The sequence below is a fragment of the Oncorhynchus mykiss genome, chromosome 29, assembly GCF_057628025.1.
Source record: "Oncorhynchus mykiss isolate SJ-2025 chromosome 29, ASM5762802v1, whole genome shotgun sequence".
Classification (NCBI taxonomy): domain Eukaryota; kingdom Metazoa; phylum Chordata; class Actinopteri; order Salmoniformes; family Salmonidae; genus Oncorhynchus; species Oncorhynchus mykiss.
Window position 1 is genome coordinate 22,842,772 of NC_143050.1, and position 144,179 is coordinate 22,986,950.

Consider the following 144,179-nt stretch of genomic DNA (forward strand, 5'->3'; position numbering starts at 1 on the left):
AAACTAGATCAATACAAATACAGAATTCTACTTATTTCTAACATAAGAGAAGTAAACAAGTCTTGTAACCATTTTAGTAGTCTGGTGTGGCAATAAAATGTTGATGCTGGATTCAGATCAGACAGATGATCGGAGAGCTCACCCTGCATTTGGGCAGCTTGTCAACAGCTTCAATATATTCTGCCTGAAGAGATAAAAGCCTAGATTCAATCATATCTGTGCAAGCCGACACCTGCATAGCGGTTGTTTTGGCGGTGTCAGAGGTGGAACTGCCTTAGAGCTGTCAAATTCACATGCAGTCGACATTGCCATTGGATGCATCGTGTCACATTAATAGAAATCCCATTCAACCGTGTTTCAAGTTTGAACACTGGCATGTGTGATGTAATCTACACTTAGATTAGCCTGATATTAAATCCTTACTATTTAGTTAAATATTTTGAATTTGAGTGTCATTATTTCTATATGGCCTACACTTTCTCGTTCTGAACTTCTAACACGGGTGTGGCTTCATGACAATGATCAAGAGCAGCTGCTCACAGATTTGACAGCTCCAATGCAGTTACACCTCCGACACCGCCAAAACACCAGCTATGAGGGTGTTGGCTAGCGCGGGTTAACGCTTGATCTGATTGAATCTAGCCCTGAAGACACCATGATAAACACATCACTCCGCAAACAATAGTGCTGAATGGATCTATACAAGTAGTATGGCTTGTAGACCTGGCCATTAGCACCAAGGAACCTCCCCTACACTATCTGTTCTCATTACAACCTAGGCAAAAGGGAATAGCCCTTGGCTGTTCTCTACCCTGTATATTTCTGTCAGAGAAAAATGGAGAAGCCATGCCTTCATTCTGCAGCTCCTGGTTGGAATCGCACAGCAACAGCCCAAAATAAATTGGAGAGAAAACAAAGATGCAGCACCAGCACATTGCCTGTTAGTGTCTCTCTCTCTCTCTCTCTCTCTCTCTCTCTCTCTCTCTCTCTCTCTCTCTCTCTCTCTCTCTCTCTCTCTCTCTCTCTCCTCTGCTCGCCAACCCAGCCCCAGCTCTGGCTCCACAATGGATCTGCAATGAGGGAGATGTGATATAAAGGCATGCGCGCACGCAGGTGCACATACACAAGCGCACATACACGCCTCCTCCCACATGCCCTCCCCTATAGAAACCACCACCACAGCAGTCTGTGGGCGCTGAGCTGAAGAGATGGAACGGTGCGGTGGAGGATTCTGAACACTGCCCACAAACCAAACTCACCCTCTGTTAGCTGAGGAGAGGGAATAAAAACACTCTCTCTGAACCTCCTCTGTCAATATTTTGTAGCCATAAAAAAAATACTAAATGTGTAAGCAGAAGAGAGTATGGAAATCCCTGTGGATTCACATTGTGAACATTCATGTTTATGCAGGGTTTTGTTGTTGTCTTCATACGGTGGGTGTTAGCCTGTTCCCATACTTTATGTTCTGTAGTCAAATCGAGACTTACATTCTGGCCTCACTGCATATCTGAATGTGTGAACATTCCTGAAAAAGTATTTAATTAATGAGTACGAGGAGGAGATTAGGTATTGCCTTATTCAATAAATGCCTGCCGCTATCATCCAATCAGATGCATTGTTGTTGACATTTCTGTAATTAAAACTAGTGAGCACTCACAATACAGACAGCATAGAGATCGAAGTTTCAGAAAGTCTGTTTGCTGAAGCAGTCCTTTCAGGCTGTAGTAGGCCTATTTCACAACATATTTTCCAGTAACTTGGTGGTAGATTAACTCCTTTCAAAACCATGTAACTAATTCAGTAGTTCTTTCACCATGTACAGATGTAGGATTTTAATTTGAGCCAGTTTTCTACAGCAGGAAAATAATCCTGCAGCAATAGGAAATGTGAATTATTATGTGGATTGTAAATAAATCTGCACTCCAGGATCAGATGTCATGTACTGTCATGTTGTGTCTTGTTTCTGTCCTTTCCCTTCACCCTGTCTCCCTCTGCTGGTCGTTGTTAGGTTACCTTTTCTCCCCCTCTTTTCCCCAGCTGTGCCTTGTCTCCTCCTAACTACCTCGTCACCCCTTTTCCCACCTGTTCCCTTTTTCCCTCTGATTAGGTCTCTATATCTCTCTCTGTTCCTGCTCCTGTCCTTGTCGGATTCTTGTTTGTGTTGTTCATGCCTGAACCAGACTATCGTCATGTTTGCTGCAACCTTGTCCTGTCCTGTCGGAACCTGCCGGTCCATCTGAGCCTACGTTTTGTTTTGTTATTAAAGAAGCTCTGTTTACGTTGATTCGCTTTTGGGTCCTCATTCACGCACCGTAACAGAAGAATCCGACCAAGAATGGACCCAGCGACTTCGGATCCTCTCCACTCAGCCGTCGAGATCCAGGGAGCGATGCTAGGCAGACACAAGCAGGAATTGTCTGCTGCTCGGCATGCCGTTGAGACCCTGGCCACCCAAGTCTCCAACCTCACAGAACAGGTTCACCATCTCCGCCTCGATCCACCGGCCACTTCCAGGGCTTTCGAATCTCCGGAGCCCAGAATCAATAACCCGCCGTGTTACTCTGGGGAGCCCACTGAATGCCGCTCGTTCCTCACCCAGTGTGATATTGTGTTTTCTCTCCAGCCCAACACTTACTCCAGGAGCACTGCTCGTGTCGCCTACGTCATATCTCTCCTTACTGGACGGGCTCGTGAGTGGGGCACGGCAATCTGGGAGGCAAGGGCTGAGTGTACTAACCAGTATCAGGACTTTAAGGAGGAGATGATACGGGTTTTTGATCGATCTGTTTTTGGGGAGGAGGCTTCCAGGGCCCTGTCTTCCCTATGTCAGGGTAATCGATCCATAACAGACTACTCTATTGAGTTTCGCACTCTTGCTGCCTCCAGTGGCTGGAACGAGCCGGCTTTGCTCGCTCGTTTTCTGGAGGGTCTCCGCGCAGAGGTAAAGGATGAGATTCTCTCCCGGGAGGTTCCTTCCAGCGTGGATTCCTTGATTGAACTCGCTATTCGCATTGAGCGACGGGTTGATCTTCGTCACCGAGCTCGTGGAAAGGAGCTCGCGTTCTCCGTTGCCCCCCTCTCCGCATCACTACCATCTTCCTCTGCCAGCTCGGGTGCTGAGCCTATGCAGCTGGGAGGTATCCGCATCTCGACTAAGGAGAGGGAACGGAGAATCACCAACCGCCTCTGTCTCTATTGCGGTTCTGCTGGTCATTTTGTCACTTCATGTCCAGTAAAAGCCAGAGCTCATCAGTAAGCGGAGGGCTACTGGTGAGCGCTACTACTCCTGTCTCTCCTTCAAGATCCTGCACTACCTTGTCGGTCCATCTACGCTGGACCGGTTCGTCAGCTTCCTGCAGTGCCTTAATAGACTCTGGGGCGGAGGGCTGTTTTATGGACGAGACCTGGGCTCGGGAACATGACATTCCTCTCAGACAGTTAAGGGAGTCCACGGCCTTGTTCGCCCTGGATGGTAGTCCTCTCCCCAGGATTCAGCGTGAGACGCTACCTTTAACCCTCACTGTTTCTGGTAATCATAGCGAAACCATTTCTTTTTTAATTTTTCGTTCACCTTTTACACCTGTTGTTTTGGGCCATCCCTGGCTAGTTTGTCATAATCCTTCCATTAATTGGTCTAGTAATTCTATCCTCTCCTGGAACGTCTCTTGTCATGTGAAATGTTTAATGTCTGCTATCCCTCCTGTTTCCTCTGTCTCTTCTTCACAGGAGGAGCCTGGTGATTTGACAGGGGTGCCGGAGGAATATCACGATCTGCGCACGGTGTTCAGTCGGTCCAGGGCCACCTCTCTTCCTCCACACCGGTCGTATGATTGTAGTATTGATCTCCTTCCGGGAACCACTCCCCCCCGGGGTAGACTATACTCTCTGTCGGCTCCCGAACGTAAGGCTCTCGAAGATTATTTGTCTGTAGCTCTTGCCGCCGGTACCATAGTCCCCTCCTCCTCTCCCGCCGGAGCGGGGTTTTTTTTTGTTAAGAAGAAGGACGGGTCCCTGCGCCCCTGCATAGATTATCGAGGGCTGAATGACATAACAGTGAAGAATCGTTATCCGCTTCCTCTTATGTCTTCAGCCTTCGAGATCCTGCAGGGAGCCAGGTTTTTCACTAAGTTGGACCTTCGTAACGCTTACCATCTCGTGCGCATCAGGGAGGGGGACGAGTGGAAGACGGCGTTTAACACTCCGTTAGGGCACTTTGAATACCGGGTTCTTCCTTTCGGCCTCGCTAACGCTCCAGCTGTCTTTCAGGCATTAGTCAATGATGTCCTGAGAGACATGCTGAACATCTTTGTTTTCGTTTACCTTGACGATATCCTGATTTTTTCACCGTCACTCCAGATTCATGTTCAGCACGTTCGACGTGTCCTCCAGCGCCTTTTAGAGAATTGTCTTTTTGTGAAGGCTGAGAAGTGCTCTTTTCATGCCTCCTCCGTCACATTTCTCGGTTCTGTTATTTCCGCTGAAGGCATTAAGATGGATCCCGCTAAGGTCCAAGCTGTCATTGATTGGCCCGTCCCTAAGTCACGCGTCGAGTTGCAGCGCTTTCTCGGCTTCGCGAACTTCTATCGTCGTTTCATCCGTAATTTCGGTCAGGTGGCAGCCCCTCTCACAGCCCTTACTTCTGTCAAGACGTGCTTTAAGTGGTCCGTTTCCGCCCAGGGAGCTTTTGATCTCCTCAAGAATCGTTTTACATCCGCACCTATCCTTGTTACACCTGACGTCTCTAGACAGTTCATTGTCGAGGTTGACGCGTCAGAGGTGGGCGTGGGAGCCATTCTTTCTCAGCGCTCCTTCTCTGACGACAAGGTCCATCCTTGCGCGTATTTTTCTCATCGCCTGTCGCCGTCGGAACGTAACTATGATGTGGGAAACCGCGAACTGCTCGCCATCCGCTTAGCCCTAGGCGAATGGCGACAGTGGTTGGAGGGGGCGACCGTTCCTTTTGTCGTTTGGACTGACCATAGGAACCTTGAGTACATCCGTTCTGCCAAACGACTTAATGCGCGTCAGGCGCGCTGGGCGCTGTTTTTCGCTCGTTTCGAGTTCGTGATTTCTTATCGTCCGGGCTCTAAGAACACCAAGCCTGATGCTTTATCTCGTCTCTTCAGTTCTTCAGTAGCCTCCACTGACCCCGAGGGGATTCTCCCTGAGGGGCGTGTTGTCGGGTTGACTGTCTGGGGAATTGAGAGGCAGGTAAAGCAAGCACTCACTCAAACTCCGTCGCCGCGCGCTTGTCCCAGGAACCTTCTTTTCGTTCCCGTTCCTACTCGTCTGGCCGTTCTTCAGTGGGCTCACTCTGCCAAGTTAGCCGGCCACCCTGGCGTTCGGGGTACGCTTGCTTCCATTCGCCAGCGCTTTTGGTGGCCCACCCGGGAGCATGACACGCGTCGCTTCGTGGCTGCTTGTTCGGTCTGCGCGCAGACTAAGTCCGGTAACTCTCCTCCTGCCGGCCGTCTCAGGCCGCTTCCCATTCCCTCTCGACCGTGGTCTCACATCGCCTTAGATTTTGTCACCGGACTGCCTTCGTCAGCGGGGAAGACTGTTATTCTTACGGTTGTCGACAGGTTCTCTAAGGCGGCTCATTTTATTCCCCTTGCTAAGCTTCCTTCTGCTAAAGAGACGGCACAAATCATCATCGAGAATGTTTTCAGAATTCATGGCCTTCCGTCAGACGTCGTTTCGGACAGAGGTCCGCAATTCACGTCTCAATTTTGGAGGGAGTTTTGCCGTTTGATTGGGGCTTCCGTCAGTCTCTCTTCCGGCTTTCACCCCCAGTCTAACGGTCAAGCAGAACGGGCCAATCAGACTATTGGTCGCATCTTACGCAGTCTTTCTTTTCGCAACCCTGCGTCTTGGTCAGAACAGCTCCCCTGGGCAGAATACGCCCACAACTCGCTTCCTTCGTCTGCGACCGGGCTATCTCCTTTTCAGAGTAGCCTCGGGTACCAGCCTCCGCTGTTCTCATCTCAGTTCGCCGAGTCCAGCGTCCCCTCCGCTCAGGCTTTTGTCCAACGTTGCGAGCGCACCTGGAAGAGGGTCAGGTCTGCACTTTGCCGTTATAGGGCGCAGACTGTGAGGGCTGCTAATAAGCGTAGAACTAAGAGTCCTAGATATTGTCGCGGTCAGAGAGTTTGGCTCTCCACTCAGAACCTTCCCCTTAAGACCACTTCTCGCAAGTTGACCCCGCGGTTCATTGGTCCGTTCCGTATTTCTCAGGTCATTAATCCTGTCGCAGTTCGACTTCTTCTTCCGCGATACCTTCGTCGCGTCCACCCGGTCTTCCATGTCTCCTGTATCAAGCCCGTTCTTCGCGCCCCCGCTCGTCTTCCCCCCCCCCCCCCCCCCATCCTTGTCGAGGGCGCACCCATCTACAGGGTCCGTAGGATTTTGGACATGCGTCCTCGGGGCCGTGGTCATCAGTACCTAGTAGATTGGGAGGGGTACGGTCCTGAGGAGAGGAGTTGGGTTCCCTCTCGGGACGTGCTGGACCGTGCGCTGATCGATGATTTCCTCCGTTGCCGCCAGGTTTCCTCCTCGAGTGCGCCAGGAGGCGCTCGGTGAGTGGGGGAGTACTGTCATGTACTGTCATGTTGTGTCTTGTTTCTGTCCTTTCCCTTCACCCTGTCTCCCTCTGCTGGTCGTTGTTAGGTTACCTTTTCTCCCCCTCTTTTCCCCAGCTGTGCCTTGTCTCCTCCTAACTACCTCGTCACCCCTTTTCCCACCTGTTCCCTTTTTCCCTCTGATTAGGTCTCTATATCTCTCTCTGTTCCTGCTCCTGTCCTTGTCGGATTCTTGTTTGTGTTGTTCATGCCTGAACCAGACTATCGTCATGTTTGCTGCAACCTTGTCCTGTCCTGTCGGAACCTGCCGGTCCATCTGAGCCTACGTTTTGTTTTGTTATTAAAGAAGCTCTGTTTACGTTGATTCGCTTTTGGGTCCTCATTCACGCACCGTAACATCAGAAGCACAAAAAAGTTGTAACATATAGTATGATTCGGATTCGTAACATATTATATTAATTGCAGGAGGTAACATAACATACGACATGGATGATGTAGTACACACTTTGATGATGTAATACACAAAAAACAAGGACGGCTTTTGGCTTGTTTTCACCACTGGGCTCTCCAAACAAGAGTTTGGTCTAAGAGCCCAGGGCTGGGTTTCTACTAAGCTAACATATGTCATTGTTTTAAGATGGTCATACCAAGGATAATTTATCGATTTTATATAGTTTTACATAATAATGTATTTTATGAAACATTGAATTTGGCCGTACATAAAAACTCATTGAGGAATCATAAAATTGGAGAGAAAAAAATCTATATTTACAGTATATATATATATATATATATATATACTCATTGAATAACATATTTATACATGGAAAAGCAGATACTCCAAAAAGAAATAAAAAGGAAGTATGTTTTGAATTGTCTGACCTATATCTGAGAAATATAACCCTTTAACTGGCACATCAGGATTTAAATATGGGGGGGGGGGGTCAGAAAAATACCCTAAAAGAAGAAAAGTATGTGGACACCTGCTCGTCGAACATCTCATTCCAAAATCATGGGACTTAATATGGAGTCCCCCCTTTGCTGTCATAACAGCCTCCACTCTTCTGGGAGGCTTTCCTTTAGATGTTGGAACATTGCTGCCTGGGACTTGCTTCCATTCAGTCACAAGATCATTAGTGAGGTCGGGCACTGATGTTGGGCGATTAGTCCTGGCTCACAGTCGGCGTTCCAATTCATCCTAAAGGTGTTCGATGGGGATGAGGTCAAGGCTCTGTGCAGGCCAGTCAAGTTGTCCACACCGATCTTGAGAAACCATTTCTGTATGGACCTTGTTTTGTGCACGGAGGCATTGTCATGCTGAAACAGGAAAGGGCCTTCCCCAAACAGTTGCCACAAAGTTGGAAGCACAGAATTGTCTACAATGTCATTGTATGCTGTATGATTTCCCTTCACCGGAGCTATGGGGCCTAGCCCGAACCATGAAAAACAGCCCCAGACCATTATCCCTCCTCTACCAAACTTTACAGTTGGCACTATGCATTCAGACAGGTAGCGTTCTCCTGGTATCCACCAAACCCAGATTTGTCAATTGAACTGCCAGATGGTGAAGCGTGATTCATCACTCCAGAGAACGCGTTTCCACTGCTCCAGAGTCCAATGGCGGCTAGCTTTACACCACTCCAGCAAACGCTTGGCATTGCACATGGTGATCTTAGGCTTCCGTGCGACTGCTCGGCCATGGAAACCCATTCATGAAGCTCCCGACTAACAGTTCTTGCGTTGATGTTGCCTCCAGAGGCAGTTTGGAAATAGTAGTGAGTGTTGCAACTGAGGACAGACAATTTTTACGCGCTACACGCTTCAGAGCTCTGCGGTCCCATTCTGTGAGGTTGTATGATCTACCACTTTGGGGCTGAGCCGTTGTTGCTCCTAGAGGTTTTCACTTCACAATAACAGCACCTACAGTTGACAAGCAGGGCAAAAAAATGTACCAACTGACCTGTTGGAAAGGAGGCATCCTATGACGCTCCCACGTTGAAAGTCACTGAGCTCTTCAGTAAGGCCATTCTACTACCAATGTTTGTCTATGGAGATTGCTTAGCTGTGTGCTCGATTTTATACACATGTCAGCAACGGGTGTGGATGAAATAGCCAAATCCACTAATTTAAAGGGGTGGCCACATACTTTTGTTTATATAGTGTATGTTTGTTTAGCCTTAATGTAGGGCATAAATTAATATTTTTTATTTGCCTGACTTAAAATTTGACAGATAACGCATCTCAAAAATCTCAACCAGCCGGTTGAGTTGCCCATTTAGGGTAAACTAATTTTGTATTGGTATTTCCATTGACATTATGTCTGTTTCAGTTACTTATACTAGAATACAAGTCTCGTTAAATGAGGACTGATATCAAGTATTAATAAAATATAATTTGTATGAAAATGAACATTTAAATATGTAAATGAATGTGTTTACTGTTTATATGTTTTACTCTGTGTGGTTGTATGTGTCGAACTGCTTTGCTTTATCTTGGCCATGTCGCAGTTGCAAATGAGAACTTGTTCTCAACTAGTCTACCTGGTTAAATAAAGGTGAATTAAATAAAAATATATATAAACTCATTATACCTGTAAAACGTCATGTACTGAATAATATTGTGAAACATATTTAATAATAATATTGTGAAACATAGTTAAGATAGCAGGCAGACAGTAAATACTGAAATGATAATGAAAATAGTTTTCTATTTGCACAGACAAAAAAAAATACCATAGCAATATTTCTCCATAGTCCAAAATAGCTAGCTTTGACAAAATTGCATTTTCTTAATGGGCAACTCAACTGCCTGGTGGAGCATATTTTTCAAGAGTTCCTAAAATGACAAAATATGTAAATCACTCCAAAGTGATGATTCAGAGGTCAACAACATTTTACAGTCTTGTAATTTCCCATTTTTTACTCAAAATGTGAGGTTAATGAGGTTTGGTTTTGCTAAATTCACTTCCGGGTTTAAAAATAAAGGATTCCGATAATGAAAACCACATGCTCATTTTACTAAATGGCATTACTAATATGCCAAACAAATTTAATTTAAATGAAATTCATGTTTAATTTGTTTGTCAGAATTTGCTCATCTGCCAGGAAATGCCCCATTCACTTCCATTCATTTTTTGTCCATATACCGAGTTACCTTTAGACTAGTCCTGTGACACTAGTAGAGCAAAACAGAGAACAACATCATGTTCGCGAGAGTCTCACCTTTCCATATTTTGTAGCCCAAACCATTCGGAGCTACAGTTATTTTCGTGTGAAGATAGACTTTCTGGATGTCTCCTGGTCTGAAAAACAGCGCCGTAGCTCTGCCACCTTCCACGCAGACGAGGAATGCCGACATCTGCGGATGAGGTAAATTGAGATGCAGCTCATGCAATAATCTCGAGTTTAAACAGACAGATTTTTATATTTGTATTATGCTAATTAGATTTGCACAGGGGCATGGACGTCGACTCTTTTTTCTCTGGGCATTTTTGTAGGGGTTGATCATTTTTTTGTAAGGGAAAGACAGGTCTGAAGTGTCCAATTTGAAATGACAAACTTCGGAAGCCTTTTTAAACCTCAAATGCACCACAAGATCCTACAAATGTTGTAGCGTGCCTGGTAAGGTGGCATTACCAATGCTACAACATTACATTTTCATGTCATTCTGTTACTCTTGAGTAAACATCAAATAATTTCCTCAGATTCGCAAGAGTTCTCTTACGAACACACTGATGGTGGTGTTTATGGCACTATTCCACCTCTATGCCCACCGGTAGCCATGGTAGTGCTGTTGACCGTAATGTTCCACAGGGTGAGGGGTTCAGGTGTTGCTGTAGCAGTGTGACTGGCAGGCCTTACCTCTCTGTTTCGTTAGATAGGACAAGGAAAGATCACTCTAGGAACTGTCTCCCTGAATCACATCTTCATGAGCTTTCTCACTGTGCTGTGTGATTACAGCGGCACCTCTAGTTTTAGACACAGCAGGGTGAAAGGTTCTGCTCTCTTTTCATGTTATTATCATCCCACATTTACATGTTGGAATCCATGCAAAGCTGTCCTTAAGCATCAAACAGATGTGATGAGCGAGGAGAAAGGATGTGCCTCTAGTTTGTTCAATGAAGCCGTCAGAGAATGGCTGAGAGCTTCTTAACTTTTTCCTGATGATTGCTAATAAAAATATAAAATATGCTTGATTCTAAACAATATCTTTACCCCGTTAGATGAGAATTAATGTTCTGAATAATGTTTGCAGTAATTAACACACTGGACTTGTTTTACTATACTAAATAAAAGGGTTTCAGCACAAACACTGTTGATCCATCACTGAGTTGACTATAAAAAATAATATATGTTTTAGGGTTTGTTGCAGTCAATGGATGATCTCCCTTCAAACCATACCCATTAAGTAGGATTAGGGTTACACAGGGAGGGTATACTACTGTAAACTTTAGAAGTTTACCAGTAAACTACCACAATGTTGGCATCGTTCAAAGATTTTATGTAAGACACCTAGTTGCACTTTTGGGTTCTTCAGATTATCATAGGTGTCTGTAATTATCTCTGGCCCTCTGTGTGGCCGTATCACATGTCAAATAAATGAAATAATAAATTAAATGACAAAACTGTAAAAGATTTACGTAAATAAATATAAACCATCAACTTAGTGAATAGCATAGAGGGTTTCAGCATGAAATGTATTTTATACATTTGTACCATCTTTATTTATTTGACTATATCGATATGTATTTGTTGTCAATGTTTTTGCCGTCAAACTGGTGGCAGTTGTGAAAAAAGTCAATAGTAGGAAGAGCTGTAGAGTTAATTGAAAACAATGCCATTGCTGATTGGATGCTTTCGTCGTTAATTAGACTATTAACTCTTGAAACATATGGTCCTTCTACTAGAAACTCATGGACAATATGGGCTTTACATTTAATAAATGTAAAGCCCATATAAATGTATTAAAACTTTTAAAAAGTTATTCAAGTATAAAATGTCCAAGGTTATGACAGATTGCCAAAGCTTTTCTGTTACCAAAAATGACTGAAGATTCTGGTAACTTTAGTAAATTACCAGTAGCTTTCCAACCCTATAGGACAGATTACACAATGAAACCTTTTAAAGCTGCCCTTTGTAAGATGTGTCATCTTACCTCTGACTAGTGCAGTAAAGGATAGAACAGAATGATCTTGGGTAAACTAATGGTACAGAGCTTACACACTGGCCAGGTTAGAGTTTGGCCAGGCTGTCATTGTAAACAATAATTTGTTCTTAATTGACTTGCCTAGTTAAATAAAGGTTAAATGTAAATAAATAAAAGCCTGATGTCCTTGAAGGAAAATTTGGTCTATGAATCCTTTGATTAAACTATTAGGTGAGTTCCAGGGGTGTACCTTTTATGTCATTTTCAAAATAAAAACATTTAAGAGAGAGAGAGATACAGGAGTAAGTGAAGCATCTTAGTCTTTTGATTGTATGGTTGACGGGTTAAAATCTCAATAAACTCTAATGATTTTATGGGAACCTTGATGACTTTCTGTGTTTTTAGGACTTTGATTTAAAAAAAAATGTAAGTATGGTAATGAACAAGACTTATGAGAATCTCTGCTCACTGCAAAAGTGAAAAATAAATCCCAGAAAAATCTTTGTGCATTCAACTCTCAAAATGTACAAAATACTTATTCACATTTTTCTATTATTCAAGAGATAACAAATGTTATTGTAGCACTCTTGATCCTTGAAGGCAATTGCAAAGCAGGAGTGGGTAGTGGTTTGAATATAAAAACACATTGGCCATTTAGTGATAAACAAAAGAGTTTCAGTTTCATTGACCGCACTAGTGAATTAGCATTTGAATAATGTATACTTATTTTTAATGTAGCGATTTACAACAACTTTTTTGTAGGCATTTTTGAAGTTTATAATTTATTTATGAAGTTCCCGGAGGCTTATGAAATAGTGAAATCACACACACACGCACACGCACACGCACACGCACGCACGCACGCACACACACACACACACACACACACTTGTTTTATCCTCGTGGGGACCATTCAAAATCCTATTTTGCTTAAAGCCTTTGTTCTAATGGGGACATGGGAAATGTTCCCACCAGGGAGAATGTTTCTTCTTTTACTATCCTTGTGGGGACATTTGGGGATTTCAGGTCCCCACAAGGAGAGAAGAATAAGTGCACATCCATACACACACACATAAATTTACATCCCTCTCTCTAAACTTTGTCAAATGCCTCAAGAGCTGCATTGATGTAATATCCAGCCTGATCTCACAGCCTGACATTGTTGCACGTTAAAGGATTGAGAGGGGCATGACTGGTAGAGCATGTTATAACTGGTATCAGTAATAGGTTATTGCTGATAATGATTGATTGTCTAAGTAGGCCTACATAATGTTACCATAACTGGCAGTGACAAGATAGATGTTTAATTCAAAAGCCACAAGCAGTCTTTGGTAGTATTGGGCCTACACTTAATGAGAAAGCCAATTTTACAGATGTTCCATTCGGTTTTAAATTGAAAACGATTTGCTAAATGAACATTTTCTCTCATCTGCTATTTTGAGACTTGTTTTCCTCTACTGCAGTAGATCGGACAGGCACTGTGACATTTTCAACACAATTTTCATTAGCTTGTGGCAAAGGTCTAACAGTTAGACACACAGGCCTGTGACCAAATAGCTCCCAGTGTTAAACTGCTCTAGTGAATGCATCGCCATGAAGTGGTATGATAAATGAATTAGGGACAAACCAGATTGTGCGCTAAGTAACGAAATTGAAGTAATTGGTTGTGGTAATTGGGTGAATAAGGTTGGGCAGATAATGAGGTGTCTGGAATAGCATGGCTCTGCCACGCATACACCACACTGACCATAGGGTCCTGTCTATCTGGGGCCAGGCTGGGAGGGCTCTGTCACTAGAGGGAAACGGCTACAAGATGAGCCTGGGTGGCAGTAGGTTGTAGAGGCCAAAGCCCTCTAATCCCTAGGTAAACTGTGAGAGCAGAGAGGAGCACACCTCTGAGAGTGACCTTGCTCTGGGTGCCCAAGTGGATGATTGGAGGATGAGGGAGGATGAGGGTGAGAGACCGCAGGCTCTGTGGTTCAGTAGCTGCTCTGTCGGGCCCAATCAGGCATTAATGCCCTCCACCATGAGGTCAGCTGGCTCTGTGCACAGGTCCGTGATGAGCTCTGGAGTAAATTATGCTCCTTTTCTGGAAATAACGGAAAAACGCATGGTATTTTTATAATGTCAATAGCGTTGGATAAAATCATAATTGGCAACTTTTTTACCATGGACATACATTAGTGGTGTCACGCCCTGGTCTTAGTATTTTGTGTTTTCTTTATTATTTTGGTCAGGCCAGGGTGTGACATGGGTTATTTTATGTGATGTGTTTTGTCTTGGGGTTTTTGTGGGTCCACGCTGCATTTTGGTCCTCTCTTTTGACACAAGAAAACCGTAACAGAATCACCCACCAAAACAGGACCAAGCGGCGTGGTGACAGGCAGCGGCAGCAGGAGCAACGAAATCCAGATTTCTGGACATGGGAGGAGATATTGGATGGTAAAGGACCCTGGGCTCAGCCTGGAGAATATCGCCGCCCCAAAGAAGAGCTGGAGGCGGGGAAGGCGGAGAGGCGCTGGTATGAGGAGGCAGCACGGCGACGCGGATGGAAGCCCAAGAGTCAGCCCCAAAAATGTCTTGGGGGGGGCACAAAGGGAGTATGGCGAAGCCAGGTAGGAGACCTGCGCCAACTTCCTGTGCTTCCTGTGCGTGTCCTCGGCCCAGTACCACCAGTGCCAGCACCACGCACCAGGCCTTCAGCGCGCTTCGCTTGTCCAGCGCTGCCAGAGCCTTCCTCCTCTCCAGCGCTGCCGGAGTCTCCCACCTGTCCAGCGCTGCTAGAACTGCCAGTCTGCAAGGAGCCGCCAGAGCTGCCAGTCTGCAAGGAGCTGCCAGAGCTGCCAGTATGCAAGGAGCCGCCAGAGCTGCCAGTCTGCAAGGAGCTGCCAGTCTGCAAGGAGCTGCCAGTCTGCAAGGAGCTGCCAGAGCTGCCAGTCTGCAGGGGGGGGGGGGGGGGGGAGGGGGGGGGGGGGGGGGAGTTCTGTCGCGCCCTGGTCTTAGTATTTTGTGTTTTATTTTTTATTTTGGTCAGGCCAGGGTGTGACATGGGTTATTTTATGTGGTGTGTTTTGTCTTGGGGTTTTTGTAGGTCATGGGATTGTGGTTAGTGGGGTTGTCTAGAATAGTCTATGGCTGCCTGGAGTGGTTCTCAGTCAGAGGCAGGTGTTTATCGTTGTCTCTGATTGGGAACCATATTTAGGCAGCCATATTCTTTGAGTGTTTCGTGGGTGATTGTTCCTGTCTCTGTTTGTTTGCACCAGATAAGGCTGTTTAGGTTTTCACGTCACGTTTCTTGTTTTGTATTGTTTGTGTTCATCTTTTATTAAAGATTAATCAAAATAACCACGCTGCATTTTGGTCCTCCTCTCTTTGGACACAAGAAAACCGTAACAAGTAGAACATAATTTTAGGATGCCTAGATGGTATGATGACACACTTTGTTGGTCACAGGAAGTCAATCATACTACAGCACTGAAGAAAACACTTTTAGATTGTCCACATACTGTACATGCCAGTTGGAACGAATGTTCAAGTCTGTTTACACACAGATTAATAAAGTATTATTTTATGCATGAATATACTCCTGTATACAGTAGCATGCTGGCATTCCTCCAAGGACCATGCATCTCCTTCTAAATAATTAAGTCTTGGGCCTTGGTGAAATGGTGTATCTTTTCAGTAGAGAACGTGTAGAGGCTCTCTCTGAGTCAGTGAGGCAGTGTGGGCGCTATTCAGCCTACCAGCTGAGGGAGGAGGTCAAGTCAGAGCCGGGGAGCTCTGTCAGTGCATCACCTATCGTTGTAGCGATAAGCTGTAGCACAATTCCTTCAAAGACGTCGCTAATGCATGCAGAGAGGGTCGCTCCCACACTCCATGGTTATCAATCCCACTTCTCACACAGAGGAACATGCACCATGCCCAGTGAGTGGGGTGCCTGCCTGGTTCTCTCCCACTGTGGAAAAAGGGATTTGCAGTCTCCCTGGCTCTGTGCAATGCTGAATGCAACATGAAAGAGAAGCAGGCCTTTAGTCATGTTACCCAATAAACTAGGGGCCAAGCGACCATTATAGCAGCAGAGAGATATCCGTTTGCATGGCCTGCATCTCAATCCACGGCGTCCGCCGATATCGCCCTTCCGCATCTGTGGTGAAAGGTGGCAGAGGTAAAGCAATGCTTGTCAGACCATGAGACATCCAGAAAATCGGTCTTCTGATGAAAACATCTGTAGCGTCCGAACAGTGTGGCCTACAAACTATTATGACCCCTCTATGAGACTCTCACTAACACAAAGGTGTTCTCCATTTTGCTCTAGGTTGCTCACAAGCCTCACAACACCCGTAAAAAGAATGGAAGTATACAGTGCATTCGGAAAGTATTCAGACCCCTTGACTTATTTCACATTTTGTTACATTACAGCCTTATTCTAAAATGGATGAAATTGTTCCCCCCCCCTCATCAATATACACACAATACCTCATAACGACACAGCCAAAACTGGCTTTTATAATGACAAAAAAAATAATTATCACAAGTATTCAGACATTTACTCGGTACTTTAAAGTACCTTTGGGAGCGATTACAGCCTCAAGTCTTCTTGGGTATGACTCTACAAGATTGGCACACCTGTATTTGAGAAGTTTCTCCCATTCTTCTCTACAGATCCTCTCAAGCTTTGTCAGGTTGGATGGGGAGCGTCGCTATTTTCAGGTCTCTCCAGAGATGTTCGATCAGGTTTAAATCCAGGCTCTGGCTGGTCCCGAAGCCACTCCTGTGATGTCTTGGCTGTGTGCTTAGGGTCATTGACCTGTTGGAAGGTGATCCTTAGCCCCACTCTGGAGCAGGTTTTTATCAAGAATCTCTCTGTACATTCCTCAGTTCATCTTTCCCTCGTCCTGAATAGTTTCCCAGTCCCTGCCGTTGACAAACATCCCCACAGCATGATGCTACCACCACCATGCTTCACCTTAGGGATGATGTCAGGTTTCCTCCAGACATGGTGATTGACATTCAGGTCAAAGTGTTCAATCTTGGTTTCATCAGATCAGAGAATGTTGTTTCTCATGGTCTGAGAGTCCTTTAGGTGCCCGTTAGCAAACTCCAAGCGGGCTGTCATGTGCCTTTTACTGAGAAGTGGTTTACATCTGGCCACTCTACCATAAAGGCCTGATTGGTGGAGTGCTGCAGAGATGGTTGTCCTCCTGGAAGGTTCTCCCATCTCCACAGAGGATCTCTGCAGTTCTGGCAGAGTAATCATTGGGTTCTTGGTCACCTCTCTGACCAAGGCCTTTCTCCCCCGATTGTTCAGTTCATCTGGGCGGCCAGCTCTAGGAAGAGTCTTGGTGGTTCCAAATTTCTTCCATTTAAGAATGATGGAGGCCACTGTGTTCTTTGGGACCTGCCATGTTGCAGACATTTTTTGTACCCTTCCCCAGATCTGTGCCTCGACACAATCCTGTCTCGGAGCTCTACGGACAATTCCTTCGACCTCATGGCTTGGTTTTTGCTCTGACAGGTACTGTCAACTGACCTTATATAGATAACTGTGTGCCTTTCCAAATCATATCCAATCAATTGAATTTAGCACAGGTGGACTCCAATGAAGTTGTAGAAACATCTCCAGGATGATCAATGGAAACTGAATACTTGTGTTTTAAAAAATTTATAAATTTGCGAAAATTCTCAACCTGTTATTGCTTTGACATTATGGGGAATTGTGTGTAGATTGATTCAGTCAATTTTAGAATACGGCTGTAACAAAATGTGCATTAAGTGAAGGGGTCTGAAAACTTTCCAAATGCACTGTATTGTATATGGAGATACTAATGTTTAGTGCCTAAAAAAACAGGATCCTGATCTTTATTATGTCTCTCAGAAATAGGACAGACATTTCACAACAAACTTCCTTTCTATTTATTTTGTGACTATCTCTTGTTCAAGTAGTGAATCTGTTGGCTAATAGCAGTAATGCCAAATTAAATATTTCATCCCATAATTTTGGAATATATTTTTTCGATACCTTAAAGGGATCTTAAAATTCTAAATCAAATTGCTAAAGGATCCTTGGTAAGACCATCTTAAAACAATTTGATATGTTAGCGTAACACCCCCACCATTTGTTTAGACTTTTAAGAATTAAATATTAATAAACATTAAGCTAATTTCCGAAAAGCTACATCCACCAATTTTTCACATTTGTGTTTTGTCATCAGAAATGGTTGCTTATGGGTACCTTCATGTGTGTGTAAAATATTACTGTTCTCAGATTTTGTATTAATAGATTTTTGATGTGTGTCAAAATGTGATTTTTGTAAAACGCTGTATGTCCATTGTTTTAGATAGAATGAAAGGTTTGTATCCTGTATATTTGACTGATGTGGTTGTCTCTCCTAGCTATCTCAATAAAGATGAATGAAGTTACTTCAAGTTGCTCTGGATAAGAGCATCTGCTGAATGGCTAAAATGTCAAGTGTAAGTGTTTTACATGCAGATCTCATATTACCGTATTAAATACGTACAGTATGTCATTGAACAACCATATGCCATGACTAGATAGTGAAAAAACACACCAATTTCTTTCAACATTTCTTGAAATGGATATAGCGTTTTGGAATGAAACTCTTCATAATGTATGCCCTGAAAAGGCCTGTCTCATGACTAGTTTCCAGGGAGATGTCTGCAGATTGTACAAGCCTGGAAGGGAGGGAATGTAGACAGAGCAGAAAATAGAGAGTGTCAGGGTCAATTAAAAGAAGAAGTCTGTTAAGTTATTAATCAAATGTGTTACAGCCTACTTCACCCACTTATCATCCTCTCAGTTGAGGGAGGAAAGCCATACACATTCTGTTACATGCTACCTGAGTCAGAGCAGTACAGCTACCAGAGGTGTCTTATCACTTGCCAATATACACCCTACCTTGGCTTGCTTGTAAGCTTAAGATGTTTTTAATTAGTCATTCAGTGGTATTCGGTTTTACATAAACACAGTGGGGATATTCCCAAAATAAACCAAAAAGGTGTCCACAATGATTTTTTAAAAGTATAGTTTTCAAAGAATTCCATATTATTTAAATACCACATACATATAGGAAGACCTACACTGTATTGGCCTGCATGATGTTTCAATATCATTTTGTTGACAATAAGATCATATTTGATGGCAATATAATTTTCTTATCTTGTAGAGAGATAAATATATGCATTAAGATTGGGGCAAAAAATACATCTCATTAAATATTGATTGGACCCCAAAAAAGTATGATTTTCAACTTAAGAAACTGATTTGTACCCTCGTGGGTTTTCTTAAGTGTGCGTTTCACAGAATTAAAGCAGTATTTCACACTGTGAATCGGATGTTTTAACTTTCCTTTGGGTCCACAAAATCTTCCCCCAAAAAAGCTAGAGATTGTTTCGGTTCATAAAAAAGTAAGTAGCACAAAAAAACAGTCACTAACAGCCTGTGAAGCCATATCTTTAGATGCGTGTACAAGATATAGAGATAGACCTTATATAGCAGGATACCCAAGGCTTTTCCTCATATCTGGTAATGTTCAGTAAGATATTGTTAATAAGATCTTTCTAAATTAACATAATTACACAATTCCTTTAGCACGTTCTCTTTAAATACACTCTTCAGCAGCACAATGATAAAAATGCCGTGCTCATAATGTCACTGCCCTAAGGGCACTATTCAATTTGTATCTCTGAAGTGTCACAGATTGTGCGATAGAAATGTAAAGGTAATTTCTGATTGAGCCGACATTTGCAGCGTTTACCGTGAATGCAGTACCCGCTAACGTGGGAATATTGTCTTTAAATGTTAATCACGCTGCAACACTGAACTTCTGTGATACGGATTGAATGGATCCCTTAGTCTTATCAACATTGGCAAATAATGCACTACTTGTTTCGAGAGAGATGTGTTGTAAAGATACATTATTTTCCAATAGTGTGACAATAACCAGGTTTCCATCCAACCATTTCATGAGGATGAATTACCTGATGCATGAAAAAATCACGACGGGGCTAATGGAAACAGGATGTGCCGGTACAATTTTATAAATGCCGACAGACAATTTGTTCGTTGGACGTGGTGTTTTTTTTTGTGTGTCTGTAAATGTAATTATGCAGGAAATTGTGGAAGAAAAGCCTTTATGAGCAAATATTGATACATGAACCATTATATTGAAGTTAACTTGGAGTCACACAATGTTATCCCAGTTAGCAATGAGCAATTGGAAGGTCGTCGTCCCTACAGAATGGTCACGCACCGTGCTTTTTTGCCCATCGCCTCATTCACAGGGTGCCAGTGAGTGGTGCTTTGCCTCTTAGTTTTTTTGTGGGGAAAAAAATGATTCTGATTGGCTGGGCCTGGCTCCCCAGTGAGTGAACCTGGCTCCCAAGCAGATGGGACTATGCCCTCCCAGGTCTACCCATGGATGCGCCCCTGCCCAGTCATGTGAAATCTATAGATTAGGGCCTAATGGATTTATTAATATTGAGTGATTTCCTTATATGAACTGTAACTCAGCAACATTTTTGAACTTGTTGCTTGTTGCATTTATATTTTTGTTCAGTATATATACATTATATAAAGTGTAATATTGGGATGCAAACTGAAAATGTAATACACCATAAGCAAGCCCATAACCATGTGTGTGAGGTGTATACTTTTGTTTCAAATTAGATTTGTTTAAGACTACCAGGAAACACTTATTTAGGCCCCTGCAGTTATTGACGCACTGGTTATTTTATCCGTTAAGGCCAAATTAAATATTTTACAAAACAATCAAATATAATATAACAATATATAATAGTTGTTTATACATAAAGGGGTCCTAAATTTCTAAATCAAATAGCTAAAGAATCCATAGCATGACCATTTAAAAAAATTTGAACCCACCCCTCCCCCAACTACTTAGACTTTTAAGAATGAACTTGTATTTTTTATAGGTTTAAGTTTTTATCTGCAAATGTTATTTTTATGTGCACTACTTTAACATGCACAGACTTATAAATCAGTTTGATGGGAAAATGCACATTATTTTATGCAGATTTTAGAATATTTATATGAAAATCTGTCACAAATTGGATGGACACCCAGCTACTCATATACAGTACTTCCCCCCCCTGACACTGCTGGACACTGTAGTACATGAGACATGTTTTAATCTAATAACATTCCCCGATATAATGTAAGGATTTAGTATTCGTTATGAAGATGAATATCATGGGAGTTGTGTGTGTCTAATGTTGACTAAATCTAAAAAAAAAAATTACACATAGGGCAGGAATAGTCTCACACGCAACAGCCATCGCACTAACCAGGAAGAAAGGGATTACCTCATTGTTTGTCACTAGAGGAAATACATAATTAACAATGACCTAAAAATTAAATGCAAATTTGGTTTGAAAGTTATTATGGTAATAGAAATCACAATTTTGTGCCAAATGTCATATGTATTTAAATCTTCAGTTTGGAAACTCCAGGGCTCTTGGACTTTTACTAAAGGAAAGTTTAGAGAATACCATGTCATTACCATGTATACATGGTCAAGGGAAGTGGACGATAACATAATCTCCTTTAGTATTTGGCACCAGACAACTGCTGTGGGGTGCTGAAGTGCATCATGCTCAGTTAGGCATTGGATTCCATGCAGGATCTTGGTGAAAGGCCAAGATTCCCAGAGGCACAGTGAAGTCCACTTGCCAGAGCCCCTATCGCCACAACACCATAGGCAACATCCAGTTGACCATAATGCGTATTGTGAGATCATGCCCAAACATTCAATACGGTTTAAATTCAAAGGCCTAAACATGGCCAAAACAGATTCAAATGATATCATTAAAGATATTTGACATGACAAGATGAATATTACTATATATACAGTATATAGTTATATAGGCAATAGACAGCATTGCACAAACCATTGCCAAGAGTGCATTAGACACAGAGGAGGAAGGGGAGGACCATCCTCCTCAGTGAATTTCATAAAAATCTAAATGATAAAACATTCAAAAAGTTATCATTTTTAGATAGAACTATACTGAATATAACCAAATAATTGATTAAAACATACTGTTTTGCAATTAAGGTCTACAGTAGCCTCAACAGCACTCTGTAAGGTAGCACCATTGTGTAGCCGGACGACAGCTAGCTTCTGTCCTCCTCTGTGTACATTGACTTCAAAACAAAACCTGTGAGGCTCATGATTCTCACCCCCTTCCATAGACAGTAATTGTGACAATGTTCGGAGGACATTCTCCAACCTATCAGAGCTCTTGCAGCATGAACTGACATGTTGTCCACCCAATCAAAGGATCAGATAATTAATCTAGTACTGAAAGCATAAACCGCAGCTAATTAAAATGTGGTGAGTAATTGACTCAAGGAGAGAGAAAGACAATAGTTGAAGAGAAAATAGAGACGGAGTTTGTCATTATTTTCACTTTCAGTTTCACTTACTAAGCTAGCAAATGCAGATAACTAGTTTTGCCTACTCAAACACCCTACTCAAACAGAGGGATGCTATGTTAGGTAGCTGGCTATGACTATCCAACACAACACTGGAACTCTTCAAAGTCAAGATAAGCTTTTGGTTTGACAAAACATTTTGCCACCGGGGCCCGACGGTGTAACTGGTAATCTGCTTACTGACTATACACTGTAACATTACTGCATGATTGTAGCGTGTTTACTAACGTGTTCTATTAGCTATGTTGACTATGACATTACTTTAGCTCAAATCAAATCAAATTTTATTGGTCACATTCACATGGTTAGCAGATGTTAATGTGAGTGTAGCGAAATGCTTGTGCTTCTAGTTCCGACAGTGCAGTAATATCTAACAAGTAATCTAACAATTCCCCAACAACTACCTAATACACACAAATATAAAGGGATGAAATAAGAATATGTACATATAAATATATGGATGAGTGATGGCCAAGCGGCATAGGCAAGAAGCAATAGATGGTATAAAATACAGTATATACATATGAGACGAGTAATGTAAGATATGTGAACATTATTAAAGTTGCATTAGTTAAAGTGACTAGTGATCCATTTATTAGACTGGCCAATGATTTGAGTCTGTATGTAGGCAGCAGCCTCTCTGTGTTAGTGATGGCTGTTTAACAGTCTGATGGCCTTGAGATAGAAGCTGTTTTTCAGTCTATCGGTCCCAGCTTTGATGCACCTGTACTGACCTTGCCTTCTGGATGATAGCGGGGTGAATAGGCAGTTGCTCAGGTGGTTGTTGTCCTTGATGATATTTTTGGCCTTCCTGTGACATCAGGTGCTGTAGGTGTTCTGAAGGGCAGGTAGTTTGCCCCCAGTGATGCGTTTTGCAGACCACACCACCTTCTGGAGAGCCTTGAAGTTGAGGGCGGTGCTGTTGGCATACCAGGTTGTGATACAACCCGACAGGAAGCGAGGCGACCTTCTCTGTCGCTGCCAATATGCTGACAATGATGTGCAGCGGTTCTGATATGGTTTGGCTTAGAAAGGTTTTTTCACCTGGTCACATATAGCTGATGTGTTGTGCATTGAAGTCCACAAACAAAGGGAAAAGGTGAGAGGAGGAGAGTGCATAGATGCAAGAAGGAATACAATGTGGCTGCTATGAAAGTGAATTGTGTTTAAGCATGATCAGGGGTGTATTTATTCCGCAGATAAAAAAAACAAAAAACGGAAACGGAAACAAACGTAACGAAACGGGGATAAACATACCTAAGTTTCTCCAATATAAACTCTTGTTGGCAACTGGTGGACTAATGATTACAACTTAGATCAGCTAGATGCAGGCAAGAGTGTGCAAGGCAGTATTGAATATGTCACTGTCTGTCCATGTGCCACCTCCAGTTTTTCTCTCGACCGATGTGAATCAACATTGTAAACTTTCATTCATAAGCTAGGTGGTAGCAACCTCATGATGGAAATAGAGAAAATGGAAGTATAATGTAGTAGCCTAAACCTATCAATGTTACATTGAACTGGGTTAATGGATTATGAATGACAGTCATCCAATATGCAATAATAGAAATAAGGCCATGCTCATGAAAATAACAAAATCGTCCCTCATCTTAAACGGCACCAACCACCACTGGACACACTCTAGCACTGTAGCACTAGAAATAGCCTCATACAGCCTCCAGGCAGGAAGCAGTACACATGCAGTACCCTGATCCCTGCTTACACCTGCAGTGGTATTGTAAATAACCCCATGCAATACAAACCTGTCTGTATGTTCCACAGTCATATGTACTGTACCACTCCACAGTGGCTCATGTTGCCGTGGGTACAATCTGCCGACCGCTGGGATCCAATCCGCCCAGAAACAGAAGTGAATGCATGTGCAATTTAATTGTTTCTCAAATTATTCATGACAGCAGGTGGTGATCCATATTGAAACAATGGGGAGGCCTATCTATGGTGATATGATGTACTCAGGAGATGGATATACAGTATTCTGAGACTGAGAGTGCAGTCCCAGGCTCTGGTATGGTTGAAACAAGTTCATGCTCTGACAGCTGATAATAAGGGTCATTTTATTTTTAGGACCTGGTTGAGGTGGAATTGTCCAGATTTGTTAACAACAAACAATTAGCAGAAAGCATGCACAGTTCAAACCCTCCATCACAGATGACTTGATTCAAGTGTAACCAATCACTTTGCCACCCATGTCCACCTTATAATAGTCAGCATCTCTTAGTAGGCCACCATCTGTAGTGAACACTTTCTGCAGGGTCTCTTCTACATCTCACATTGAAGATGAGTTCTGCAGCTCAACATCTGTTTGCCTAGGAGCAAGACTGAGTAGAGTGTGGGTCAGGGTGTGGGGTCAGGTCAACCTATTCTGTTTGTGTTGCAGTGTGCTCTGTGATATCAACACGCAATTCCCTTCCTTTTCGACACACAGATTCCCTTCGACAGCAGCAAGGTCAGGCTCCAACCCTGTTATCTCAGGGCATGATTCTGCTCTTAGCCATAGTCAAGGGCTGAGAAATCAATGCCGGCTACCCCTTGTCTCTTGTCTCTTGCTGTGTGTCTGACTGAAATGAATCCCCTTCGGATGTGTGCTGTGCTTCTCTTCTCAGATACTGAGGTAGGCAGGCAGGCTGGGTGTCAGAGCTACCAGGAGGCCAATTCCCCCAGGGAGTCATTTAGCCCCTGCAACATCTTCCAGATGACGGGTCAGACTGGTCTCAGGGGGGCCAGAGGCTCCACTGCCATTCCCAGTCTTAATCTCATTCTGTAGAAGGAGACTTGGCTGTAAGGCACAAACACACACAGAGGATTTTCATGAAAGCAGTAGGGAGAAACAGGGATTACAGCATTGGTCCCAAGGACTGTAAATACATTATGTGTTGGACAGGAACCGGGTCAGGGCGAAGCCTATGTGTTCTGATATTATGATAACCACCAAATGCAATGTATCTACACCAAGCTTCTTTACCAGCAATCAGTAAAAATAGTTGTACAAGTCTAATACTAATATGCTCACTTTAGGTTGTATTCACATTGCCATCAGTACATCAAGGTATGAGCAAAGTGCACATACTGTACAAACACAGTCAGTCACTAATCACAGAATAAGACGAATTTCCACAAATGATACAGGCAATAAGAGACCTTAGGTCATCAAGGTTTACTCTGATGTGGTCATGTCAGCAATGTAGGCCATTTACTGTTGTTGGGTTCTGAGAATATGAAATATACTCATTCATGTCAGTGAGGGAGTGCTCAGGTTGAGAGGGTCTACACCAGAAGTGAATGGTTATCTATAGGAGGAAAGTATATGGTGGGGGCAATTAAGCTTGGAATGTACTGAGTGTAGGGAAAGCGATCACATGTGGCAGGAATTGATAAGGGGAGAGAGCCATGGATTAGTGATGAAGGGGGGTCGAGATCAGGTCAGGTCACGTTAAAGGAGAAATAAAAGTTTATGGCCCTTATTACTTAGTTTCCTGCTCAAGCAATAAAGATACAATGTTTGTTCAGATGTGTGAGAGGAGACTCAGCATGGAGAAAGGGTTAAATATCAGTGCTTGTATGAAAAATGTCTTTGTCTAAATGCAGCTGTATTGATCCTCTGGGAAGAATAAACTTGGGTTAAGCTTTCATAGTGTCCGTTTAGTTTTTACTCTGAGAATTAGAGTAACTGTGCTACAGTTAAGTGCTTTCCAACCAACACTATCTGGTGAATGTCCAATGAGAGAAAGATTGGAGTGTCGTAAATTAAGAGTATAGCAGAAGTTATTGCATTTGATTTGTTTTGTTCCTTGATGAGTCAGTGCATGTGTACTAAGGTGCGGAGAATCAGAACAGGTGGTCAGTCTAGTTTAGAAATTCAGCAGTCTGATGGCTTGTAGATAGGAACTGTCTCTGAGCCTGTTGGTATCAAACGGAGTGAACAGCTTGTGGCTGGGCTGTGTGGGGACCTTGATGATGCTGCAGGCCTTCCTCTGGCACCGTTTTGAGTAGATGTCCTGATGGGTGGGAGCACGGTCCCAGTGATGTACTGGGCCATCTTCAGCACCCGCTGGGGGGCCTTGCGATCGTGAGAGGAGCAGTTACCGTACCAGGTCATGATGCAACCAGTCAGGATGCTCTCGGTGGTGCAGCAGTAGTGTTTGGAGAGGACTCAGGGTGGCATAACAAATTTCTTCAGCTGCCTTAGGAAGTAGAAATGCTTTTAAGATAAAAATCATATTTAACCAGGCAAACCCTAACCCGGACAATGCTGGGCTAATTGTGCGCCGCCCTATGGACACCCAATCACGGACAGTTGTGATACAGCCTGGAATCAAACCAGGGTCTGTAGTGACGCATCTAGCAGTGAGATGCAGTGCCTTAGACCGCGGCGCCACCTGGGAGCCGCTTGACAAGAGTGTTGGTGTTGTTCGGTAATGTGGAGTCCTCGGTAATGTGGATGCAGAGGAACTTAAAACTGCTGACTCTCTCTACTGCAGTCCCATTGATGTGGATCAGGCATGTTTCCTCCTCTGCTTCCTGGAGTCAACAGTCAACTCCTTTGTTTTGCTGACATCGAGGGAGGGGTTGTTGTCCTGGCACCATAATGCCAGTTCATTTACCCCCTCCCTATAGGCTAACTCGTCGTTGTTGGTTAGAGAACCATGTTGTCAAGGAGCCAGGAGAGATGTGTTAAATGGAATTACAGCACGTTTGCCTCCCTCTTTCTTTACTAATTCATGATTTTACAAGGCCCATATAAGTCTGAACACCTTTGGGATGGGTAAAACCATCAGGTTCAGTGTAAAAGAAGTGAACGCATGAGAAACACACAGGCTCAGAGGAGAGAGAATCAGGGCCGTCCACAACAGAAGACATTGTTTACATTCCTCCTTTATCAACTTACCTTCATCTGAACTCCATCAATACAATCACACTGTAGCGCTGAACTTCAGTGATATAGATTGAAAAGAGCTCTTAGATAATGTGCTCTGCTGCTGTGTGGGAACAGTAGAGCGATAGGTTGGCTGGCACACAGTGGTTTATTCATAACAAAAGTAATTATGCTCTACTCTTAATTAATAATAGATTAGTAAACAAACGTTCGACGACTTATTGTGTTCATCAGAACGCAATTATGTTCAGTCATTTTGAATCCATGGCATGTCAATAAACTTCTAATTAGATTTAACAGTAGAAGTATTGTTGCAATGCAGATAAACAATTTACAGGATGTTGTACAGTAAAGTACAGTACTGTGCAATTAGACAAACAAAGTAAATTGTTTTCTGTTATTTTATGCTGCAGAGATTTTGACCTTGAACAATAAGTCCTAGAATTCCTAGAATCAGATCATATACAGGTTTTTGTTGCTGACAATTTTGCTGCACTGCAGGAAATGCAGATGAGCTTCGTGATTTACATAAATTCACTGAAAACACACACTAACACAGTAATGCATTTTTCCTTTTCTGCTTTAACTTTCCAAATGTGATAACATTTTTTCAATTACAAGCCTATAGTTTTATGGGTAGTATCAACGATTTCTAATCCCCAAAATCTTCAGCATAGAGAATAGTTCATAAAGTAACTGTCACGGATCCCCCCCGGTACTGCTGCTCATTCTGTTCACCAGTACTGGAGGACGACGTCACCGGCTTTCTAGGCTTCACTGAACGGCATTCATTATCATCAACCCCGGTCTTGTCTGGTTACACACACCTGGTTCCCATTTCCCCTGATTAGTATGTTATATATAAGTGCCCTCTGTTCCCTCTGTCTTTGTCGGTTATTGTTCCCTTGTCCGTTGGTGGTGTGAGTACCTATGCGGTGGTAGTGTGAGTACCTATACGTTGGTGGTGTGAGTACCTATACGTTGGTGGTGTGAGTACCTATGCGTTGGTGGTGTGAGGACCTATGCGTTGGTGGTGTGAGTACCTTTGCGTTGGTGGTGTGAGGACCTATGCGTTGGTGGTGTGAGTACCTATACGTTGGTGGTGTGAGTAACAATACGTTGGTGGTGTGAGTACCTATACGTTGGTGGTGTGAGTACCTATGCGTTGGTGGTGTGAGTACCTATACGTTGGTGGTGTGAGTACCTATACGTTGGTGGTGTGAGTACCTATGCGTTGGTGGTGTGAGTACCTATACGTTGGTGGTGTGAGTAACAATACGTTGGTGGTGTGAGTACCTATACGTTGGTGGTGTGAGTACCTATGCGTTGGTGGTGTGAGTAACAATACGTTGGTGGTGTGAGTACCTATACGTTGGTGGTGTGAGTACCTATACGTTGGTGGTGTGAGTACCCATACGTTGGTGGTGTGAGTAACAATACGTTGGTGGTGTGAGTAACAATACGTTGGTGGTGTGAGTACCTATGCGTTGGTGGTGTGAGTACCTATGCGGTGGTGTAGCTGTTATGCTGCGTGCTTTATATATTGTGTATTACGGGTATCGTCCCGTGTTGTTCAACGAGGTTTACACTCGCTCTTTTGTTTGGATACAGCCTAGTGTTTTTGTATACGTGTGTGTTTTGGGTGTATTAAAAAACCCTTTTGTGTATTCCTGCGCCTGTCTCCAAATCCTTTATACCAGCGTGACAGTAACACATCCACATTCCATTTCCTCAGATTCTAGTGAGAAAAGAAAGAAAGAAAGAAAGAAAGAAAGAAAGAAAGAAAGAAAGAAAGAATGAAGGACATTCACACATACAGTACACACATGGCACTGCTGAAGTGACATTTCATGTTAGTAAGGACAGTTTACTGACAGGGATGAGAGGGGAACCCCTTGGGTCTGCTCTGACTTGAGAGTATCTGAACAGGTCACAGGTTCGCCTCTCATATGTAGTGAAATTTCAGTCTTCACTATCGTTCCAACCCAATCACCCAATCATTCTGATTCATACATTGTGTCCTCTCAATCAATACAAAAACAACAGCCACAAGCTGCAATGAAGGAGGTTTTAAAGATCCTCTTATTTCTTCTGCCTTTCAACAGCTGTAATATGCAACCAAAATGTTTGCACTGGGTCTATGAGAGTGCGATGTGCTTAAGAATCCTCTTTTTTAGTTGAATATTGAGTGACGCTGACAGTGAGGTTGTTGTGAAAAGTTAACATTAGTAGAGCTTCTGATGAAAGAGACTTCATTACTTTGTAGAAGACACAAACCTTCTTCTAACCTTCTATGTCAGTCATTTCTAGTCATACTCTGTGAATGGTAAACGTCTATGCTTTGATGTGCGTTATGCTTTGCAAAATAACAACCCTTCAGAGACAAAGTTATTTTGAAATTCATTAAATTCAGTTGAAATGTATTACATTTCATTTAATGACACTAGTTGCAGTTATTGCTATAAATAGCAATAAATTGCAAGCATGTGTAAGTAAAGATAGAAACAAACACTTTCTCCACAATACAACAGACCTTGTTTAAAGCCATCTCATTCTCTTTTATGCTTTATGCTGAAATGTGAAACTAAGGTGAAGAGTGGGAGTAAGCTGCCTGTTTCAGCCTACTCAAAACAAAGCCTAGAGCTAATAATGCTCAATAATGAGAGAATAAGCTAATAACGGAGACAAAAACCATTGTACTCGACTTCAGTTTTAATGGCTGTGAATAAACCCACTCTGAAGGAAATGGTTGGTGATGATAACAACTGCTAATTATGCTAATTGTGACCTTTTGTGCTTGAATGATCCTGGCTCATGTCAAGAGTATCAGATAACACAAGTGCCCATAGATTTACTTATGTAAAATGCATGTGACATGTGCCATTTAGCCTCACAAGTCAATCCTCAAACACAAGCGATTAACCTTTACTGCAGTGGGCTAAATCAGGGACACAAATCTATTTTGAAACAAAAGTATACACCTCCCACACATGGTTATGGGCAACAACAAAAAAGAAGATACCTGTACCATGGCAGATATAGAGTTGGAATGTATTACATTTTGAGTTTGCATTCCAATATTACACTTTATATACATCACAGAAGTCTGAAATATGACAAAACTGTTTAACATATAACACATGATATTCGTCATTTTATTTGTAATAATCGTTGTGAATTATGAAATTATTGAAAAATATTAATAACATTCTCACCCATGAGGCCAAAGAGGGCACTTTTGTTAATTGACTGCAGGAAAGGGCTAAACCCTGCTTGGCCTGAAAATAACCATCCACAAATACTGATAGTAAGCTCTCTGTGCACTGCAGTACTGGTACTGTACAGTATGTGATGTATGATGTAACAATGGCCTTGAGATTATTCATAGACACTTGAATCAAAGTGGTGTCCCTGTCCCTGATATGACACCTGTTCATGTGTATGATTGGTTGCATGAGATGATGGTGGCTAATTAACTAGGAAACTAACACCAAGGGGGTTATTGTACATCTAATCAACTTCTAATGTCAAAGCTGCCAGTCTGATACTGAACTCTGCATTCTGCACTTGTTATCCTCCTAACCTTTTCAACTTGAGTTTAGATCATCTTTGACATGCTCTCAGATCACAGAAACAGCTTGGAAATAAGATGGCTTGTCTGACCGGCAGATTAATGAGAAGAATTTGGCCCTTGATGCTTTTCAAACAGCATTTGTCTATCCTTGTTCAGATCTGACTCGCAGGTCTACAATTTTCATCCCCTATAATTACCTACGGTGAGTTATGATGACCCATGGTATAATGATCGCTTCATGTAAATCATAATGATGACATACATATAAATAGCCTTCAGTACTCCTCAAAGTGTGTGAGTTTATCTTCTGAATCAAGTCGGTAGGTCGATACAGAGTGTTTTGGGAAGAGGAGGTAGAAAGAAAAGGGTTGCATTAAACATAAATCGGAAACCTTGAGCTGTGTAGAGCAGTTCTTTGACAGAGACATCTGCAGACTAAACTGTCGGTTCCACTGCTGCAGCTCTACCTGATACACACACACACCCACACACCCACACGCACGCACGCACACATCACACACACACACACACACACACACAGACACACACACACACACACACAGGCTTCAGGGACACAGACAAGCTCAGGCGCGCGCAATCACGGCCGCACGCTCGCATCAGACTGCACACAACAATGCCAGCCCTGATTTCTCTGCTCTCCCTCAGAATTCGACGAAAAATCTGGATGTTTGTGACAAGACAGCTATGAGGGCATCGACAAAGGCTGTTCTTATTCTTTTAGCAAAATGTAGAGAGTTTTATTTAAACTTTTCATCCTGCCTTTAGCATTATCGTTATTTTGTGTATTCCTGCTGTGGGTAAAGCCACATCCGAACAAAAAGATGAGTTCAGTGCGTCGGTAATAAAATGTATTTAGTCTACGTCGAAAATAACCTAGATTCATGCCTAACTTGGACGAAATTCTGAATATGACTGAAAGTTAACAAATCGTGGATAGCCTATAGTCATGGGGGTACACTTGAATTTGGGGTATATAAACTAATAACGTTTAGATTAATTGTTTAACATGAGAGCAGGTGAGCCAGTCTTCGTGTTTGTCTAGTGAGGTGCTGCGCGCATTTCCCGCGGAAAGAACGAAGCGGAGTGTTGGAGAACGGTGGAGAACTGCGAAGTGATCTGTGCTGGGGATTACGCCTCCCAACACCGCAGACAAGCCAGGGGCGCCGATATGGGTGAGTGGATACCGTCCGATTTCGAAACGATTGTGGCGGGGACCCGTTGGTAGCCTACTGTTCAATTTAATAAATTCATATTAAAGAGCTGATGATTTGAGTCAGTGAACATTTTTTTCTCACAAGGGTAGAGTGGCTGCAGTCTGCACAGGTAACGGGAGATTGAGGGGTATGAGATGCATATTTTGTCGTTATCAAGATTCGAAGCGTAATGGACATAATATGAACCATTATACCACTGTTTAAAAATGCGCATGTCTCCTGCTTTTAATTGGAAGGCTATAAAAGGTGTGGTGCACTTGTTTACAGATCCTTGGATGTTGCTAATTGCTTAACGATGTATTTGTTCATTTGCATAGGCTATGCACTAATGCGTTATGGACAGTTTTTGAGATATTCTAGTTCTGCCAAAGTGTTGCTCTGCATGAGGATTACACTTTTTTACTAGGTAAATCAGGTAAGAACAAATTCTTAATTTCAATGACGGCCTAGGAACAGTGGGTTAACTGCCTTGTTCAGGGGCAGAACGACAGAATTTTAACTTGTCAGCTCTGGGATTCGATTTTGCAACCTTTCGGTTACTAGTCCCAACGTTTTTACTACTAGGCTGCCTGCTGCCCCATTGTTAATCCTAGTTGTTAAAACGTCTGTTTGGTCTCGTTTGTATTTTTTAAGTGTATATATAGATATAGATATACAATTTACCTCTGCCCCCCTTAGTCATCCAGTGTGGACCTAGCTGATGAGCCATCCCTGCCAGTCTGCAGCACCCTGGTAAAGCCCATTCTTAAGTTATAAATACTAAGCCGTGAGGCAGGACCCAGCAGGTCAAAGGGACAATGCAGTCAAAAACGTTATTTTCTTGTATTTTATATGTATTTCCACACTATGAGGTTGGGATAATACTGTGAAATTGTGAAAATTATGATAATGCACATTTAGTGTGAGAGTTGTTTGAAAAGAGCTTCTTTCAGCTTCTTTGTCTGGGTGGCATCACCAGGCAGTATACACGGAATATATAAAACATTAAGAACACCTGCTCTTTCCATGACAACGACTGACCAGGTGAATCCAGATGGAAGCTATGATCCCTTATTGATTTTACCTGTTAAATCTACTTAAATCAGTGCAGATAAAGGGCAGTAGACAGGTTAAAACAGGATTTTTAAGCCTTGAGACAATTGAGATATGGATTGTGTATGTGTGCCATTCAGAGGGTGAATGGGCAAAACAAAATATTTAAGTGCTTTTGAACGGGGTATGTTAGTTTGTTTCAAAAACTCCACCAGCCAAAGGACATCCAACCAACTTGCCACAACTGTGGGAAGCATTGGAGTCAACATGGGCCAGAATCGCTGTAGAACACTTTCAACACCTTGCAGCGGTCATGTCCTGACGAATGTGTTCCTAATGTTTGGTATATGGTATACTCAGTGTAAGTGAATAGACAAATAACGAAGAGAGTTTTCCCTCCTCTCTGACAGGTTAGCGTTTTTCGTCATGAATCTTGTTCTGGAGGCAGCTCTGCAGAGTGGTTACTAGCTAGCACAGCCACAAAGTCATACAGTCATATTTTAAACCTAACCTTAATCTTAGCCACACTGCTAACCCTAATGCCCAACCCTAACCTTAAGACCAAAAAGCAAATTTTTGTTTTCATGAATTTATACAATTTAGCCAATTGTGACTTTGCAGCTGGCCTCTCCAAGGGGACATCGCCCAGTTCTGCCTCCAGGACAATACTCATGACAATAAATGCCCAAATCATATCTTATCGGTCACGTACACGTGTTTAGCAGATGTTATTGTGGGTGTAGCGAAATGCTTGTGCTTCTAGTTCCGACAATGCAGCAATATCTAACAATTGCATATACGCAATACACACAAATCTACAGTTAAAGTCGGAAGTTTACATACACCTTAGCCAAATACATTTAAACTCAGTTTTTCACAATTCCTGACATTTAATCCTAGTAGAAATTGCCTGTCTTAGGTCAGTTAGGATCACCACTTTATTTTAAGAATGTGAAATGTCAGAATAATAGTAGAGAGAATTATTTCTTTCAGCTTTTATTTCTTTCATCACATTCCCAGTGGGTCAGAAGTGTACATACACTCAATTAGTATTTGGTAGCATTGCCTTCACATTTTTGAACTTGGGTCAAACTTTTCGGGTAGCCTTCCACAAGCTTCCCACAACAAGTTGGGTGAATTTTAGCCCATTCCTCCTGACAGAGCTGGTGTTACCGAGTCAGGTTTGTAGGCCTCCTAGCTCACACACGCTTTTTCAGTTCTGCCCACAATTTTTTTATGGGATTGAGGTCAGGGCTTTGTGATGGCCACTCCAATACCTTGACTGTGTTGTCCTTAAGCCATTTTGCAACAACTTTGGAAGTATGCTTGGGATCATTGTCCATTTGGAAGACCCATTTGCGACCAAGCTTTAACTTCCTGTCTGATGTCTTGAGATGTTTCTTCAATATATCCACATCATTTTCGTACATCATGATGCCATCTATTTTGTGAAGTGCACCAGTCCCTCCTGCAGCAAGGCACCCCGACAACATGATGCTGCCACCCCCGTGCTTCACGGTTGGGATGGTGTTCTTTAGCTTGCAAGCCTCCCCATTTTCCCACCAAATAAAATTATGGTCATTATGGCCAAACAGTACGATCTTTGTCCCCATGTGCAGTTGCAAACCATAGTCTGGCTTTTTTATGGCGGTTTTGGAGCAGTTGACTCTTCCTTGCTAAGTGGCCTTTCAGGTAGTGTCGATATAGGACTCGTTTTACCGTGGATATAGATACTTTTGTACCTGTTTCCTCCAGCATCTTCACAAGGTCCTTTGCTGTTGTTCTGGGATTGATTTGCACTTTTTGCACCAAAGTACGTTCATCTCTGGGAGACAGAACGCGTCTCCTTCCTGAGCGGTATGACGGCTGTGTGGTCCCATGGTGTTTATACTTGCGTACTATAGTTTGTACAGATGAACGTGGTACCTTCAGGCATATGGAAATTGCTCCCAAGGATGAACTGGACCTGTGGAGGTCTACAAATTTTTTTCGGAGGTCTTGGCTGATTTCTTTAGATTTTCCCATGATGTCAAGCAACGAGGCACTGAGTTTGAAGGTAGGCCTTGAAGTAGTTTGTTAACAAGAAATGTATGGAGTGGTTGAAAAACAAGTTTTAATGACTCCAACCTAAGTGTATGTAAACTTTCGACTTCAACTGTAAGTAAAGGAATGGAATTAAGAATATATAAATACACGGACGAGCAATGTCAGAGCGGCATAGACTAAGATACAGTAGAATAGTATAGAATACAGTACATACATATGAGATGAGTGCGATATATGCAAAATATGTAAACATGATTAAAGTTACATTATTACAGTGACTTGTGTTCCATTTATTAAAGTGGCCAATGATTTCAAGTCTGTGTATATAGGCAACCTGCTCCTCTCTGCCAATACTATCTAGTGTTCAGGTTACACATCCTTCCCATTAGGCTCCTCCAATTAAGCCACTCTCTGACTACTCCCAGACACCAGACAAGTCCTAGCAAAATTCTTCCTTGAGAAATAATATTTTTCTAAGAAGCTATTGAGATAAAAGAAAACGGCTGCATTGAACCTTTAAACCCAATTACTGCTTCGGCTATCGACTCCTTTAATCAGTGGCTAGAGATAACTCCGTGAGGAATCTATCAGCTGCTGCCGGCCACATCACTGCACATTAAGTTCACTCTAACTCCTCAGTATGGATAGCAGGGGAGAGAGAGTCTGACTGGGGCTTTAGGCATACATTTCTACCTACCAATGCCATGGATAGCTTCTCTGATGGGATATGTTATTCCTACTGATACCTGTGCGTCAAAATGTAAGTTCCAGTGATCTGACAGGCTCCACATTAAGGGTGGAAAGAGCTGTCCCATCTGTCACAAATGTCAAGTGCTGGTAAGGTTGCATGACTGGAGGAAGGGGGGAGTATTTTGATATGACCTGATTTTGGCTGTTGAAGCCTGATCTTTGCACACCTGGCAGCACTGTAGTCTAGTGGAAGTCCTAGAAATGAGGAATTCATGTGCTTTAATAATGGTGGCATTTGACTTGCCTCGTGTTGTCATAGCTTCATGTGTCAGAGGAAAGATGGACTGAAATCCAACCAACTAATTGGTTCTCATTAGTAGCACTGGGAAACTTTCATAAATATACTTGCTTCGCTTTGTATGAATTCTGAACGCTTCATACGTATAGCAACCTGCATCACAATGAGACAAATCAAAACACACATGAAAAACAGCCGTTTTTATTGAACCTTTATTTTATCAGAAAGTCCCTTGAGATGAATAATCTTTTTTCAATTGAGACCTGTATATCAAGCCCTTTTACCTTTAACTGGGATGGAGCAAATGAAAACAGTTTTACTACCTTCTCCTTAAAATCCCATCCCTACCCAATGAATGTACAGATCCATTGACGCATGTCTCAAGGGCCTCTTAAGAGTTGGTGTGGTGGGAAATGTAAGACCAATCAGCATTTCATTGGTGGGTCTTACCTACAAGTGACTGTTGAAAACCATGACATGGTCTAATCGCCAGCTGTCTGATGTAGAATGGTTCCTCTATGGCTCTGTCTGCTCCCATGCTCAGTTACTTGTTCCTGGCTCATTGTGCTTGTTAAACAAAGTGTAGTGTGGATCCATGCTTAATCCCCTCCGCCTTGCATGTGTACTAAAACAAGACATGCAGTAACTGCTCTCAGCTTCATTGAGACCTGGGATCACATATGGCTTAATGTAGCCACCTACTTAATCTCCTACTGGATAAAGATATTTACAGATATTTTCTTTTATGGACATTTTTAACACACTTTGGGGTTGGGATTTCAAAGAAACAATGGAGAGGTCTATTTTTGATTTAGTTTCAATGTATTCTTTATTATTTATTCTAAAGCGTTGTGGTATGAACTTAAAGCAAGCAGGTATAACGCATGTGATTATTATAATGTGGTTATAATGCATTGTAAAACTTGTCAAGCATGTATGACCCCCTCATAGATGCTTATAACAAGTTATAGGCTTCATACCTGTCTGCTTTAAAAAACAAGTTGTTGGTTCAGCTGCAGGGCTGCTCATTGATAATGGGTAATGAAACCCTATAATTATATATCATCTTTTCATTCTTGTGAATATATTAGCTAATCAGCACTTAATGCTCATAATTGTGCAGTTTAATCTTGGCATTAACTTTTAACCCTTGAGTTGTTTTCTACTCAGTATGGAATTCTGGAAAATATCGTTTTGCATAATTTAGAGTATCATATGGAAAAATTGACCCACTACTATACCATTATATCATCTGCACTGACAAATACTAATAAGCACAGTTATGGCACAGGAACATAAAAAGTTCAATGCAAGCTAGTTCCCCCCAAAGGCTGTCAAAGAGAGTGCATAAGGCAGCTCTTGCTCTTCTCTTGAGCCTTCCCCAATATGTTTTTTCTGAAATAATTTATTATGCTGTGCAAATCCCTTCCCCAGCCTCCCACTCTGATTCCAGGGATGTGTGTGGGTTGGCCTCTCTCTCTCAGTTCTGCTTCGGCAGGTCAGAGATGTTAGAAATCTGCCTCATTCCAGCCACACAGAATCGGGTGGCAGGTAGCCTAGTGGTTAGAGCGTTGGAATAGTAACTGAAAGGTTGCAAGATCAAATCCCTGAGCTGACAGGGTAAAAATCTGTGTTTCTGCTCCTGAACAAGGCAGTTAACCCACTGTTCTCAGGCAGTCATTGAAAATAAGAATTTGTTCTTAACTGACTTGCCTAGTTAAATAAAGGTAAAAAAAAAAAAATAGTAATCATTGAGGTTAAGGATGTTGGTCCTCTTTTCATTTAAGGCTCTAATTTATGTAATCCAGGCTGAATTTCTCTCACAATTACTCTCTCTGATTAACCAGCTCCTATACCATACGTCTAAAGCTGTTGCTGTTCTATACACTCTTTGAAAAAAGGTGCTACAGTATCTAGAACCTTAAATGGTTCTTTGTCTGTCCCCATAGGAGAACTCTTTGAAGAACCTTTTGGGGTCCATGAATAACATTTTCCACAGAGGGTTCTACATGGAATCCAAAAGTGTTCTACCTGAAACCAAAAATGGTTCTACCTGGAACCAAAAAGGGTTCTCCTTTTGGAAGGAGAACCCTTTTGGAGAACCTTTTTTCGAGGAATGTAGCTTTAGCTCCTCTACCTCTGCCTCCACTACCTCTGCCTCCACTACCTCTGCCTTTGCTGCTACACTTCTGTTAGCTCTACCTATGAAATATGTTTTTATCATAAATCAGTCGATTTTATACTGCTTCCTTCTTCTACTGTGAACTGGAATTACAGCTCTCTCCAATTTCTAAATTAATGGGTGTAAAATAATGGGTTTAAAGTGTGTAAGGGGTACTTCATTTCAATATTGCAATTTAAGTGTGACCAATTAATCTGTGTTGCATGATGGCAGTCCTGCATTGGTAATATGTCCCAGACTTATGTGGCTTGAAAGTCTTTTTCATTCTATGTATCTTAAGTCTGAGTGAATACACTCAGTGTTGCAGTATATCACATACAGTGCTGCTAAGCCAGACCGTGGCTCAGCATTAGTGTTGTTGTGAAACCCGAATGTTGACTTCGATACAGATACTAGGTTTAGTACCACAATACTCAATGCCGAAACAATATCACACCAAAAATAAAGAAAACTTATTAGCTAGTCACAGAATAACCACTGGCTTTATTTTTTAAACATTGCACAATATGTTGATAACTGGTAGAACAACTAAAATAACCAATAGAATATCTTCTACATTCAATTTCTTAAAAAAATAAAATGCCATATTAGATAACAGAACAATATTTCTGGGACTCAGAGCATACAAAGTATTTTTATTTATTTTTTACATCTAAACTGTTTAAAAATGCAATTTGATACATAGCAGGGTTCATTTGCTAATCTATGGCCATAATATTGGTATATTGTATTAGACCTAAGATTCATTATTCATTACAGATAAATTATTTAATGTATTAAATGAAGAGTTTAGTTCCAAAACAACATAAACAAAACACTTTGAAGCTAATTTCTGAAGCTTCGATATTGCAATCGTCTACAATGGATTTTGACACAGGATACTTCAATTCTTTTCAGTGCTTTTCAACTCCCAGGGTGCAATGCCTTCACAGGGCTGCTGGCTGGGTACTGTTAGAAAGCCCAGAGAAACGCAAAGTAGTCTAAATACAGTATATTGTTGTCATAAGAGAGCATTTCACATGACTTTTTTTGTTGTAATCATATTATAATGCTCACATGAATGTCATGCAGAATTTATGTTCATGTTAGTAGCTAGGTTTCCATCGAATTGGCGACAGATTTTCATGCAAATGTTCTAAAATCCACATAAAAACACATTTTTCCCAGCAGAGATGTGTTTCCATTAGGGTTGCAAAGGGTCGGAAATTTTCTTGGAAAATACGGGGAATTTTCCATGGGAAGTTAAGCCCGGAAATGTGGGGAATTTTGCTTAAATTCATCGAAAAGTTAGCTTATAACAGTGAACCTTTTTTTGTGGGATACACATATGGCAATTCTGGGTCTTGTTGCATATTTTGGTTAAACTATCCCCAAATCAATGGAATTGCAACCCTCTGCATGCACAGTGCATTCTTTCGTGGCAATGTACAGCTGATTCTCAAGACCTTGCACACTAATGAGATGCTATTGCGCCCACACTGCTACACTGTCTGAGCCAAGGACTACATGCATTCTGGTAAGTTTTGATTACAATACTGGGTGTGGTGAATATATTTTATATGACATACATGATTACATGAACTAGTAAATGGTAGCCTACAGCAAAGTGTGTTCAAATCATTTCTAGCTTGTTAACAATTTCTGCTAGTTACTCTTTGCTACCATGTGGGTTTTAGATTGCTTGAGCCTGCTAACTAACTGAAGAGTGTTAATTCCCCTGTTTCCAGTTGTTTAATCTAACTGCTTAACTATTTATCTGTACATGGAATTGTATTTGTTTTTTTATTACTCCTTTTTCAAATCTATATAGGAAAATGCCACGGGCACTATCTGATGTGTGAAGACATTTCACTGCAGCTAATGTAGAAGGAAAAGCTGTGTACATTTGCAAATACTGTGCCAAATCATATGTGAAGAACGCAACAAAGATGGAGAATCATCTGGCCAAGTGCATAAAACAATGGATACACTCTACCAGAGAGCCAAGGAAATGGTTAGGTATGTGAAGGGTCATCAAGTTATAGCAGCAATCTACCTCACCAAGCAAAGTGAGAAGAATAAGAGCACCACATTGAAGCTGCCCAGTAACACCCATTGGGGTGGTGTTGTCATCATGTTTGAAAGTCTCCTGAAGAGGAAGGAGTCTCCAAGAAATTATCATGTAACAGTCTGCCGATATGGACAGCCACATCAAGAGGAACCTCCTGGATGGTGTATTTTGGGAGAGAGTGGTAAGCAGCCTGAAACTTCTGAAACCCATAGCAGTAGCCGTTGCACAGATTGAGGGAGACAATGCCATCCTGTCTGATGTTCAGACTCTGCTTACAGATGTAAGAGAAGAAATCTGTACTGCCCTGCCCACTTCACTGTTGCTCCAAGCAGAGGAAACTGCAGATCTGAAATATCAAAAAGAGTGAAGACTTCTGCCTGAAGCCCATACACGCCGCAGCGTACATGTTGGACCCCAAGTATGCTGGCAAGAGCATCCTGTCTGGTGCAGAGATCAACACGGCCTATGGTGTCAGACACAAAAAGACCCCCCCCCCCCCCCTTCTCACACCCAGGTGGCGACACGCATCTCTGCACACTTGGCAGATATCTCAGTTTGGATGTCGGCCCACCACCTCAAGCTCAACCTTGACAAAAGGCAGGTGCTGCTCTTCTTCCTGGGAAAGGCCTGCCCACTTCAAGACCTCTCCATCACGATTGACAACTCCACGATGTCCCCCTCCCAGAGTGCAAAGAACCTTGGTGTGACCCTGGACAACACCCTGTCGTTCTCTGCAAACATCAAACCAGTGACCCACTCCTGCAGGTTCATGCTCTACAACAACCGTAGAATACGACCTTTCCTCACACTGGAAGCGGCGCAGGTCCTAATCCAGGCACTTGTCAATTCCCGTCTAGACTACTGCAAATCTCTGTTGGCTGGCTCCCCACTTGGAGCGGCAAGGGGAACTGCACGTCTTTACCTTCAGGCTATGCTCAAACCCTATATCCCAACCTGAGCACTCCGTTCTGTCACCTCTGGTCTCTTGGCCCGCCCACCCCTAGAGGAGGGCAGCTACCGCTCAGCCCAGCTCTTCTCTGTCCTGGCACCCCAATGGTGGAACAAGATACCCCCTAAAGTGAGGATAGTGGAGTCCCTGTCCATCTTTCTAAAATAACTGAAACCCTTTCTCTTTGAAGAGTATCTTAAATAATAAAGAGGTACCCTCCAAAAAGGTACTTCTTTAATCCCACTTACACTAAATTTGCTGATAAATATTTGTTGAGGGAAAATGTACTTGATATAATTGTGATGTGTTGTTGTCTCACCTAGTTATGATTGCACTAATTGTAAGTCACTCTGGATAAGAGTGTCTGCTAAATGACAAGAAAAAAGAGAAAAAAATGTAATGTCATACGAACCAATTATCTGTCGGCCTTGACATTTTTTTAATTTAGAAGAATAACGTTACAGTGCAAATGTCATTAGTTGCACTGCTTTGTAACACCTCTTTCTTAGTTGTTTTGGTGGGCTGGCCCTCATCATCATTACCGTAGTTCACTTCTGGAGACACTTTTGTAAACAAGATGCGGGCGAGAGATAATGTTTTTGTTAGAAGTCATGCTGTCAACATTTTCTCCCTTTCTCGCTTGCTCTTCAAAAGTTGCTCTTGCTGTGTCAACTGCATGTACAAGTAGCCTGGCTAGCTTACTACTGATCCCCCTGAAAAGATTCAGACAAATTACTAGACAGACTCGATCCTCTCAATCCGTATCTGACGTGAGACACATTTGACAGAAGTACCGAAAGTAACAACAATTCTGGTACCGAACCGTTTTTCATGTTCTAGCATCAAAAAAATATTGTGCAGCACTAACACATACTTTAAGCTGTCTGCTCTTGTGTCGCAAGGAGACACTAACCATGGTCTGAGAATGATTCTAGACTAGGGATTCTCTTGCGTCCATCACTTTCCTTATCCACTCACTAACCTTAACACCAGAGACCTTGAGTTAGCCTGGGGTAATGTACTATAAAGGAAGTGTTTGATCTTGCTGTTTTTAATAGTCCTGCATTTTGTTCTTCTTTTAACCCCTGGTAACTACCCACTATAGAGGATAGCATGTGTATATGTATGCAACTGCTCAGGGTAGAATACCAGAGATGTTCTACTTAAGCAATACGGCCCGAGGTGGTATGTTCTATGGCCAATATACCACAGCAAGGGCTGTTCTTAATCACGATGCAACGCAGAGTGCCTGGATATAGCCCTTAGCAGTGGTATATTGGCCATATGCCACAAACCACTGAGGTTCCTAATTGCTATTATTAACTGGTTGCCAACATTAGAACTCTTATGTTTTGTCGTACCCATGGTATACAGTCTGATATACCATAGCTGTCAGTTAATTAGCATTCAGGTCTCGAACCACCCAGTTTTTTATGTTTGATATAACACTGCTTTCAGCCAATCAGCATCCAGGACCAAAATTACCTGGTTCATAATCACCAGTGGTGGAAAAAGTACCCAATTGTCATACTTGAGTAAAGATACCTTAGTAGAAAATGACTCAAGTAAAAGTGAAAGTCACCCAGTAAAATACTACTTGAGTAAAAGTCTAAAAGTATTTGATTTTAAATATACGTAAGTATCAAAAGTAAAAGTATACATCATTTTCATTTCCTTATATTAAGCAAACCAGACGGCGCCATTTTTAATGTATTATTTATTTAGACATAGCCAGGGGCACGCCCCATCACTCAGACTTAATTTACAAACAAAGCATCTGTTTAGTGAGTCCGCCAGATCAGACGCAGCAGGGATGACCAGGGATGTTTTTGTGATAAGTGTGTGAATTCAACCATTTTCCTGTCCTGCTAAGCATTCAAAATGTAACGACTACTTTTGGGTGTCAGGGAAAATGTATAGAGTAAAAAGTACAGAAATTTCTTTAGGAATGTAGTGAAGTAAAAGAACAATTTTCAAAAATATAAATAGTAAAGTACAGTTCAGATACCCCAAACAACGACAACATATTTTTACTTAATCAATCAAATTCATTTGTAAAGCCCTTCTTACATCAGCTGATGTCACAAAGTGCTGTACAGAAACCCAGCACAAAACCCCAAACAGCAAGCAATGAAGTGTAGAAGCACTTACGTACATCACACCACTGTTAATCACAGACATTGAAGTTTTTTACGGAGCTCTTAACATACAACTTGAGTATCTTATTCTTCATTTCAAAGACACATTAGAAATAATCCATTTTGAGCCATGTTATCTTAAGAGCACATTTTATTTCCCCGTTGCCAGTAGTTCAACGTCCATATTGATTTATACTTATCCAGGAAATCTATTACTGAGTGTGATTGAATAAGATGTATTTTTAGACATCCTATACCGTATCTGACCCAGGCTATATGCTGAGGGCTTAGGCTATATGCTGAGGGCTTAGGCTATATGCTGAGGGCTTAGGCTATATGCTGAGTGCTTAGGCTATATGCAGAGGGCTTAGGCTATATGCTGAGGGCTTAGGCTATATGCTGAGGGCTTAGGCTATATGCTGAGGGCTTAGGCTATATGCTGAGGGTTTAGGCAATATGCTGAGGGCTTAGGCTATATGCTGAGGGCTTAGGCTATATGCTGAGGGTTTAGGCTATATGCTGAGGGCTTAGGCTATATGCTGAGGGCTTAGGCTATATGCTGAGGGCTTAGGCTATATGCAATATATTTTGGTTCTCTGAAGTGCTCCACGGTGCAGCTCGCACGGTGCTGGCCGCTCTATTAACATGGGCACTCTGGGTAATAGCCTTCGTGTCAGCGCACCACAAGAGCACTGTGCATTCAAATGAAATATCAACTTGTCGCCCCGCCAAGGAAGATGACAGCTGACTCTGCCGTGGCCGCCAGAATCCAACTCAGGCTTATGAAAGAGCCAACCTCTGTTTTAGATGATTTTAAATGAGTTGCTTTTAAATGAACTGACCTTGGAGTAGCTCGATGCCATCAATGTACAGTATTTTAGCAACAGGGAAAAGCTGGAGGAATTTGGATACCTTTTCATTTGCGGCGCAACCCTGATGTGGTAGCTATGCTTACACCAGAACCTCGTTTCATGCCTTCGACTATGTAAAGAAGGTTCTGTGGAATGTACTAACATTCTGCAACGGCCTTGAAGTAGAATGTTGCGGTTAAAAATGGCATTAGAATAAGTTGAGCTGCCAGTGTTCATCTTTTTATGAGATGTTCCTCTCACTGATGATTGTGGCAGAAGTAGAGCACTGGGAGGCACAAGCTCAATGTGTTCATCCCAAAATCAGATGGAAAAGTAGCCGTAGTCTCTAAGTGTAGCATTATATCATTGGATAGAGAGGGTGCCAGATAAAAACCTGTCTCAGACTATTTTATGTCATGGTTATGTTAGCTAGGCATCGTGATGAATATAAAATAAGTGTGTGTGTGTGCACTCTGTGTGTGTGTGTGTGCATGTCTCTGTGTCTGTAAGTCATTGTAGTCCTTTTTCATTGCACCTCTCATGTTCTTTCTTAATTCCCCTCGGTATGCCTACAGAGGCAGGCAGGGGCATAACAATTTGTTTTACTCTATTTATCTAATAGGCTTGTTGATTAATCTCTGTCAGGCAAGTGGTTTCTAGAGAGCATTTAGCCCCACCTTGGGAAGGTGGACTCCTGGCAGGCCCTATATTATGTCAGATCCATGTGATAAGGGAAAATCAGGTTACGGCTGAACGGGATGTCACATTTAATGACCAGTAATGACCTGATGATCAATCTGAGACGCGTGGCCACGTCTCTCTGCCTGGCGCTCTTTAAACGCCCTAGAGGGAGCCCGATAAAGACACTTCCAGTGGGTTTTATCGCTCCACGTCCGTTCAGAGATGTTGTGCCGACATGTGCTAATTAGCGTAGCCGTCATGCGGAGATGTCAATGAGCCCAAAGCATGGGGAAAAATGGTCCCGCCCCAGATTACATGTTACATCTGGGGAATGTTCCCGGATGTCCAGGTGTATCTATTGATTTCCTCCCTATGGAGTGGCACGTGTGCTCATGCATGCCACCAAATGGTGTGTAAGTGATCTAATAGAAGAGGGACAGGCTCACGGAGGGACATGCTAACCGTACCAATGGAATTACCATTTAGTTGAAAGTGATGAGTCTGTAAATTGCAGTGGATGCTTGGCCAGCTCTGTTGGTGTACTCTTAATGAAGGTGAGGGCGCTGGCACACTGTATTGGTTTAATGACCTCAGGGCTTCATTTACACAGCAGCTTGAATCATAATTTCCAATACACAGTTTGAATCATCATTTTATAAACTGCAAGAAGTATTGGAGGCTGCATGATTTTCTCTCACAGAGGAGTTTTTCCTCCAACTATGAGCCAGAGAATCATGGGAAAAGAGATTATAGGAGGAAATTGCCTCTCCTGTAATGGATTTAATTTTGATGCCTCAGAATATCAAGATTATTCGGGGCTGCAATGGGTGACTGATCAAATGCAGCCTCAAATTGGATACTGATCATTTTGTGACCATACTTGTTAGTCAGAGTATAAACAAGTTTACATGGGTGAAAGGCAACTGAAAGCCAGAACCAAAGGACTGTGAGATGAAGGATAAAACAAGGCATCAGCGCATTTATTCATCCAAGACCAAGCAAGAACTCTGATCAGAGTGGTAACAGGCTACTAACAGGCTTCTGTTTCTTCATGTCTAGTGCATGTCCAGTCCTGTTACTAACACCACTGGACACAAAGAAACAGAAAGAACTTAATATACTCTAAATCCAATGTACGGCAATAGTCTGGCCTTTCAAACCACCAAGGTCAGAACATGATGAAATACTGAGGGAGCACAGAATGTAAATGCATTCAAAGCCCAGACACGTACTGCATTTAAAAAAACATGAAATCATGAAAACAATACATCTTTTCATCAGTGAGCTGGGGTTTTACCATATAGGTTAGGACATTTCAAATGAGAGATTGATATTCCATCGGAAAAATAAAAACCTGCACTTACTGGAAATAGTCTTTTTAAGTTAAATTTTCTTAAAAAGCTGCAAAATAAAATATTTTATCTCATGATTTTTTTAAACTTACTATGACTGTGATATGTGGTTGTCTCACCTAGCTAACTTAAAATGAATGCACTAACTGTACGTTGCTCTGCGTAAGTGTGTCTGCTAAATGACTTAGAACATAAGTGTACATTTTACATTTAAGTTTCAATATTCAATAGTTTCATTGTTCACAAGTCCTTGAGGGCATGTTATCTAGCATTCATCAGTGGCATGGTGTGGTATTTAGGACAGTCAATAGATAATAGTTGCACCTTTATGTCCTCACGGATATCGAGTGAGGAACACTGCTCTAGAAAATTGGCTGCTCTGATCAGGGGCCACATTAGACTTGTCATACCTTCATACTGACATTTTGCCATCTCAGCATACTTGGTAATAGCGGCACTGAACACAAGGGGTGCTATTTTCAATCCCCACTGTGCCACTGTAATCCGAAGATTAGCAACACTAACAAGTACATGTACAATTCTATAGCGAATGCTAGCTAAATGCTAAAGAGTGCATTGCAATCATTTTATACAGTCTCTGACAAACTCTTTGCAGGACAGACATCCCAGCTCCTAAAGTTATACAAATAACTAAAAAATACTATTCAGAGTTTGCTGCACACAAAACAAATATTAGATAGCAAGGGAGGGGATTCCCTGCTGTTACCAAGAGAAGCTTGATTTTGCAAGAAGCTAACCACTTAGCTAGACAACTAGCTACAAAATAAGCAAACCAAATGCACAACTGCAGAGCATTTAGCACATTTTAGACAGTTAACTTAATAGTTATACGAATCCATACTGTAGGCAGATCACCTGGCGTGTGCTGCAGTGACTGACTCACAAGGATCTGGTCTCTTGTCCTAGTGTGCTTGTAAAACTACCGGTAGGGTTCAAATTGAAAAAAATAATGTGAAAGGTGAAATGAAAAACACAATCTGCTTTATCTCCTAACGTATTGCACAAGTTGACTAGGTATTTACATTACAAGTAGCTACAAATATTCAAGTACATTTTTAGTACTAATTAATAGTTTAAATGGTATTGAAAAACCATCCCATTGCTATTTCCAAATACCCCGGTATACTGTATATACAGCGGTATACTGCCCAAGCCTAGGCACCATGTCAATGTACTGTGCAGAGCATCTGATCTCACACGCAGCCACCATCCGTAGACTACAGACCTCCTTGATAACTGAAGCAGCAATTCAGCTGAAGGGGCCACTTCACGGACACACATCAGTGCTCAAGGGAATCCAATGACATGTCTGAGGCTATAATCCTTAATTGAATCACAAAGCGGGCATCCCGCCTCTGTTTTTGTATAAATCTGAGGGATGGGTCTAGAGAAATGTAACAACATTCAAATTCATAGACAGAGCAATGGATGAAAGAACTGTAATATCACAAGATGGTGCTGATAGACATGTTCACCCTGTTTCTAGCTCCAAGACAACTTTGCAGTATTTGTTTTGTGTGTGTTTTTTCTTACATTGTTTGCTCAGAACTTTACTTGTATTATTACCTACAGTTGAAAATAACTTTTGGATATTAGATCGGTGGTCACTCACCAGAAATTTGACTTCCCTGAACTGGACCCTTTGTTTGAACTTCCTGAGGCAACTCTATTCATCCCGGGGACTGCAATGAAACGCTGACGCCGGAAAAGAGGAAGAAGAAGTAGAACCCTAGTCAGACTCAAGTGGCGTGCATATCGTCCACCACTGCTAAGTATATTACTTGCTAACGTTCAGTCCCTGGACACTAAAGTAGACGATCTCAGGGTGAAGATCCCCTTACAGAGAGACAGACGACAGGGACTGTAACATACTCTGTTTTGCGGAATCATGGGTCTCGCCGGATATATTATCCCCGGGACAGGAAGAACAAACATTCTGGGAAAAAGAAAGGCAAAGGGGTTTGTTTCATTATTACCAACTCATGGTGTGATTGTGGTAGCGTACAGGAATTCAAGTCCTTTTGCTCTCCGGATTTGGAATTTCTCACCATCAAATGCCGACCACATTACCTCCCAAGATAATTTCTTTGGTCATTGTCACTGCCGTGTATATTCCTCCCCAAGACAACACCACAATGGCTCTAAAGGAACTACACTGGACTATGTGCAAACTGGAAACCATGTATCCTGAGGCCATATGTATTGTAACCTGGGACTTTAATAAACGAAATCTGAGGAAAAAGCTCCCGAAATTCTATCAAGACACCTCCTGTCCTACACGCGCATCATGGACTGAATCATTGCTACTCTCCCTTCAGGGATGGCTACAAGGCCCTCCCCCGCACTGTAGCCATTGCATACATTCTGCTCCTCCTCACCTATAGGCAGAAACTTAAGCAGGAAGCACACAAAGTAAGGACTGTTCAACGTTGGTCTGACCACTTGGAATCTATGCTTCAAGATTGTTTTGATCACGTGGACTGGGAAAACTGTGAATAGATGGCAGCATTCTCACAAAACTGAAAGTGCAAACCACTACATTCAACCATGGCAAGGTGACTGGGAACATGGATGGGTACAAACACACCATCTATAACCTCTGTAAGGCAATCAAAGAGGCAAAACCACAGTATAGTGAGTGAGTCGCAATTCAGCGGCTCAGACACGAGACGTACAGTACCAGTCAAAAGTTTGGACACAACTACTCATTCCAGTTTTTTTTGTGAAGCCATCTGTCATCATGAAGTGCTTTGATAGGCTAGCTAAGGAACATATCACCTCCACCATACCCAACATCCAAGACCCACTACAATTCACATACCACCCCAACAGATCCATGGACGTCGCAATCGCCATTGCACTGCCCTATCCCATCTGGACAAGAGAAATACCTTTGTAAGAATGCTGCTCATCAACTACAGCTCAGCCTTCAAGCCCACCATTAAGCTCAGGGACCCTGGGTCTAAACCCCTCCTTGTGCAACTGCGTCATGGGCTTCCTGATGGGCCAACTCCAAGTGAAGAAGGTCGGCAACAACACCTCTGCTACGCTGATCCTCAACACGGGGGCCCCACAAGCGTAAGTGCTCAGGCCCCTCATGTACTCCCTGTTCACACATGACTACGTGGCCAACTCAATCATCAAGTTTGCTGACGACACAACAGTGATAGGCCTGATTACCAACAATAACGAGACAGCCTACAGGGAGGAGGTGAGACCCCTGGCAGAGTGGTGCCAGAAAAATAAGCAAAACAAAGGAGCTTTCTCTGCAGGAGAATGCAGAGAAAGCACGATCCCATCCACATCGACAGGGCTGCAGAGGAGAGGAAGCACTACCATCTAAAAGGCAGAGACAGTACAGATGCATCAAAGCTGGGTACAAGAGACTGATAAACAGCCTCTCAGTGCCTCTTCAACCACAGGAAGCTGAAGAAATCCATCTTGGCCCGTAAGACCCCCATACATTTCTATAGATGCACCATTGAGAGCATCCTGTCGGGCTGTATCACCGCCCAGTAGGGCAATTGCACCGTTCACAACCGCAGGGCTCTACAAGGGGTGGATCACCGGGGGCACACTGCCTGCCCTCCAGGACATCTACTGCACTCTGTGTCACAGGAAGGCCAAGAAAATCATCAAGGACCTCAGCCACCAGAACCACAGCCTGTTCACCCCGCTACCATCTAGAAGGTAGAGACCAGTACAGGTGCATCAAAGCTGGGACAGAGAGACTGAGAAACAGCTTCTATCTCCAGGCCATCAGACAGTCACCAATAGCCGGCATCCGCCCAGTACCCTGCCCTAAACCTAAGTCACTGTTACTAGCCAGCTACCACTAGGTACTCTACCCGGTACCTTAGAGACTGCTTCCCTATGTACATAGAGTCATTGAACACTGTTCACTTTAATAATGTGTTAATACTGTATCCTAGTCATGGCTCATCCTATATAACTACTGCTGTACACACCTTTTCTATACTGTTCATACACACCATTTTATATATATTCCGGACTCTGACATTGCTCGTTCTGATATTTCTTAATGTATTCCTTTTTACTGTTGGATTTTGTGTATTGTTTTGGATTTCTAGTTATAACTAAACTGTTGGAGCGAGAAACACTTGCGATAACGTCTTCAAATCTGTTTGCGTGATCAGTAAACTTTGATTTGATTTGACCATCCATGATTTCAAAATGATAGTTTTAACCATGTTTTAAGGCTATGCAGTGTTTGTTTACATTTACATTGTTTACAAACATTGTGGTAAAATATGCTTTTATTTTGGCTTCTCATGGTGTGTGACAGTTTAACTAAACTCATGAGGCATTTATAAGTTATATTAATGAAGAATCAATGAGTATGGGGCCTCCCGAGTGGTGCAGCAGTCTAAAGCACTGCATCGCAGTAGCCCAGCGTCGTCTGGGTTAGCGGAGGGTCTGACTGGCCAGGATGTCCTTGTCCCATCGCACTCTAGCAAATCCTTGTGGCGGGCGACTTCTGTCGCCAGCTGTATGGTGTTTCCTCGAACACATTGGTGTGGCTGGCTGACGGGGTAAGCGAGCAGTGTGTCAAGAAGCGAGCAGTGTGGCGGCTTGATGGGGTTGTTTCGGAGGACGCATGGTTCTCAACTTTCACCTCTCATGAGTCCGTACGGGAGTTGCAGCAATGGGACAAGACTGTAACAACCAATTTGGATATCACGAAATTGGGGAGAAAAAGGGATACATCATTATACCCCTCATTCTCTCTAGTAAGTTGTTCCTTCCACTGTCAAACCAGCCCAGAGTACACCCCCATTCTTCCTAGTAAGTGGTTCCTTCCACTGTCAAACCAGTCCAGAGTACTCCCCCCCCCCCCCCCCCCCCCCCATTCTCCCTAGTATGTGGTTCCTTCCACTGCCAAACCAACCAGGCCAGAGACTAGAATAAGGTGTCAGTTCGGAGTGTGTCTAAGGAGAGAGCTCAGCTGAACAGCCCCATCCTGTTGCTACCTCAGCCTGCCTGCACAGCCGTTTTGCTCACAGTCACTTCACGCTGTCTTTATGTGCAAAGGGACGACATCACACAGCAGGCAGCAATGTGTCTCAATTAGAGCTGAATCTACGGGTGTTCTTGTTTCCCAGCAAACGGTTTAAAATGGGGACAACCCGTTACAGTCTGCTGCACAAAGAGAACAAAGCAAAGAAAGAATAGGATCAAAGCGTTGAATCACAGAGGGGTGTTATTTGTAGTGTCTTGTCTCCTGTTTATCAGGACCGGTGCTTAGTCTGTGTGATGTCTGCTTCAGCATTAGAAATGTAAAAAGCTGTAACAGAAGACAAAGACCCCTGCACAGGTTTACCGGGTGAAAAGAGAGCACACCAGTTACCCAAAACAAACATTTTGTGGGTGCACTTTGTCATAGCAAATGAAGTAGGCATGTTTTTTCACTGCTGTCTAGCAACAGACCTTGAAGGTATGGGATACATAATGTACTCATCTCTCATACATTTAAAATTGATTACAACGTGAATCTAAAAACAGGATGTATAAGTGTTTACTTACAGTATATGCATTCATTTCAAATCAAAACATTTTCAGAATGTCCTTTTACAATGTACGGAGCTTTCTAGAATGTGGCCATCATAAACATACTCTAATTTAACTATACAATTATTAGTATTTATCCTTTTATGGGTATTTCCATGGATCAACATTAGTAAAAAAATCCTCTCTAACATGACTGCTTCTTCTCTCTCTCTGTCTCTCTATCTGTAGGTTCCAGGCTGTGTGATGGACGACCGGCGCACCTCATCCTCCTCCTGCTCCTCGTGCTCCAGGCCATGCTGCCGCTCTGCTCTGGTGAACGCACCTGCCCTCACAGCTGCCGTTGTGAGGGGAAGATAGTCCACTGCGAGTCAGCTGGCTTCTTGGACGTCCCTGAGAACATCTCAGTGGGCTGCCAGGGCCTCTCTCTTCGCTACAACGACTTGCACACGCTGCTCCCCTACCAGTTTGCCCACCTCAACCAGCTCCTCTGGCTCTACATGGACCACAACCAGATCTCTTCTCTAGACAGTCGGGTCTTCCAGGGGGTTCGCAGGCTTAAAGAGCTGATCCTCAGCTCCAACAAGATCTCTCAGCTCCACAACGCCACCTTCCACGGGGTGCCCAACCTCCGCAGCCTGGACCTGTCCTACAACAAGCTGCAGGTGCTTCAGCCGGGGCAGTTCCATGGCCTGAAGAAGCTGCAGAACCTCCACTTGCGCTCCAACGGCCTCACCATAGTCCCCATCCGGGCCTTCCTCGAATGCCGCAGCCTGGAGTTTCTGGACCTGGGCTACAACCGACTCCGGGCCCTCACCAGGACCACTTTCCTGGGGTTACAGAGGCTCATGGAGCTGCACCTGGAGCACAACCAGTTCTCCCGGATCAACTTCTTTCTGTTTCCACGTCTTGCTAACTTGCGGGCGCTCTACCTGCAGTGGAACCGCATCCGAGCAGTCAACCAGGGCCTTCCCTGGACTTGGCACACACTGCAGAAACTGGATCTGTCTGGCAATGAGATCCAGACCCTGGACCCTGCCGTGTTCCACTGCCTGCCTAACCTCCAGACCCTCAACCTGGAGTCCAACAAGCTGTCCAACGTGTCCCAGGAGGCAGTGTCTGCATGGATCTCCCTGAACTCTATCAACCTTGCAGGTAACGTGTGGGACTGTGGGACAGGCATCTGCCCCCTGGTGGCCTGGCTGAGGAACTTTCGTGGCACTAAAGACACGACCATGATATGCAGCAGCCCAAAGCAGCTCCAGGGAGAGAAGATCATGGAGGCTACGAGGAACAATGGCATTTGTGAGGAAACTGATTACTTCCAGACAGAAACCCCTTCACCAACCCCGGATTTCATTGAAACGACACCTGACCCAACCCCTGCCCCCACCAGCCCACTTCCACCCCTGCTTCCACCTATCACCCTGGCCCCCCTACCCCCACCTCGGCCTCAGTCCCCCCCCCGGCCTACTTTTCCCAGCCGGGTAAGGATTGACCCCAGAGACTCCCCTCCCCGGGCTCCGCCCTCCCTCCGCAGCCTGGTGGTGACTCAGCCCCCAGAGCCGGAGCACATGTCCTTCCACAAGGTGGTGGTGGGCAGCGTGGCACTTTTCTTCACCATGTCACTCGTCCTCACCGTCATCTACGTGTTATGGAGGCGCTACCCGAATGCGGCACGGCTCCTGCAGCAGCGCTCTGTGGTGGGCCGCAAGCGGCGGAAAAAGAGCCCGGAGCCTGAGCAAAACCTGAGCTCCCAGCTGCAGGAGTATTACATGAGCTACAATCCAGCCGCCACCCCGGATGGCTTGGAGGTGCTGGGCAACGGGACTGGCTCCTGCACCTGCACCATCTCCGGCTCCAGGGAATGCGAGGTATGACCCATCGCATCAGCCTTTAAAAACAAAACCCAAAAAGCAAAAACACAAAGGCTCAAGAGAGAGAGGTAAATCCTTTTTCAGGCATGAACTGTGTAGAGAGACTTTGAATCAGGGCTAAGCACCCTTGACTCTTGGTTCATAACACGCTCGACTTAGAACTTTGAATGTTTCCAATTATTTCTGCAGTTTTCATTCATAAATCGAATTGGACACTGGAAACATGAAAACGACATTTAGAACCAGGAGGCAATGGTAACCTAGCTCAGGTTCAGAGAGCTACATTATTGCACTGCCACATGTGTTATTGGCTTAAATGCATTTTGTTCACTTTTTTGTGTGTATAGTTTATTTGCCAATCAGCTTATTTTTGTTCAGCGTTACACTTCAGCAGTGTTTTGAAGCACAATTCTTAATCATGTACACACTTTTTCTATGGCTCCAGTGACAGATCCTGTATACTTGCACACTGTTCCTGCTTCAAGGTCTCACACAAGTCATTGCTACGACATTATGGCATGGCTCACTGGATGATTTGATATACAGAACCAGTAAAAGTTTGGACGCACCTACTCATTCCGGGGTTTTTCTTTATTTTTACTATTTTCTACATTGTAGAATAATTGTGAAGACATCAAAACTATGAAATAATGTAGTAACCAAACAAGTGTTTAACATATCATAATATACGTTATATTTTATGTTCTTCAAAGTAGCCACCCTTTGCCAAGATTGTGCAAAGCTGTCATCAAAGGTATCTCTCAACCAGCTTCATGAGGTAGTCACCTGGAATGCATTTAAATTAACAGGTGTGCCTTGTTAAATGTTAAATTGTTGAATTTATTTTCTTCTTAATGTATTTTAGCCAATCAGTTGTATTGTGACGAGGTAGGGGTGGTATACATAAGATTACCATATTTGGTAAAAGACCAAGTCCATATTATGGCAAGAACAGCTCAAATAAGCAAAGAGAAATGACAGTCCATTCTTACTTTAAGGTAATTACTTGAAGGTCAGTCAATGCGGAAAATTTCAAGAACTTTGAAAGTTTCTTCAAGTGCAGTCGCAAAAACCATCAAGCGCTATGATGAAACTGGCTCTCATGAGGACCGCCACAGGAATGGAAGACCCAGAGTTACCTCTGCTGCAGAGTTCAAGTAACAGACACATCTCAACATCAACTGTTCAGAGGAGACTGCGTGAATCAGGCCTTCATGGTCGAATTGCTGCAAAGAAACCACTACTAAAGGACACCAATAATAAGAAGAGACTTGCTTGGGCCAAGAAACACGAGCAATGGACATTAGACCAGTGGAAATCTGTCCTTTGGTCTGATGAGTCCAAATTTGAGAGTTTTGGTTCCAACTGCCGTGTCTTTGTGAGACGCAGAGTAGGTGAACGGATGATCTCTGCCTGTGTGGTTCCCACCGTGCAGCATGGAGGAGCAGGTATGATAGTGTGGGGGTGTTTTGCTGGTGGCACTGTCAGTGATTTATTTAGAATTCAAGGCACACTTAACCAGCATGGCTACCACAGCATTCTCCAGCAATACGCCATCCCATCTAGATTGCGCTTAGTGGGACTATCAATTGTTTTTCAACAGGACAATGTAGAAAATAGTAAAAATAAAGAAAAACCTTTGAATGAGTAGGTGTGTCCAAACTTTTGACTGGTACTGTATATGTGTTTGTTTGTGTATGATTGTACAAGTGTTTATTATGTGTAGTACACTCAATGTGTGTAAGTGAATGTCTGTGTGTGTGTGTGCATGTTTCGTCCATACTGTAGGTGCTTTTCTTTCAAGGCCAAAATGAAAGACAGGGCAGGGGTTAGCTTAAGGCCACTAGCGTTCCCCGTCTTGCCTAAACTGGAAAGGTTAGCTCTCCACCTCATGAGATGCCAAAAAAACAAACTCCAAATCGATTCAAGCCAAATCACAACATGGATTAATGAGGTATTGATCAACATCAGTTGGATGCCCCATAACAGCTCCCTGTCCTCTTATGTGGCAGAGTAGAAGATGTCCCAGTCTGCATGGCTGCATGCCCATTACTGGTGGTTTATTTCACTTCCTCATTGGCCCTGTACGAGCCACATGGTCCACCTGCCTGCCAGGCTGCAGTAGCTACGACCCTCTTTAGCCTAATCTCTTTAGCCACTTAACTCAACAGTCTGTTTAGTAAAATAGTAGAGGGCATAGTGGAAGGGGCATTAGCTCCCGCCTGTTTTGGGAAGATTTATGGTAATCTCAAAAGAGCCATAGCGATATGTGTAATCCCAAATCATATGAAATGCTCATTAATGCGGATGGATCCCCCCGGCCTGCCAAGATGAGGCACCTATTTATACCCAATACCAGGGTAATTACAATCACCAGCCATCGCACCGCGTCTGCGTTTGATCTCAGGAAGCATGTTTTCCTACACAGATGTGCTGTTTTATAACAGGATATTCACCTGAAGTGATTTCGTAAAAGGGGATTATTTATGTTCAGAGAGGAACTGTTTTGGAAGGAAAAAAATTACAGAAAGTAATCTGTTTATTACACTCCACTGGAAGGAACCAAAGATTACAGGAAGCAAAAATTAAAACCCTGTAAATGTTTGGTTTGTATAATGAGGAAATGAATTGACACACTCAGTGGTTTTACAGGTTGAATGAATGATTCCATGACAGTGCTGCAAAACAAAACAAGTCCACAGAGCCCATGTTATCCATATTAATTATCACATTCAACATTAGCCTTTCTGCTGACTGCAGTTTGCTCAATTCTTTTATCAAGAGTTTAGATTTTTGCTCCGTAAACCTCCAACATCATTAATTGTATTGAAGGAATAAGGCGTTTATTTAATATCAGAACTCCCATGGCACCGATGTCAAATTTTTATTCTGCTCAAAACCTTTTCTAGTCATTTCTATATGCCTAACGTTTCATTAGTTATTTCAGAAATATGACATGAATCACCTATAGGCACCAAGCTACCAAGCTATTCATTATAATTCCTCTGGCTGGCAAAGCAACTCCATGACAAGGAGAGCTGTTGCGTAACTAATTATTTTTGCACTCTGTCAACGCGTTATGCCCTTAATCCATGGAGATAGAAAGACCTCTTATTACCTGCAGTGTGATTAACTCAACTTTAAAGGCTGGCATATTATTTCTGATTGGAACTTCATTTAATTCAATCTGAGTTTCTCTCCGACAATGCATAGATTTTCCCGTAAGTGGATCTCAAGCCCTGTACTTTATTTTTTTCCATGGAAACATGGCAGTGATTTGAAGTACAAATGTGTTTCTCCCGATTACAGTGACAATGTGAATCTCATCCCCTCAAACACAGACACTCTTCTCCCTGTTCTCTGCAAAGTACTAAAGGGGGTCTGTTGAAGTTTTTTTTCTATGTTATGTTGTTGCTCATTTCGGTGAACGTTTAATAATTGAGGAGCAGGCGTCAGCTCGGTTTAACTTGATGAAAGAGCCATATTGCCGGCCGGCACAGCTGGCTGTGCCTTTCATTATGGCTCAGTGCGGTGCAGGCAGTCCCAACGGAAAACGGTGAGAAAGACTGGGAGCTGCGGCATGCTCTCAACTGTGCCTGTGATGAAATAAGAAACAGTCAGGATGAGAGAGGAATGCTGCATACCGGGTCAAAGCCCAATTAAAGCACAGAGGAGAAAGTATCAGAGATGGTGTGATTTTTCCTCTATGGCTGTTTCAATTTGGTTATGTTCGGACTCACCAAAACCTTAATTCAGAATGATGATGTGGCCGGTGATACTTTGTTTCTTGTAAGTACAATATCTTGAAAACTTGACTGCTGACATGCAAACATTTTGGGACTGTATCAGTGAACTATTGAAAAAAAATAGATGTATACTTTTTGGATTTTCCCTTTAAACATAAATAGTTTCACCATATTTTGCATGTATATTTTATATTTTAGTCATTTAGCAAACACTCTTATCCAGAGCGTCTTACAGTTAGTGCATTCATCGTAATATAGCTAGCTGGGACAACCACATATCACAGGCATAGTAAGGACCCTTTTCCTCAATAAATCAGCAGAGCTAGAAGTGTTGGTTCAGGAAATTCATTTTTTATTTGTATTTATTTAAAAAAAAACAAGAGTTCAGTTTACGTAACAGGGTTGACCTTAAAATGAGGGATATTTTTGTTTTTTACATTAAAATGAATCACAAAGCACATTAAATAATTATGATCTTCAGAAATGACTATGTCAAAGCAACAACATAACTAGGGCTTTACAATGATGGTGGAAACCTGGAGAAATGTTGAGGTTAAGTGGGTTAAAATATCCAGAGTAGTCACAAGAGTCTGCACAGAGGAACATGTTAAAATGCTGAATTTCAGGACTTTAGCAAGTCTTTATTCATATCATTTGTTTTTTAATGTGGTCTATATTAAAGGACACTTCATTTAATATAACAGGCTTTTAAAATCAATGTTTTACTTAAAATATGTAAAGGGTCACAAAAGGGACTTATTTTGTGGAACGACCTTTTGTAAGGAGGCATATCTCTTGCATACTAAATCAGACTTAAGTCTTCTTCCTTCTCAAAACTCTAATAATTGAGAAGAAGCCGACCATGAATTTTGCCCCAAGAGCTCAAATAGAAGAGATTTACATTCAGGCAGCTCCAAAACACTAGAATTTGTATTTAATTACCTGTACAATGCCCCCCTCTGACATTTCTTTTCAAATAGAGAGAAAGAGTGTTTTCTTGGCAGTGGTAATGGAAAATAGCACTGAGATATAGCAAACTGAGAGCATAGTCACAATACCTTTTCATATGGTACAAGTCATAACAGAGATGTATTTGACCACTCAGGAAATAACAGACAAGGTTTTATAATGAAAAACAGCGGTTAGGTTCAATTAATGGAATAATTTTACATTGAAGAGTGCTTATCATGATAAGCATTCAATCAGCATGATAGTTTGAGTATTAGTATGGTGCATTGCTTCAATTGAGTAAGCCACTTTTCCTCATCAGGAAATTATGAGCTACTCTCCGCTCACCACTACTGGATAGAACTGTTTCAGTCATCTGTTAAGTGATTGAACATTGTCTGCTTCCTCGATGGATATGGTCAGAATAGGCCGTTTAAAGGCACTTAACAGTCACCAGCGTATGAGCAGTTTTATGTTCCCTTTAATCTGAAACCTAAATTGAACTGCTTCTCATAAACCAAGTCCCTCACATGTACACGCCTTTCCGGTGGCCTCAAGGGCACCATCGCACTTCTGACACCAATGTAGTGAATTTCGGGGGGTAGCCCAAAGATGTTGGCTTGACAGCAGCAGGCTTGACGAGGTCGCTAGGTGTTGGGTTAAGGTTGCTACAGTATGTTTATTAGTGTGATATCATGTTTGTTATGATTATGAACATATTGCTCAATATGAGTGCTAGGAACAGGTTACAGGCTACCTCAACGGCTGTGGAAATTCAACTGAAAAATAAATGTACAGTATTAGGATTTTTGTGTCAGATATTTCCATGTCATAAGATTTTAAGTCATCTCTACTCAAAGAGAGCTGCCCCCTATTCAAAGCCCTCTATGTATGTAAGAAGGTAAAATGTTCTTTCATTTCAAATAAACTATCATCTTGTTTTCATACCCCTGGATATTTATCTATATTCTAGATATCGCTGCTGACATGATCTTGTACAATATATCGGAATCTTTGCATTGTGATCCAAATTCCAATATAATATTACATCAGGCAGACACATGAATAAAAATCAGTGTCAAATCAGTGCCGCTATTGAGGGATTGTTCATGTCTATCTTGTGTTAGGGGAAATAAATGGGTCCTCCATTGGGTCCCCTTTCATACCAGGACTACCCTGCAGCACAGAGTGACTTTCAGAGATGCCCCTCCTCCCCTAAAACAGCTTTGAAGACTGGGGGCATGTCACGCAGCCTGACAAAGGCCTCCCTTGGCCAATTTCCCTTCAAGTCCCGTTCGACTTGACAGGCATTCCTCCAAACACCATTTACAGAATGCTTTCAGTCTCCACTGCCTCTCCATCTCTTTCTACCCCCGTTCTCTCTCGCTTTCTCTGCCTCGTCGGCTTTAAGTAGCCATTAAGTGCTTAAACGCACACATTCCACTGAGGCTTCTTAATGAATATCCAATAGGTTCTGGTTTGATATTTTGTCCCCATTTATCAAATCCCGTCTCATCCCTCTTAACGGGATCTATGGTCTGCAAGAGAGCTGCTTAATGTGTGCGTCATCTGATCTTTTTCACTTACACTTTAATTATGAATTAACTGATAAATTAATTGATTCAGTGATCAGGTCAATATTGTCTCCGTAAAGAATAGGGGTGTGGGATAGTCTCACGGTTGGAGGGTTTAGGTGGAGGATGATGAACTAGTCCCTGAACACTCTCCATCCATCTCTACATCACACTGCCAAGGAGAGTCTAAATCTGTCTATAAAAAGACAGTGACTGACAGAAACAAGATTAAATAGCATTGAGACCTGTGAGGCAAACACGTTATCCACCTGATGGTTCTTTCATGCCAATGTTGTTATCCCAAGCTTGAACTCCTCAGCTCTGTTTCTTAGGGGCATGGCTTTGTTCCTCCTTGCCTAGATTGCAGGCATGACCTCAAATTGGTGCCAGTGTGCAGTAGCTCCTCAGGACGCCCAGTGTAAAGACTGTGGCTGGATGGATAGGATACCCCAGGCCTATGCAGGTTATTCCCTCGTCCCAATCCACCTGCAATACAAATCAAAGCAAATCTTATTTGTCACATGCTCCGAATACAACAGGTGTAGACCTTACCGTGAAATGCTTAATTACAAGCCCTTAACCAACAACGAAGTTCAAGAAATAGAGTTAAGAAAATATTTACCAAATTAACTAAAGTAAAATATAAAATAAAGTAACAATAAAATATCAATAACGAGGCTATTTACTAAATAATCTAAGGTGAAAAAAATATAAAGACAGAAAAAGAGTAACACAAGGAAATTACAGTTCATAACAACAACGAGGCTATATATAGGGGGTACCGGTACTGAGTCAATGTCTTGTTGTACAAGTTAGTCGAGGTCATTTGTAAAGTGACTACGCATAGATAATAAACAGAGTGTAGCAGTGGTGTAAAAACAAAAAGGGGGGGGGGGGGGGCTATGTAAATAATCCAGGTGGCCATTTGATTAATTGTTCAGCCGTTTTACGGCTTGGGGGTAGAAGCTGTTAAGGGGCCTTTTGGTCCTAGACTTAGTGCTCCGGTACCGCTTGACGTGCGGTAGCACAGAGAACAGTCTATGACTTGAGTGACTGGAGTTGTTGACAATTATTTGGGCCTTCCTCTGACACCGCCTAGTATATAGGTCCTGGATGTCAGGAAGCTTGGCCCCATTGATGTACTGGGCCGTACTAACCTCTGTAGCGCCTTACGTTCAGATGCAGAGCAGTTGTCATACCAGGCGGTGATGCAACCGTTCAGGATGCTCTCGATGATGCAGCTGTAGAACATTTTTTAGGATCTGGGGACCCATGACAACTCTTTCCAGTCTCCTGAGGTGGAAAAGGTGTTGTGCTCTCTTCTCAACTGTCTTGGTGCGTTTGGACCATGATAGTTCATTGGTGATGTGGACACCAAGGAACTTGAAACTCTCGACCTGCTCTACTTCAGCCCTGTCGATGTTAATGGGGGCCTGTTCGGCCCTCCTTTCCTATTGTCCACGATAAGCCACTTTGTTTTGCCAGGTCTCGGACCTCCTCTCTATAGGCTTTCTCATGGTTGTTGGTGGCACACCACTGTTGTGTTGTCAGCAAACTTAATAATGGTGTTGGAGTTGTGCTTGGCCACGCAGTCGTGAGTGAACAAGGAGTAGAGGAGGGGACTGAGCATGCACCCCTGAGGGGCCCCAGTTTTGAGCATCAGCATGGCAGATGTGTTGTTGCCTACCCTTAACACCTTGGGGCGGTCCGTCAGGAAGTCCAGGATCTAGTTGCAGAGGGAGGTGTTTAGTCCCAGGGTCCTTAGCTTAGTGATGAGCTTTGTGGGCACGATGATGTTGAACGCTGAGCTGTAGTCAATGAACAGCATACTCAAATAGGTGTTCCTTTGGTCCAGGTGGAAAAGGGCAGTGTGAAGTGCGATTGAGATTGTGTCATCTGTGGATATGTTGGGGCGGTATGCGAATTGGGTGGGTCTAGGGTTTCCGGCATGATGGCGTTGACGTGAGCCATGGCTACCAACGTGAGTGCTATGGGGTGGTAATATTTTAGACAGGTTACCTTTGCTTTCTTGGGCACAAGGACTATGGTGGTCTGTTTGAAACATGTAGGTATTACAGACTCGGTCAGGGAGAGGTTAAACATGTCAGTGAAGACACTTGCCAGTCGGTCCACCCATGATTTGATTACACGTCCTGGTAATCCATCTGGTCCAGCGGCTTTGTGAATCTTGACCTGTTTAATGGTCTTTCTCACATCGGCTACAGGGAGCGTGATCACGCAGTCGTCCGGAACAGCTGGTGCTCTCATGCATGCTTCAGTGTTGCTTTCCTCGAAGCGAGCAATCGCGATTGGGTTTCCCTTGTAGTCCGTAAAATTTTTCAAGCCCAGCCACATCTGACAAGCGTCAGATCCGGTGTAGTAGGATTCAATCTTAGTTCTGTATTGACGCTTTGCCTGTTTGAGGGCTTTGCAGGATTTTTTATAAGCGTCCGGATTAGTGTCCTGCTTCTTGAAAGTGGCAGCTCTAACCTTTAGCTCAGTGTGGATGTTGTCCATGGCTTCTGGTTGGGAAATGTGCGTATGGTCACTGTGGGGACGACATCGTCAGTACACTTATTGATGAAGCCGGTGACTGAGGTGCCATTGGATAAATCCCGGAACATATTCCAGTCTGTGCTAGCAAAACAGTGCTGTAGCGTAGCATCCACATAATCTGACCATTTCCGAGTTACTGGTACGTCCTGCTTTAGTTTTTGCATGTAAGCAGGAGTCAGGAGGATATAATTATGGTCAGATTTGCCAAATGGAGGGCGAGGGAGAGCTTTGTATGCGTCTCTGTGTGTGGAGTAAAGGTGGTCTAGAATTATTTCCCTCTGGTTCACATGCTGGTGGAAAGTAGGTAAATTTGGCTCACAAGTGGCGCAGCAGTCTAAGGCACCGCATCTCAGTTCTAGAGGTGTCACTACTGCCCCTGGTTTGAATCCAGGCTGTATCACAACTGGCTGTGATTGGGAGTCCCATAGGGGAGCGAACAATTGGCCTAGCGTCGTCCGCGTTAGGGTTTGGCTGGGGTAGGCCGTCAATGTAAATCAAAAAAAATTCTTAATTAACTGACTTGCCTAGTTAAATAAATGTTAAATATTTTGTATTTTTTTAACTGATTTAAGTTTGTCTGCATTAAAGTCCCCGGCCACTCGGAGCGCTGCTTCTGGATGATCATTTTCTTGTTTGCTAATGGCCTTACACAGCTTGGTGAGTGCGGTCTTAGTGCCAGCACCTGTTTGTGGTGATAAATAGATGGCTACGAATAATATAGATTAGAACTCTCTTGGTTGATAGTGTGGTCTACAGCTTATCATGAGGTATTCTACCTCAGCCAAGCTATACCTCAAGACTTATTTAATATTATACATCGCCACCAGCAGTTATTGACAAATAGACACACACCCCCGCCCCTCGTCTTACCAGACGTAGCTGCATTTAAGGGCACAAGGCAAGATCCAGATGCAGACACAGGAGGCAGATGGTTCAAGTCTGTCGTTTATTTATAATCCAAAAGGTAAAGAGTGTCAGACAGGCTCGATGTCAGGGCAGGCAGAAGGGTCAGGCAGGCAGGCAGGTACGGGGTCCAGAAAAACAGTCAAGGGACTAGAAAAAGGGAATAGAAAAGAGGAGCATGGGAAAAAACACGCGGGAAAAAAATAAATACAAAATTAGCAAACCCCAGAAACCGCTGTAACCGCACCCTGGACGTGGGTTGGTGCCAATCCACCATCGCTCTCACTTTCTCTGGATCCATCTGAACATTCCCTTCAGAGATGATGTATCCCAGAAAAGTGATTGTGGAGTGGTGGAACTCGCACTTCTCCGCTGTAACAAACAACTGGTTCTCCAGAAGGCGCTAAGGACTTGTCGAACATGGAGAGCGTGTTCCTGGGCAGAATGGGAGAAAAACAATGTCATTGAGGTATAAATAAACAAACGGATTCCGGGACGGAGCACATCGTTAACCAGAGCCTGGAGGACAGCAGGAACATTAGTGAGTCCAAATGGCATGACCAGGTACTCATTGTGTCCACTTGCTGTATTGAAAGCAGTCTTCCACTTGTCTCCTTCGCGCATCCAAACTTTGACTGGTCTCCCCACAGCTGAATAACAGCAAAAGGGGTACAGGTAATAGGCATTATGGAATTCCCAGTCTGACTCACCAGAGTAGTTGTACCTACTAATGATCTAGGTCTCCTCATTGGACAGGTAGCAATGAAATGCCCCGCAGCACCGCAATACAGACAACTGTTGGAGCTTACCTAGCCGATAATCTAGCTCTTCCCAGTTCCATGGGTTCTGGTGTATCTGACTCACCCGTCGTTGATGATTCTCGAGGGAGCTCAGGTGATTCGGATCCTCTCGGAAAAAACATAGCTCGGTCACCTCCCTCGGAGGTGAGTGAGCCACTGCGGATGGACGAGTGTGCCTGAGACCAGACCTCCTCTCACTCCTGCGTTCGCTTAGGCGTCCATCAATTCTAATGGTGGGGGCGATGAGGGAGTCGAGGTCCACCGGTACTTCCCGAGCAGCTAGCTCATCTTTTACCACCTCAGGTAATCAGTGAAGAAAAGTATCGAAAAGAGACTGCGGATTCCAGGCACTCTCGACAGCCAACGTGCGAAAATCTCACTCATAGTCTGCCACACTACGGGACTTTTGACGTAATTCAAGAAGTTTACTGGCTGCCTCTCTCCCGGATACCGGAGAATCAAATAACTTCCTCACTTCTGCCATAAAATTCTCCAGATGACAACAAATGGCGGATTGTTGCTCCCAAACTGCCGTAGCCCAGGAGAGTGCCCTTCCCGACATTAGCGTAATAACATAAGCTATCTTAGATCGGTCTGAAGGAAACGAAGATGGCTGTATCTCAAAAATAAGAGAGCACTGAGAAAGAAAACCCCGGCAGGTACCAGGATCCCCAGAATATCGCTCCGGAGGAGGTAAGCAGGGTTTTCGGGGAGCTGGTGTAGGCTGTACAAGCTCACCACTAATAGGGAAATATTAATGGCTGGTTGGGGTTTCTCAGCGGTAGCAGACAGCCTCCGAGCTAACTCCCTGATTTGCTCCATAATCTCCTTAAACCCTTGGTCGTGGCATTCCGTCAAGGAACAGAGCCCTCCCAGAAGGTCCTGTAACAGCTCCTCATGTCTCCCTACATGGAGACAGCGTGGCGGAGCTGAGCCAAGTCTGCTGGGTCTGTCATGGCCAGTTCGTACTATAAGGGCACTAGGTGAGACCCAGATGCAGACACAGGAGGCAGATTTGTTGTTTATTTATAATCCAAAAGGAGTAGGCAAGAGAATGGTCATGGACAGGCAAAAGGTTAAAACCAGATTCTGAGACCAAAAGGTAAAGAGTGGCAGACAGGCTCGATGTCAGGGTGGGCAGAATGGTCAGGCAGGCAGGTACGGAGTCCAGAAAAACAGGCAAGGGTCAAAACCGGGAAGACTAGAAAAAGAGAATAGAAAACAGGAGCACAGGAAAAACACGCTGGTTGACTTGAAAACATACAAGACGAACTGGCACAGAGAGACTGGAAACACAGGGATAAATACACTGGGGAAAATAAGCAACACCTGGAGGGGGTGGAAACAATCACAAGAACAGGTGAAACAGATTAGGGTGTGACACTGCATGCCCTGCCGATACATGGAGAAGCTAGACAGCGCTATATTAACCGTGTCGTCGTTCAGCCAAGGCTCGGTGAAACATAAGATATTACAGTTTTTAATGCCACGTTGGTATGATAGTCTTAATTGTAGATCGTACGGGCTCTGAAGCTAAGGCAAATAGGGAGAGAAAGTAGGCCTGTTTTACAGCAAATCTAAGACTAAGACAGTGAGGGGAGAGATTCTAAGACTGATCTGCTGCTGTGACACCAAAAGGAAACAAACGCAGTGGCAGTGTGGCACCGTATATCAAAGCTACCCCCTCCATTACCTTAAATTGAATGTTGTAATCTTCTACCTGCTTCTGTTTCCTTTTGCCCCCGGCGCTGGCAGACACCTTGTACTGTGTCCACGGATAACAGTAACATGCACCCACCCACCTTCCAGCTCACCCACACACACTGCTATAGTCTACATACTGCAACGCAGTGTTGCAGACCCACACACATACACGTGTGCGCGCAGGCTAGCACTCAAGCTTGCGCATGCACGCACACACACACAAAGTCCAATCGCATACAGCAGGTGATTTTGAGAGTGTGTTATTCTATCAAACAGACAAAAACTACTTTAGAGTATTGTCCAAGTGCCTCCACGCAGATCTTCAGTGTCAAACCATTTGTCATATTTGAAATAATGTGCCATCAGATAGGAGATGGCATTAAATGAACTTTGATCAGGGAAACATGATCAAAGTTCAGGAAACAACAGCGCTTGAGAGAGGCTTAAGTCCTACAGCTCAGTTTGTCCCTTTGCTGAAGGGTAAAGGAGGAGATATGGATCTGTGTCTAGGCACGCCTGATCTACAGGACAGTGAACCTTACCAGTTAACACTGGGAACCACAAAGAACTTTCATCTGACAAGCGGATACAGCTGTTTCCCTTTTACTTGCTGAATACAATTACATGTCACATACGGCAGTTTCTGAAACATGATTCTGAAAAGTCAAAGTAAGGTGTTTTCATACGTAGATACACATACCGCATTTGTGGTAGTATTGTCTAAATAGTTACATTTTGGCATCTTCACAGTGTGGTTATTTTAATTGTAGAGCCCAAAGCTAAGGAGTCCAGAGCACCAAGGTCTCATAGAGACAATATCATTTAATAAGGAGATTCTAAAATGAAGCAACAGTGTTTTTGTCGGTTCCCCCTCCTAGCCACTAACTGTACATCAAATGATTTGACTGTACCATTCCTAGGGTTGCTCGAATGGAGGCATATTAGAGGGCTTCAATTCCTTTGAAAGCAATGGACTAAACAATGCCCTGTGTCACCTCTGTCATGTCCTGGAGACAAATGAATGAATAGAAAGACTGTCATTGAAAACCAGATCAACAGCACCAGCAGGCATCAACACGACTAACTTCTGCTTTGAAGATTAAAATGTTTTATATCAGGGACAACGTTTTGCCCATAACGTTTTTACAGAACCTATTTGCAGCTTTGTTCTCTTGTCACATGAATTTTAATTCACAAAGACTTTGGCTCTCTTTCTTAGCAAATGTTTGAATTATTAAAGGGTGGTTTTCAGCGGGGAACGGAGACATTTGTCGAGATCCACATATTTTTTAAACGTGCCCTATAGGCATATACATTCACTCAGTGCTTGTGTTAGGCCACAGTCACTATCACAGTGAGAATTACAACCCACGCTTCCTGTGTCCTTTACTTATTTTCGCCAGTTTTCCAACAAAGCCACTTTTCTACTTAGTGGTATTACAATACGATCCTTCTTTGTGTACAAATTAATGATGCCGCTTGAAGAATAATGGTGGGAGGAGATAGCCTTGTTTGCCATAATTTAACCACGGAATTACAGCTAAAGAAGGCTGATTTCTTTGTTAGATATTCAAGGTAGAGAGCTTATCCCTATTTAGGTTGTTTGATAAAACATGAATAAATGGATAAATACATGGATTAAAGAGGTACACTCAGTCAGCGACAGAAAACTATTTTAACCTCTGTAATATATTTTAATTTGTATTTAACCTTTAGTTAACTAGGCAAGTCATTTAATAACACATTTTTATTTACAATGACGGCCTACTGGGGAATAGTGGGTTAGTAACTGCCTTGTTCTTTGTTGGGATGAAGAGTTTGTTGGATTTTTGAAAGATATTTGTTTGTGTGTGCATGTGTCTGAGAGAGGAAGGGATCGAGTGAGATTGTGTTGGAAGGAAGCTGCCGCTCCTAATGGTGTCGTCCATCACTGTCATAAATCATAAATCGTAACGCACACATACGCAGGCACACACACACACACACAATTTCATTGTGACATGTTTGGTTGGATCCTACAAGTAAATTGCATCCCATTTTCTTTGAGAGATCCTTGAGCCACCACCATTCCTAAAGCATGTCTTTTTTTATCTGCTCTCCTCTGCGATGCATGTACAGTATATACACAGTCATTCTCCACCGCCACCAGATTCTTATCGCTATTCTATCACATACTTAGTGACTGCAGCAGTCCATAGTTAAATCCTATATATGATAATTTGTTCCAATATATCTCAGCTACTGCCTGTGCTGGCTGCCTGCCTACCTTTGTAAGGCTCCTGGAGATTTGTGCACCCTGTCACGCTGAAGTTTGCGTTCCAGTTTGAGTCATGATACACGTCTCTGGGCAAAATATTACTCTTGCTGTCAAGATTGATATATTCGTGCATTCATGCTTTCAGCACTACAATTAATCTCTGCTTTTATTATTTTCTTAAGGAGGGGGGGAAATTGTGTACATTCAAAATAAGACAATAATTCAACACTATGTTTAGACATTGTATGATGTGATCACACTGTCCTGTAATAGTACAGTATATTGGGCGGTAGGTAGGGACCTCCATGAGAATGTGATCAAAACAGTTCCTATAAACATCACATTTGCCTCCAGTATAGTTACAGATGGTTCATACTCCATTTAGCTTGTTTGTTTTTAGATCTACCGATGTCAGATCCTAATTTGACCCGTTTCGTTGCAGCAGGAAAATAGTCCTGCAGCAGGAGGATTTGAATATCTGAATCAATATTTTGAATTGCCGCCAGGGAGTAGCTGGAAGCGGTGTTCATATACAATGCACACTGTACCTATATTGTACCTTATGTAGGCTACGTGCAGGCTACAGCACGTCTCGTGTTAATGTTTATGTGGATTATCATAAATTGACATATTTGTAGGGGTAGATGTATTTTTGTTAGGGAAAATCTGTTTTTGTTCAATCAATTGTTTAATTATGTTTTGAAGGGACGCAATACCCACAGCCACTGACTCCAGCACACAGATGACAGAGTTGGCAGGGGTTTGAATCTGGTCCACTGCTCATGGATGAACGTCTATTTCTGATGCATTAATTCTGCGTTGTAACAGGGTTAATTCTGCGTGGTTACAGGGTTAATTCTGCGTGGTTACAGGGTTAATTCTGCGTGGTTACAGGGTTAATTCTGCGTGGTTACAGGGTTAATTCTGCGTGGTTGCTGGGTTAAGACAGAAACAACTCAAAGGTTAACAGGTTATGCATTAATTCTGAGTGATTAAGGTTAGGGATATGGCAGGGGTAGGCAACCCTGGTCCTGGAGGGCCGCAGGCACTTCATGTTTTTGATTTAACCGACCTGGAAGACCAGGTGTGTTGAATTTAAGCCATCACTGAATTGATCAATTAGCTCAGTTGGTCAGGTGTGGTGCCTAGTTGGAACATCCTGCACTCTAGGAACAGAGTTGCCTACCCCTGGGGTATGGTTTGGGGAAGGCTGACAAACAAAATTATTTTAAAAACAATGCCTCCGTTTCATCAGTATTAATCATGCTTGCTAGAGCATCGTGAACTGCCGTGGCTCAGTGGTCCAAGCAGTGCCCTCTGGGTCCGAGCCTCACAAATTTGCTGGCCGATATAGTGACCAGCCTGAGCCTACATTAGGCCCACAAGTTAATTGTGTTTGTTTCAATATTTTCAAGAAGTAAAATGAATATGATAATTTACACATCAAACGAAAGTGTCTCACCCTCAACAAAATTGTCTTTGGATAGGCTCATGCATAAACATCTTGACAGCTTTATGAAATGAAATATTAAAGTCACACAATACATGCTTTCCTCACCAAAGAACAGAACAATATTGACAAATTATACATAGCTGAACTATAAAACGTGGACTAGTATCCACACTGGAGGAAAGTTGATCAATCTACTGTAGGCCTACATTTGTCAATCAACTGATGGCCCAAATCAACTTATCAACTCAGCCAGAGACACACAATCTGTAGCCTATTATGGGTTTTCACACCTTTCATTATGTGACAATGGGCAGTCTAATCAAATAACAAGGAGCCTATTGCAACCATTGATGGAACTAGATTATCGCCATCTGACGCCTTATTAAACCATCAGCACGGGCTGATATCATTTGCAAACATTATTGTTGACCTTATTACCGCCCCCTAAAAGATGATGTCGGTGTTACCCTTATGCCTCGATCATGTGCTAGTCAAGAAGACTAGAACTAGGAAACTCTGAAATGTCCGACTTGCTAACTGGTTGTACACGTGCTGTTACACAAGTCCTGCTTGCAACCAATCTTTCAATTTATGTTCGCCCTCTGATTGGTATTGTAATCTGAACAATTTTGTCCTTTTTGAACAAACGAAGCGTGATTGAGCTATTTGACAAGCATTCCGTACAATAGAAATATACAATGGTGTAGTAGTTCCTGGAGAAGTGGGTGTACTCTAATTTACCAAAAAATTGCCAAACGGCCCGCCAAATCATATAGACTTTTTCAGGACCCTGTCTTTCAAAGATAATTCATAAAAATTCAAATAACTTCACAGATGTTCATTGTAAAGGGTTTAAACACTGATTCCCATGCTTGTTCAATGAACCATAAACAATTAATGAACATGCACCTGTGTAACGGTCGTTAAGGGCAGGGTAGCCTAGTGGTTGGCATGGGTTTGAATCTGGTCTACTGCTCATGGATGAATGTCTATTGGGGCGGCAGGGTAGCCTAGTGGTTAGAGCTTTGGACCTGTAACCGGAAGGTTGCAAGTTCAAACCCCCGAGCTGACAAGGTACAAATCTGTTGTTTTGTACCTGAACAGGCAGTTAACCCTAGGCCGTCATTGAAAATAAGAATTTGTTCTTAACTGACTTGCCTGGTTAAATAAAATAAAAACAAATAAAAAGACACTAACAGCTTACAGACAGTAGGCAATTTAAGGTCACAGTTATGAAAACTTAGGACACTAAAGAAGCCTTTCTACTGACTCTGAAAAACACCAAAAGAAAGATCCCAGGGTCCCTGCTCATCATGCTGCAAGGAGGCATGAGCACTGCATATGTGGCCAGGGCAATAAATTGCAATGTCTGTACTGTGAGACGCCTAAGACAGCACTACAGGGAGACAGGACGGACAGCTGATCGTACTCACAGTGGCAAACCACGTGTAACAACACCTGCACAGGTACAGGATGGCAGCAACAACTGCCCGAGTTACACCAGGAATGCACAATCCCTCCATCAGTGCTCAGATTGTCCGCAATAGGCTGAGAGAGGCTGGACTGAGGGGTTGTAGGCCTGTTGTAAGGCAGGTCTTCACCAGACATAACCGGCAACAATGTCACCTATGGGTACAAACCCACCGTCGCTGGACCAGACAAGACTTGCAAAAAGTGCTCTTCATTGACGAGTCGCGGTTTTGTCTCACCAGGGGTGATGGTCGGATTCACGTTTATCGTCAAAGGAATGAGCGTTACACCGAGGCCTGTACTCTGGAGCAGGATCGATTTGGATGTGGAGGGTCCGTCATGGTCTGGGGCGGTGTGTCACAGCATCATCAGACTGAGCTTGTTGTCATTGCAGGCAATCTCAATGCTGTGCGTTACAGGGAAGACATCCTCCTCCCTCATGTGGTTCCCTTCCTGCAGGCTCATCCTGACATGACCCTCCAGCATGACAATACCACCAGCCATACTGCGTGATTTCTGTGTGTGATTTCCTGCAAGACAGGAATGTCAGTGTTCTGCCATGTCCAGCGAAGAGCCCGGATCTCAATTCCATTGGGCATGTCTGGGACCTGTTGGATCGGAGGGTGAGGGCTAGGTCCATTCCCCCCAGAAATGTCTGGGACCTTGCAGGTGCCTTGGTGGAAGAGTGGGGTAACATCTCACAGCAAGAACTGGCAAATATGGTGCAGTCCATGAGGAGGAGATGCACTGCAGCACTTAAGTTGTGACTAGGGGACAGTATTTTCATTTTTGGAAAAAAAACGTTCCCGTTTTAAACGGGATATTTTGTCAGGACAAGATGCTAGAATATGCATATAATTGACACTTTAGGATAGAAAACACTCTAAAGTTTCCAAAACTGTGCACTATGTTTTGAAAGCGCTGTGTTCCAATGAGTCCCTATTGAGCAATGAATGGGCTACCAACCAGATTACTCTTTCTCCGTATTCCCGAAGGTGTCTACAGCATTGTGACGTAGTTTTACGCATTTATGTTGAAGAATACCCGTATGCGGCTACATTGCGCAAGTGGTCACCTGATGCTGCCAGAGAGATTCTCGCGTAAAATACAGAGGTAGCCATTACTCCAATCGGTCCTACTGAAAAACGAATTGTCCCGATGGATATATTATCGAATAGATATTTGAAAAACACCTTGAGGATTGATTATAAACAAAGTTTCCCATGTTTCTGTCGATATTATGGAGCTAATTTGGAATATTTTTTGCCATTTTTGTGACTGCAATTTCCGGGCGATTTCTCAGCCAAACGGTGCTATTTCGCCTACAAAAATAATATTTTGGGAAAAAAGGAACATTTGCTATCTAACTGGGAGTCTCGTGAGTGAAATCATCCGAAGCTCATCAAAGGTAAAATATTTAATTTGATTGCTTTTCTGATTTCCGTGACCAAGTTACCTGCTGCTAGCTGGACAAAATGCTATGTTAGGCTATCGATAAACTTACACAAATGCTTGTCTAGCTTTGGCTGTGAAGCATATTTTGAAAATCTGAGATGACAGGGTGATTAACAAAAGGCTAAGCTATGTATCAATATAGTTCATTTGTGATTTTCATGAATAGGAATATTTTCTAGGGATATTAATGTCCGTTGTGTTATGCTAATTAGTGTTAGGCTATGATTACGCTCCCCCATGCGGGATGGGGAGTCACTAGAGGTTAATGCAGCTGGTGGCCACACCAGATACTGACTGTTACTTTTGATTTTTACCCCCCCCCCCCCCCCCCCCCCCCTTTGTTCAGGGACACATTATTTCATTTCTGTTAGTCACATGTCTGTGGAACTTGTTCAGTTTATGTCTCAGTTTATGTTCAGTTTAAGTTGTTGAATCTTGTTATGTTCATACAAATATTTACACGTTAAGTTTGCTGAAAATAAACGCAGTTGACAGTGAGAGGACATTTCTTTTTTTGCTGAGTTATGAATGCAACAAAGATGTAGAATCATCTGGCCAAGTGCATAACGTTCCCTCAGCGCTCACAACAAGCAACCTCTGACAAAAGTCTCTCTACTTCTATTTGATGTGAGAATGATGAATCATACACCTTACCGATAGCAACAGCTCATGGTCCTCCTGAAATCAGAAGTTTTTTTGACTCAATGGAGGAGCTGTATATGCAACTGGTTAACCTCTGATGCTCACAGGCTATGTGTATTGGTAGAGATTTCTGAATGTTCTTTGCCCAGCATACACCCAACCAGACATGCTTTATCTACTCATTGGCTGGATGCAGAGTTCAACAGAGTTCAAGTGAAGGTCAAGCAAATCATAGAGAAAGCAGACTGTATTGCAATCATCTCTGATGGGGTGGTTGAATGTCCGTGGGCAAGGAATAATGAACTACATCATCTCCACCCCTCAACAAGTATTCTACAAGAGCACAGACACAACATAACCACCAAGATGGCGTAGCATTCAGAAGTCTTTGTCATTGTCTTTTCGTGTCCCTTGTATATATCTTTTTACATATTTTTTCTTCGCATATCTTTTTAATATTTTTCTAAACCTCAACTTCAGAACACTCTCATGCAACCCGCCTCACCTAATGTGCTGTGGAGCTGCCTTTTTCTAAAGTATTTTTCTTTACTTTTGAACCGGAACCCCAACAGAAGCTAGCCAGATAACTATCTAGTAGTCAGCTAACCACTGCTAGCGGTCATCAACCTTTAGCTCGGAAAACTCTCGCCAGTTTGCACAACGCTATTCAAACTAGAACATACCGGACTTATTTTCTCTCCATATCCCCGGATTCCTACCGTAAGCTCTGAACCTTTTCACCTGGATCATCGCAGCAAGCTAGCTGCAATCTGAATGGCTACTCCTGGCTAACGTCTCTATCCCGAAGCAAGAACCAATTAGCCTGGAGCTAGCTCATGCTAGGCCCATCTCCTAGCTAGCTGAAGAGGTCCATCAGCCACTCCTGGGCTACAATACCTATTTTGCCAATTGGCTTGGACCACTTTTACTGCCGGTTCGGAGTCCCACCGAACCTTCATGACTGGACTACCGATGTAATCTGCCAGAGGAGGTTCTTCAACTGACTACAACGTCGTGAAGTCCCCTGAATGCCCATCTGCTAGCCTGCTAGCCACAGCCCGCTAGCTGTCTAGAGCATATTGGACTGTTAGCTGAAGAGATCCATCGGCCAATTTCTTGGGCCACTACACCTATTTTGCCAATTGGACTGGACCCCTTTACTACACCGAACCCTACTAATCCGTCACGACTGGTCTGCCAACGCAACCGCACGAGGAGGCTCCTCACAAGGAGGCTCCGCACATGTAGGCTTTAACATGCTTCTTCCGTCACGACGTCCCTCTAAGGCCCTTCTGCTTGCTTGTTAGCCTAGGCCGGCTGGCTGTCTGAATCGCCGTGTCTCTAGCCAGCTTAACTACTCATTAGACCCCTATGATCACTCGGCTACGCATGCCTCTCCCTAATGTCAATATGCCTTGTCCATTGCTGTTCTGGTTAGGGATTATTGTCTTATTTCACTGTAGAGCCTCTAGCCCTGCTCAATATGCCTTAGCTAACCCTTTAGTTCCACCACCCACACATGCGGTGACATCAACTGGTTTAAATGATGTTTCTAGAGACAATATCTCTCTCATCATAACTCAATACCTAGGTTTATCTCCACTGTATTAACATTCTACCATACCTTTGTCTGTACATTATGCCTTGAATCTATTCTATCGCGCCCAGAAACCTGCTCCTTTTACTCTCTGTTCTGAATGTACTAGACGACCAGTTCTTATAGCCTTTAGCCGCACCCTTATCCTACTCCTCCTCTGTTCATCTGGTGATGTAGAGGTTATTCCAGGCCCTGCAGTGCTGAGCTCCACTCCTATTCCCCAGGTGCTCTCATTTGTTGACTTCTGTAACTGTAAAAGCCTTGGTTTCATGCATGTTAACATTAGAAGCCTCCTCTCTAAGTTTGTTTTATTCACTGTTTTAGCACACTCTGCCAACCAGGATGTCCTAGCCGTGTCTGGATCCTGGCTTAGGAAGACCACCAAAAACCCAGAAATTACCATCCCTAACTATAATATTTTCCGACAAGATAGAACTGCCAAAGGGGGCGGAGTTGAAATCTACTGCAGAGATAGCCTGCAGAGTTCTGTCTTACTTTCCAGGTCTGTACCCAAACAATTTGAGCTTCTACTTTTAAAAATCCACCTCTCCAGAAACAGGTCTCTCACTGTTGCCGCTTGCTATAGACCACCCTCTGCCCCCAGCTGTGCCCTGGATACCGTATGTGAATTGATTGCCCCCCATCTATCTTTAGAGCTCATGCTGCTAGGTGACCTAAACTGGGACATGCTTAATAATTTCTTATGGCTTGATTCCCACTAAAGGGATTGATATGACAACAGCCAGTGAAAGTGCAGGGCGCCAAATTCAAAACTCCTTAAAATTCCTCAAACATAGAAGTATTTTACACCATTTTAAAGATAAACTTGTTGTTAATCCCACCACACAGTGTCTGATTTCAACAAAAGCACACTGTCACGAACCGGCTCAAAGCCCGTAACAAAGGGAGACAATGTGGAGATAAGGAGTAGCAAAATATATATTTATTAACTAAAGCAACTAAGGAAAATATACAATGGTGTGTGTAATCAGTAATCAGTAGTGCAAGGGAGTGTTTTGCATGCATGAATGTGATAATGCAGGGTGTTGAAAGGTGCCAAAGCAAACAAACAAAAGACCACCAAGAACCACAACACAATCTACAAAGGTGTCTGCATGGAGAGAGTCTCTTCCATGAATGTGGAAGAGGTCTATTTATCCTGGGAGACACCTGGTCCAGGTGTTTCCCATGAAGCTGATGACCCTCTCAACTCCGCCCACCGGCATCCTAATAAGGAAACAAGAACAAAGACAGAATACGGCAGACAGAGTGGGAGGGTCGTCACAACACCAAACAATTATGTTAGGTCTGCACCTAGTCACAGAAAAACACAGCCATTTTTGCATCCAAAGAGAGGAGTCACAAAAAGCAGAAATAGAGATAAAATGAATCACTAACCTTTGATGATCTTCCTCAGATGACAGTCATAGGACTTCATGTTACACAATACATGTATGTTTTGTTCGATAAAGTTCATATTTATATACAAAAATCTGAGTTTACATTGGCGCGTTATGTTTAGAGCCACATCAATTTACAGAAATACTCATAATAAACATTGATAAAAGATACAACTATTATGCATGGAATTATAGATACACTTCTCCTTAATGCAACCGCTGTGTCAGATTTCAAAAAAGCTTTACCGAAAAACACACCATGCAATAATCTGAGTACAGCGCTCAGACAACAAATCAAGCCATACAGATATCCGCCATGTTGTGGAGTCAACAGAAGTCAGAAATAACATTATAAATATTCACTTACCTTTGATAATCTTCATTAGAATGCACTCCCAGCCCAGGAATCCCAGTTCCACAATAAATGTTTGATTTGTTCTGTAAAGTTCATCATTTATGTCCAAATACCTCCTTTTTGTTTGCGCGTTTAGCCCAGTAATCAAAATGCTCAATGCGCGATCGCTTAGTTCAGATGAAAAGTCAAAAAAGTTATATTACAGTTCGTAGAAACATGTCAAACGATGTATAGAATCAATCTTTAAGATGTTTTTATCATATGTCTTCAATAATGTTCCAACCGGAGAATTCATTTCTCTTCAGAAATGCAATGGAACTCAAGCTAACTCTCACGTGAACACGCGTGGTCAGCTCATGCCTCTCTGGCAGACCTCTGACTCAATTCCCTCTCATTCCCCCCTCCTTCACAGTAGAAGCATCAAACAAAGTTCTAAAGACTGTTGACATCTAGTGGAAGCCTTGGGAAGTGCAATTTGACCCCATAGACACTGTATATTCGATAGGCAAAGAGTTGAAAAACTGCAAACCTCAGATTTCCCACTTCCTGGTTGGAATTTCTTCTCAGGTTTTTGCCTGCCATATGAGTTCTGTTATATTCACAGGCATCATTCAAACAGTTTTAGAAACTTCAGAGTGTTTTCTATCCAAATCTACTAATAATAGTCATATATTAGCAACTGGGCCTGAGATGCAGGCAGTTTACTCTGGGCACCTTATTCATCCAAGCTACTCAATACTGCCCCCACCCATAACAAGCACCCCGGCCATCCTACAATCTATTTTTTTTTTCACCTTTATTTAACCAAGTAGGCTAGTTGAGAACAAGTTCTCATTTACAACTGCGACCTGGCCAAGATAAAGCATAGCAATGTGAACAGACAGGAACACAGAGTTACACATGGAGTAAACAATAAACAAGTCAATAACACAGTAGAATTATTATTTTTTTATTAAAAAAAATTGTGTATATACATTGTGTGCAAAAGGCATGAGGAGGTAGGCGAATAATTACAATTTAGCAGATTAACACTGGAGTGATAAATGATCAGATGGTCATGTGCAGGTAGAGATACTGGTGTGCAAAAGAGCAGAAAAGTAAACAAATAAAAACAGTATGGGGATGAGGTAGGTCAATTTGGTGGGCTATTTACCGATGGACTATGTACAGCTGCAGCAATCGGTTAGCTGCTCAGATAGCAGATGTTTAAAGTTGGTGAGGGAGATAAAAGTCTCCAACTTCAACGATTTTTGCAATTCATTCCAGTCACAGGCAGCAGAGAACTGGAAGGAAAGGAGGCCGAATGAGGTGTTGGCTTTAGGGATGATCAGTGAGCACGTGCTACGGGTGGGTGTTGCCATCGTGACCAGTGAACTGAGATAAGGCGGAGATTTACCTAGCATGGACTTGTAGATGACCTGGAGCCAGTGGGTCTAGCGACAAATATGTAGCGAGGGCCAGCCGACTAGAGCATACAGGTCGCAGTGGTGGGTGGTATAAGGTGCTTTAGTAACAAAGCGGATGGCACTGTGATAAACTGCATCCAGTTTGCTGAGTAGAGTATTGGAAGCCATTTTGTAGATGACATCGCCGAAGTCGAGGATCGGTAGGATAGTCAGTTTTACTAGGGTAAGTTTGGCGGCGTGAGTGAATGAGGCTTTGTTGCTGGTCGAGGGCAGTCAGGTCTGGAATGAACCAGGGGCTATATCTGTTCTTAGTTCAGCATTTTTTGAACGGAGCATGCGTATCTAAGATGGTGAGGAAGTTACTTTTAAAGAATGACCAGGCATCCTCAACTGACGGGATGAGGTCAATATCCTTCCAGGATACCCGGGCCAGGTCGATTAGAAAGGCCTGCTCGCAGAAGTGTTTTAGGGAGCGTTTGACAGTGATTAGGGGTGGTCGTTTGACTGCGGACCCGTAGCGGATACAGGCAATGAGGCAGTGATCGCTGAGATCCTGATTGAAGACAGCGGAGGTGTATTTGGAGGGCCAGTTGGTCAGGATAACGTCCATGAGGGTGCCCTTGGTTACAGATTTAAGGTTGTACCTGGTGGGTTCCTTGATGCTTTGTGTGAGATTGAGGGCATCTAGCTTAGATCCCAGTTTAGGTCACCTAACAGAACAAACTCTGAAGCTAGATCGGGGGCGATCAATTCACAAATGGTGTCCAGGGCACAGCTGGGAGCTGAGGGGGGTCGGTAGCAGGCAGCAACAGTGAGAGACTTATTTCTGGAGAGATTAATTTTTAAAATTAGAAGTTCGAAATGTTCGGGTATGGACCTGGAAAGTATGACATTACTTTGCAGGCTATCTCTAAGCTTGATGCCCTCAATCTCACACAAATTATAAATTAACCTACCAGGTACAACCCCTAATCCTTAAACACGGGCACCCTAATACACCACTGCAGTCTTCAACCAAGATCTCAGTGATCACTGCCTCATTGCCTGCATCTGTAATGGGTCTGCGGTCAAACGACCACCCCTCATCAGTAAACATATCACAGAATGTTTGTGACTTTAATAATGAAGACGTGCTGTGCATAACGGGGCAGCAATGTTTTATGTTTGTTGATTACTTCCAAGTAAACAGTGGTCAACACAAGGCAAAGACAAAAGGGCTCAAAACTTTTTCTGTTCATGAAACCTTCAGGGAAACATAGGCCTGCACATTGTCATTTTTTCTGAGTTCCCTGATGTCTTGAATGCACTGAAGTAGGAGATTTCCTAGTTCCCAGATGTTTTGAATGTGGCAATAATGCCAACCCATACTACTAGCAATGCAAACTGATTGTCATAGCTAGTCACCATACATTAATCTGTCGGTAGCTAAAGCTAACCAACTACACTATATATACAAAAGTATGTGGACCCCTTCAAATTAGTGGATTTGGCTATTTCGGCTATTTCAGCCACACCTGTTGCTGACAGGTGTATAAAATCAAGCACACCACCGTGCAATCTCCACAGACAAACATTGGCAGTAGAATGGTCTTCCTGAAGAGCTCGGTGACTTTTAATGTGCACCATCATAGGATGCCACCTTTCCAACAGGTCAGTGTCAAATTTCTGCCCTGCTAGAGCTGCCCCGATCAACTGTAAGTGCTGTTATTGTGAAGTGGAAACGTCTAGGAGCAACAGCGGCTCAGATGCAAAGTGATAAGCCACACAAGCTCACAGAACATGACCACCGAGTGCTGAGGCACATAGAGAAAAAAAATTCTGTCCTCGGTTGCAACACTCATAACAGAGTGAGTTCTAAACTGCCTCTGGAAGACAAAAAACAACAACGCAACACACTACACAGTTAGACAAAAGAGCTAAGAATGAGTTAGTCAAGGCAAGGAGTAAAATCATTGATGTGTAATAATGTGTTTGTGAATGTGATTGACTCTACATGCAGTAATGTGAGAAAATTGATAGGAGTACTCACAGTGCTTAGAGAGGAAACATTCAATCAGCGGGCACATGAGACGTGGCTTCAGTTCATGTCAGGAGAGAGTTGACAATGGTAGTGGAGTGGTCATCACTTAAATCAGGTAACAGGAGGGGACTTACAAATAGCAGATACATTCCATTACAGCTGCGCTATCTTAGGTTTGAACAACAAGTTTGTCCATGAAGTTAAACACAGACTGCGCATTTTGCCCACTTGTCACATCAAAGTAGCCAAAGAAACGTTCCTGAATAAAGCCCTGATCATCCACGTACCTGACAACTGCAAGCAGACTGGTGGTACCATAGGTCCCAGAGTGGGGAGGAGTGGGGCAATTTTGTTAACCTAACTCTGGACCCTATAAGGTATGACTATGATTAATCAGATGTAAAAAGGTTTAATAAGGGCTATGGTGGGACCAATATTTCGTAATCAGGTCACATGGTTTAAAAAAAGTAAGGGTGGGGTGAAAAATGAAAACCCTACAGCAACCTTGCACTTGTTCATATGAATTATACAGTATTTAGACTAGATTAGGAGGGGTAATTCCTCTACCCAGACACAGAGACAACAACTGATAGACAATAGAACTCACAGGGCTTTATGCATGTTTGCATCATGCGGGCTTATGCAACTCTAGGCCTTGTAAAAAATGTTTTAATATTAAAAAAGTTTTATTTGCACCTTTTCCGTACACCCCAAAGAATGAAAGGGGTCGTCAACAAAAAGTCCACAAAATTTGTGGTGGCGAAAGGTGCACACTCCAGCTGGTGCCTAGCTAGCTACTGCTATGGAAGTTAGCAAGGCACATTTAAATAAATTGCACTAACTGGACACAAAAATAATGTTATCAAACCAAGAAAACAATTTATAATCTACCTATTCCATCTCCTGTAATTTGAAGAAACTCATTTGAAAGGAATAATATAAACAAAATGCTCAACTATCACTTTTCAATCCCTGTACAATAATGTCACCAACTCACCAAGATTCTCAACACATAGAACATCCCCCCTCCCCCCCATAATGCTCTGCGGCACAACCCCAATACAACACACTGGGTTCATTCTCTGATTCCATTTTTTTCGTGTTTCACTATTTTTATGAAATTTCACTTAGGAGGATGGTCCTCCCCTTTCTCCTCTGATGAGCCCCCACTGGTGCCAACTGTGAAGTTTTGTGTAGGAGGAATAATGGTATAGGTCTGTTTTTCATGGTTCAGGCTAGGCCTCTAACTTCCAGTGAAGGGAAATCTTAGCACTACAGCATACAATGACATTCTAGATGACTCTGTGCTTCCATCTTCGTGGCAACAGTTTGGGGATGGCCCTTTCCTGTTTCTGCATGACAATGCCCCCGTGCACCCAGTGAGGTCCATACCTCAGTGAGGTCCATACAAAAACTTGACTGCCCTGCACAGAGCCCTGACCTCGACCCCATCAAACACGTTCGACGATTAGGCCTGGCTCATCAGTCCCCGACCTCACTAATGCTCTTGTGGCTGAATGGAAGCAAGTCCCCGCAGCAATGTTCCAACATCTCGTGGAACGCCTTCCCAGAAGAGTGGAGGCTGTTATAGCAGCACAGGGGGGACCAACTCCATATTAATGCCCATGATTTTGGAATGAGATATTCAACGATCAAATGTCTACATACAGTGCATTCGGAAAGAATTCAGACCCCTTCCCTTTTTCCACATTTTGTTACATCACAGCCTTATTCTAAAATTGATTAAATTGTATTTTTTCTTAATCAATCTACACACAATATCACATAATGACAAAGTGAAGAGGTTTTTAGACATATATTTTTTTTTTTATTAAACATAAAAACAGAAATACCTTATTTACATACTGCAAGTATTCAGACCCTTTGTTATAAGACCTGTCCAGGGGCATCGTCGGACAGGGCCACAGTGTCTCCCCCTCCTGTCTCAGCCTCCAGTATTTATGCTGCAATATTTTATGTGTCGGGGAGCTAGGGTCAGTCTGTTATATCTGGAGTATTTATCCTGTCTCATCCGGTGTCCTGTGTGAATTTAAGTGTGCTCCCTCTAATTAGCTCTCTCTTTTTCTCTCTTTCTCTCTCTCTCTTTCTGTTTCTCTCTCTCTTTCTCTCTTCTCTCGGAGGACCTGAGCCCTAGGACCATGCCTCAGGACTACCTGGCTCCACCTGGTTATGCTACTTCTCCATTTTCAACTGTTCTGACTACGGCTATGGAACCCTGACCTGTTCACTGGACGTGCTACCTTGTCCCGGACCTGCTGTTTTGGACAATCTCTCTACCGCACATGCTGTCTCTAACTCTGAAAGATCGGCTATGAAAAGCCAGCTGACATTTACTCCTGAGGTGCTGACCTGTTTCACCCTCTACAACCACTGTGATTATTATTATCTGACCCTGCAGGTCATCTATGAACGTTTGAACATCTTGGCCAAATTCTGTTATAATCTCCAGCCGGCACAGCCAGAAGAGGACTCGCCACCCCTCAGAGCCTGGTTCCTCTCTAGGTTTCTTACTAGGTTCTGGCCTTTCTAGGGAGTTTTTCCTAGCCACCGTGCGTCTACACTTCATTGCTTGCTGTTTGGGGTTTTGTGCTGGGTTTCTGTACAGCACTTTGTGACATCAGCTGATGTAAAAAGGGCTTTATAAATACATTTGATTGATTGATTGATTTGATTGAAGTTGTGGTGTGCGACATACACCTTGTTTCCTGAAACTAGTCACATATTTGATATTTCCAAAATGCTAATTTGAATAGTGTAAAGTGAAAGAGATAGGGGGAGAGAGAGAGCAATACAGAGAGAGAGAGCATCCAAAAAAGATTTGAGGTGAAAAGCTCCAGAGTTTTACTGTATATTAATATATGACCAGCAGGATGCATCATTAACAATGTGCTATCCTCTACAGAGACAGACAGAGGGAAGGAGATAGAGAAGCTCAGTTTTACTCCCCTTTCATCCCTCTCTCTTTTGTCCTTTTCTGGTGAGAAGATTAGAGCTGCCACACGTCCATAATGATCTCATTTGTTGGCGGAGGTGAATCACACAGTCCCCAGTGTGCTTCCTCACACTCACCTCCTCCCCAGTCCTAGTAGACCTTGTTAATCACATGCCCTACAAAGACCTAGCATTGGCCGTGTTCATCCACTGCCACCTCAACCCGCTCCACGATCCATGCACAGGTCACTGAAGCATGATTTAGCTCTTCTAATTTCTTCTGCTTGCTGTTTCGTCTCATAATGTTGAATAGGAAAAGAGTGAAAGCTTCAGTAAAAGTAGTACAATAAATTGGTGGCTAATTGGAGCCCAGTGTGGAGGGAGAGAGGGAGAGAGGACCCTGTGCTCCCAGAAAGAGAGCCTGTTATGTCTTTGTTAGCTCCCGCTACTCTGGCACAGAGCAAACTAATTACCTCATGTTTATATATTCCTAATTAGTGAACACTCTAACAGGCTAATTACACAGTGTCGCAAACTCTCTAAATTCTTCCTGTAAAGTAGAAGACTGTCTAAGAAGTGTTGACATTTTGGAGTGAGGAATCTTTAAACTGTACTTTGTTTGTGATGAATACGTCTTTGTGCTCTGTTTTTATCACTTACATCACAGCTACAGGTGTAGAATCTTAATTTGAGCCAGATTGCTACAGCAGAAAAATAATCCTGCAGAATAATGATGATAATGAATGGACATTTTTGTAGGGGTTGATACATATTTCGTAAGGGAAAATAAAATCTGAAATGTCAAGGTGTAAAGTACAAACTTTAGACACCTTTTTAAACCTCAAATACACTACACATATGAAATGTCCTGCATTGCACGAAAGTTATCCAGCAACAAGGTGAGAAAATGAAGATCCTACATCTGTAACACAGCTAACACCCATGGCAGGGTTTGTAAATTAAATGATGGCGCCGGAGGGGAGGGCCGCCGTCTTATCGCCTTAACCAACAATGCCATTTTTTTTTTGTTTTTTTTTGCGTTGTTCGTAACTTGTTTTGTACATCATTTTACTGCTACCGCCTCTTATGACCGAAAAGAGCTTCTGGAAATCAGAACTGCTATTGCTCACCTCAAACTGGATGAAGAGTTCCTCAATGAGTCGGACGGGCGGGATATACTACTACCGACACCCGACCAGGCTCAGATCCCCGTCATTCGCTGGAGAAGGAAACTGAGATTTTGTTGAAAAAGATCAGGGTTCCTTGCGAGGATCAGATGACGAGTGGCTAATCTGCCCGTGCCTTCCGTCCTGCTAGCTAATGTTCAATCACTGGAAAATAAATGGGACAAGCTGAAAGCTTATACCAATGTCCCGTGGGTATATCCTACCAATGGGACTTTAAAAACTGTAATATCTTATGTTTCACCGAGTAGTGGCTGAACAACGACATTAAGAACATACAGCTGAAGGGTTATACACTCTATCGGTAGAACTGGTAAGACAAAAGGCGGGTGCCTATGCATACAGTTAAAGTCGGAAATGTACATGCACTTAGGTTGGAGTTATTAAAACTTATTTTTCAACCACTCCACAAATTTCTTGTTAACAAACTAGAGTATTGGCAAGTTGGTTAGGACATCTACTTTGTGCATCACACAAGTAATTTTTCCAACAATTGTTTACAGACAGATTATTTAACTTATAATTCACTGTATCACAATTCCAGTGGGTCAGAAGTTTACATACACTAAGTTGACTGTGCCTTTAAACAGCTTGGAAAATTCCATAAAATGATGTCATGGCTTTAGGTGCTTCTGATAGGCTTATAGGCTGTTTAAAGGCACAGTCAACTTAGTGTATGTAAACTTCTGACCCACTGGAGTTGTGATACAGTGAATTATAAGTGAAATAATCTGTCTGTAAAAAATTATTGGAAAAATTACGTGTGTGCTGCACAAAGTTGATGTCCTAACCGACTTGCCATAACTATAGTTTGTTAACAAGAAATTTCTGGAATGCATGTAAGCTTCCGACTTCAACTGTATGTCTGAATTCAATAATGGGAAGGCTATTTTACAAGAACCCCCATTGAGTTATCTGTCTCTGTTGCATAAGTAACATTTCTGTCACATGTTTGCTTCAGTGAATTCATTTGTTATAGTGTCCTGAGGTAAAGGTTGTCTCTGTGAATGTCTGTCATCAAAGTCTCTCTCTGTGTGTGTGTGTGTGTCCCTCTGGCTGTAGGAGGTGTGTTAAAGTTGAACTTGCATGAAGTGCACCACACTCAGTGCACCGTTAGATCCCCCACCTGAGAGACTAAAATGGCATATATTATATTATTAAATTCAGCGAGAGATGAGTGAGTTGTGTCTGGCTGTTTGATAACAGGCTTAATCAAAGTTGGGCTCAGGGCGTCCTAGATGTAGCCTTACGTCAAAGGGAGACAGGATCTGACACTCACACACAGTTATCTAAGCTCTGGCAAACAAAACGCTTCACCTTCATAATTCCATGCAGATTCTAAGAGGTCCAGAAATTGCTTTGGACTGCAAAATCCAAAGTGTCTCAGTACATGTACATTATTAACACTGGATTTACCTGGAGCCAAGCCCACAAAATAAGCTTTTTTAAAGGTTAAAATGCAAAACTAGGGGTTTTAAGGAGGGAAAGGCAAAGAGGCAACCTTGGTAAGGCAGAGACTGAGCCTACTGCCACTGTTCGGGTTTACGATTAATTGACAGCTTGTGGCTCTGGAGTTAGAGTAAGTGTGGAGATTCCATTACCTAAATACAAGCTGGAGTGGAGCTCAGTGAATTTCATTGGCATTCAAAACACTCCAGGAGGAATGAAGATCTTTTTTTTACCAGGTTAATGGACATTTAATCCAAGGGAGAAAACACGTGTGACTCGTTTCAGAAAACTAGGCGTATGTCGCGGGTCACTACTTCACACGAGAACCATTTGAAGTTAAGTTAAAGTTTTTAATCAAATTTCGTTTTTGGCAGAAATGCCTTCTGGAACGTGAACTTTCATGTACCTTAATAACAGACTTGTATGCCATCTGTAAATACGAATACAATTGTTAAATTACGAGCCTAGTTGGTTTAGCCACAGAAAAAGTAAGGAACCTTCCCGCTAGCCATTATTGGCTGAGATACTGAGTGGGCTTGACATGCCGAGAGATGAGTTCAGATTGGTCTGCTAGCTGGCTAACATTGAACCTTGTTGGTTAGCTACCTGCAGATTAATGCAGGGTAGTAACGTCATGAGTTGTGAATATGGCTCATTGTTTACCTTGCTAGCTATCTACATGTCTTAACAAAAGACCCCACCATGCAAGTAACCATTTAAATAGACTGTCGCTGCAACAACTGTTTATAGACATAGCTGGTCATTTTTCTCTAGCGTTCTACTCCGATTTCAGAGCACTCTCGTCTGAGAGCTCAGAATAACTGATGCATTTACGAACACACAACACCCGTTGAATATGGCCGATGTCAGTAAACGTTGGCAAAAATGTTTAAATTGTTGCCAGCTGCATAGATGCAGTCCCCAACGCTCTGGATAACATAAAAAACAGCCTAACCAGCTCTGCTAAAGCGAGTAAAATGGTCAGTGAACGGTTTTCTCACGTTAGCCAGTTAGCTTGAGTGCTTGACTGTTGTTGTTAGGACAGAACGCTCGGATCAACCCTTAAAGAGATTGGTGGAGCTAAAGATTAAGAGGTTGTGAATGATGCTGAATGGGTGTAGACAAAGAAGAGCTCTTCAGTAGGTACCAAAACATTCAAAGGCCATTTTCTCAAAAGTGAAGTTACAAGTTTATCAACTTTCACAGCAGAATTACTTTCCCATTGTTCCTCAAATACAGTGTATGATATACCATTTTGTAGCTCTGTGTCTCTGCTTTTATCCGAAGTAAAAAACGCAATATCAAATTTTGCTACATAAGACCAAATCAAGGCGGTCGTCACATCTGTGGTGTGGAGAAGCAACATGGGTTAATTCATTCCCATATCTGCAGAGAGGAAAACTGCTAGCTGAGATGTGTCATGTAATTACAGATGTCTTTCAAAGGGGGAAACATCATGTAGCCTAATACAGTAGGTCTGCACCAGTGCGATTTTTTGCATTGAGGCCTTTATCGAACTAGAGGGTAATGGAGATAATGATCATTGCTCACAATACACATTACCATTAGTATTCAGAAAGGATTTAAAAAATGTGTTTAAGGTCAAATTTATGCAAGGTGAATTGAACAGAATAGAATAACTTGATTTAATTAACATATTTGAAAATGAACATGGATGACGAGTCAGTATTTTAATTTTGTGGAGTCTCATAGTTCTGTCTCTATCATTAAGCGAAGCCACTCCATTTCAAACTTCTAAACCGTCCAAGCGGTGTCAATTTCATTCTCTGCTTAATTGCTTATCCTAATTTGCTTTGCCTGCATTGTCATGGCTGCAGTGTGGCATGATCACATTAACCAGGAACTCTACTTAACTGTATGTTGTAACCACCACCAATGTACCATACTCACCAGCTGCTATATTGTTTTAACTTTGGTATCTTTATTTTCCCCTCAGAGTGAATACACATGTCCCCGTCCACTACCTGGAGCGTGGCTTGGAGACGTACCCGCCATTCACTAGGAGACATGTACGTTTTACCAGCCAGTTGCTAACAAGCAGAGGAATCAGGGCCTACAACACTATGGCTACCCCATCACTGTCTGTCCTGACATTATGGTGGCACTCTCTAAACATCTGCTACAGACACATGTCAAACTATACCTCAACAGGCCCATGGACAACATCATTTGGAAACAAGAATGGCTTTCATGATCTCTACCACTCTGAATATTTATGTTTTCTTTTACAAGGTCTATATACTCTTCCTGTATCTTAGGTTCTCAGCTGCCCTACAGCAGTGTTCATCCAACTATGACTAAGGTTGCTGTTAAAGCATTGGCCATGTTAACTCTTTGATTGGCCAATTAGGCTGGTCCAGAATGAGGGGGTTTGGAACACTTCACGTCTGCAGCACCTCTCTGACCGTTGGCATGGAAACTTGGGACTCTGGTGGGGCAGTCTGTGCCACGATGGGCGATGTCACTCTGCTGGAGGCTGGTGGAGTGAAAATGGGCCGTGGAGAATATGGACCATTACAGTTAATGAAAGTGACTAGTGGACAGGGCGATGGCCGTCCAGACGCAGATTGTCCTTTCTTTCCCGGTTAAGAACCACAGGCTTCACAGTGAAGTGTCAGCCCAGCAACGATTTGATGATGTGCACTGAACAAGTAGCTCTGACTGCCTAGCAAAATTATAATGTGCAACCTGCTGTGTGTAATTTAAAATACATGTCCATGGTTTTTCTTTGCTGTTGGACAACCCATTATTTGCAGTTGTGGTTTCGAAAAATATTCATAATTTCTATTCTGCCAAGATGGCTTTAAAACAATCTACGCACTCGGCTCAGAAGTGTTCATGTGGATTTTGTTTGCTTTATAAGTTTACAGCGTGTACCTGTCTGTTGAGTAATATTTGAGTAAAGCTCTCATTGTTCATTTAGTCCCCTGGGGAGAGCTGCATTCAATAGCTGCAGGTACCTTTCTGAGAAGTCTGAGGATCTAGTCTGGAGAACAGCTGATCTTCCTGCCAATCACACCTGGTGGTGGAGGAACTCAATCTATTCCCAGTCACACAGACAACTGTAATTACACATCTTGGCTCAGGACAGGAAAAAAATAAAAATAAATAAAACTGAGACTCAAACTTCTCAACTGTATATGACTATTTACAGTATTATTTGTTGCTACCATCTCTCTCTGACACCAAAGGCCTTTAGGGGTGGGTGTTTTGGATCTCTCTGTCTCGTGGGCACTGGGGAGAACTCTAGCTTTAGTGGTTCTGTCTCATTAAAAGGACCAGAGGCTTTCACAGCAGAACCATTTCAAAGCGGAGTTGCCTCGGGATATTCTCACTGATATGAGACTAGTGCCATAGGGTGAGAACACTATAGAGATGGATGTTCTGTATGAGCCATTCTATCTGTGTGCGTGTATGTTGAATGATGATGAACGTTCCAGAGAGGTTTCCTTCAATTTCTCTGGAATCTTTGAAGATGGATGAAGCCTCAACGTTCTTATAGTACTACCATGCTCTTCTGCCAAATCAACATGCATGTCTGTGTGGGTGGGTGTATGTGTGTGTGTCTATCGTGTCTGACTTCATTCATGAGTGTGCTTGCAATGCGTGACAGTGGTTTTGAACCAGAGATTATGTATGTGTGTCACAAATACGGTTCATGCCACTGCTAACAAATTATGAGTAACGCTGAATACATGCTGTGTCTACATCAAAATCTCCTTAAAAGGATATGTAAAATCCCCTTGAAACGGATGTCTGGAATTTGTGTGTGTGTGTGTGTGTGTGTGTGTGTGTGTGTGTGTGTGTGTGTTTGTGTGTGTTTGTGTGTGTGTGTGTGTGTGTGTGTGTGTGTGTGTGTGTGTGTGTGGGTGAGTGAGTAGGTGGGTGGGTGTGTGGACAAGTGGGGACATTTCGCTGGTCCCCAAAAGGAAAAATGCTATTTTAGGCTTAGGGGTTAGGTTTGGGGTTAGAATTAATGTTAGGATTAGGGTTAGAATTAGGGGTTAGGATTATCAGTTAGGTTTAGTTTAGAGGTTTGAGGTTAAGGTTAGGTTTAGGGTTAAATAGGATTTTGAATGGGAATACAGTTTTCGGCCCCCACTTGGATAGTAAAACCAACGTGTGTGTGTGTGTGTGTGTGTGTGTGTGTGTGTGTGTGTGTGTGTGTGTGTGTGTGTGTGTGTGTGTGTGTGTGTGTGTGTGTGTGTGTGGAGAGAGGACTGGGGTCTCATATTCACTGCTTTCTTCATTAGTGTTCAAATGGGGTTGAGCTCGGAGGCATTTGGCATATATCAAAACAGTATCAATGGATTTCTACAATAAAAAGTGAACTATTTTGTACTGTATATTTCTGCTTTCTCCCCATTAAGGTATTGAACATTTTATAATTAACTGTATTATTTGTTCACTGAAAAATGTTCTGTTTTATAATGTAAATAATAACTGAATCAATGGTGAGCAATAGAAATTGGTCAAATAGAAATGGTCATTGATCCTTTTTTTCTACCATACTTTAATGGAAACCATATACATTTGTTACAAAGCTGTTCTCAAGCATATGGATTTTCAGGGTGTACACCATTTAATAAAATCAAAGAAAACGTGAGCATGAGCACAAAAACTAGAGAAAATATCAATCGTGTTTGAATGCCATACTTGAGTGTGTGTGTGTGTGGGGGGGGGGGGGGGGGGTCTGCCTGTGTTTATGGCAATACGCAGGTATTAAAAATGTATGAAGTTGTATGATGAACTCAATGTACCTGCTAGCTACTGTACCAGCAAACCAAGACATCAGCACAAGAAATGCGTGTGACTGAGACTGCAAATGACTGACTGCCACACAGTATGTGTTTATTTGTATATGTCTGGTCTGGTCTGTGTTAATGCTCGATAGAGTCTATCCTATTCCCCACACATCTCTCAATGATGGTCCTGTCACATCACCATTATTAGTCCCATTAATTCGGAGAGTGGAGCATTGATCTCTGTTCGACCGTATACTGTTCATGGTGACACTTACCACGGGCGCCGAGCCGTTGCACCAGCCCAATAATTACGCTTCATGTACCACAGCATTACTTTTCTCAAGAGGGGGCCAAGTTTGTGAATTTGCTTCTACGTTTCGCTGCTCTTGGAACGTGTCAAGCTGTCAGCTCAGAGGTCCAGATGGCAAATATGCCTTGCATTCCCTGTGGCATTCCTTACTCCCTGTCTCTCTCTCTATGGCTCTACCTCTATCTATCTCTCTCTTCCCCCTTCTTTCACTCATTTTACCCCCCCCACATTTCTCTCTTTCTCTCTCTCGCTCTCTCTTTTTTTCTCCCCCCCCTCTTCAGTGATGGTAACACAGACAGAGTGCTGTGTTGAAGTGACTACACTGATTGAATAATGCATGAGGCTGTATAGCCCCTGTGTGGACCAGGGTCCAGACCAGACAGTTAGCAGTCCATAACATTTCTTCCTCCGGAAAGGCCCCAGAGTGAGTATGTTCAACTATAGGAAAATACACTGGTGTGGCCTTTACTCACTCTGGTCGTGACACTGTACACAATCCAACTTGACACTGTGAAAGTACTACTCCGTCACATTTCTTTCCATGTGGGTGCAAAATGGATTACATACACAATCACAGCTGAGTCAAACAAACAAACAAGATAAAAAAAACACAGTGGGTTCAGGCCAGTCTGTTCAGATTTTTCTTAGATTTTGCACCGATATAGACACTCCCCTCAATCCTTGAACACAAAAAGAAACAAGCTGGACCACCCTATTGACGAAGAGTTTTTCTTTATTTTTAGTATTTTCTACTTTGTTGGTTAATAGTCAAGACATCAACACTATGAAATAACACATATGGAATCATGTACGAACCAAAAAAGGGTTAAACAAATCCAAATATATTTTTGATTTTAGATTCATCAAAGTAGCCACCCTTTGCCTTGATGACAGCTTTGCATAGTCTTGGCATCCTCTCTATCACTCTCCTTGGTCAAATAGCCCTTACACAGCCTGGAGGTGTGTTTTGGGTCATTATCCTGTTGAAAAATAAATGATAGTCCCACTAAGCGCAAAACAGATGGGATGGCTGCAGAATACTGTGGTAGCCATGCTGGTTAAGTGTGCCTTGAATTCTAAATAAATCACAGACAGTGTCCCCAGCAAAGCACCATCACACCTCCTCCTCCATGCTTCACGGTGGAAACCACACATGCGGAAATCATCCGTTCACAAACTCTATGTCTCACAAAGACACGGCGGTTGTATCTGAACATCCCCAAATTTGGACTCATCAGACCAAACGACAGATTTCCACCGGTCTAATGTCCATTGCTCGTGTTTCTTGGCCCAAGCAAGTCTCTTCTTCTTATTGGTGTCCTTTAGTAGTGGTTTCTTTGCAGCAATTTGACCATGAAGGCCTGATTCACGCAGTCTCCTCTGAACAGTTGGTGTTGAGATGTGTTACTTGAACTCTGTGAAGCATTTATTTGGGCTCCAATCTGAGGTGCAGTCAACTCTACTAAACATATCCCCTGCAGCAGAGGTAACTCTGGGTATTCCTTTCCTGTGGTGGTCCTCATGAGAGCCAGTTTCATCATAGCGCTTGATGGTTTTTGCGACTGCACTTGAAGAAATTTCTAAGTTCTTGAAATGTTCCATATTGACTAACCTTCATGTCTTAAAGTAATGATGGACTGTCGTTTCTATTTGCTTATTTGAGCTGTTCTTGCCATAATATGGACTTGGTATTTTACCAAATAGGGCTATCTTCTGTATACCACCTCTACCTTGTCACAACACAATTGATTGGCTCAAACGCAAATTAACTTTTAACAAGGTACACCTGTTAATTGAAATGCATTCCAGGTGACTACCTCATGAAGCTGGTTGAGAGAATGCCAAGAGTGTGCAAAGCTGTCAAGGCAAAGTGTGGCTACTTTGAAGAATCTCAAATATAAAATATATTTTGATTTGTTTAACACTTTTTTGGTTACTACATGATTCCATATGTGTTGTTTCATAGTTTTGATTTCTTCACTATTTTTCTACAATGTAGAAAATAGTAAAAATAAAGAAAAACCCTGGAATGAGTAGGTGTGTCCAAACTTAGGACTGGTACTGTAGAGATTTAACTTTTCACACTCAGCTTTTCATAGACTTGATTTTCAAAGCACAGACTTTAATACCATGAGCATTACTGTTCAAAAACAGGGACATGACCCGACAGAAAGACCGTAGCTCCTTTTTCCTGTCCATGTCTTTTACAAGAAAGCCTTTCAAGAAACAGCCCGTAACTTGGCAGTGATGCACCCAGAACAGAGTCAATGCATCACTTTGCATTCAATTACCACATAGACAGCAGCTAACAGGGCAAATTACCCCATACATGCCTTAAGTTGCCAATGACATACATTGTGTACTGTAAAAAGGAGATACCCAGATTCCCCTACCATAGCATATGGTTTTCTTTGCTCTCCATATGGGTGTTTTGCAGTGGCTCCTCAGAGGAGGAAGGTGAGGACCATCCTACTCAGTGAATTTCAGAAACATTAAAAAAAATAATGAAACACTTAAAAAGTTTAGTTTTTATATAAAACTATAATACATATATTAATGGCACCAAATATCTGATTAAAACACACTGTTTTTCAATGAATGTCTACAGTAGACTCACACTCTAGGCTAGCACCATGGTGTAACCGGAGGACAGCTATTCATCATCCTCCTCTGGCTACATTGACTTCAATTGCAGAATAGCTAGCTAATGCTTAAACCAAAGTAGTGGATTTTTTAGTTTAAGAACCCCTTTCATTACCCACATCAGATTCAATCTACTTGGAAAAAAAAACACATCGACCATGTAACGGACAAACAGCTGCGTATTCAAACTACAACACAACGAGAAGGTGAGAAGAAAGTGTCGCAAGAAGCTTATCGGTAAGAGTTGGCTTTTACTTAGGGGCATAATGAGAGGGAAAGCTCAGCTAACAAGGCCAACTACAAGGAGCTTGCAGAGGTAAATGCACATTACAATTCTTTACTTGCTAAGCATATGAACGTTTCTACTTCTCTGGGATGCCGGAATCAATTGAGAATGCATTTTAATCATTCATTAAAAGTGAGATTGAAGAGAGAGTTTAACGCAGCGCATTTTTTTGCGCACTCTCAAGTAGGCTTTCAACTTTCTTCCAGTATTTATTAAGCAAAGGTGATAACACAATCACTCCGGACAGACAAGCAAAAACTCATTACATGAATGTTGCAGCAGCCTAATTAAACACTAGAGATCTGACATGATGAATGGGATGAAAACGAGACGATTGTTCAGTCTGATCAACTGTAGACTACTTTTAATAGCAGCTGTATACAGCCTATGCGCCGTATCCAGGCTAAACAAATTGGTAACGTTGTGTATTTATAATCCATTTGTTTGTCAGGAGAAAATGTGAATGTGATTTGGTTTATATTAAAACTTGGGCTGGTTAGGCTGCCTACACTTTTTCAAGACAAAATTATTAACTGGAATTAATCGATCAAGATAATAGTGATGACATGGACTGTGAGTACATTTTTAAATAGGTCTACAGTTGCATAGGTCTGGATGATGCAAACATGCATAAAGGAAGCTCAGCCCTTTGAGTTCTAGCTGTATCTGGGTAGAGGAACCCCTGTTAGTCTAGTCTAAATATAATTCATACAAGTATAAGGTTGCTGCAGTTTAACAGGGGTTTCATCCTCCCAAGGGCCACAAGCTTTTACCAGGAGCTTTTTTTAAAACCATGTGACCGGATTAGAAAAACTGATCCCATCATAGTCTATATAAAACCTTTTTACAACTGATTCATCACTGTCATACCCTATATGATCCATAATTTCCCAGGTTAGGTTACCAGATAAGAAAAAAAATGCCCCACCACTCTGGGACCAGTCTACTCGCAGTTGTCAGTTATAGTCAGGTATGTGGATGATCAGGGCATTACTGAGAAACGTTTCAGGTTTCACCCAGATGCAGACAACGCCGCGTTAACAACAACTTAATAATCCAACAGGGGCAGGCAAAAGACAGGTCAAGAGCAGGCAGGGGTCAGTAATCAAGAAATGGGGTAAAGGTACAGGATGGCAGGCTCAGGGTAGGCAGGGGTCAGTAATCAAGAAATGGGGCAAAGGTACAGGATGGCAGACTCAGGGTAGGCAGGGGTCAGTGATCCAGAAATGGGGCAAAGGTACAGGATGGCAGGCTCAGGGTAGGCAGAGGTCAGTAATCCAGAAATGGGGCAAAGGTACAGGATGGCAGGCTCAGGGTAGGCAGGGGTCAGTGATCAAGAAATGGGGCAACGGTACAGAATGGCAGGCAGACTCAGGGGCAGAAAGAGTGGTCAGGCAGGCGGGCTCAGAATCAGAACCGGCAAGGGTCAAAACCAGGAGGGCGAGAAAAGAAAGACTGGGGAAAAGCCGGAGCTGAGACAAAACTGCTGGTTTACTTGACAAACAAGACAAACTGGCACAGACAGACAGAAAACACAGGTATAAATACACAGGGGATAATGGGGAAGATGGGTGACACCTGGATGGGTGTGGAGACAAGCACAAGGACAGGTGAACCAGATCAGGGTGTGACACTACTTTGATGTATCACGTGGGCGAGATGAGCAGTCTGTGTTTGACATTGGAAATTCTAAGATGTCTAAGTTTAACTTCATGGAGACACGTGTTGACCAAACCTATCATAAAGTCGCTGCTGTAATGGAACATATCTGCTATTTGTATTTACAGCTAAGTCCCCTCCTCTTCCCTGATTTAAAAGGTGATGACCACTCCACTCCACTACCATTGTCAACTTTTTCCTGGCATGAACTGAAGCCATGTCTCATGTGCCTGCTCATCCACTGGCACATTGAATGTTTCCTCTCCAAGCACTGTCAGTAGACCTGTACATTTTCTCTCATTACTGGTGTAGAGTCAATCACATAGACAAACACAATCACATTATTACACATCAAGGATTTTATTCCTTGCTTGGACTAACTCATTCTTCGCTCTTTTGTCTAACTGTGTAGTATATTATGTTATTGTTTTTTGTCTTCCCAGTCAATTCCTGTCCTGCCCTCAGTTGAATAGTTGAGCTCTTCTTATCCATGATGAGCCTGTCCTGCACTGAGGTCAGGCCTCTGAACACCTCAACTCACGCCTCATACCTTAATTCAGTCACTGCTGTGATCCCTTCCCAACACCGTGTAAGTAGCCCTCTCATTGCACTATAAATGTCTTTATTAATTGCTTTAGTTTAAAATAATTAGTCTTTGGGCTGGCGCAGCAGTCTAAGGCACTGCATCCCAGTGCTAGAGGTGTCACTACAGACCCTGGTTCGATTCCCGGTTGTGTCACAACCGGCCGTGATCGGCACACAATTGGCCCATTATTGTCCGGGTTTGGCCGGGCGGGTTCATCACGCTCTAGCGACTCCTTGTGGCGGGCCGGGCGCCTGCATTCTGACCTTGGTTGTCAGTTGAACAGTGTTTCCTCCGACACATTGGTGCGGCTGGTTAAGCGGGTGCGTGTTAATAAGCGCAGACTCCCATACTCCTAAATTGTTCATGTCACCAGGCTCCACTGGTGTGTTGGTATTAGGTACACCAGGTGAGATACTACACCATATGCCCACATATTGCACATTGAAATGAATTCTGACCCACACGGGACCTATTTGTCCTGTAGTTCCTGTCTAAAGTGCCAAAATCAGAGACCAAATGGCTCTGTCTCTTGGCTCTTCAGGGGCCCACAAATTGACACACAAAGAGATGTGGTGCTGCTGGCTTAATGTAATTGGACTGGTTTAAACGAAACCAGTGAGAACAAGCGGTTGATCCACTGCAAGCAAGTGATAACGGAGACAAATAATACGACATGGCACCGATGGAGACCAAGTACCGCCGGTGTGAGATATACCCCTACCAGGGAGTCTGGGCCTGACAAAAAAGCTTTTCCATCAACTGTGCAATCGAGCGATAGCGATTAAATCACTTTCACTAGGACGTAATCCTTGTATGACTGGTTCATCCATCTCACACTCATCCAAGTGTGTGGAAGTGCATTGTGTGTGCTTGTGTGGGTGGGTGCATGTGTGTATTTGAATGAGTGAGTGAGCACTGCCAGGCGATCCTCCAAAGCTGCGTTAGAAGGTTTTTGCTGCTCTTTGGGAAAAATAGCATATCATAAATGTGCTTTTCAAAACCTAGTCAAAGTCAGGTTTTGAAATGAGCGTGATCCTATAGGATAAGAGTGTGTGGCGTCCATCTATTTATTTCTCTTTTAACAAAGATAACTCATTTAATGCAAATGAAACCTACATTGATGACTACCTGCTGAGCAAACATGAAGAAATGTGGAATATTCTAAGAATTCTAAGAATGAGGAGAAGGCTACGTATTTTATTGTCCTCTATTTACCATTCTACTGGTGTACTGTCCATGCCATTTGAGAGTGAAATGCATGTCAATTTGATTTGACACACTGCTGATCTTGTTAGCCTATAATCATTTCTGAATTCTTCTCTAATGGAATAACTCAGAGGCTGATAACTGTATAATTTGATTTGATGTTATGAAATGATTTGATTTATGGCTTAATACGACTGTAGGGAATCTGGCCGATTCAATTCGTATCACGGAAGTTCCGCACTGTTGAGCAATTTAAAGGTAATTTTCGATTGAGCTGACATATGCGACATATGCATCATTTACCGTGAATGCAGTCTCTGCGATCGCAGGAACATTGCCATTCAATTTTAATTTCAAAAGAGCTGAACTTTCCATGATATGAATTGAACCAAGCAGTACAATGCATTCAAAATTAAACGTTTTTTTTCTTCAGTATAGGTATTTTCCTGCACATTATAGGGTACAAGCATTACATTTCTTTAAGGGCCCGATTCCGACTTAGGAAATTACATATTTTTTTACACACGTCTTTCCTACATACTTCTCAGTAAGTAGCTGGTATTCAGACTTACCTTGTGAAGGTGCATAACAGGTTTTGCAGGCTTAGTTCCCTTGTGCGCATGTGGAATAAATGTAATTCAACCACTGAAATCCCTCCCACTTGCTGGCCAAGATATTTCCTTGTGGAGTTTTTATTCACTAGGGTTTTCAGTACGTTTATCTTAAGCCATCCCTTTAAATGTGGTGTAGCTTTAAGTTAGACATTTGATGACAGACTCAATAGAATATATCAAGAGAACGGGTTCAGAATATTTGGGATCAATGTAAGAAAGCCATCTAAATATATGCATTTTCATCTCAGTTTCCGCTCCAATTGGTAGAATAAAAAATACTCTGATTTTGTAGAATATTTAGCATTAGAAAAGTCTTCATGAATCATAAAACAACAGGATAGAAATAGGAAACCGAGAAAGTTGGGGTACCCTATAATTAAGACATTCAAGAGTGCCCATCCCTGCAAGATAAAAGGCCGTACAATTGCAGCATTGTCTACATTTTACTGTGGAAAAGTTGATATGTTGATATGCTTCAGTTGGCTGCCATATGACTAGTTTAACATTTGTTTACAGCGATTATAAGGTAAACAAATATCTAATACAAGTGTCGTTTACTCTTCACTTATCCAAACAGATTACTCAATTACCTAGTTCTTATCAAAAGCTCTTATCTAGTTGTAGATTACAGTGCATGGAAAATGGTGTTATTTATATCGGGAAAAATTTAGTAGATGCTTTTTCCACTTTGAACCTGTAGGTTTGCTAGACCTTATTCATGGTTTCCTTGTGCGTAAAGGTAGTAGAATTATTAGGGAATTAACATTTTACTGCAGTGGGCTAAATGAGGGTCAGAGTGATTCTAGGTAGTTTTTTCTTACACCTTGTTCTGGGGACAGAAAAAGGCCACTCTAAAATGTGCAGTTTTGTCACATAGCACAATGCCACAGATGTCTCAAGTTTTGAGGGAGCATGCAATTGGAATGCTGACTACAGGAATGTCCGTCCACCAGAGCTGTTGCCAGATAATTGAATGTTCATTTCTCTATCACAAGCCGCCTCCAACGTCGTTTTAGAGAATTTGGCAGTACGTCCAACCTGCCTCACAATTGCAGGCCATGTGTAACCACGTCAGCCCAGGACCTACATATCCGGCTTCGTCACTTGCAGGATCATCTGAGACCAGCCACACGGACTGCTGATAAAACTGATTAGTATTTCTTTCTGTAATACAGCCCTTTTGTGGGGAAAAACTTATTCTGATTGGCTGGGCCTGGTTCCCCAGTGGCTGGGCCTATGCCCTCCCAAGCCAACCCATGGCTGTACCCCTGCCCAATCATGTGAAATCCATAGATCAGGGCCTAATTCATTCATTTCAATTGGCTTACTTTTTTATATGAACTGTAACTCAGTAAAATCTTTGAAATTGTTGCATGTTTCGTTTATATTTTTGTTCAGTATACTTTGAAGCTAAAATATACACTTCACACAAGGGCTTACAAAGATTAAGGCACCTGTACCATGTCAGATATAGTTTAAATTTAGTTTAAATGTATTCAATTTTAAGTTTGCATCCCAATATTGCACTTGATATATGTCACAGAAGACTGAAATAAAACAAAAAGGTTTTACATTGAAATGGATTTTCATCTTTAAAAAACAACAACTTTATTCTGAAAAATATTAAAACATTCCACACATGAGGCCAGAGGGCACTTTTGGTCATTGACTGGAGGAAACGGCTACGTCAAGTTCAGAATAAGGTGGACACACCTCAGCCACACCTTCATTTTTTAGATATCCTCCCAAAATGAATAGCAGGTGAATAGCACGCTATTCTCATGCTAAAGTTCAAGGTCAGAATACACATAGAGAGTAAAGTGCATGAAAAATAAATTACTTTCCATTTACTTGCGCTGAACTCTGGTTGGAATCGGGCCCTAAATGAAAACATTTCCACAAAGCAAACAGAGTGTGCACTGTACTGTATGTCAGAGACAATTCAATCACATTAAACGTCTTTACATATCTGTGAGCAACGGCATTTCCCTCTCAAGTGGATGTTTAGTCAACACAACAACATGTTTTACTCAGCAATACAGCATAATGACAACATTTTTAAATAAAAACAGAAATACCTTATTTACATAAATATTCAAACCCTTTGCAATCAGATTCAAAATTGAGCTCAGGTGCATCCTGTTTCCATTGATGATCCTTGAGATGTCTCTACAACTTGATTGGAGTCCAACTGTGGTAAATTCAATTGATTGGACATGATTTGGAAAGGCACACACCTGTCTGTATAAGGTCCCACAGTTGACAGTGCATGTCCGAGCAAAAACCAAGCCATGAGGTTGAAGGAATTGTCCCTAGAGCTCCGAGATTGCATTGTGTTGAGGCACAGATCTGGGGCAGGGTACCATTTTTTTTGCAGCATTGACGATCCCCAATGACACACTGGCCCCCATGATTCTTAAATGAAAGAAGTTTGGAACCACCAAGACTCTTCCTAGACCTGTACATCCGGCCAAACTGAGGAATTGGGGGAGAAGGGACTTGGTCAGGGAGGTGACCAAGAACCCGATGGTCACTCTGACAGAGCTCTAGAGTTCCTCTGTGAAGATGGGAGAACCTTCAAGAAGGACAACCATCTCTGCAGAACTCCACCAATCAGGCCTTTATGGTTGAGTGGTCAGATGGAAGCCACTCCTCAGTAAAAGGCACATGACAGCCCGCTTGGAGTTTGCCAAAAGGCAACTAAAGACTCTCAGACCATGAAAAACAAGACTGGGGTGACGATTCCAACGACCCTAAGCACACAGCCAAGACAACGCTGGAGTGGCTTTTGGACAAGTCTCTGAATGTCCTTGAGTTACCCAGCCAGAACCCAGAAATCGGAAAATAACTGGACAGCAACATTCCCTGTCGAACATGACAGAGCTTCAGAGGATCTGCAGAGAAGAATGAGAGAAACTCCCAAAATACAGGTGTGCCAAGCTTGTAGTGTCATACCCAAGAACAATCTATTTTGTAATATCTGCCAAAGGTGCTACAACAAAGTACTGGGGTAAGGGTCTGAATACTTATGTAAATCGGATATCATTTTTTTAAATAATAATAACTGCAATTATTAACCTGTTTTTTTATTTTTCTTTATGGGGTATTGGGTGCAGATTGATGAGGGGGAAAAAATAGTTCAATACATTTTCAAATAAGGCTGTAATGTAACAGTCTGTGGAACAAGCCAAGGGGTCTGAATCATTTCCGAAGGCAATATACACAGTGCCAGTTAAAAGTTGGGACACACCTACTCATTCCAGAGTTTTTCTTTATTTGAACTATTTTCTACCTTGTGGAATAACACATATGTAATCATGTAGTAACCAAAAAAGTGTTAACAAATCAAAATATATTTTATATTTGAGATTTTTCAAAGTAGCCACCCTTTGCCTTGATGAAAGCTTTGAACACACTAGTATTTTGTTAGGTTACAGACTTATTTTAGAATTGATTACATTGGGTTTCTTCCCTCATCAATCTACACACAATACCCGATAATGACAAAGCAATAACAGGTTTTTAGAAATGTTTGCTAATTTATTGAAAATAATTTACATAAGTATTCAGAGCTTTTACTCAGTATATACACTGAGTGTACAAAACATTAAGAACACCTGATCTTTCCATGACATAGACTGACCAGGTGAATCCAGGTGAGAGCTATGATCCCTTAATGACCAGTGTAGCTGAAGGGGAGGAGACAGGTTAAAGAAGGATTTTTAAGCTTTGAGACAATTGAGACATGGATTGTGTATGTGTGCCATTCAGAGGGTGAATGGGCAAGCAGGTGCCAGGTGCACCGGCTCGTGTCAAAGAATTGCAACACTGCTGGGATTTTCACGCTCAACAGTTTCCCATGTGTGTCAAGAATGGTCCACCACCCAAAGGACATCCAGCCACCAAACACAACTGTGGGAAGTATTGGAGTCAACATGGGCCAGCATCCCTGTGGAACGCTTTTGACACCTTGTAGAGTCCATGTCCCAAAGAATTGAGGCTGTTCTGAGGTTAAAAGGGGCGGGTGAAACTTAATATTAGGTTGGTGTTCCTAATGTTTGGTATACTCAGTGTACCTCATTTAGTTGACACTTATATCGAAAGTGACTTACTGTATAGTCATGTGTGCATACATTTTATGTATGGGTGGTCCCGGGAATCGAACCCACTATCCTTGCAAGCAACATGCTCTACCAACTGAGCTATAGAGGTTTGCTGCCACAAAGCAAACGTCCAGAGCACTACCTCCCGAGCCTGTCCAATCCAGACTCTGCAGATCTGTGGCTGAGACAATAGGATGTGATGTGGAAGGTGTGGGTTGGCATGGTCCAGAGTCATGGTTCTGGTTCTGGGCAGGCTACACAGCCTCCTGTTTTCCTGGGTCAGGGTGAAAGGCCACAGCCTGGCTACAACCTCCAGGGCTGCCCTCTGACCTGACTAAATAGCCCCATCCATGTAGCCACACCACTGTGCTGGCCCAGTGGATCCTGGGAAGGAGAGTTCATGAAGACATTGTCATGACTGACCATGAGACTTCAAATAGGTCAGATTAGGTTTGCAATGAATAACTTCAATCAGACCCCCTTTCACCCATAGAGGGGAAGGAAAGAACTTGTGAGGATTAAAAACTCACGTCCTGTTGTAATTAAAGGGAGACAATCCAGGCTTGTGCTCTCCAAATTCACCAAAGGAATGTGCTTGTCTCAACAGACCTTTTTCCTGCTGAAACTCTAACATGTTCAAAAGCAAATACTTGAACAATATTTCTAATGTAGAATGTGGGGAATAGTCAGAGGCCATAGAGAACATGAATGTAATTTTGTTTGTTATTTTGTAATGTCATTAAACATTTTATAAAGGAAATACTCTAACTTGGAAAGTATACCCACAACATATATGAAGTTTCCATACTATGCATTGTGCATGTAATATGAAAAATTATGCATCTTCAAGAGCGAATTTTCAAGCGTGAAAATCAACTCTGTAATTCTGCTCATGACTACACGACAAGTCACCGGATAACGGACAACTACAAAGAAGGACAACAGTAGAATACTTGTTGGAACCATTTCGGACAATCAGAGCCTTACAAGCGTGCCACAAAAAAGTCCAACCCCCTTTCCAAGGCTGCCCTGTTCACCGAGAGATCCATAGGGAACCCAGGCATTTCACGTAAATACATTCATTTTTTACTCAAAGCAGGCAGCGGTTCGTGTGCAAAGTATTTGGTTACTGTAGGGGAAAGTTGTTTCTGAATGTACCAATGTTAAGTGTCTCTGTCCCTCTCTCTCTCCATCTCCATATCGTCTTTAACAAGCAGCCATGTTGTTGTCATTCCGCTAGGGACCTGTTTTCAGTGTATTAAGTCTCCAGTCAATAACCGGTGCAGAGTGTCACACCCTGATCTGTTTCACCTGTCTTTGTGATTGTCTCCACCCCCCTGTGTATTTATACATGTGTTTGCCTCCATTATCCCCTGTGTATTTATACCTGTGTTCTCTGTTTGCCTGTTGCCAGTTTGTCTTGTTTGTCAAGCCAACCAGCGTTTTTGTGTCAGCTCCTGCTTTTCCCCAGTCTCTCTTTTCTAGTCCTCCTGGTTTTTGACCCTTGCATGTCCTGATTCAGTACCAACCCGCCTGACCACTCTGCCTGACCCTAAGCCTGCCTGCCATCCTGTACATTTGCCCCACCTCTGAATTACCGACCTCTGCCTGACCTGACCCTGAGCCTTCCTGTCGTCCAGTACCTTTGCCCCTGTTGCTGTAATAAACATTCTTACTTCAACATGGTCTGCATCTGGGTCTTACCTTGATACCTGATACAGAGTGTGTATGTTTATCCTGTGTTCCCATTTAATTTTCTAGTAAATAAATAATTAAACCAATTTGTGTAGTACTGAATCATAAGTAAGGCTCAGGTTTTTGCAGATGCAAGGAGGTTACGACTGTTCAGAATGATGATATAATACGAGGTAATGATTAATAAGTTGACTGTTTATAGATGTGATAGGTAAAGACCTTTTAGAGTTTAATTCAGGAGATGGTAACTCTTTAAAGAACCGCTCTCGTGGTGCCCCAGATCCTAATGAGTTGATTGTTACAAGATTAATTTAATCGGGTAACAATTAAACATAGTTAGTTCATGAAATAAATGTCTTCAGATGAATGTTAAAGTCAAGTCACGACAACAGTTACCACTCCCTGCCAGCTGTCTTCACATTGAGAGGTTTATCATGGTTATTTCATTGCCTGCCAATGCTAGATAGGAACAGATTTCATCGATGAGTACAATTGATTTGCTTCCTGAAACAAGCGCGTTGGTGATTATGTATGAAATCAGAGTGATAATGAGAAATGACACCTGCACTAACAATATGCTCTAAGCAGAGCAGTATATGTTCTTACATTTGATTGAGATATTAACACTAGAACCTCTCAAACAAAGACATCTGAAATTGTGTTTTTCTTAGCTTTGTAAGAAATACCTCACAGGCATAGAAATATTTGTTGTACTTGGAGTGTTGCAATATTAAACCCTTGTCAAGTAAACGGGACCTCATATTACTTTGAAGCCTTGGCGAGAGAGCCTGCAGCAGAACACTCCATTCTGAAATGTCATTTGGTTCTATTACACAAGACTTGCAACTTTTTCCACTGACTATCAACATCTATAAATAAAAAACAATGTCCAAATCTTCTAACAGATACCATTTTCAGAAGGATGTGTTTTGGGGGGAGTGAATTTGCCTCTTCTCTTTTCTGTGCACAGTATTTACTCTGAATGCATTATGGATGTGTAGGCTTACTTATCCATGAATCTCTGGGGTCACTTTACCAACATTGCCTTTCAACAACTGAATGCTCTCTCTCTCTCTCTCTCTCTCTCTCTCTCTCTCTCTCTCTCTCTCTCTCTCTCTCTCTCTCTCTCTCTCCATACGGATCACTCACATGTGAGCGGCTGACAATAATAGACGGTAAACATACTCTCTCTCTTATTAAAACGACCTCATCCCCTGGTTAGGGCTTCCATTCATTGGGGAGCTCTTATAAGTAATTACAGTTTCTTACATTATTCTTCATATGCAGTAATCGTATAGTACTTCATGGGATTGGATGAGATATATAATGAGAGGTTTGGCTAGTCCACTGATTCTTTTTGGGTTCTATATGTACCTTATTTGTTCATTATTGGTTTATTTGGATCCCCATTCACTTTTGCAGAAGCTACTCTTCCTGTAGTCCACAAAGCACACAACACATGACCAGTAACAAAACACTGATACACTGATAGACAAGGACAGTCACACACATTTTAAATACAACTATATACAAACAATACAACTTAGAGATAATGTGTGTTAGAGTGTCTGTGTGTGCGGGTGCTTGTGGTTGTGTCCTGCCGTTCCATGAGATGTTGTTTAATACATTTTTTAAAGGTAATTTTGATGTTTGCTTGAGTAATTGGTGATGGGAGTTCCATGCGACCGTGGCCCTGTATAATACTGTGCGTTGCCGTGAATTCATTTTGGACTTGGGGACTGTGAAGAGACCCCTGCTGGCGTGTCTTGTGGGGTGTGTACAGTATGGGTGTCTGAGCTGAATGTTATTTGATAATGCAAACAATCTGGAATTTTCATCACAGTAATATTTATCATAAAAACTACAAGAGATGTAGTTAAAATCATCAACCCTCTACCAGGAAAGACTGGCATACATGTTGTTGATGTTAGTTCTGTATGTGCAGTTAAGGGCAAGGCGTGCTGCTTTGTCCTGTCTTTCTTTGCTGCATTTGACCATATTACCAGACAATCAAGATGGGACAAGACCAGAGCCTGAACAACTAGTACAGTTGTTTTTTGTGTAAAAAATACAGAACATCTTTTTATAACAGACACACTTCTTCACAGTAACTTGGTCAATATCACCATGATAATTGACCATCCAATGTTACACCTTGTCACGTATACTCCCTCTCTGGCCTCTAGGTCATCAGGCTGTTGATTATCCCACACACCTGTCGACATCGTCTCGCGCACCTGCGCCTCATGACACTCACCTGGACTCCATCACCTCCTTGATTACCTTCCCTATATCTGTCACTCCCCTTGGTTCTTTCCCCAGGTGTTATTAACTTTGTTTTCATGTCGGTGCGTTGGTTGTGTTGTGTTCATTGTTTCTTTTATTTATTAAAACATTCACTCCCTGAACTTGATTCCCGACTCTCAGCGCACTCTTTACACACCACGAAGTTTAGCTACCTCAACGGTCACACCCTTTATGCACAACTCAATTCTTAGAGAATGTTTTGAAGCAAATACAATGGTTTTATATGTATTTAATACCAGTTTATTATTAATCACCCGTTACTGATCGTAACTCCTTATTTCAGTGAACTCACTGGCTTTGGGTGCTGACATGTAGAGTGTGGAATCATCTGCATACATAGTCATTCTAGCTTTGTGTAAGACCAGTGGCAAATCATGTAAAAATAGAGAAGAGTAACGGCCCAAGGCAACTGCCTTGAGGGACACCACACTCACTGTACACATCTGATGTTAGAGAAGCTTCCATTGAAGAACAATCTCTGGGTTCTATTGGATAAATAACTTTCCAACCATGTGATGGCAGGTGATGTAAAGCCATAGCAAGTGAGTTTCTTCAATAACATCAAAGGCTGCACTGAAATCTAACAATACAGCTCCAACTATCATCTTATTATCCAGTTATTTTAACCAATCATCTGTCATCTGAGTCAGTGCACTACAATTTGTGTGCCCTTCTTGAGTGCATTGCCACGCATTACTCCAATACTGTCATGAAGTTTGCCTACGACACAACGGTGGTAGACCTGATCACTAATGACGATGAGACAACCAATAGGGAGGAGGTCAAAGACCTGGCAGTGTGGTGCCAGGCAACAACCTCTCCCTCAAAGTCAGCAAGACAAAGGAGCTGATCGTGGACTACAGGAAACGGAGGGCAGATCACAACCCCGTTCACATCGAGAGCTTCAAGTTCATCGATGTCCACATCACTAACGACCTTTCATGGTCCAACGGAGTCGTGAAGAGGGCACGACAACGTCTCTTCCCCCTCAGAAGGCTGAAAATATTTGGTAAAAAGTTCTACAACTGGACCATTGAGAGCATATTGACTGGCTGCATCACCACTTGGAATGGTAACTGCTTGGCAACTGACCGTAAGGAGTTACAGAGGGTCCGAGCTCTCACATAGACACACTTTCACACAAGCTGCTGCTACTCTGTTTCTTATCTATCCTGATAGCCTAGTTACTTTTACCTGTACCTACATCAAATCAAATCACATTTTATTTGTCACATGCTTTGTAAAGAACAGGTGTAGACTAACAGTGAAATGTTTACTTACAGGCCCTTCCCAACAATGCAGGCCCTTCCCAACAATTTAATTATGACACGAGGAATGAATACACAACTTGGCTATATACAGTACATGGGGTATCAGTACCGAGTCGATGTGTAAGGGAAAGAGGTAATTGAGGTAGATGTGTACATATACAATAGTCTCTCTCCCTCTTGTTCTCTACATCCATCTTTCCTGCTCTCTCCATCACCCTCTCTCTTGTCCATTGATTTATTTATGTATTTTACTATAATCGTCATTATCCGACATCAATGGTGACAGCTAGTCATACTGGGGTCCGACACAACAAAAAAGAGTAGCTACTTTGAAGAATATTTGTACATTACTACATGATTCCATATGTGTTATTTTATAGTTGTGATGTCTTCACTATTATTCTACAATGTAGAAAATAGTTAAAATAAAGAAAAACTCTGTAATGAGTAGGTGTGTCCAAAATGTTGACTGGTACTGTAGGTAGTGACAAAGTGGCAAGGCAACAGGACAGATACAGTGCCTTGCGAAAGTATTCGGCCCCCTTGAACTTTGCGACCTTTTGCCACATTTCAGGCTTCAAACATAAAGATATAAAACTGTATTTTTTTGTGAAGAATCAACAACAAGTGGGACACAATCATGAAGTGGAACGACATTTATTGGATATTTCAAACTTTTTTAACAAATCAAAAACTGAAAAATTGGGCGTGCAAAATTATTCAGCCCCTTTACTTTCAGTGCAGCAAACTCTCTCCAGAAGTTCAGTGAGGATCTCTGAATGATCCAATCTTGACCTAAATGACTAATGATGATAAATACAATCCACCTGTGTGTAATCAAGTCTCCGTATAAATGCACCTGCACTGTGATAGTCTCAGAGGTCCGTTAAAAGCGCAGAGAGCATCATGAAGAACAAGGAACACACCAGGCAGGTCCGAGATACTGTTGTGAAGAAGTTTAAAGCCGGATTTGGATACAAAAAGATTTCCCAAGCTTTAAACATCCCAAGGAGCACTGTGCAAGCGATAATATTGAAATGGAAGGAGTATCAGACCACTGCAAATCTACCAAGACCTGGCCGTCCCTCTAAACTTTCAGCTCATACAAGGAGAAGACTGATCAGAGATGCAGCCAAGAGGCCCATGATCACTCTGGATGAACTGCAGAGATCTACAGCTGAGGTGGGAGACTCTGTCCATAGGACAACAATCAGTCGTATGTTGCACATATCTGGCCTTTATGGAAGAGTGGCAAGAAGAAAGCCATTTCTTAAAGATATCCATAAAAAGTGACGTTTAAAGTTTGCCACAAGCCACCTGGGAGACACACCAAACATGTGGAAGAAGGTGCTCTGGTCAGATGAAACCAAAATTGAACTTTTTGGCAACAATGCAAAACGTTATGTTTGGCGTAAAAGCAACACAGCTGAACACACTATCCCCACTGTCAAACATGGTGGTGGCAGCATCATGGTTTGGGCCTGCTTTTCTTCAGCAGGGACAGGGAAGATGGTTAAAATTGATGGGAAGATGGATGGAGCCAAATACAGGACCATTCTGCAAAAGACCTGAGACTGGGACGGAGATTTGTCTTCCAACAAGACAATGATCCAAAACATAAAGCAAAATCTACAATGGAATGGTTCAAAAATAAACATATCCAGGTGTTAGAATGGCCAAGTCAAAGTCCAGACCTGAATCCAATCGAGAATCTGTGGAAAGAACTGAAAACTGCTGTTCACAAATGCTCTCCATCCAACCTCACTGAGCTCGAGCTGTTTTGCAAGGAGGAATGGAAAAAAATGTCAGTCTCTCGATGTGCAAAACTGATAGAGACATACCCCAAGCGACTTACAGCTGTAATCGCAGCAAAAGGTGGCGCTACAAAGCATTAACTTAAGGGGGATGAATAATTTTGCACGCCCAATTTTTCAGTTTTTGTTTTGTTAAAAAAGTTTGAGATATCCAATAAATGTTGTTCCACTTCATGATTGTGTCCCACTTGTTGTTGATTCTTCACAAAAAAATACAGTTTTATATCTTTATGTTTGAAGCCTGAAATGTGGCAAAAGGTCGCAAAGTTCAAGGGGGCCGAATACTTTCGCAAGGCACTGTATATGTACATTTTACCACATTGACTTGGTTTCGGTACTCCTTGTATATAGTCTTGTTATTGTTATTTTATTGAGTTACTATTTCCTTTGTGAATTATTTGCACTTTTTTCGTACTTTTTAACTGCATTTTTGGAAAAGGATTTCACTGTACAGGCTACATCTGCTGTATACGGCGCATGTGACAAATACATTTTGATGTATCAATGCTGAAAGTCCATAGTTAACTTGCGCTCTAAAAAAATGGCATTGTATTTGGTCAAACACAATTATCTTCATCAGTTTTCTAAGAACAGGCAACAAACTGATCGGCGGCTGTTAGAGCCAGCAAATAATGCTTTACTATTGTTAGGCAGTAGAATTACTTTAACTTCCTTCCACACATGTGGACAAACACACTCCTTTAGGTTTTGGTTAAAGATATGCTACTATTCTTAATAGTTTCCCATCAAGATTGTATATACCTATACCTTGATGAGAGTGTGGATGTGAATGACATTCCATGTCTGGCAGGTGTTGCAAGATAGTGTGACTCAGAGCAGGTACATGAGGACCTGCTTTGTCTATAACCCATGCATGGTACTACTGAAGAAGAAGATGTAGCAAAAGCCTTCACTGATCATTTTGAGGAGACGGTGTCGATATTAAAAACATATTCTCTATTACAACTGATGGTGTCCATGCTATGGTGGGGAAACATAAAGGATTCGCAAAGTTGATTGAAGATAAGATTGGCCACCCCGTGGTTAAATTTCACTGTATCATTCACCAAGATAATCTGTGTCCCAAGATTTCAAATTCCAATACTGTAGTTAAAATCGTAAATTTCCTTGTTGCTCGCTCATCTTTGACACACAGACAGTTTCGGTCACTGCTGGAAAAGATGGAACAAATTCACAAAGACTTGCCTCTCCACTGCAGTGCCAGGTGGTTAAGTGGAGGGAAGGTTCTGGAACGGTTTGTGAAGTGTTTGGATACGGTTAAAACCTGTCTGTCTGAAAAGGGCCAAAACTGCCCAGAGCTTGAGGAGGAGGATTGGCTTGTAAAACTGATGTTTCTCACTGACATAACAGGTCACCTCAATGAGCTCAAGGGTGCAAGCCAATCGTTGCCAAGCTAGACATCTACTTGCGGGATATTCAAAGTGGAAAGTTCCGCTACTTCAGGTAACTCAAAGGGCTGTCAACGCGACACACCATCAGTACTGACATTATCGGAGTGTACCGAGGACTTTGAAATGCAGCAGATCAAGCTTAAGGCATCCTCCCTTTGGTCATCAAAATTCACGGAGCTGTGCAAAGAACTGGAAGGGACTGAGAAAGTTCAAGGGTCCTCCCTTATTCACTGTTGGAAGAGCCTGCCAATGAAATTTGACAGTCTGAAGGTTGCATGTGCAATGCCTTCAGCATTTGGATCCACATATCTATTGGAAAATGAACTTTTTACACATGAAGTCAATCCTGAGCCCCCCTCGCTGGCGGCTGACAACGGACCACTCAGAGGCCAGTGTGCAGCTCAAAGTGCAGCTCAAAGTCTCCAAATATAGCGAAGGAAAGCAGGGACAAGGATCACACTAAATCGAAAAGATGTGACTTTTTAATACCAAATTACAGTGGGGCAAAGAAGTATTTAGTCAGCCACCAATTGTGCAAGTTCTCCCACTTAAAAATATGAAAGAGGCCTGTAATTTTCATCATAGGTACACTTCAACTATGACAGACAAAATGAGAAAAAAAATCCAGAAAATCCCATTGTAGTATTTTTAATGAATTTATTTGCTAATTATGGTGGAAAATAAGTATTTGGTCAATAACAAAAGTTTATCTCAATACTTTGTTATATACCCTTTGTTGGCAATGACAGAGGTCAAACGTTTTCTGTAAGTCTTCACAAGGTTTTCACACACTGTTGCTAGTATTTTGGCCCATTCCTCCATGCATATCTCCTCTAGAGCAGTGATGTTTTGGGGCTGTTGCTGGGCAACACAGACTTTCAACTCCCTCCAAAGATTTTCTATGGGGTTGAGATCTGGAGACTGGCTAGGCCACCCCAGGACCTTGAAATTCTTCTTACGAAGCCACTCCTTTGTTGCCCGGGCGGTGTCTTTGGAATCATTGTCATGCTGAAAGACCCAGCCACGTTTCATCTTCAATGCTCTTGCTGATGGAAGGAGGTTTTCACTCAAAGTCTCACGATACATGGCCCCATTCATTCTTTCCTTTACACGGATCAGTCGTCCTGGTTCCTGCAGAAAAACAGCCCCAAAGCCTGATGTTTCCACCCCCATGCTTCACAGTAGGTATGGTGTTCTTTGGATGCAACTCAGTGTTCTTTGTCCTCCAAACATGACGAGTTGAGTTTTTACCAAAAAGTTATATTTTGGTTTCATCTGACCATATGACATTCTCCCAATCTTCTTCTGGATCATCCAAATGCTCTCTAGCAAACTTCAGACGGGCCTGGACATGTAGGCTTTGTTACTTTGGTCCCAGCTCTCTGCAGGTCATTCACTAGGTCACCCATGTGGTTCAGGGATTTTTGCTCACCGTTCTTGTGGTCAATTTGACCCCACAGGGTGAGATCTTGCGTGGAGCCCCAGATCAAGGGAGATTATCAGTGGTCTTGTATGCCTTCCATTTCCTAATAATTGCTCCTTTTAACTCTATATTTGGTTAGGTCAGGGTGTGACTAGGTTGGGCAATCTATGTTTTCTATTTAAATAAAAACATTGTTTAGCTAATGCACTCATGGCTCTGAATAATACTGTACATTTCCTTGAATTTGTTCTGGACCTGGGGACTGTGAAAAGACCCCTGGTGGCATGTCTGGTGGGGTAAGTGTTTGTTTCAGTGCTGTGTGTAAGTTGACTATGCAAACTGTTTGGAAATGAATGTTTCCTATACAAACATGAAGTGATGCTGTCAGTCTTTCCTCAACTCCTAGCCAAGAGAGACTGACATGCATAGTATTGATATTATTATCCCTCTGATTACAATGAAGAGCGAAACGCGCCGCTCTGTTCTTGGCCAGCTGCAGCTTAACACTAGAACCGCTGGGCCTCGGGGGAACCCCCATCAAGTTAATGAGCAATCATTCTGACTGCAAAATTCTAACAGTAATTAATACATTTCATATTGTATATGCTATAGCAAAAATAATAATTTGGTTGTGTTTATGAAGGCTTTTGGTAATATTAAATGTTCATTTTAAATAAAACAATAGCATTATCATTTGTGTATGTTACTGTAGGCTATACGTAAAAACCAGTGGCGATCTTAGCATGTCATTCTTGGTGAGGCAAACTCCCCCCCAAAAAAATGTGATGCATGCCAGCAAAGCCACTACACAACCCAACACTAAATATTACATTAATTAGACTATAACAGTGATAAACAGGTCCCACAATCGGTTAGGGTCTACAACAGCAGTCCCAAAATCTTACCACTGTTACACGTGGCTATCAGTGAAGCCTTGTCTGGCAGCAAAACAGTTAATTCAGCCTCATTTATTGCCTTTAAAAAAAGCAGAGCTGATATGGCTGACTTGCTTAAATAAATGTGGTTTCTACTGACAATTGAGATGTACAAACTATGGCGTAAGGGGACGACGAGCGGATAAGAGGCAATCCGTAATTTTGATTAAGACATTATTGAGCGAGCTAGGATGGACGTAGTCAATATAACTATTTATTCAGCACTTTTGAAAAGTAAGAACATGGGCCGTTCTTAAAGAATTCTCCATGTAAACCAAGTCAGAACCGTAGGATAAATTAAAGGGGCATATAAGCAGACAATGAAAGCTCTTACAATATTCGATGATGACATTTCTCTAAAACAGGTTATAGGCTACATTTGCACCACCAAGTCAGAACAATGGGCTAAATTATGAGGGGAAAATGGACCAGAATTATTAGGGTGAGGCACATGGGCTACTAACAGCTTACTACACAACATACACTTGGTACAACTTTTTTAGCTACAGTATACATGTCTCCCAGGCATATTACATAAATTATACAGCAGCATCCAATACATTTTTGGACTCACCTTGTTGTGCTGTGCTCACTTGAACAAGAAGGTGGCGGTGCAGTCCTTCATGGGCAAATTTTGTCATCAAACTTTGTCATCAAAGTCTGGATTTATGGTACTTTCAAGAAAACTGTGAACTCCCAAGTTCCTGGCATGGAACTCGTCTGAGATTTCCCAGTTCCGAGTTTCCAGTAGTTTTGAAAGCGACAGTAATCATGCTGGATTGACAGCATGGCCAATGTTGAATGTTTATCCTTTTAAACTTGGAAAAGAGACTTGGACCACACATCCACTCCACTGAATAGCAGGCTAGTGATTGCTTTGCAATCCTTGCAGTTAGCCACTGATTTCTTCCAAACCACACATTGTTGAATTTTCGATTTCCAACTTGTTGTGTAATGTTTATGTCCAATGGCCAATGAGCACCAACACGTTTTATCTATAATTTCTCTTCAGAATTTCTCTTCTTATGACAAGGATTGAAAATAATCCGCCAGGAGATTGTCAACTTGATTCATGATGACTGCTAGCTTGCTAGCTAAGATTTTTAAAGTATGATGTCCAATCAAAGCTGCTGTAGATTTAACGTGATTTGACGTAATTTTATCTGTGGCCAATGACCTTGAGCATTCTTGGACGGACACTTCTAATGTAACTCTACGGCAGAACCCAAGGGGCTTGAATTTTTGAGTTGTCTCCATAGATTTTGCGGTGACATAGTGTCACCATGAGTGACAGAAAACTGAGCCAATCACGGCGCAACTAGAAAACATTACCAATCCCTACCCTCCGTATTTTCTACTGACTGCCCCATCACCATAGAAAACACTGAGCTAGACTGAAACGCCTGCATTTTTTAACTGCCTTACTCTAGAAAGGAAAAAAGAGACCATGTTTGTGTGAAGCTTTATTAACTCAATTGTTATTATAACTTTTCATCACAAGAGGGTTTTGTACTCTGTGGAAGATGGGGGTGATTCCATGACGCCGATGTAAATTTCTGTACTCATGGGGGCGTGACCACTGACTAGTTAAACTTTATATGAAAATCCATACTCTCATTTAGAAGGCTAACGTCACATTTCATCTTTTCACAAATAGTTTCATATGTAATCATATACGTTTCACAACATTTAGATGTAAACCCCTTAATTGAGAAGTGGACACAGGCAAAGGCACAGTACTGTGTGTTTCCTATCCTCCATGAGATCACCAAATGAGACAAACTCGACATGACTGTCCCTTAAGTGTCGACGGACCACTCCCAAAATCAAATCAAATTTATTTATCCCACATTCTCAAAAATATAAATATTGTTTAATTATTCGAAATGTTGATGTCCAAGTCTCTCTCTGTGTTACAGTTTACATTCCAATCTCAAAGACTACAGAGCATAGATACAGCATATTTTAGGACTGCCATAAAACAGCGGACTTCCAGCTCTCCCCCTCTACGAGAGAGAGCACGCTGTAGAGCGGACCCACTGTAACCTGATCCTTCAGATCATCACAGGAGAGTTATGACAATGGACACACAGGCTTTGGTTAATGCCAGTGGCAGGTCATTGGTAAAAAATAAAAAGAGTAGAGGACCAAAAGAGCAGCCCTGAGACACACCACACTTTACATGTTTAACATGAGAGACGCTTCAATTGGAGAAAACCCACTGTGTTCTATTATATAGATAGCTCAAAATTCACGATAAGACAGAGGTTGAAAACCCATAACACATACATTGTTTCTCCAACAGGTTATGGTCAATAGAATCACTGACATCTAACAGTGCAGCTCCCACAGTCATTCGTGTCAGTGCAGTACATGTTGAGTGTCCTGCTCTATAAACATGCTGAAAGTCTGTTGTTCATTTGTTTACAGAGAAATAGCATTGTATTTGATCAAACACTATTTTCTCCAACCGTTTGCTAAGAGCTGGCAGCAAGCTGATAGGTCAACTGTTAGAGCCAGTAATGCCCGCTTTACCATTCTTGGGTAGCGGAATGCCTTTGGCTTCCCTCCAGGCCTGAGGACAAACAATTTCCTCTAGGCTCAGATAAAAAATATGACAGATAGGAGTGGCTGTAGAGTCAGATACCATCCTCAGTAGCTTTCCAACTAAGTTGTCAATGCCAGCAGGTTTGTCATTATTGATGGATAACAATAATGTTTCCACTTCTCCCATACTAACTTGACAAAATTCTTTCATAATTAATCTTTTTTTTAAAATAATGAATACAATGGCTCACTGATCGCTGTGGGTCAATTTCCTGCCTAAGTTTCCCTACTTTGCCAATGAAGTAATTATAAAAATAATTGGCAAAATCAATAGTTTTGTGATGAAAAAGCCATCTGATTCGTTGAAAGATTGAGTTGAATTTCTCTTTCTGCCCATAATTTAATTTAAAGTGCTTCTAAGTTTTTTTTCCCATCATTCTTTATATCATTGATCTTGGCTTACAGTTAATAATACAGTTTCTTTTTCTTTTTGTTGAGTTTAGTCACATCATTTCTCAATTTGCTGTACGTCAGCCAATCAGATGTGCAGCTAGACTTACGGTATGAGCCACTCCTTTTTCCCAATCTCTTTCAACTGTACAGTTTTGGGCCTCAACTAATGTCTCCTAGTTAAGAAGGCATCAATTATATTGCTTGTCCTTAGGTTGGTTCAGATTGTTGCTCAGGAGCTAGCTGGTGCGGGTTTGTTATGGGGCCGGATGGGGGATACAGAGGCTGATTGTGTGTGTGTGTGTGTGTGTGTGTGTGTGTGTGTGTGTGTGTGTGTGTGTGTGTGTGTGTGTGTGTGTGTGTGTGTGTGTGTGTGTGTGTGTGTGTGTGTGTGTGTGTGCGTGTGTGTGTGTGTGTGTGTGTGTGTGTGTGTGTGTGTGTGTGTTACGGTGGAAGGAGAGGTCATAGACAATATGTGGGTGGAGAAAGAGTATAGAGTAAGGGCTGTCATAGAAGGTGTGTTGGTAAATATACAGGGTAGATGCAGCATGTCACTGGTGTTGCACGCTGGTAGGATGGTGAACAGTAGCAGCTTAGCAGTTAGCAGGGTTTATTACCTGCCACAGGTTTATTACCTGTCAGCAGCACAATAACAGGACACCCCCGCTGTACTCCTGCAAGGCCCAGTCCTGACCACACACAACACACAACAGAACACAGAACACACAATCCTACAACACTAAACACATAGCAGAACACAAAACTAGAACATACTGTACAGTCCTGCAGAAAACTCACAACACAGCAGAACACAAGTTGCAGTCCCTCTACTACAACAACAGCAGCAAAGACACAAACAACAGCATCTCTATTCAGTACATACAGTATGTACAATACAACAGCTTTTATGTTCATGTGTTTACATCCATTACCATTGCATGTTTAAATGAATCAATTGCTGGCAGCCATGAATTCCTAAGAGAAGATCATGTGGTTTGTGCTTGTCTCTCACATTATGCTTATTTTCTCTGTAATATTATATCTCAACCAGCCATACCCCTAAAGAGGCCAATCTGCTCTATGTCATATTCCCACTGTGTTGTGAGTAAATTCATTAACCCACTGACTTCCCCTCTGTCTCTACTGTATCTCATACTTGTTGATATCCCTCTATATTGTTTCTTCCTCCAGAGTCTCATAACCAGTCAAGCAGGGAAAATCCTCCTCCTCCATGCCCTCTCAAGCCCTGGAGTCCTCAGGGCCAATTCTTCCTAGCCACTCAAAGCTTAAGCGCATGAAAGGCCGCCCAGGGAGCAGAATGCTAACATATTGCTACAGACAACTTATGTCAAGCCAATGTGCTCGTTTGTCAATCTGGGCAGTGAGTTGTGTCACCGGGACAAGCGATGTGTGTTTTCCACTTCCCCACAAGACTGACTGATCCCAGGGAAGCTTTTATTGACCGGTGCACTTCATGCTGTTCAAATGTTCTTGCTGGAGAGATGTTTTGAGAAAAAACAGCGGGCAGTTGTTGACTTCAGCTCTGATGGCAGTTATTACCTGGGTCGGCTCTACGGGGTGGCAAAGCCGGACATCGACCCCCCATGATTTGAGGAGTAGGGGATGTGATAATGCCATATGTAGTAGTTGCATTTAAAAAATGCATTCTGATTGGGCACCTAGCCATGCATTGTCATAAGGTACTGCATTAATTACCTTATTTAGATAGAGGTCATGAAAGAGACAAGGGAGAGAGAAAGAGACACAGCTGCATGTGAGGTTTCCTGTTTCCAAGCTATACAGAGGGTGCTCTGGCAAACAAACAGCAGAGACCTGAGGATACCATCCAACCTGGAACTGAGTGAGTAGTGTTTTGTCGGATGCTATTTTGAAACCCAAGAAGAAGAAGAAAAATGAAAAATAAAGTACATTACAATTATATATTTGACTTTGTGGGGACTGAATGCTGAGTAAAGGATGCCAGGTCTGCTAGGACAGACCAGATACAACTTCAATTAGCACTGAGGTGTGAAGTGCTTGTTGGCATCTAATGAACATTCAAATGTCATAAATCAACATTGCAGAGCTCTCCCTGTACTCTGCCATGCCTTCATTGTATTACTGCTGATGATATTTGGAAATGTGCATGTACACCCTGGCCCATCTACTGTTGCTAGCCCCAATTCTGACTTGTGCTCTGATATCTGCTTCACTGATTTCTGCTCTCGTAAAAGCCTGGGTTTTCTGCACATTAACCCTGGAAGTGTATTACCTAAAATGGATCAATTAAAAGTATGGGATCACAGATCCAATCCAGATGTGTTGGTCATTACTGAGACGTGGTTATTGATGTTAACCTTTCTGGTTATAACCTTTTTCGGCAAGACAGATCTTCCAAAGGTGGGGGAGTGGCAATCTTTACCAAGGATCCCCTTCAATGCTCGGTTGTTTTAAGCATTCAACTATCAAATCGGTCTTTGTTGACTGTTTCTGGGTGCTATCGTCCGCCATCAGCACCAGCCTGTACCCTACCTGCCCTAGGCTCTCTCCTGTCCCCTTACACGAAGTCTGGATTTGTCCTGCTAGGTGACCTAAACTGGGATATGCTTAAACCACCTGACTAAGTCCTAAAGCAATGGGACTCCCTACATCCTTCTCATTATTACCAATCCCACAAGGTGTGACTCCAAACACACAGAAAATAATTCTCTCCTCAATGTTATCCTCACAAATAATCCTGATAGATATCAGTCTGGTGTTTTCTGTAATGACCTTAGTGATCACTATTTTACAGCCTGCATTCGTAATGGCTGCTTAGTGAAATTACCTGTCCTAATTTGTCATAGATGCTTGCTAAAAAACTTTCATGAGCAAGCCTTAATTCATTAACTGCCCTCTGTAAAATGGTATAAAATCAGATTGATCCCCTCGGTCAAAGATGCTTGGACCTCCTTTTTTATTTTTTCAGTGGTATTGTTAACGAACACGGCCCCATAAAGAACATGAGAAATAAAAACAGGTTCAGCCGCTGGTTCGATGTGATCTCAAGAATTGCATATGGTGAAAGGCTCAGCACACGCAGATTCAGGCTGACTGGCTCTCGTTCAGGCAAATGAGAGATAAGTGCACTCAGGCTATCCAAAAGATCAAAGTTAGTTACTTTAAGGAACACTTCTCTCTCTCTGTGGGTCTAACGGTGAAAGACCTGGAGAATAAACCCTCCTCCTCACAGCTGCCCTTGTCCCTTAATGTTGATGATGTGGTTGCTACTGACAAGAAGCACATGGCTAAGCTCTTTAATCACCCCTTCATTAAGTCAGGATTCCTATTTGACTCAGCCATGCCTCCTTGCCCGTCCAACATTTCCTCATCTCCCACCACTCCTAATGTGACTAGCCTTGATGCTCCTCCCTGTTTTTCCCCTAACCCCCTACAAAGTTTCTCCCTGCAGGCGGAGTCTGGCGTGCTAAAGGAGCTCCGTAAACTTGACCCCCAAAAACATCTGGGTCAGATGGTTTAGACCCTTTCTTCTTTAAGGTTTCTGCTCCTATCATCGCCAAACCTATCTCTGACCCCTGTCTCTCCTCTCTGGGGAGGTTCCCATTGCTTGGAAGGCAGCCACAGTTCATCCTTTATTTAAAGGCGGAGATCAAGCTGATCCTAACTGTTATAGGCCTATTTCTATTTTGCCAAGTTTATTGAAATTGTTGGAAAAACTTGTCAACAATCAACTGGCTTTCTTAATGTCTATACTATTCTATCTGGTATGCAATCTGTTTTCCACTCAGGTTATGAATGTGTCACTGCAACCTTAAAGGTCCTCAATGATGTCACCATTGCCCTTGATTCTAAGCAATGTTGTGCTGCTATTTGTATTGACTTTGCCAAAGTCAGAAAATCTGCTGTCACAGCCACTGCCTGTTACCAAGGGAGTACTCCAAGGCTCAATCCTAGGCCACACACTCTTCTCGATTTACATCAACAACATAGCTCAGGCAGTAGGAAGCTCTCTCATCCATGTACAGTGCCTTGCGGAAGTATTCGGCCCCCTTGAACTTTGCGACCTTTTGCCACATTTCAGGCTTCAAACATAAAGATATAAAACTGTATTTTTTTGTGAAGAATCAACAACAAGTGGGACACAATCATGAAGTGGAACGACATTTATTGGATATCTCAAACTTTTTTAACAAATCAAAAACTGAAAAATTGGGCGTGCAAAATTATTCAGCCCCCTTAAGTTAATACTTTGTAGCGCCACCTTTTGCTGCGATTACAGCTGTAAGTCGCTTGGGGTATGTCTCTATCAGTTTTGCACATCGAGAGACTGAAATTTTTTCCCATTCCTCCTTGCAAAACAACTCGAGCTCAGTGAGGTTGGATGGAGAGCATTTGTGAACAGCAGTTTTCAGTTCTTTCCACAGATTCTCGATTGGATTCAGGTCTGGACTTTGACTTGGCCATTCTAACACCTGGATATGTTTATTTTTGAACCATTCCATTGTAGATTTTGCTTTATGTTTTGGATCATTGTCTTGTTGGAAGACAAATCTCCGTCCCAGTCTCAGGTCTTTTGCAGACTCCATCAGGTTTTCTTCCAGAATGGTCCTGTATTTGGCTCCATCCATCTTCCCATCAATTTTAACCATCTTCCCTGTCCCTGCTGAAGAAAAGCAGGCCCAAACCATGATGCTGCCACCACCATGTTTGACAGTGGGGATGGTGTGTTCAGCTGTGTTGCTTTTACGCCAAACATAACGTTTTGCATTGTTGCCAAAAAGTTCAATTTTGGTTTCATCTGACCAGAGCACCTTCTTCCACATGTTTGGTGTGTCTCCCAGGTGGCTTGTGGCAAACTTTAAACAACACTTTTTATGGATATTTTTAAGAAATGGCTTTCTTTTTGCCACTCTTCCATAAAGGCCAGATTTGTGCAATATACGACCGATTGTTGTCCTATGGACAGAGTCTCCCACCTCAGCTGTAGATCTCTGCAGTTCATCCAGAGTGATCATGGGCCTCTTGGCTGCATCTCTGATCAGTCTTCTCCTTGTATGAGCTGAAAGTTTAGAGGGACGGCCAGGTCTTGGTAGATTTGCAGTGGTCTGATACTCCTTCCATTTCAATATTATCGCTTGCACAGTGCTCCTTGGGATGTTTAAAGCTTGGGAAATCTTTTTGTATCCAAATCCGGCTTTAAACTTCTTCACAACAGTATCTCGGACCTGCCTGGTGTGTTCCTTGTTCTTCATGATGCTCTCTGCGCTTTTAACGGACCTCTGAGACTATTACAGTGCAGGTGCATTTATACGGAGACTTGATTACACACAGGTGGATTGTATTTATCATCATTAGTCATTTAGGTCAACATTGGATCATTCAGAGATCCTCACTGAACTTCTGGAGAGAGTTTGCTGCACTGAAAGTAAAGGGGCTGAATAATTTTGCACGCCCAATTTTTCAGTTTTTGATTTGTTAAAAAAGTTTGAAATATCCAATAAATGTCGTTCCACTTCATGATTGTGTCCCACTTGTTGTTGATTCTTCACAAAAAAATACAGTTTTATATCTTTATGTTTGAAGCCTGAAATGTGGCAAAAGGTCGCAAAGTTCAAGGGGGCCGAATACTTTCGCAAGGCACTGTATATGCAGATGATACAGTCTTGTACTCAACTGACCCCTCTCCAGATTTTGCGTTAAACACTCTACAACAAAGCTTTCTTAATGTCCAACAAGCTTTCTCTGCCCTTAACCTTGTTCTGAACACCTCCAAAACAAAGGTCATGTGGTTTGGTAAGAAGAATGCCCCTCTCCCCACAGGTGTGATTACTACCTCTGAGGGTTTAGAGCTTTTGGTAGTCACCTCATACAAGTACTTGGGAGTATGGCTAGATGGTACACTGTCCTTCTCTCAGCACATCTCAAAGTTGAAGGCTAAAGTTAAATCTAGACTTGGTTTGCTCTATCGTAATCGCTCCTCTTCATCCCAGCTTCCAAACTAACTCTGATTCAGATGACCATCCTACCCATGCTAGATTAGGAAGACATACTTTATAGATTGGCAGGTTAGGGTGCTCTCAAGCGGCTAGATGTTCTTTAGCATTTGACCATTAGATTTGCCACCAATGCTCCTTATATGACACATCACTGCACTCTATAATCCTCTGTAAACTGGTCAACTCTATATACCCGTTGCAAGACACACTGGTTGATGCTTATTTATAAAACCCTCTTAGGCCTCACTCCCCCCAATCTGATATATCTACAGCAGCCCTCGTCCTCCACATAAAACACTCGATCTGCCAGTCACATTCTGTTAAAGGTCCCCAAAGCACACACATCCCTGGGTCGCTAGTCTTTTCAGTTCGCTGCAGCTAGTGACTGGAATGAGCTACAACAAACATTCAAACGGGACAGTTGTATCTCAATCTCTTCATTCAAAGACTCAATCATGGACAGTCTTATTGACAGTTGTGTCTGCTTTGCATGATGTATTGTTGTCTCTACCCTTTGTGGTGTTGTCTTGCACAATAATGTTTGTACCATGTTTTGTGCTGCTACCATGTTGTGCTACCATGTGTTGCTACCATGTTGCTACCATGTTGCTACCATGTTGTTGTCATGTTGTGTTACCATCCTGTTTTGCCATGTGTTGCTGCATTGTTGTTGTCTTTAGGTCTCTCTTTACATAGTGTTGTGTTGTCTCTCTTGTCATGATGTGTGTTTTGTCATATTTTTTAATTTTTTTAATCCCATCCCCACAGGAGGCCTTTTTGCCTTTTGGTAGGCCGTCATTGTAAATAAGAATTTGTTCTTAACTTACTTGCCTAGTTAAATAAAGGTTAAATAAAAAATTAAATAAATAAACATTTATGAAGCTCATTGGATCCCACCCAGGATGGGGTCAAATGTAATGTTTTTTTTTTATCACAGAGAGGGAAAGAAGTAGTTTACCTTACCAGAGACCTACAGCTAATAATAGACTAGGTAGTAGCTACTAGATCTGTTAAGTTTTAGTAGTGGTGTGCTGAATAATTATAGCTGACTAATCAGCATGGATGTGCGAAAATGGCTGGGCACTGCCAAGACTAAAACAACTGAGGACCACCATGTCGACTGTGATGCTGAGCTCACCGGGCAGCCTGCTGACCTGACCACCGAGGTTGAGGAGCTTAGCAGCTAATGTAATACTTGCCCATCCCCCACACTGCCTGCTGACCAACAGCAGGAGGGTAGCATCACAGTACCTGTACCTACGTTACCCCAGCCCCTACCACCTGACGACCTGTTGGATCTAACCAAAACAGAACCAGTAGAAGCTGAGTTTTTTTTATTCTTGCAAAGTGAAATCGCAACAACAGCCAGCAACAACAAATGGACCCCACTCAGTGTTCTTCAAAGATACCTTTGCAAGCAATGCCAGCTGTGCTGTTGGCACTGAAACATGAATTTGGATTAACATTTGGGACATCTACAGCAATGTGCAAAAATTCCTTCTCCGCTCTGAAGAACGTATTCAGTGAACACAGACACAGCCTGTTGTATCAACGAAAAAGCCCAGCTTGTCCAGTTGGCAATTGAGAAAGACCTGACAAATAAATTTCGCCAGGAAGGCCAATTAATTCAAACTTCTCATGAGGTTTAACACAGCATGGAGGAGGCTGCAACTCGTCTAAATGGTAAACTACAACCTTTATGTCCCTGGCCATCATGCCAGAATTATTCATGAATAGTTTCTCCCTCATGTAAGCCTACTGGTTGTTTGCCAGATTTTTTACATTTAATGTACAGTTTAGGCCTCTGCTTTTGACTTCAATGCATATTTTAGAATTATCTGTGATTCTTAATGTCATTGCTTGCTTTTGCAGGTCTAATTGCTATTGATAGATATACAACTTTGCGTTATTTGACGGGTAGTGGAACAATGTTGCTGATTGGTGTTGCTCTGAGGTGATACTGAAACTGGAAGTGCATCTTACGTTATCCTTTCATCAGGCTGACTGGCAGTAGCCTTCTGTCCATTGTCTTGAATTTCAGATAGACGTTTTTTGAAATGTTCTATGCAGGAGCAATATCATGTGTAGCCTACTAAAACAAGTAGGCAAATGTTCACTCTGTTTTCATTCATTTCCATTACACAGTCATTGTATGATAGGCTACTGTAAAAGGCATGTCAATACGATGAAAATGACACAGCCTACTTGTTCAACCCCTGCCTGCTCTCTTGCTATAGCGTGTGTGTGTTGCTCTCAGAATGGGCATTTACTCTTATTCACGGCAGATTCAAATGAGCTACTGCCATGTAGGACATTTCACATCAGCTATGACTATAGAATATTCACTTAGTTTGATTTAGTTAGGTTTTCTGAAACTCTTGGCTTGTTACGCTTATTACGTAATGTCACAAATTCAACAGAAATGTAGCCTATAGTTGAAATGATTGAAGTTTAAGCTATGAAGCCTGTTTTTGAGTTTTTGATAAGCTAGTGATGCTCATCCTGTCGAGCTGAAATGTGAGTGTTTGTATGCGCTAATTATATGTAGGCCTACTGCAGCTAGTGCTGCATTTCAGATACACATGTTGTAGTGGGCCCCATATCTTTCTCCTGTTATCATATAAACCAATGTTTGTCGATGTGCACGGCTACATTTCAGATACATGTTTGTACATGTTTGTACATTTGAATAGTGGCAGGACCAACCTACCTTGTGTTATTAAGGCTCTAAAGCAATACTAGTTGTGCCCCCCCCCCCCCCCCCCCCCCCCCGTGGATTTAAAATGGCCCCTCAGGCATGTAATCCTGGAGCCGGGCCTGGTTATTACCCAGGGACCGTAGTAGTAGACGGAACAGTGGGTTTTACTGGAGAGGCTCCAGTCTACTGCTCATCCAACACAGTCCCAAGGTTTCCCAGTGTCTTTCAACCAAAGCTATTTCTTACTATATAAAGAATATTATAGGAAACGTATTATTAAATATGAAGAGTTTAAGGGACTGTGCTATTCAGGCATGTTCATATCTAGGCCAATGGAAACGTACTTTCTCCTCATAGCGGTTGTGACTTGCGACTCCCTCTCCCTGGTATTTTACCAGGCTGAACAGGAGGATAAATTAAACTTAGATCTGAAGCTCTCACTTCACATTGGCTCGTCATGCACAGAAATATGCTTGGCCTGTTAAAATATGAATGTAGTTCCAAGAAGCCCGTTCAAGCTAAGGTCCACCGATCGATGTGCTAATGCCTTCACATGACATGGAACCCTGTAATAAGTTGGACTACCCTCTCACCAAACACTACTACAGTACTGTACATACTACAATGCACATTGTTGTATTCAACATGGGGATACATGCGGAGAGGGCGGCTATAAACGAATCCTGAAAGGAATTTGTCAGAAAGGGAAAGGAGAGGTGTTTTTTAAAATCAAAGCATAATTATTGGCTTATGGGATTAGGTCAGTGGAGGCTGCTGAGGGGAAGACGGCTCATAATATTGGCTGGAACGGAGCCAATGGAATGGTATCAAACACATGGAAGCCATCTGCTCCAGCCATTACCATGTAACATTAGCTGTTATTAAAATGAAAATGAATGAGGAGGAAATGGCCTAATGTCAACAGTTTGCTTAATTTCTCATCATAGTATTCCCTCTAAAACTAAATTTCATGACATATAATCAGGGTGAGAATTACGGGGGAGCCAGAGGGGACCCCTGTCTGAGATATTAGCTCCCCCTAAATCCAACGGAAGTCAAACTTTGGGGGGGTCTCTAAATAATGCTTATTTAACCATTCTCCTATTTGTTTAAAATGCAGTGGTAAATATGTTTTACAGTAGTAAATATGAAAATAAAAGGTTCCAAATTAAATGAACGCCCCCACCTCTCTGTCATTGTCACGGTTTCTGCCGAAGTCGATGCCTCTCCTTGCTCGGGCAGTGCTCGTCGGTCGACATCAACGGTCTTCTAGCCATCATTGATACATTTTTCATTTTCCATTGGTTTTGTCTTGTCTCCCTACATACCTGGTTCCAATCCCATTCATTACCTGTTGTGTATTTAACCCTCTGTTTCCCCTCATGTCCTTGTCAGATTCTTTGTTTTCATGTTCGTGAAGGTTGTATTGGTGCACGATGGGTCCTCGTACCCACTTTGCTTTTATTATGTTTTTAAGTTACTAAACTACTTCATTGATACCAAGTTTGATTCTCCTGCGCCTGACTTCCCTGCCACCTACAGTGGGGCAAAGAAGTATTTAGTCAGCCACCAATTGTGCAAGTTCTCCCACTTAAAAAGACGAGAGAGGCCTGTAATTTACATCATAGGTACACTTCAACTATGACAGACAAAATGAAAAAAAAAAATACAGAAAAGTCTTGTCAAGGTTTTCACACACTGTTGCTGGTATTTTTGCCCATTCCTCCATGCAGATCTCCTCTAGAGCAGTGATGTTTTGGGGCTGTTGCTGGGCAACACAGACTTTCAAGTCCCTCCAAAGATTTTCTATGGGGTTGAGATCTGGAGACTGGCTAGGCCACTACAGGACCTTGAAATGCTTCTTACGAAGCCACTCCTTCATTGCCCGGGCGGTGTGTTTGGGATCATTGTCATGCTGAAAGACCCAGCAACGTTTCATCTTCAATGCCCTTGCTGATGGTAGGCTTTGTTACTTTGGTCCCAGCTCTCTGCAGGTCATTCACTAGGTTCCCCCGTGTGGTTCTGTGATTTTTGCTCACCGTTCTTGTGATCATTTTGACTGTCCACAACCTCAAAGAGTCACACTCCAAACTCCACTATGGCCAAGACCAAAGAGCTGTCAAAGGACACCAGAAACAAAATTGTAGACCTGCACCAGGCTGGGAAGACTGAATCTGCATTAGGTAAGCAGCTTGGTTTGAAGAAATCAGCTGTGGGAGCAATTATTAGGAAATGGAAGACATACAAGACCACTGATAATCTCCCTCGATCTGGGGCTCCACGCAAGATCTCACCCCGTGGGGGTGTCTTTTATACTGATAACAAGTTCAAACAGGTGCCATTAATACAGGTAACGAGTGGAGGACAGAGGAGTTACAGGTCTGTGAGAGCCAGAAATCTTGCTTGTTTGTAGGTGACCAAATACTTATTTTCCACCATAATTTGCAAATAAATTCATAAAAAATCCTACAATGTGATTTTCTGGATTTTTTTTCTCATTTTGTCTGTCATAGTTGAAGTGTACCTATGATGAAAATTACAGGCCTCTCTCATCTTTTTAAGTGGGAGAACTTGCACAGTTGGTGGCTGACTAAATACTTTTTTTGCCCCACTGTAACGTCCTAAATTTCTCCATTTGTTTACCAATGCGTCCTTGATAAACATTGCCTTTATTCCATTGCATTAGATACATCTGTTGATTTATAATCATTTGCTTTTATCAGTCGGCTGATTAGAGCGCTCATTGCTTTGTTTTTCAGGTGCGCACGGGTATTGGTGTCCTCCGTGCCCTCCGTGGCCAGAAGAAGTAGACCATTTATTCAACTTTAAGGGGGAAGGGGTTTCTACTAAGATAACATATGCAATTGTTTCAAGATGGTCATACCATGGATCATTAAGTTATTCCATTTTTTAGGACCTCTTTAGGTATAAAAAAACATACAAAAATATTTAATTTGGCCTTTACCACTATAGCACAGAGGAACGCATTGAATAACACATTCATAAATGGCAATAAATCCTAAGTACTAAGGTTTTGAAGTGTCTGTCCTATATCTAGGAGATATAAGAAAGCTCAGGATATATCTTCGTTTTTTGGGCACATACTCTATTTAACCCCTTTTTGAGGGGTGCACAAAACTAGCTCCATACTTCCTTTCATTTGTTTGGGTTACCTTCAGACCAGTCCGTGACACTTCTGGGGGTCATAGAGCAAAACACCATCATGTTCGTGAGAGTCCAAATCATTCAGATGCTACAGACATCACCGATTTTTCGGTATGTCTCCTGGTCTGACAAACAGCACTGTAGCTCTGCCACTTTCCACTACAGATGCAGAAGGCCGACATCGGAGGATGTGGTAGATTGAGAAGCAGCCTATGCAAGACATATCTCTTGCTTAAACTGACAGATTTTGATGGAGATTTTTTTTTATCATGTTAATTAGATTGACGCATGGGTGCGTCAATAGACTCTTCAGGATTGTAATGACACTAGGACTAGGCCCGTAGTTGACTCTTTTGGTTAGAACCATTCCATTTTGCAATGGCATAGGCCTACATATTTTGGATTTGTGTGCCAATGAGAACTGTTTTCACAGCAAAACAGAATGACATGTTACGTAGGCATAGCTACACTTATAGAGGGTTTAAATGCTATATATCTCATGTACCATTCAATTGTTAAATGCTTAATATAACACTGTAATGAGTATAATTAGTGTAAGGAAAGAAAGGTATCGTTTTATGTCACACGATCTGTGAAGACTCCTAGCGTTCAACTCATAAATGATGGACAACTCATGAACTAGGGTGTAAACATGCTTTGATTCATGTATTATATTGACAGAGGCTTGCGAAAGTATTCAACCCCCTTAGGCATTTTTCCTATTTTGTTGCCTTACAACCTGGAATTAAAATAGATTTTTGGGAGGTTTGTATCATTTGATTTACACAACATGCCTACCACTTTGAAGATGCAAAATATGTTTTATTTGAAACAAACAAGAAATAAGACAAATAAACAGAAAACTTGAGAGTGCAAAACTATTCACCCCCCCAAAGTCAATACTTTGTTGAGCCACGTTTTGCAGCAAATACAGCTGCAAGTCTCTTGGGGTATGTCGCTATAAGCTTGGTACATCTAGCCACTGGGATTTTTGCCCATTCTTTAAGGCAAAACTTCTCCAGCTCCTTAAAGTTGGATGGGTTCTGCTTGTGTACAGCAATCTTTAAGTCATACCACAGATTCTCAATTGGATTGAGGTCTGGGCTTGGCTAGGCCGTTATGAAACATTTAAATGTTTCCCCTTCAACCAGTTGAGTGTTATATTTATAAAAATTATAAAAAAATATTTAAAAAATGTTTTGGATTGCACACAGATGGACTTAATTGAACTAATGATGTGACTTCTGAAGGTAATTGGTTGCACCAGATCTTATTTAGGGGCTTTATAGCAAAGTGGTGAATACATATGCACGTTTTCATTTTTTTCTTTTTTTCTGAAACAAGTAATTTTTTTCATTTCATTATGAAATCCAAATAAAAATCTATTTAAATTACAGGTTGTAACAATATTGAAAAAACGCCAAGGGGGATGAATACTTTTGCAAGGCACTGTAGGCTACCTGTTCCCATAGGAATGTAGGCTACCTGTTCCCAGAGGAATGTAGGCTACCTGTTCCCAGAGGAGTGTAGGCTACCTGTTCCCAGAGGAATGTAGGCTACCTGTTCCCAGAGGAATGTAGGCTACCTGTTCCCAGAGGAATGTAGGCTACCTGTTCCCAGAGGAATGTAGGCTACCTGTTCCCAGAGGAATGTAGGCTACCTGTTCCCAGAATGTAGGCTACCTGTTCCCAGAGGAATGTAGGCTACCTGTTCCCAGAGGAATGTAGGCTACCTGTTCCCAGAATGTAGGCTACCTGTTCCCAGAGGAATGTAGGTTACCTGTTCCCAGAGGGATGTAGACTGCCTGTTCCCAGAGGAATGTAGGCTACCTGTTCCCAGAGGCGTGTAGGCTACCTGTTCCCAGAGGAATATAGGCTACCTGTTCCCAGAGGAATGTAGGCTACCTGTTCCCAGAGGAATGTAGGCTACCTGTTCCCAGAGGCGTGTAGGCTACCTGTTCCCAGAGGAATGTAGGCTACCTGTTCCCAGAGGAATGTAGGCTACCTGTTCCCAGAGGAATGTAGGCTACCTGTTCCCAGAGGAATGTAGGTCTACTTTGTATTTTTGTATTTCTCATGCTCTCGCCATTGATTGTTGTGTCACTAATTGCCTATTAAGCCTCATGTTACTACTTTGTAAGTTTGTACTTCCAAAACACACTCCTCTTGCTGTGTGTTTTCTCTGCACCGAGGTGTGGTAGCTATCCATGGTCCTGATTAGCTTGTTCTGTGTTTTAAATTGAGAAAGCACTCCAATATTTGACAATGCCTTCATTGTCTGTTTCTGAATGTGATTGTTTGGTGGCAGGATATAACTGCTAACCTTGTGATATCTTCAGCAACTTTATCTGAAGCCTGCGTATGTTCTTGTGTATAAATTTGCCTCTGCTGAGAGGGTAGGCAACCGGCAGTGGTGTAGGCCTAGTGGAGAGTAAACGCAAGGAAATACAGTTTACTCACCTTTTTCAGAAAATGCATTAGAAGTATAGGGAGAGTTACTTTTTCACCGCAAACGGCAGAGTTTACCCACCTATTGTTTACCAGTTCCAGTTTTTTACTAGCTACCAATAGGCATATTTAAAGTTATCTTTGTAGCCTAGTCTAGTAAATTGACCATGTGTGTTTAGATGACCATCCCATTTTCCCAGAACAGCTTCATAGACATTTCAGGTGTCCTGACTTTTCAGGCTATAACAAAAAATCAATTTGTCAGCAAGAAGCATCAATTCATGTAGGCCTAATCAATGACTGTAGCTGAATGTCATTAGGAACACTTCTTGGTGTTCTGTAACAGATGTCTATTTCCATTCATCAAATGGCACGAGTAGACATGCAGTTTGGATCCAGGAATTATTTTGGAGTGGACAAACATTCACAGGCAGCCTACTTTTTGAAGTGATTTGTTTGATAATCAGATGAAAACATCATGACTGGTTGTGTTCATGCCACATTAAAAAGGTAATTCATTTTGACTGTTAAATGACATCTATACTATTAGGCCCATAAAAACAATGTGCACGCCTGCACCCAATAGAGACCCCCCCCCCCCCCCCCCCCTTAAGCGTTACTTAAGGGTTACTTAGTGAGGGTTACTTCAGACAGTTAATATGTCTCCTCTGCTTCTTAACCTTGATTCATGTTTTATATGACTATATGCCTTAGGAGCAACATGTCATAAATTGATCATCAAAATGAATGAACTAGTCTTTTACTACAGTAATAAACATATACATGTTTATCAGATTTTCAGTTGAGAAAACATGATTCACGCATGGGAACGTAGTGTATTTTTACTTTCTCTTGGACTAATTAAACGCTACGCCACTCCCACGGAAGAATTCCGTTTGAGTCGTCAGGCAATTGTAGAATCCCACTGAGATGCAGTTTAATTGAATCATCTGCTTATAATCACAGATAGAGTGTGGTGCAATCTGTTTTGTATTTTCTCTTTTCATAATACATCTTTGAGAGAACACCAATTTGATTGTTTTGTTTGCTCTTTGTTTCAAGGCTTGAACACTCAAGGATGTCACGACAAGAGAGAAATTGAACCTTGCCTGTTGAAACTTCCCGTGAAAGCTGACATGCAGCCAGGCATAACACTTCAATTATCAAGGCTGAAAAAGTGTGTGAAAACAACCCAATGCTTGATGTCCCCCCAAAAATAGGTAGCAGCTTGTATTTAGCAAAAAATATGGAGTGAACAGTTTACTGACATTTTTTTAATGGATATGGAGCCTCTCATGTTGGCCTGCTATACTGTAAAGGGGTGAGAACACCACTTTAGACACACCACACTCTGCCAATAAGCACCCTTCTCAATACTCTTCAGCCAAATGATATACATTAACAGATTCCCTCTCTCCCCATGTTCGTTTTCTCTTTCCCTCGCTCGATGTCTCAAATATGCCAACATAAAATGTTTGACTGGATTTTCACTTTAACAACTGTGGCTCCCAAACTGTTCGTAGTTTATTTTTTCCTTGATTATCTTATTTTCTCTGTCTCTTTAACTAAAGATAGAATGAGTATACAGTACGTACAGTAGCTAACGACCATCTGCTTTGTATGTTTTAGGCAACAGGCAGTCTACAGTAAGTCTGTGTGTCTCTGTTTTGCACATGTACTGTATCTCTGAAGTTGTAGGGGGTGTTAAAGATGGTCTTTGGGATATTAAACACATATTGCACAAATTGGATTCGTAACAGATCACAATAATTACAAAATGTGTAACATATCACACAAAATTGATGACATACTACACAAAAAACACGGGAACGGTTTTGGTTCGTGAGCATCACTGTCAAAACTAATGGCTGAAATTATACAAAAGTTTGAGAGTGAAGTCGAGAGAGGGATGTTTAATAAAATAATGAAGGCGCCAGGCCGGTATCCAATAGATGCCTCTGGGTTCAACCAGGGTAAAAACAGGAGCCTGTTTGACTGGGTTAATCACAGTTGAACAATATCCATTCTTTAATAACATGATTTATGGTTCATATAAACTCTGACCCCCCCAGGGGCGTATTCAGGGAGAGTGTATTCTCTATTCTCTCTTCCCTGTTTCTCCCTCCTATGCCTCATATCATTCCATCCATCCTTCCATCCATCCCCTCCAACTCTCCCTCTATTTAGCCATCTTTCCATCCTCGTTACCTCTCTGGAGCTCCAATTGGAGGCCTGCACGCTAGAAATGCCCACGATAGCAGCACTCCCACTGGGGCTGGTGCCGTCTAAGGTGACACTCAAGGGACACTCCGCAGAAGGCTGAGCCCATATCTCTCCCAAGAAACCCTTCTCATGCCAGAATGCCTGCAGCAGAGCGCGCAAGACAGAGAGAGGAGGGACGACAGCTGGATGAGCTAGATGCACTTACCACACACAGATCGCCCCTGATGCACTGACTAACAGTACACTTGAGGTCTGCGGTTTCCAATATTAGTGGATTGTAAATGTGTTATGCTTGTTGAGATGAACTTCCATCCACTTAAAAGAGATTGGGCCGTTTTAAATTACCTTGTAAAACCACACTGGTGGAGGATTGCTTATTGCAAATAACACACGTTTTGACATTTTAGTGCATCTTAATGCAACAAAGACATAACAGATGCAGCGTTGCACTGAATATAATATTCATAATTCAAGTCAAGCCAATCTGTCCTACTGTGAATGTTCAATTCTTGTCAGCAGTGGCGATTTTAGCATGTAAATCTTGGTGGGGCAGGAAAAAAAAGAAGTGGGATGCATGCCAGCAAAGCTACTACACAACACAACACTAAACAAGACATTAATTGCACTATAACGGTGCCCACAAACTGTTAGGGCCTTCATAAAGCTGTCCTAACAGCAGTCCCAACACCTTACCACTGCTCCACCTGGCTATCAGCGGAGCCTCGTCTGGCAGCGAAACAGTTCATTCAGCCTCATTTACTGCCTTTTAAAAAACATAGCTGATATGGCTGACTTGCTTAAACAAATGTGGTTTCAACTGACAATTGAGATGTACAAACTATGGCATAAGGGGACGACAAGCGGATAAGAGGCAATCTGTAATTTCGATCAAGACATTAATGAGCAAGCTAGGACGGACGTAGTCAATATAACTATTTGTTTAGCACTTTTGAAATGTACAGCGACAGAATTCAGAACATGGGCCATTCTTACAGTGTTCTCCCTACACCAAGCCAAAACCGTAGTATAAATAAAGGGGGCATATAAGCAGACAATGAAAGCTCTTACAATATTTGATGAGTACATTACACTAAAACAGGTTATAGGCTACAATTGCACCACCAAGTCTAAACAGCAGGCAAACTTAAGAGGGGTAAATAGACCAAATTATTAGGGTGAGGCACATGGGCTACCAACATCTTACTACACAACATACACTTAGTATTACTTTCTTAGCTACAGTATACAGTACATATCTCCCTGGCATATTACATAATTTATGCAGCAGCATACAATACATTTTTGGACTCACCTTGTTGTTGTCACGGGTGGGCATTCTATGTTCTTTTTTCTATGTTTTTGTATTTCTTTGTTTTGGGCTGGGTATGGTTCTCAATCAGGGACAGCTGTCTGTCGTTGTCTCTGATTGAGAACCATACTTAGGTAGCCTTTTCCCACCAGTGTTTAGTGGGTAATAATTTTTCTGTGTGTGTTTGTGTGCACCTCGGGTGCGTCACAGTCTTTGCTGTTTACCTGTTTGTTTTTTTGGTTGTTTCTGCTTCACTTTCATTAAAAGATGTGGAACTACATGCACGCTGCGCCTTGGTCGATTTATGACAGGGAGTTTGAGGATAGCGAGCGTGACAGTTGTGCTGTGCTCACTGGAACAGGAAGGTGGCACGGAGGTTCTTCTTGGGAAATTTTGTCATCGAAGTCTGGCATTCTCTGGATTTATCGTGCTTTCAAAACAACTGGGAATTCATGATGACATCATTGATCTTCAGGTCGTAGCTCAAGAAAGAGACCGGATTTACAATTACGAGTTGGATGACTGTTCAAAACGTATTTTCCCAGCCGGAGCTTGTTTATTCCTGACTTCCCAGTTGTCTTGAACTCACTGAAGTCAAGGTTTCACAGTTCCGAGTTAACAGTTGGTTTGAGCGGGGCACAAATCATGCTTCATTACCAGCATGGCCAATGTTGAATATTTATCATTTTTAACTTGGAAAAGAGACACTTAATCCCAGATGTGGGACCACACAGCCACTCCACTGAATAGCAGACTAGAGATTGCTTTGCAATGCTTACAGTTAGCCACTGTCACTGATTCCATCCAAACCACTCATTGATGAATTTGCGATTTCCAACTTTTTGTGTAATGTTTATGTCCAATTGCCGATGAGCACCGACACGTTTTATGTATAATATATCTTAATTATTTATCTTCATATGACAAGGATTAAAAAGGATTTGATTCGACTTGATTCATGATGATGACTGCTAACTAAGATTTTGAAAGTATGATGGTGACATGAGATCAGTCCAATCAAAGCTACTGTAGATAATGTGATAATGCTCTGTATGTTCTGCTGGCTTGCCCCACCACCACAGAAAGCCCTCAGCTAGGCTGAAACACCTGCATTTTGGAGCTGCCTTACTCAAGAAACCAAAAAAGAGACTGTGTTTTCATGCGGCTATATTAACGGCTATATTAACTCAATGATGTATATACTGTTGGGTTCACTCTAATTGAAGTATGTTTGGCTAAATTCTGAAAAGAGAAGAACCGCAAATTACTTCCAGTGAAAACTGATATGTGACACGTATAAAAAAAAAGGCTCAAGACAGCTCTGCCCCACCTACCCTAAATGACAGGTCGCCACTGCTTATCAGAGAGTTTTACCTTCAGTGTGGCAATATCAAAAGAATACTGACCATACTGTTACAGTATGTGATGACCATATTGTCGATATTTACAGGTGACCAACATCAAACCATCTATACTGAACAAAATATAAATGCAATATGCTACAATTTCAATGATTTTACTGATTTACAGTTCATATAAAGACATCAGTCTAATCTATGGATTTCACAGGGACAATAAAAGACCACTCTAAAATGTGTAGTTTTGTCACACAACACAATGCCACAGATGTGTCAAGTTTTGAGGGAGAGGTTTATTGGCATGCTGACTGCAGAAATGTCCACCAGAGCTGTTTCCAGAGAATTGAATGTTCATTTCTCTACCATAAGCCGCCTCCAACATTGTTTTAGAGAATTTGGCAGTACGTCCACGTGTAACCACGCCAGCCCAGGACCTACTCATCCTGCTTCTTCACCTGTGGGATCGTCTGAGACCAGCCACCCAGACAGTTGATGAAACTGGAGTTCTGTCTGTAATAAAAACTCATTCTGATTGACAGGACCTGGCTCCCCAGTGGGTGGGCCTTTGCCCTCCCAGGCACACCCATGGCTGTGCCCCTGCCCAGTCATGCCCAGCACAAGTTCCACCTGTGTAATGATCATGCTGTTTAGTCAGCTTCTTAATATACAACACCTGTCAGGTGTCCATCCACCTTATCTTGGCAAAACATCAATGCACAAATTTGTGCACAACAAAAATAAGCTTTTTGTGCATATGGAACATTTCTGGGATCTTTTATTTCAGCTCATGAAACCAACACTTTACATGTTGCGTTTATATTTCTGTTCAGTATATTTAAAGTATGTCAGCGGTAAAATTTGAAACTGCCTCTTAACATCAGCATCACATGAAACATGTTAATGTTTTTTGAATGCCACATAAATGAGTCATTTGACTCTCATGAAAATGTTATGTGCAGCGAACCTCAGGGCTCTGCGAGCTTATTCATGTAATGTGACTTTAATGTACAGTAATGTTCCTCATACACACACACACACACATCGTTTAGTTTGGATCATGTGGAGGAACAACTTCTGTTCATATACAGATGTAGGATCTTAATTTGATCACCCTGTTGCAGGAGAACTTTCCTGTGATGCAGGACATTTTAAACATGTAGTGTATTTGATGTTTAAAAAGGCTTCCGAAGTTTGTAATTTCCACTTTGAAATTTCAGACTTGATTTTCCCTTATAAAAAATGTATCAACCCCTAAAAATGTATAACTCATTATAATCAATATAATAATGCACATTTCCTGTTGCTGCAATATTTTTTTCCTGCTATAGCAAACAGGCTAAAATGAAGATCCTACATCTGTATTGCATCTCAAAAGGATACTGACCATACTGTTATGTGCTGACTATACTGTTGATATTCCCTCTATGTTCACAGGTGCCCAAGATCCCACTGTGTTATGTGTCAGCAGGTCAGCAGTCAAATTCCAAACTACCTCATAATACAGATGTAGGACCTTAATTTGAGCCAGTTTGTTACATCAGGAAAATAATCCTATAGCAACAGGAAATGTTAATTATTATATTGATTATAAAAAAATGACATTTTTGAGGGGCTTGATACATTTTTCACAAGGGAAAATCAAGTCTGAAATTTCAAAGTGGAAATTACAAACTTCAGAAGCCTTTTTAAACCTCAAATATACTACAGGTTTTACATATCCTCCATTGCAGGAAAGTTCTCCTGCAACAGAGTGATCAAAATAAATCCTACATCTGTATTAGCATCACATGAAACATGGTAATGTACTTTGAATAGAACATAAATTATGAATTTTACTCTCATGAAAATGTTATGTGCAGCAGGCCCCTGGGCTTAGTGTGGATCATGTGGGGGGACAAATCGTGTTCATATACAGTACAGACTGGGAACATCTTTTGAACATTGTATATGAGAAAAGGATGAGCGGTATTATCAATGTGGGGACAGTTAATTTCTCTTATGAGCCAAAGGTGCTAATCAATTGTGTTATTTACTGTGTGTGTGTGTGTGTGTGTGTGTGTGTGTGCGTGCGCGCGCGTGCGTGTTTGCGTTAATTACTGACCGACTGGTAGGTTGTGCCCCTCTTGTGGAAAATGCTGTGGACAACATAGAAACAGTCAAGAGAATTGGACAATGGGACCAGAGAGAGAGAGAGAGAGAGAGAGTAAGACAGTGACTGAAAATAGAGGTGCAGAGAATTAAGGGACAAAGAGGAAGAGCGAGAGACAGAAAAGGAAAAGAGAATAAGAAAGAGTGAGAGCGAGAGACAGAAAAGGAAAAGAGAATTAGAAAGAGTGAGAGCAAGAGACAGAAAAGGAAAAGAGAATAAGAAAGAGTGAGAGCGAGCGAGAGACAGAAAAGGAAAAGAGAATAAGAAAGCGTGAGAGCGAGAGACAGAAAAGGAAAAGAGAATAAGAAAGAGTGAGAGCGAGAGACAGAAAAGGAAAAGAGAATTAGAAAGAGTGAGAGCGAGAGACAGAAAAGGAAAAGAGAATAAGAAAGAGTGAGAGCGAGAGACAGAAAAGGAAAAGAGAATAAGAAAGAGTGAGAGCGAGAGACATAAAAGGAAAAGAGAATTAGAAAGAGTGAGAGCGAGAGCGAGAGACAGAAAAGGAAAAGAGAATTAGAAAGAGGAAGAGCGAGAGACAGGAAAGGAAAAGAGAATTAGAAAGAGTGAGAGCGAGAGACAGAAAAGGAAAAGAGAATAAGAAAGAGTGAGAGCGAGACAGAAAAGGAAAAGAGAATTAGAAAGAGTGAGAGCGAGAGACAGAAAAGGAAAAGAGAATTAGAAAGAGTGAGAGCGAGAGACAGAAAAGGAAAAGAGAATAAGAAAGAGTGAGAGCGAGACAGAAAAGGAAAAGAGAATTAGAAAGAGTGAGAGCGAGAGACAGAAAAGGAAAAGAGAATAAGAAAGAGCGAGAGCGAGAGGAGGAGAGGAATAGATAAGACGCATCACTTTGGTTAAGCCCTGTATTGATCAGAATGTGCTTAAGATTTTGAATCATTGACTAGCACTCAGGTAAATTGGATTCAATGCCCCAGTGACTGCCTGCATGGCACTCTCAGAAATGGCCCTGTACAGAAAAGCCCTCCGATTTAACACTGCAGGGCTGTCGGTTTGCCTCAGAGCTGTGATTGCAGTAACCAGTAATGTTATTTACATTTAAAGACCCAACTTGTAGTACTCACTTGTGAAGACATACAGAATAACTTAATCAGTATTGTCAAGGCTAGGCGCTTTGAATGTGTCACACACTAAGAAGTCAGCCTGTCAATGCTGGCTGGGGTGTCACACAGAGCTCCGTCTGAAAGCAAAGATGTCTGGCAGAAAGCCAGGCTTTTTAACGAATGAGCCGGTATAAGATGGGGACTACTGTTTTAGAATGATTAAATGGTGAAACATCAGACTGAAAAGTGAGTAACACTTTCTTTGACATGAAAATGACAACCGTGTCATAAAACCCGGGGACAAAGTGTTGTCATGTCCATTCATTCAAATCTAATGATGTACTTGCTATGGTACATCAGGATGAAGACTTCCATATCACAGTGTCAGGCTGTTCTACCATAAAACAAAAAGTTGCAACCGGTGGCTGACATACTAATTCTGACATACATCCTACTGTTTATTGACACATCTGTCATTGCGAACCAGGATGTCCTGTCATTTCTGACATGATGCAAACCCACTGTTTGTGACATAACAGGACTATGTCTAAGAAAAACCTTTGAATGAGTAGGTGTGTCCAAACTTTTGATTGGCACTATATATATATATATATATATATAGTATGTAAATATATATATATATATATATATATATATATATATATATATATATATATATATATATATATATATATATATATATATATATATATATATATATATATATATTTACATACACTTAGTTTGGAGTCATTAAAACTAGTTTTTCAACCACTCCACACATTTCTTGTTAACAAACTATAGTTCTGGCAAGTTTACAGTACACTAAGTTGACTGTGCCTTTAAACAACTTGGAAAATTCCAGAAAATGATGTCATGGCTTTAGAAAGTTCTGATACACTACATGACATAATTTGAGTCAATTAGAGGTGTACCTATGGATGTATTTCAAGGCCTACCTTCAAACTCAGGGCCTCTGCTTGACATAATAGGAAAATCAAAAGAAATCAGCCAAGACCTCAGAAAAAACAATTGTAGACCTCCACAAGTCTGGTTCATCCTTGGGAGCAATTTTGAAACTCCTGAAGGTACCACGTTCATCTGTACAAACAAAAGTACGCAAGTATAAACACCATGGGACCACGCAGCCGTCATACCACTCAGGAAAGAGACGCGTCTGCAAATCAATCCCAGAAAAACAGCAAAAGACCTTGTGAAGATGCTGGAGGAAACAGGTACAAAAGTATCTACATCCACAGTAAAACCAGTCCTATATCGACATTACCTGAAAGGCCGCTCAGCAAGGAAAAAGCCACTGCTCCAAAAACCCCATAAAAAAGCCGGACTAAGGTTTGCAACTGCACATGGGGACAAAGATCATACTTTTTGGAGAAATGTCCTCTGGTCTGATGAAACAAAAACAGAACTGTTTGGCCATAATGACCATCGTTATGTTTAGAGGAAAAAGGGGGGAGGCTTTCTAGACGAAGAACACCATACCAACTGTGAAGCACGGGGGATGGCAGCATCATGTTGTGGGGGTGCTTTTCTTCAGGAGGGACTGGTGCACTTCACAAAATAGATGACATCATGAGGGAGGAAAATTATGTGGATATATTGAAGCAACATCTCAAGACATCAGTCAGGAAGCTTGGTCGCAAATGGGTCTTCCAAATGGACAATGACCCCAAGCATACTTCCAAAGTTGTGGCAAAATGGCTTCAGGACAACAAAGTCAAGGTATTGGAGTGAACATCACAAAGCCCTGACCTCAATAGCATAGAACATTTGTGGTCAGAACTGAAAAAGCGTGTGCGAGCAAGGAGGCCTTACAAACCTGACTCAGTTACACCAGCTCTGTCAGGAGGAATGGACCAAAATTCACCCAACTTATTGTGGGAAGCTTGTGGAAGGCTACCCAAAATGTTTGACCCAAGTTAAACAATTTAAAGGCAATGCTACCAAATACTAATTGAGTGTATGTAAACTTCTGACCCACTGGGAATGTGATGAAAGAAATACAAGTTGAAATAAATCATTCTCTCTACTATTATTTTGACATTTCACATTCTTAAAATAAAGTGGTGATCCTAACTGACCTAAGATAGGGAATTTTTACTAGGATTAAATGTCAGGAATTGTGGAAAAACTGAGTTTAAATGTATTTGGTTAAGGTGTATGTAAACATCCGACTTCAACTGTACATAGGGGTACAGATGCCCATTATCAGCAACCATCACTCCTTTGTTCCAATGGCACGTTGTGTTAGCTAAAAGGCTAATTGATCATTAGAAAACCATTTTGCAATTATGTTAGCACAGCTGAAAACTGTCCTTCTTTAGACTAGTTGAGTATCTGGAGCATCAGCATTTGTGGGTTCGATTACAAGCTCAAAATGGCCAGAAACAAAGAACTTTCTTCTGAAACTCGTCAGTCTATTCTTGTCCTGAGAAATGAAGGCTATTCCATGCGAGAAATTGCCAAGAAACTGAAGATCTCGTACAACTCTGTGTACTACCCCTTCACAGAACAGCGCAAACTGGCTCTAACCAGAATAGAAAGAGGAGTGGGAGGCACAGACGCACAAATGAGCAAGATAACAAGTACATTAGAATGTCTAGTTTGAGAAACAGACGTCTCACAAGTCCTCAACTGGCAGTACTCGCAAAACACCAGTCTCAACATCAATAGTGAAGAAGCGACTCCAGGATGCTGGCCTTCTAGGCAGATTTCCTCTGTCCAGTGTCTGTGTTCTTTTGCCCATCTTAATCTTTACTTTTTATTGGCCAGTCTGAGATATGGCTTTTTCTTTGCAACTCTGCCTAGAAGAACTGCCACCACAGTTCCCTCATAGGCCACCTAAAGGACTTGGCACAAGTACATAAGCAGAAAGCTTAACCAACAAATCCCACTCTAGGCACCACACTACTCATGTTGAGCATAATATTAACCTAACAATGACTTAACTTATTTGTTGGTGAATGTCTTACCATTCTATGCATCATTTTGTTTTGGGGAGGACTTGTGTATTTTCTTGTGAGGTTATTCTCTGCTAGGAATGCAGCGACTTCAGCCTGGATATGAAGGACATTTTCTCTCCTTGGTAGTCCACCATCAGCATCACTAGAACGTGTGATCCATACTCAATGCTGTGATCTCTCAAGACTGCTTCTGAACCTCCACTGAGTAGTCGGGGAATATTTGGATCCATGCACTTTCAAGGCTCAGATGGCCCTTCTCCTGAGAGAGTCCTATGTGTAATTTATCTTGAAGTTGCAGAAATCTTACCATGACATTGCACGGCGGCTGACGGGGGGCCACTTGGAGACCTGTGCGCAATTTGTAGTTTAATGTGCCGGGACACTGGAGCCAAACAGGTTGAAGAATAATGTTTCAAAGAAGGCTGTAGGATCATATCCTTCTCGGTCTTCTGCCAGGCCTTGGATTTTCAGATCAGTGCTGTGTTCTTCTTTTTCAAGTCCTCCAGCTGACTTGTAAGTGTTTTCTCTTCTCCATCGCTGATGCGTTGCTCCATTGTATTTACCCATCCATTCCCCAACGTGACTGATTTGTGTTACTGATTTGATTTGTGTGTGCGGGCTTGTGCATCTGTGTATTTATGTGTGTGCGCGTGTGTGGGTGTATGTGTGTGTTCATGCATGTGCGTGTCTGTCCCACAGGACGATGAGTGTGCAAACGTGACAACAGCCACCCACTCCTACCTGTGCAGATCAGTCATTGTTACCTGCCCTCCTCACCTGGCAGGTCAGTGTGTGTGTGTGTCAGGCCTCACCCTACCTCATCACTCCTTTAATGAAATACCCAGTGACACAGCAAATCACAGCTCAGCCACTCCTGTGTATTAACCAGGGCAGCCATGCAGATATGATAAGACCCTGGTTCCACTGACTCATGCCCGGCTGTGTCTCCCATGGCGCTCTTGCTCCCTGGCTCTATGAACTCTGGCTCTACCCTACCCATGGAGCTGGGATGGAGGCATGGCCCTAATGCCCGCCACCCATCGAGCCTCGGTCCTATCCAGGACACTTAATGAGACAGGTCTGGGAACAGCATTGAATTATGCATCAGGGATCATCCGGGCTCTGTCGCCAGTGGCCCGTTGGATCTAAATCAGCTAGGGAGGCAGCCTGGCAGGTGACAGGGATTCTTAAAACCAGAGGCAGTGCAGTGATTTAAAGGTCCGTCCAAAAAGAGGGGTGAATGATGAATAAAATTAGCATACCCCGCTTAAAGTCATCTGTGTGTTCACTTTGAAATTCAGATGCCCTGGAAACTGTCCAGGCATTTCCAGTCATAGGAAGCTGGGTATGGATAGACCTTGACATAAAGCTGGGTATGGAGAGACCTTGGCATAAAGCTGGGTATGGAGAGACCTTGACATAAAGCTGGGTATGGATAGACCTTAACATAAAGCTGGGTATGGATAGACCTTGACATAAAGCTGGGTATGGATAGACCTTGACATAAAGCTGGGTATGGATAGACCTTGACATAAAGCTGGGTATGGATAGACCTTGACATAAAGCTGGGTATGGATAGACCTTGACATAAAGCTGGGTATGGAGAGACCTTGACATAAAGCTGGGTATGGATAGACCTTGACATAAAGCTGGGTATGGATAGACCTTGACATAAAGCTGGGTATGGATAGACCTTGACATAAAGCTGGGTATGGATAGACCTTGGCATAAAGCTGGGTATGGATAGACCTTGGCATAAAGCTGGGTATGGAGAGACCTTGGCATGGAGCAGGATTCTGACTAAGGAAGAAGTGAGGACGTTGTGTAAAGCCAACTCACACTGTCGTGCACACGCACACTTGGGCTGTATCCAGATTTCCATACCTTCATACAGTTCCTCTACCATATTACAGGTAGTGCACACAAGGGACACAATTTTTTTTCCAGATGGAAAAAACAACAAAACAAATGCTAACAAAGTTCTAGCGAATTCCCATAGCGGACGCTAGCTAAATGCTAACAAGCTCAAACGAACATAAACTAATTGCAAGGACAGACAACCCAGATCATAGAGTACAATTATCTCAAATGCTAATTGAGGAGGGGATTGATTGTCCCTGCTGTAACCAAGAAGCTGGCTCATGCAAGCTAGCCACCTATAACTAACAAGTTAGCAAACCCAATGCATAGCTGGAGCCTTGAGCTGGAGACATTTTAGATAGTTAACATACATGTATAGTTATAGCTAAGATATTTAGCTGGCGAACATGAGTAGTGAATTTCAAGTGTAACTTGATCACCTCTTTCGGCTGCACAACAGTGGATAGTCAAGTCACTAAACGTCCATTTTCCCTGTGTCCTCTTTGTTAACAAACATACCTTGTGACTGACTCAATTGAATTTTATTGAATAAAATATATATATATATATATATTCACAGTAATACTAATCACACTGTGGGTATTTCAAATACCCCGGTACACTGTATATCGCCCAAGCCTAACCCACACACATTCCTTATCAATAGTACATAGTCATTACCCTCCAAACAAAGAAAGACGTGTTTTCATCACAATGATGAAAATCATCACAGGTTTCATCACATTGGACGTACTCCAATTACATGCTGAAGAACACTCAGATGTTATACTCATTATATAGATCCACAAGACTAAACACACACATGACAGTGACACACACGTGTATGCAAACACACACAGAGCCCTTCTCTGGCACTGTCTGCGTGTTGCATGTTCTCTGATCATGTTTTGGTGGTTGTGGAACTTATCCCCCATCCATCCATCTTTTATAATAAGTGGTCATCCTTTTTGCTTGTTTCTCAAGCCATATCAATGATTTATAAACTGTTTGGCTTTACTTCCTATTAGTATACTCTGCGGGAGATTGTGGTGCCCGGATATGAGAGCTTTAGCTGTTGTTTGGCTGTGAACATTGCTACTTATTCATTTTTCATACTCTAAATGTTTTATTTGTTCCAAAGTTGATTACATATGTCAAGCTGTTGTTTTGTGGTTGTCAGCCTCAAAACTAGTCTCTTGTCATCACTCTTAGCAAATGTCTGTAATATGACTCAATAGAGTGCATTTGACCTGATTTTCTAGCAATGTTCTACTATACAATACACATAGCTCTCCTTGTTCTAAATTAGCATTTAGTTTGAATATAGACTTGATTCTGGGTGTATGTGTGATTGTGTTTTACAAGTAGTAGCTAGGTTGCTTTGAGCATGGCAGCTGTTTGTGTGCATGAGTGTGTGTACATGTGTCCACCTGTCTGTGTATGT

General features: G+C 42.3%; 1 protein-coding gene across 2 annotated transcripts; it reads left to right on the forward strand.

Moving 5' to 3' along the window:
• Nucleotides 1–31,074: 31,074 nt before the first annotated feature.
• Nucleotides 31,075–90,089, forward strand: LOC110509867 (leucine-rich repeat transmembrane neuronal protein 4). Of its 2 annotated transcripts, none has more exons than XR_002471504.3 (3): nt 31,075–31,858; nt 51,948–53,661; nt 87,422–90,089. XR_002471504.3 is itself a non-coding variant. In XM_021591046.3 (3 exons), the coding sequence occupies exons 1-3, from the start codon at nt 31,855–31,857 to the stop codon at nt 87,485–87,487; spliced, it is 1,713 nt and encodes a 570-aa protein (XP_021446721.1). In that variant the 5' UTR covers nt 31,223–31,854; the 3' UTR covers nt 87,488–90,089. The 2 variants fall into 2 exon arrangements, 1 of the variants encoding a protein (XP_021446721.1); XM_021591046.3 differs by having other exon boundaries at nt 31,223–31,858; nt 51,948–53,590.
• Nucleotides 90,090–144,179: the final 54,090 nt, after the last annotated feature.

Bases quoted from the DNA above. Each gene is read 5' to 3' on its own strand.
- LOC110509867 (XM_021591046.3), top strand. The intron at 53,591-87,421 runs GTATGACCCATC...TTTTCCCCTCAG, and splicing joins CCGGCTCCAGGGAATGCGAG to AGTGAATACACATGTCCCCG.